General features: G+C 41.9%; 2 protein-coding genes across 24 annotated transcripts; one reads left to right on the top strand and one right to left on the bottom strand.

Annotated features, from left to right (window-relative positions):
* Nucleotides 1-15,934: 15,934 nt before the first annotated feature.
* SGCE (sarcoglycan epsilon) lies at nt 15,935-86,147 on the bottom strand. 20 transcript variants are annotated; one of them, XM_051852985.3, is made up of 13 exons: nt 86,009-86,140; nt 71,060-71,167; nt 60,462-60,584; nt 57,053-57,210; nt 52,353-52,425; nt 47,688-47,886; nt 33,255-33,417; nt 30,671-30,882; nt 29,719-29,745; nt 28,792-28,980; nt 18,881-18,924; nt 17,995-18,029; nt 15,935-16,220 (listed from the first exon to the last, which is right to left on the bottom strand). In XM_051852985.3, the coding sequence occupies exons 1-13, from the start codon at nt 86,115-86,117 to the stop codon at nt 16,170-16,172; spliced, it is 1,491 nt and encodes a 496-aa protein (XP_051708945.3). In that variant the 5' UTR covers nt 86,118-86,140; the 3' UTR covers nt 15,935-16,169. The 20 variants fall into 20 exon arrangements, with proteins under 20 accessions (XP_051708945.3, XP_017199800.4, XP_017199801.4 ...); XM_017344311.4 differs by having other exon boundaries at nt 60,531-60,584; XM_017344312.4 differs by lacking the exon at nt 71,060-71,167 and having other exon boundaries at nt 86,009-86,143.
* Nucleotides 86,148-86,291: 144 nt separating this feature from the next.
* On the top strand, nt 86,292-98,746 carry PEG10 (paternally expressed 10). Of its 4 annotated transcripts, none has more exon segments than NM_001292089.3 (2): nt 86,292-86,567; nt 92,550-98,746. In NM_001292089.3, coding segments are annotated over 1 exon segment (2,274 nt in total). In that variant the 5' UTR covers nt 86,292-86,567; nt 92,550-92,682; the 3' UTR covers nt 94,956-98,746.
* Nucleotides 98,747-105,002: the final 6,256 nt, after the last annotated feature.

Genomic DNA, 105,002 nt, shown 5'->3' with positions numbered 1-105,002 from the left:
TGGCTCCTGGCTTTGGATCTGCATGGCTCCGGCCATAGCGGCCATTTTGGGGGTGAACCAATGGAAGGAAGACCTTTCTCTCCTTCCCTCTCTCTCACTGTCTATAACTCTACCTGTCAAATAATAATAAAAAAATATTTAGAATAGCAAGGTACATTTTTCTTAGGTAATTCAGAAGAAAGTACTGACATTTTTGATTTAAGAGCAAACTAGAACTAAGAATACAGCATTTCTTTCCTGGCTGCCTTCCATCTTACACCCAAGGACACGATCATTTGGAGAGAGAAGGTGATGGAAAAACATACAGCGGAAGTCTAGGGGCCCAGCATTTACAAAGCATGCACAGATGCAGAGGTCACAGAGCTGGAATCCTGTCTCAGAGACGAGGAACTTTTCAATGGGAATTATGAAGAAGTAACACAGGGGCTGGTGTTTGGTGCAGAAATTAAAATGCTGTTTGGGACATCCACATCCCAGATGGAGTTCATCGTCAGAGTCCTACCTCTGTCTTCCTACCATCAGCTTCCTGCCAGCGTGCACCCTAAGAGGCAGAAGATGAGGACTTAAGTATATGGGACCCTGGCACTCACATGGAGGCCCTGGGTTCAATTCCTGGCTCCTGGTGTGATGCTTGGGGAGCAAACCAGTGGTGGAAGATTCTCTCTCTCTCTCTCTGCTTTTCAAATAAAAAGAAAATAAATATAAAATAAACATTTAGAATATATATTTAAAAGAAAAAAAGTCATCCATATAGCATGTAACAGTACTTCACCCATCTGTATGGCTGAACAATAGTTGTTTTTTGAGAAAACAGTAATACTTGGGCAATGACATCCAGGAAAAGTTTTCAATAGAGTAAGGGACAGGGCAGGACTTGTGCTAAGTGGAATTGAGACACATTATTAAGTTACAGTTACATCAATGGAGGATGAACACAAGAATACACAGTGCAATGGATACAGCAGGAAGCATAGAAACAGATTTTATTAAGAAAAATTTAGAATAAAAACAGTAGAAATATTTTTTAGCCCCATGACAATTGCTTAATTATGAGGTGGGATGAGTAAACTCCCCTTCGTCTATACACCCAACGTCATGAACAAGGAATAATGGGTTTGAAGACTTGTGAACTAAGTAGCAAATGGAAGTGAATATCTCTGGATGAGAAATGACCCACTAAGGGTAAATCAAAAGGTAAGACCCAAATTCTTACAATCATTCCATGAAAATGTAAAATTTAAGCATGCCAAAAGACACAGCAAATACAAGCTGAGTAATTTTAGAACATGACCATTTGACAGAAATGTAATATCCTGCGGACATAGAGAGCTCTTATAGTGAGATATACTCAGGTGTTTTCCAACTCTGGGTTGCTCCTTAATCCCATACAGAAGGTCCCTAATGTACATTACACAAATGATTTAACTTGGAAGAACTTTAGGAAACCACGGGACTCCAAGCCAGACTTTCCATGGACCCTTTTTGGGAATTGGAGGGAGGGGCAGCTTTTTTTTTTCTTACAGCCCTATGTTTAGTTATGCCTTCCTTAAACATTTTCCAGACAGAAATTAATTAAGACTCGGTTACACTGTGCAGAAGTTTGGAATCTAAAGGGTTCGTATGTCTGTGTGAGAGCGCAGTCTCTTTTCAATTATTTTCTTCACGAGAATCTTGGCCAAACTCTAGAGTAAATCCTCAGAGGCTACGGTTCCCCCAAGAAGTCACTCCTGCACCACTCAGTGCCCCACTGCAACCGTTTTTCCCCAGAACCTTTGTACAGCTGAACTTCAGGATAGGAAATCCAGTATCGAATCTCAGCTCACCACTGGCCATCATCTGTGGCAAACAGTGTTTAGAAAGGACTCTGAAGAATGTGATTTCTATCGCTTCCTAGGGTCTTTTTTTTTTTTTTTTTTTTTTTTTTTTTTTTTTTTTTTGACAGGCAGAGTGGACAGTGAGAGAGAGAGACAGAGAGAAAGGTCTTCCTTTGCTGTTGGTTCACCCTCCAATGGCCGCTGCAGCTGGCGTGCTATGGCCAGTGCATTGCGCTGATCCAAAGCCAGGAGCCAGGTGCTTCTCCTGGTCTCCCGTGGGGTGCAGGGCCCAAGCACCTGGGCCATCCTCCACTGCACTCCCTGGCCACAGCAGAGAGCTGGCCTGGAAGAGGGGCAATCGGGACAGAATCGGACAGAATCCGGCGCCCCAACCGGGACTAGAACCCGGTGTGCCGGCGCCGTAGGCAGAGGATTAGCCTAGTGAGCCATGGTGCCAGCCGCTTCCTAGGGTCTTTAAAATGTACTCGTGACCTAGCAGGGGTCACCTGGACAATCACTCCCTAATATTCCCCTAGAATGCCTTTTGAGTTTGAAGCCATCGCTCAGCTTGCAGGACACACGTGTCGCCGTGAGACTGTTGTTGAGTACATTACACAATGGCTCTTTTTGAGGACTCTTGGAAGCTATTTCATCCTGGCCTTACAGAAATATCTGTGCTCCTTCAGAACAGTGCATTTGCTGAGACTCTCTTATGGACACTGTGAGTTGGTTTCTCAAATTTGCTGATGACAACCTGGAACTGCATATGTGTTCCCTCCGGGGAACGTGGCACTCTGGGGGTCTGTACTTGGGTTTGCCTCATCCTTGGCCCCTTTTTCATCGACTTCCATTGACGTCACCTGGTTATATTTTTGCCTGGCCCTCCTACCGTCTTATATCTTTTTGGAAATGAGTCAAGTGGCCATGAGTGGTTCTTCAGTTTGTGCTGGTGCACATGAATAAGAGAGTCCCAGTACACAGATGGTATTGTTTTCACTAGGGTTCCTGAATGGTTCATAGATGCTCCTGTACAAATATCTACATTTCTCTGAAATACTCCTCACAAAAATAAGGGTGAGGGTTCTCCTTATCCTATTCACTTAATGTGTTCTTTTCAGCCACTACTGTTTGCTCTCCACACCCCTGTTTTTTAATATTACCAAAAATTCTAGCAGGATCCGTGCCCATTCCTTTTCTAACTGCCTGTTCTCCTTTCCCTTTCGAGGGTGCTGCCCTGGGCACCGGAGGCCAGGCCGCAGCCCCAAGTTGTGGGTTCACACTTGCCCGCAGGCCACTGCAGCGAGGTCTTCAGTGAGTGTGCTTGCCTTTATGGCTACGTCCTCATGCGACTGCGGGGGGAAGAGGCGCCATGCTGGACCATGAGTCAGACGCACTTTGTGTCAGCTGCTGCCTTTTTCCCTGTATGCCAGAAGATGCTAGGGGATTCAGGAAAATTTCTGTGTGTTGTGGTTGAGTTTTTTTTTTGGCCCTTTAATATGGATGATACATTGTAATGATCTAATATGAATGAGGTCCTCAGTGAATAAGGTCTTCCCCATGTTGAACCCCAACCCTACACACAGAGACTTTGGAGAAACATCAGTGTCGCCTTTGAGAGGCTGTAATCCATGAATGTCCAGTCATGATCCATCCTAAAGTAGGCAGTGACCAATGGCAGAGAGTTGCAAGGAGCATGGGACTTGGAGGAAGTGTTGAGCATTGGTTTTAAAGAGTATTCCATCTCCTTCCTCACCCTCTTTCCCAAATAACCCAAAGGGAGGAGGTATTAAAGAGGCCACTTCCCTTCAAAGGTCAGAAACGGCCTCACTGTGGAGATAATATTTCAGCTATGGGAAACTCAAACACAGCTAAGGAATACTTGAATGGAAAATAGTATTTTAGTGGTTGGGCATGTAGAGCAACTTCAAGAAAGCTTTGCTAGGATAATAAGGAACCCTGGAACTAAGATTACCCACTGGAGACGTCTAGCACTGAGCAGGAAGGGCTGTCTGTCTCCAGTGACCCCTGCTGTGCCCAGTCATTTCTAGGGATCAGCAGTCTAGGCACAAGGAGCACTCCATGTGAAACTCAAGACAGAATCTGGTGTTCAGTAGCTGGAGATTGTCTACCTACTACCTGCTCCACAGTGAAATCTGGAAGAGATCTGAGCCATGATTTTCCTTAGGCAACCACAGAGAATAATGAGAGGAATATTTATAGTTAATAATAATAACCCAAAAATTTACAATTAAAGTATGTGCCCATCAAAGAACTAGTATGAAAACTGGGAATAGAGTTCTTATATATATGAAAATTCATACCACAGTGAACATAGAATTTTTAATAAGGATATAAAATGTAATTTAATTTTTATCTAATTTCTGATATCAAAGGAATAGCTTAAGCATATAAACAATAGGTAGCAAAATTCATACATTTATACTACTTACAAAAATATATATATTTCTCTTAGTTGAAAGAAATATAATAAACAAAATTGAGGGAAATTGAAAAACATTTCAAAAAGTAATAGTCCTACTTTTAATGTCCTTACCTAAAGAACACCAAGGGGTTAGCACTGTGGTGTAGCAGGTGAAACCATATAGGCACCTCTGGGCTGCTCCACTTCTGATCCAGCTCGCTGCTATGGCCTGGGGAAGCAGCATGGGAGACTCAGAAGAAGCTCCTGGCTCCTCCTGGCTTTGGATCAGCTCAGCTCCTGCCAATGTGGCCATGTGGGGAATGGACCTGCGGACGGAAGACTTTCTCTCTCTCTGCCTCTTCCTCTCTGTAACTCTGCCTTTCAAATAAATAAATCAATTTTTCTCTTAAAAAAGGACTCCTACAAATTTATTATTTTAAGGAAAAACATGTTTTTCTCCAACTCTGGCTGTTTCATAGCTTGAGTCCATATAGTTCATCACTTCACCCCATTTCTTTGGTCTCCATTACATAAATAGTTGAACTTGGAGGGTACTTCAGGAAGTAGCACGGCTCAAAGCTGCTCATTCTATGGAAGCCTTATTGAATATTTTTCTTTCCTTCTTTTTTTTTCAATGTGTCACAGTGGGCTTCTGGTTTCTCCTTAAACATTTTATCAAATGAAATTATTGAGTGGGCTATATGGAGTAGAAATGTAGGCCCTCACTGCCACGTCTGTGATTAAAAGCAAGCTCAAAGTTTTTTCCTGAGAATCTCCACCAGGGTTTACCTGCCCCTTCAGCTCATCACGGTGTGTCTGTGGTACTTCTGGTGAGGCTTGTCAGTCACTATGCAAAGAGGATCTGTGCTAACGTAGGGCCTACAGCAGTTAATGCCTGCATTTGTACGCTCAGCCAACCAAACAGAAGACCTGCCCCACACTTGTCAGGTAGGCTTCACACCTAGACACTATTCTGCTAATTTTCCACCTCCCTACTTCTGTCTATTTTATATATTTTTATTACTCTTTATCGTGATTTACTTTTCCCTTTCCTAACATATTGTCATGGTCTAGCTTTTCTTTCTTTCCTATTGACATGAGCCTTCCAAACCCTGCTCCTAGCACCAGTGGTTATCTTTAATTCTTTCTTCAGAGCTCTAATATTATCTGAGCAGAGCCACATGCAAGGAATAGGCAGATTACAAGAACAAAACTTCAATCTGCAACAAGCCCTTCCGTTCCCGAATGAGGCATTTGAATGCTCCTGTTGGCCAGGAGCTGGAGTTATAGGGGAGATCAGAAAGAAGACACCGGCAGATTGGAAAGCCTCTCTCATGCAGCATTCTGGCCACCTCTAAAATACCAAGGCAGCCATGCGGAGGTAACAGAAATGATGGGAGTTGTACTGGCACCAGCCCCTGCCCTCCAGCTGCTTCTCTCTCTCTCTCTCTCTTTTTTTTTTTTTTTTTTTTTGACAGGCAGAGTGGACAGTGAGAGAGAGAGAGAGAGAGAGAAAGGTCTTCCTTTACCGTTGGTTCATCCTCCAATGGCCGCTGCTGCCAGGGCACTGCGCTAATCTGAAGCCAGGAGCCAGGTGCTTCTCCTGGTCTCCCATGCGGGTGCAGGGCCCAAGCACTTGGGTCATCCTCCACTGCACTCCCTGGCCACAGCAGAGGGCTGGTCTGGAAGAGGGGCAACTGGGACAGAATCCGGCGCCCCAACCAGAACTTGAACCCGGGGTGCCGGCACTGCAGGCGGAGGATTAGCCCAGTGAGCCACGGCGCCGGCCCAGCTGCTTCTTTCAAGGGCAAGCCCATTCATTCTTTCTTTCTCACATATTTATTTTTAAATAAGAAATATAGAGGTGGTTCATAAAACCAAAAATATTAAAGGTGGACATGGAAGATTTTATTTTTCCTCCACAATTCCTTGCCTACCCAGTTCTCACGGCCATTATTCCTCAACTGCAGGTAGCCATTCTTACTTGCTGCTTATTTATTCCTACAAGGAAACAAGAAATACAATCCTGTTTGGTATATCATATGGGCACTACATCAATCGGCCATTCTCTTATTAATGGTGCTTAGTTCCAACCAATTACTGTCACAAGTAATACTGCAATGAATAGCTGTAATCGTTGGCTATCAACATGAGTATGCATGTAAATTACCACACATAGAATTCCTGGCTCATAGGGTGGATGCATTTTTTATTTTAACATATACAACTAGACCTCTGTCCTCGGGGGTGCTAGGAGTTTGCATTCCCAACAGCAGTGCATCAACGCTGTCTCCCCAACAACACTTCTCCTCCACAGTGTTATCAATTTGCAACTTGCCATACACTTTAAAACCACTAATATTTGTATTCCTCTTTCTCTGAATAGTTTGATTCAACTGCTTGCCTTCTGTCTTAATCTATCTGGGTTGATTCAACAAGACTATAGAGTAAGTGGCTTGCAAACAACAGAAGTTTGTTTTGTATTTCTGGGTGACTGGGAAGTCCAAGCATAAGTCGGTGATGGTGAGGGCCCATTTCCTGGTTCCTGGACAGCTGTTTTCCTGCTGTGTCCTCAGGTGTGAAAGGCGCAAGGCAGTTTTCTGGGACTCTTTTATAAGGCACTAATCCCATTGATAAGGGCTCTACCCTTATGACTAGGTCACCTCCCAAAGGCTCCACCTCCTGTGACTGTCACCTTGGGAATTCCGTTTCAGCATGGATTTTGGGAGATACAAACATTCAGAACATAGTGTCCATTCACCTATTGTTGATCATTTTCTTATCAATTCAAAAGAATTCTTTTTGGACGATAAGGTCTTTGTTTATGGTACATCATACATATTTTTTCTGTTTATTGTTTGTTTCTCTTGGTTTTGCTTTACAAAGCTTTTTTTTTTAATACAGCAGATTTTGTCAATCTTTTATTTATGACTTGTAGATTTTGAATAAGGAGGGTTTCTCTATTCCAAGGTAATAAAGGAAATCACTTGTATTTTTTTTCTGTATCTTTATGATATGTGGTAGGGATCCAACTTAATTTTGTTTCAAATGGCCATCTATTCTCCAGAACTGCTTAGTAAATAATCCATCTTTCCCTTAATTTACATGAATTATTTCCTAAAACACACTAGGTTCATATATGTGTATGGGAAAACTGGTGTACTTAATACTCTATAACAGAAACAATTCATGTAAGTGCCCTACAGTTTGAATTATATAAGCTTTAATTATACAGGTTGAATTATATAGGTTTATGGTATAAGAGGTCATAATATGCTATAAAATAAGGTTTTCATTTCTGGTGGAAGCAGCCTACTCTTGTGCTTTTTTATAAAATCAGAGGTTTTCCACTATTTTTATTTTTTAAATCAAAATCAAAACTAGCTTTCATATTTCCAAAAAATGCATATTTGTGCAAGTATACATCTATATGAATCACATTAACTTTATAAATTTAGGATAAATGGTATCCTTTAGTTATTTATTTCTAAGATATGCTCCATCTTCACATTTACACAAGTATCTTCTGTTATATGCAGTGCTATGTTGAAGTTTCTACTCATATAAGAATTTTTATTTTTATTTATTTATTTTTGACAGGCAGAGTGGACAGTGAGAGAGAGAGAGACAGAAAGAAAGATCTTCCTTTTCCGTTGGTTCACCCTCCATGGCTGCTGCAGCCGGCGCACTGCGGCCGGCACGCTGTGGCCGGTGGGCTGTGGCCAGTGCACCGCGCTGATCCGAAGCCAGGAGCCAGGTGCTTCTCCCAGTCTCCCATGGGGTGCAGGGCCCAAGTACTTGGGCCATCCTCCACTGCACTCCCGGGCCACAGCAGAGAGCTGGACTGGAAGAGGAGCAACCGGGACAGAATCTGGTGCCCCAACCGGGACTAGAACCCAGTGTGCTGGCACTGCAGGCGGAGGATTAGCCTAGTGAGCCGCGGCGCCGGCCAAGAATTTTTAGCTAGTTAGAATTTCTCAGAAGATACACCTTCCAGGCCAGTGAGTAATTCTAATGCAGCTTGTGCAAATGACAGATTTGATTTCTCTTAGGAAAGAGTTCGAGTGTCTAATCCAAGGTCGTCATCTACCAGTACGTGACGCCAATGTTCACTGTTAGGTTTCACTAGGAATTGCATGCACAGTCAATGAGGAAGTCTTCCACTTCAGTAACTCTGGCTTGGTATGGGAACTCATGGTTTGGATGAGTGCAAATTTGTGAACACAAAAAGGAAGTAATTTTACCTACTCGTTTCAGTCTTCTAATATGTTTCAGAGATGAGACAGACTCAGAAATAAATTACCTCGTAACTCTACTGATTTTAGAATGTGCTTGCTCCTTTTCAGGCTCATCTAAAATAACCCCATGTTACACATTCCCCCGCAACAAGATCCCTGCACTTCATTATCTTCTTCCATGACAGATCACTTGGACACTTCACACTGATACAGACATCACTGAGTCTTAGTGTGTACGACTGGCTAACTTTTTATTATCTGTCATATCGCATAGAGTTATTTCAAAGAATCACATACTGAAAATTTGCCAGATGGCATGAAACCCCAGAGACGCCACATCCACCTCGTTGTTTGCCTTGGAAGCACTAGCCTTTGTGGCTAGAAAAACAATGCTCAAAATTCAACTCTTGATCTCATCCCTGATATCTATTCTTTCCACAGTTTCCACACATTTAGTAAATGAATAAAAAATAAACTTAGGAATTAAAGCCACAATTCTGGAAGTCATCTTGATCCCTGCTTTCCCAATTCCTTTCTCCAGTCCATCAGCAAATTCTATCAATTCTACATATAAAATACTTTTAAAATACAAATGCTTCTGCTCATTTCTTCTTCCCCATGCTGTCCTTGAACAGTTGTCCTATGTACATTACCTTTCTTGCTCTTTCATTGATTCTTCATATTCTGGTTACAGCGCTATCTTCTATGAGGAATTTAACATTGATGTCATTGTATTATCTAACCTGTACACTTCATTCAAATTTTACCAACTGTTTTGTAAGGTAGCTTTTGTGATCCAGAATTTGGTCTAAGATTACACACTGCATTTGGCTATACTGTCTGTTTGGTTCCTTGTCTCTGGATTTCTTCAGTCTCCATGATATTAACATGGATTAACAGTTCTACAGAGTGAGACTGGTTGTTTCATACCATATTTTCCAACTTGATATTGTCAGCTTTCTTCTTTAGACTCAGGATATGCCTTTTTGTTAGGACTATCACTGAAACAGTGTTGCATTCATTAGGTGCACGTGTCAATCTGTCCCATAACTGGTCATGTTAACCTTCATCACTGGGTAGAACAGCGTTCTCAAGGTTTCATCTCAGGAAACTTCTTTTCCTCTTTGCAGCTGCTGTGGGTTGAACTGTGCCCCCTACAAGATATATTGGTCAAAGCAAGGTCTCAAACAGATATTTGCATGTTTGTGTTCATTGCAGCATTAACTACAATAGTTAAGAGATGTCAATAAATATTCACCAACAAATGAATAGACGAAAATGTGGCAAATGCCAACATTTGACTATTATTGTAGTCTTTAAAAAGAAATCCTGTCACATGCTACAATATGGATCAACCTCAAAGATGTTTTGCTGAGTGAAATAAGCTGATCACAAAAGGATAAATAGCTGTATGATTACAAGCATAGAAAGTATCTAAAGTATTGAAATCATAGAAACAGAGAGTGGAAAAGTAGTTATCAGGGGCTGGTCGGGGGAGGGGAAACACTTGAAGTTTAATGGCTCTAGAGTTTCATTTTTCCAAGATGGTAAAGTCCTAGAGAGCTGCTGTACAATGTGAATACGTCTGTATTCCCAAACTACCAACCTACAGACTTTAAAATGTACATATATACATATATACATACACAGAACTCAACTTACACAAAGATGGCTAGAATGCCACAGGAAAGACAAAGCTCATCCTCAATGGTCATCACAGAAGTATTGGTTGGATGAGGTTAAAGCATCACCCAACCCAGCTGTTTCTACATAACATGTGGAGTACTGGCTGCTGACCACTCTGTTGGCCCTCTCTTTCCTGTTAGTCTTATTTTCACTCCAGATTCAAGTATATCAGCAGAGAGCCCATTCACCTCTATCTCAGCAGGCCCATAAAAATTGAATTACAGCTCACAGGCTCTGCACTTGAGTCCCTACTACTTACATGGGAGATGTGCATACAGTTCCTGGTTCCCGGCTTTTCCTAGCCCAACCCCTGCTGGTATAGGTATCTGGAGAGTGATCAAATTGAATAGAACATTTCTGTCTCTTCACCTTTCAAAGAATAATAAAGAAATTAAAAACTTTAAAAATTGAACAAAAAAAGCCCTACATGATAAACTAAGATGAACTGTGCCCCATACATTGGATGTAAGAAGATCTGACCACAGAAATCTTTATAGCATGTGGACAATATTTAAAAATGTAAAATTCATTAATCAAGTAATAAGATTTTCACAAAATTAAATACTATTATAATTTTATAAAATGTCAACAAAATATCATCCTTTGTATAATCACCAGATCCTGGAAAATATCTAACTTCACACATATTATCCTTTTTGCTAACTATTGTAGGAACTGATACACTTTGGCTGCCCCATTAATGTTCAGGTTATATTCTATCAGTTTTCTCATCAACTCCCAGAGTTTCAGTGACTACACCAAGATGATTAATTAAACATAGCACCAGCCCAGATTTCTACTCTGAGCTTCAAATTCATATATCCATTGGCTTACTCGTCACGGTTTTCTCAAAGGGGCTTCAAGTTCACCTTGCATAGAATTGAACTTACAGTTTTCCCTGATTGAGCTTCTCATCTAGTACTGTATGTCACAATGGATAGTATCACCTTTTGCTAAGAAAAACCCATATGTGAAAATCGGTCCCTTTCTGTTATTTAACACCATTTCCAAAGTACCAATGTCTTAACAACTATTATCTTCTTTACCTCCTAAATAGCTCCTGAATCTCCCATCCCTAGCCTAGTCAAAGCTACCATTTCTCAAATTGTACCTCATCTATCCACATCCCCTCTGCCTACCTGCTCTTTCTGTTCTCTATATTATTGTTGAATTGTTTGTATAAAATACAAATTATGGCCACATTACCATCTTTCTTAGAGTCCTTCAGACTTTATTATTGTTCAAGTTCATGCATGGTGTGGTCCTTCCCACCTTTTCCATCTCACCTTCCCCCACACTTCACCAAAATCCTCTCCTATTCTTGATACCCTGGCCACATTGCACTTTCTGATAAAACTCTATACCCACTAACGTCTCTTCTTTTTTGACAGAGTTAGACAGTGAGAGAGAGAGAGAGACATAAAGGTCTTCCTTCCGTTGGTTCACCCCCAAAATGGCCTCTAGGCCGGAGCCAAGACGATCCAAAGCCAGGAGCCAGGTGCTTCCTCCTGGTCTCCCATGCGGGTGCAGGCACCCAAGAACCTGGGCCATCCTCTACTGCCCTCCAGGGCCACAGCAGAGAGCTGGACTGAAAGAGGAGCAACCAAGACTAGAACCCTGCGCCCATATGGGATGCCAGTGCCGCAGGCAGAAGATTAACCAAGTGAGCCATGGCGCCAGCCCCAACAGCTCTTCTGTTGAAAGGACTTAAATATGATCTACCTGCCTCAGCTATTTGTTCTTCCTTTCTTTATGAGTTTCTACTCATCTCTTTTATATCAGCACAGATTTCCTTAAGGGAGGTTCTCTGACCTTGCTAACTAGGTCAAGTCTCCCTGTAATAAGCTTTTATTGTGCCAACTACTTTCCCTCACAGCATTTATCACAATTGCAGTTCAACATTTATTTGTATGCCTGCCTATTAATATCTTTTTTTGCAACTGAATTTTGATTTTTCCTCAGTTTTTAACAGGTTTAATGTATTTGCAGATGCAATTCTAAGAATATAATAATATCTCTTTCCTCCCTTCCCTTCTCCCCCTCTCTCCCTCCCACCATCTTTCCTGCTTTCAATTTTTGAGACTTTTTAAAATTTATGTTACAGTAAAACGGTTAATACTTCACCAAATAAGTTTTACAAGCAAAACTTTAGTGGTAATAGGCAATGGCTATAATCAAAAATTTAATGGAAAAACAGAGTCACTGTTTCACCAATATACTGTATATTTTACCAATATACAGTAAATTTTACAGTAATCAAAGATCTTAAAACTACAGTAGTACAATATTCTTAACCATTGGTTTGACAGAGGTATAAAACTAAGTTTTATAAACTGTATTTGCCACTAGAATGTAAGCTTCATGAAAGTAAAGTGATAATTTGGCTTACTACTGTATCGTTAGAAAACTGCCTGCCTCGTATTAACTTATTAATTACTGAATAAATAAGCAAATGGTAGGGGCATTACATGGGAAAGTTCAAATGCAAGTCTGTAAAGCTGCTTCATCACAGGATGGTTTTCTTAAAGGTTTTTATCCTTCCACTCCTTGAGTGTCCTGAAGACATGAGGCTACAAGAGAGAGCTCAAACCTTGGACCACTGATCCCATGGGTCATGCAGCTAACCCACTTGCTATATCTGCATTGATGTTATTTTCTGTTTACACGTTTTATAAGTATTCTCTTAGCCTCAAATTTAGCCTTAACAGGTTTTTTTTTTTAAGATCATTAAGGGAGACATGCAGACATAAAATCTCTAATGTATATTCTGATCTATAATGTTTATAATTTACCTATAAATGTTTATGAGGCTTAATTTGCATTAATGCAGTTGGTCATTCTGTCTACAGATCAACAATTTTTTGTTGAATACTGCCCAAGGTGCAAATAAAAGCTGATGGGGGATGGAAATAAAGCACACAATTTTGGTGGGCAAAGGCCATTGTTTTCAAAAATCATGGTCTCTTAGTTAATTCAAGGAGGATGTTTACAGGAAGCTATAGGACGATGGGAAATCTTGCAACCTCAGGCATATATCACATAACTGAACTTAGATCTTCGCCAGAGAGAGGTCATCAGTCATAGGAGTGACTATACCTTCGAAGATGGAAAAGTCACAAATGTTTAGGGACATCTGGAATCTGAGTTTACTTGAACTCTTTAAAATAAAGTCAGTTTTGGGGAGGCAAGGACATACTAAGGCCAATTAAGAAGGTGTTTTAAGTTCACTATGGAGCTGGGGGGAGGGTGGCATTGTGGTGCAGTAGGTTAAGCCTCTACTGCATCACTGGTATGGCATCCCATACAGGCACAAGTTTGAGACCCAGCTGCTCCACTTCCATTCCAGCGTCCTGCTAATGTGCATGGGAAAGCAGTGGAAGATGGCCCAAGTATTGGCTCTGGGCTCCTGGCTTCATCTTGGTACAGCTCTGGCTTTTGCAGCCACTTGAGGAATAAACAAGTAGATGGAAGATCTACATCTTTCCTCTTTCTGTAACTCAGCATTTCAAATAAGTAAAAAATAAATCTTAAAATAGAAGTTCACCACTGGGACCCCAAACTCATCACATTTCATTTGCCCACTATGAAGGTGTAGGGTCAGGATAGAAATACTCAGCATGTAGCAGTCTCCACTTTTTTTTTTTACTCAGCAGTAAGTGTTATTAGGGTCACAGCAACCAACAGGCAATTATTTATACTCTTACTCACCACCCAAAATAGTAAATTGGAGGCAAGATTACTTTGTCAAGGGGGGACTGCAGTGACTCAAAGATTGGTGAGAGATGCTAGCCAATGTTTTCTATTCCTACCAATTCTTCAATATGGTCAGTGCAAAAATAGATGAAAACTCTTAATTGCATTTTCCTATCACAACAGCCTCTTTTCTAGAAGCGACTGATAAAGTCTCTGACTCTGGTTTGTTCATTTTCTGTTATTTTCTTGCTGCTCATTTGAACTCCAGGAACAATTCGACTTCACCTGACAGGTCTAACAGTTTGTTTCCTCTCTGGCTCTGAGCCACAGTCTGGTCCTCTGGAGTCCTGATGACTCTTCCTTCCTTCTGGGATGTGGGATCCAGACAAAACACATTTACAACCTCAACGGATCACTCCAGGAGCACAGCATATGGCTATACCCCATCTGTTTTGGAAATGATTAAAAGATATTTATTTTGAAAGTCAGAGTTGTGGGGAGGTGGGATTGGGATGGGGGTGGGGGGAGAGACTATCTTTCACCCACTGGTTCACTTCCCTTATAGCCACAATGGCTAGTGCTGGGCCAAGCGGAAGCCAGGAGCCAGGAGCTTCTCCCTGATCTCCTTTATGAATGCAGGGGCCCAAGCACTTATGTCATCTTCTGCTGCTTTCCCAGGCCATTAGCAGGGATCTGGATCAGGAGTGGGACAGCTGGAACATGAACCGTACCCCTATGGATGCCAGCATTGCAGGCAGCAGCTTTACCTGTTCTGCCACAATGCCTGGTGAAAAGATACATCTTTATGAAACAAGAGTGGAGGAAGTCTGGCCCAGCTTGGGAAACCAGTATCCCATCCTGGAGTTGCTGGGTTGAAGTTCTGCTTCCTTTTCAGCTTCTTGTTGACATGCACGCTGGGAGGCGGCAGGGTACCTGCATCCCTGTCACTCCCCTGGAAGGCCCGGATGGAGTTCTGGGCTCTTGGTTTCGGCCTGGTCTAGCCTTGGCTGTTGTTTCTGGAGTGAACCAGCAGATGGAAGATCTCTCTTTGTCTCTGCTTTTCAAATAAAAAGAATGTATCTACATCCTCTCTTAAGTCCCAGGAAAAGTAAGGGCTAGTGCTGTGGTGCAGTAGGTTAAGTCATGGCCTTTAGTGCTGGCATCTCATATGAGTCCCTGCTAATGCACCTGGGACAGCAATGGAAGATGACCCAAGTCCCTGGGACCCTGCACGCAAGTGGGAGACCTGGAAGAAGCTCCTGACTCCTGGTTTTGGTCTGGCCCAAATGTGGCTGTTGTGGCCATTTGGGGAGTAAATCAGCAGATGGAATATCTCCATCTCTCCTCTCTCTGTAAGTCTGCCTTTCAAATGAATAAATCTTAAAAAAAATAATAAGTAAAGGATACCAATGTTGATGACATGACAGTCAGTGGGAGACAAACTGCTGCACACACAGTAGCAGACTTAGATAGCATTCGTTTAACCTCTGACCAACTAACAACTAACAGAGATCTGCCTCGAGCAGAGTAAGGCAAAGTCTTCAGCTTGTCCTGTTAAGGAAGCTGCCCTGCCAGATGACCAGATGGTTACATTGATCCAACAGAATCCATGGAGCAGACCTGTTGGAATTTCTCTCTATGAGGAACTCTGCTAAGTCTTGAACACAGGAGTTATCGGAGAGGACACAGGTTCTGGAGCTAATTCAAGTCACTTGTGTAGCAGCTTTTGGCTTGCTAAGACCAAACATGTAAAGTCAAGTGGGTTTGGAACCTGGGCTGCCCAGCATGAACTGGGTGTCTTCAGTTTTACATCCATAAAATGAGGTCCACCCTACAATCCACTCCAAGAAGTGCTATATAAAACCAATGGCTTCTCAGGCCTCAAGAGTTAAAGTATTATTTAAATGGGTTGTACCCTTGGAACACAGATGTGTAGACATTCAGAACATTAAAAGGCAGCACTTAAAAAAATCTTGCTGAATAAGGATGAATGCAAGAACTTCTTCCTAGCGACTGAAAGATTTCCACAAACAGGAGGCAATCAAATACTTTCCTGAAGTAACTGTCACCAGACATTAGGGTTCATTAATAATATTTATTTTAAAGATCACTTTTATTGTAACAAATATAAAGTCATCAATGTTTTACAAATTGTCAAAAATGCTTTAAGTACAAAAAAATAATATTAGTAAAATGAAAGCCATGTTGTATTATTTGGTACACATTTAATACTGTCAACATGCACACCATATGCCAGGAAAGCTCATGCATTATTGGAAGAGAAAAGAGGTAAGATATAACTGCTGTTTTGTCTGATTATAAATTCATTGCTTCAGTCAGTTTTCTCTCTTCAGGAATACCATTTACCTGCAATGTGTAAGAACAAATACAGGCATGAGTTAGTTAGGGCATGAATGCGGTTAGATTTTGAGCAAACAAATTATTGCAAGGAGAAACTTTCTACCTTCCTAAACGTAATTTATAATAGTTACAATGCCTTGTTGCTCTGCATTTAGTTTTTAAAAGGACAAAAGAAACAAAGGGAAAGTTCTAAATGAGTCCTCTCCTTCTTGGACTAAGCTATAATGTTTTGTATTTCTCAAAAGGTACGGTCTGCAAGTTCCTCCTACAATAAACAAAAAGAAAGAGCTTGACTGCGGGATATTTGACTGTACATTTTAATCGTGGCTTTTAAAAAATATCATGTGGGCTGGAAGGGTAGAGAAAATGTGAAAACCTGAAGGGGCATCAAATCTAATGGCTTGGGCCTCGTCCAAAAGGTAGGGCTATTGTCAGCTTTTAACGGCTCTATTATCCTGGCTAGTGCTCAAGTCTGGGCATACAACACTAGCAGCTGGCTCATTTTTAAACTTCTGTTGAGAATTTAAAAAGAAAACAACCAACTTAATAAAGCAAACTTCAAAAAAGCACTCTCCTCTGCTGAATTCCATACAGGTAGTTACAAATAAAATCATCTGCCATGTAAGAGGCCCGCTCTGTGCCTCAGCTATCTTCATAAAGCGGTGACACCAGCACAGCGCTTTGAGGACTCGGGAAACGCCGTTGTTCTTTCATGCTAATCGTGCACAAATGTGGCTGCCTCTTGGCAGGACTGGAAGAACACAAGAGCTGTTGTACCCAAGAAGATACATACACAGCACCAAATCCACACATTTGCAGACAGAACAGAGTAATTTAAAAATTGAGAAACAAACGTTTTTTTTCATTTGGATATGTGGCATGGGAATGGGCATAAAGAATGTAACTGCCCACTTAGCTCCTCTCTGCAGGGGGTGAGACCTACTCAGTGTTAAATGGGTCAGAGGCAGGAGCAGGGTTCAAAATTACCAAAAAAACAAAAAAAAGCTGGAGGGCTCTTTGCGTTCAGCACTTAGATACCTGGAGACTCACTGATAATACAATGATGAAACAACCAAGGGGAGATAGTGCACTGTAGTCAACAGTATGATCCAAATTGCAGAAAAACAGAGAAAACAAGAGGTAACAGGCTATCATGTTAACTAAAAAAGCTCAAAGCTTTCTAGACTAAGTAAAATACTTGCTCCCCAAAACCTGTTTTAGAAAAAGATAGTTCGGGAAATTAGATTGAACAAGTAAATAATATCATCCCTACTAATATCTACTAAAGTTTCCTATCTCCCCTAATGGGTAAATAAGTGAAATCCCGATTTTTTTTAATACACAAAATAAATATTTACTATTTTTCTACAAATTACCTCCCTTTTATTCATTCTGTGCCTGAAACAATGAAGAATCCAAAGACAGAAATCACAGAAGAGATGGAGGTGGACGAGGGTGATGAGGAAGACATTCTACCTTTCCATTATAGAAATATTCTTTTAAATTCTTTCCCCTTTTAGAAAAGTAGCCATGAAATCAGTGGTAGTAAGGATTCATTTACTTTTTTTCTTTTTGGGTGACAAATATTTATAAGAAAATCTGTTCCTTCCTTAATCTTCTGAATGCTTACAAAGTACCACTACCACAACGATATGCTGAATAGTCTTGCTGAAACACGTTATCGTTTAATGCCAACAAGTAACCAAAACTGTGGGGAAAGAAAATCTCTGACAAACGCTGTCTTATAATTAAGATGTGATGGAAAACGCTGTATACTTGCCTCAAATCTTTGAAAAGTTGTCAAACGAAAATCTCCTTAAATTCCCGAAAGCAGTAATAGAGAAGATCATTTTCAATGAAAACATCCAATACATTTCTACCTGTGCCTGAGGTTTTTCAGAGACTTACTTAATGGCTTCCCTGCCACAATGCCACTATTCAGACTTCGAATTCCACTCCCAACTTACATTTTTAAGACTTCTCTTGCTTATCCAAAAGAGTTACAAAAGCATTACTGGTTGCCTGGCAATTAGAACTAGGAATCAACCACTAATTAGAAGACAATCATGAATAAGTTATCTACTCAGCACTGAGATGAATGAAATAATTGGCTGTGGAAAATGTTTAGGGACACTTGAAAGAAATAAACTTGAAGAAAGCAAGTCTTGGGGAAACAGTAGTGCTGGGAGAACTGGCCGCCATCTTGTTGTCCCACAGGTCAGGTGATAACAGCTTTTTACCAGGCCAACCACTTCTCATTTATTGCCCTGAAGACTGAGTGATCAGTCACAATGGTTTCCTTTTGTCAGAGCCAGCCTCAAGGCGCCCACTGACTGAGACAATTGCTGGGTGCATCCAAGCCAAGAATCTTGCAGACCAAGGGAAGAGTAAGGAGCAGTGAGGGAAGGGAACTGCATTCAGCCCCCTTAATTACACACAACCTGCACGGATGCTTTGCTCCACGATTATGCACCCTGTGTTCATCACTCTGATGCTAACCTATGCAATAATCTATTATGATGAGATTCCAAGTCTGACAAAGGGATGACACAATTGTTTTGTCTTACTTGGTGAAGCTATAGCTTAATAAATTATATAGTGTCTTAATCACCTTCTAATCTATTAACTTTATGTATAAACAGCAACTGGTTATTTTTCATACTCACCTGTAGTCTGCTGTTGGGGAATCTGAGTCTGATGTGGCAAGTTCCTAGAAATGATGGACATTTTTGAGTAAAACTATGTTTGCGTACACAAATGTGAACACAAAAACAGACATATCAGAACGAAAAACTGTACCAGGAGATGGACCCCGATCACATAATCCAGCGCCCTCCTCCCATCATGAGTTTTCAGAGGAGGAAACTGAGCTTATAATGTAGGATATAGAATAACAGCATATAATATAATATGATGCATAACATTCTATGACATTCATGGAATTCTTACCACATGCTCTGTTTTAAAGTACCTCACATCCTCACATTTAAACTATATGCCCTCTACATGCTATACCCCTTAAACTACCTCTAACAACCCTAACAGGCAGGAATTACAGGATAGAGGCCTGGAGGTCTACGGTCATGTAGCTGGGGGTAGGTGGATAAAGAATGAATACAAGGATCCCAGCCAGAGCTTGTGTCCACACCTTGAAATCCTTTGGATTCAGGTCATTCACTATCCCACACCTTGGCTCTTTTAACCTCCTGCCAGGGAATGGCACTGGCCACCTACTCAAGCTTACTCTAAGTCAAAACGTAGTTAGCATCTTCAACATTCCCTCTCCCTGAATCCCCACAGTCCATCACTCAGGAACTTTCAACATTTCTCCTCAACTACATTTCAATCTGTCCCCTTCTTCCCCTTTTCCATTGCTAACTTGGTTGAAGTTTCCATTACTAACTTGGTTTCTCACTTGGTTCCCTGCAACTGGTCTAATTTATTTCCTCATTCACATTCTTGCTCCCTTACATTCTGATCTGCACATTTTTGCAGAATTATCTTCAGGACACAAGTCTGATTACATCAGCCAGATAACACTAGTTTCAGTGTTTCCTTATACCTATCCACAAGTTAAATTTCAGGTTTCTTAGTGGGGTCTAAAAATTCTTTTATGTATCTGGTCCCTACACGGAGTGGCCTTGTTTGCACGAAACACTACCACCGACCACCACAGCTGCTGCCCTGTCCTTCACCCAACCAGCTTCCATCTGGCTTTGCAAACTCAACTCAAAACTTGCTACAGTGGATATATGTTACTCTTATAAACATTCTCACAAGGAATGTTATTTAAACTTTTAACATTATTTTCAACTTAAAAAGCAATACAGCTCAAGAACCCCACCTTCTACGCTGCCTCACTCTCAAAGCGTGTCCCAATTGGGTTAACATTTAGCACGCGCTCTCATTCACATGCTGTCACTGCACTTCTCTATACATCATATTTAATTGCTCTAAAATGCCTTAGGAGGGAGACTCATCCCATTTTGTGTAGTAGCTCCAATGGTAAGCATGCAATGTTCTTAAATGAATACATGCAATAGTGAAGATCCTTAAAGACTCACATAGTACATAGGTCTTCATTAACAAGGAGATAAACTCAGTTTCAAATTTTGATATTAAAATTAGTTTATGGAAATACACATTTCAGGTTTTTTTTTGCAGAAGAAACTCTAGGAGTCAGCCTGCAGCTGTCAGTAAGATTTGATACAAGCCAGGGATTTTCAAAGTTTTTTTGTTTCTCTTCAGCACTGAAATTCCTCTTAATCGCAATCCTAAGCAGAATTCTGATGCACAAGAGACAAACCGGAGGTTGCCTGGATCGACACAAGGAAGCTAGGAATCCTGCCAGCTTAACTTCCTCTGCCCCATATGCTGGCTGCTAGACATTTCTAAGAAATCCCCAAGAAACAGAAACTGAAAACCACTGATTTGAATCATTTCAGACAGGAAAATATTATGTTTCAAATTCAACAATCTGCAGCAGGAAACACTGAGTGCTAGTTAAACACTGTTTAAACTCAATCTATAGCTAATATCTTTGAGCGATTTTAAAATTTTTTTCAGGTCCATTTTAAAGATACTACTAAGGAAATGTCAAAATCAATCCTAATTCAATTTGAGACAGTTATATAATAATTTATCCCAAAGACTACACTCTTTTTCACTATTAATGATTAGTCTTATTTATTCCTTTTGTAGTCTAAGGGAGTATTTATTTTGGTTTGCTTCTTGTTTTACTATTTCACACAATGTACTTATTCATATTGGTTTTGTTTATGCAAACAGATGAATTTATAAACCAAAAAGATGAAATAAGTTCTAGATTTAAAGGAAATATGGAAAAGGAAACATTTTTATTACCAAAGTGGAAATGCAATTACATGGACATTTCAGATATGGTGAAAGGATGTGTTTTATTTGAACTACTGAGGTGCAACTGATTTGGGTCTAGTGTACATACACTGACCCGGCGCCTACTCTGTAGACATGCACACAGCACACACAAGCAGCACCCCTTTCCCTGTCATCTCTATCTCTATCTAGTGTATTAGCAGGTGGAATTAACATGCTTTGACAAACCACAAACAGCCAAGAGAACAAGGAAAACACAGAACTGTCAAGAGTTCAGACATGGGCAGGGGCTGGTAAACAAAGGCACAGATTTTTTGAAAATCTCTCTTAGATCAAGAAACCCCTTTGGATGAGGCAATGGGGACCTCTACTTGTCCTCCCAATTTACCCTCTAAGAGATACAGCTTGAAAACCTCTGACCAAGGTCAAGCCAAGCCCTCTAGGCTCCAGCTTCCTTTCCTGCTACACTGCTAAACTTTCTCAATCATGTGGCCTTGTCGAGGTGAAGAACAATGGTTGGCTGAGAAAGCACCACACACAAACTAGCAACAAATGTGGGGAAGTTGCACCGGAATGAGACTGTGTGCCTTGTATTGCCTTGGGAATTCAAAAGTATCCGTAGTGCTTGTCCCAGATGGGTAAGTTTGAACAATGCACATACACTTCCTGCAATTCCAATGGAAACTTTAGAAGAGTTATGTCAAAAGTGCTTAAGTGTACAAAAACGTGCCCAACCAAAAATATGTTGAGATTGAACGCCCCCTTCAGTCTCCAAGGTGTGCATACACAGCTCTGCTTTTGAGTGTTAGCATTCTAGAGTATCTATGATGGGCATATCTGGAGTTGTGTATTCCATTCAAGAGTTGAAGGGAGGCACCTTCGTAAGAGCTCTGCTTCAGGCAAACTGGAAAAATGCCTACAACTAACTGCACTACAGTCAAGACTCAGAAATGCAGGAGAAAGTGGGAGTATTTCCATCACCCTGTAAAAGCAGGCTGCTACAGGCAATTATGCGGGAGAGTGGGGGTCGACTTCAAAAAAGGCCCCGTAATCCTTCAGAGAAAGGGCCTTTATGGTCATACACTACTCAGGATAATTACGTTATTAATGGACCAACTGAAAGGTTATTATGTGTAAACCGCATTATTTAGAAATTTAAGAAAACTATAATTCTCTGAATTATTAGCATTAATTATTTTCTAATTTTATTACCATTAATTACAGGCACTTAAATAGGAAACTGTGTAAATTAGTCACTGTACAAACTTCTTTCTTTAAGAAAGCAAAGGTAATAACCTGCAAAGTAATAAATAAGTGATTTGGGGGGAGTATACAATTACTTGCTATTTGTATGACCATATCAAGGTAATTTGCCATTCTTAGATACCCTGTAGAGTAATTCTAGGAGTAAGGTTGATGATTATCATCTGATTATTTTGCTACTGAAAGACTCAATAGCAAAGTGGTTTGCAGAAAAGCTACACAATCTGTGCCAGACTTGAAAAAAAAAAAGACTTTAGTTACGTGGAATATAAAACGTTTCTTTTTTAAATTAGTATGCAGTCATTTAACAATAAGAAATAATAATATGTTTTGCAATTTCCCAATTATTTCAGCAAAATTTATATTTCTCAAACCTTGAATGCTCCACACCTTTTTTTCTTTTTTTTTTCTGTAAAATGCTGAGTTGGACCTCCAATTATTTTTACTAAGGGATCAGGCCATAATTTGGAACAAGGATGGAGACAGAAGTTCCCAAAGAAATTGGAAACATCACCCTCATTTACAATTTCTAAACTGTAATTTTAAATAAAAGCAATGTGGTATTCTACAGGAAATCAAAAGGAGAAAAGAGAATTCCATTGCTTATAACTTTTTCCCCTGCTTGTGTAAGCCAAAAGCAAGCTTCTCACAGCTTTAAACAGAATATGAACCTATAGAACCAAAACATATCAAGTAATACTGCACCTATCATTTGCAGTGTCTACTCACTACATTAAAGGTTAATTGTTTGTTTGTTTTTTATTTTTGTTTTAAGTCAATGGCTCTGAAAAATCCCTGACTGCTTGGAAATTCTTGTCAACAAGAAATCATTATCCAGGTCCGCTGACACATTCCCTTCAACTGATAGTAGTTTCTATTCAAACTTAATTGTTTATTTATGGAGCTTGACTAGAAAGTCGGTTCTCATGTATTCCCAAAGGGAGGGCAAACACAAAAATACGTCAATAAAAGCAAAAATAACTAGTTACTGTCTTTAATTAGAAGTCTTAATTCTACTTTTATATTTGTTCATTTGCAACAGATTAAGTACAACGTACCTCCTGTTTTTTGAAGAACACCCAATTATCCTGGATTAGGTATTATGTTTAGTATAATGAATAAGGAAAATTTTTATAGCCAATTAAAATCTTCCTGGAAAATGTGTGGGGCGCTTCTCCTTGTTATGCATAACACAAGGGTCCTTCCTGAAGATGCCTCCTACTCGGGAAAGATCAACTGGTACTGAAGTTGTTGTAAGAAAAGAATAAAACAGGCAGATTATCTCCCTCAAAGCACTGCAGTTCATTACGAATTTAATAAATTATTTCTAGAGAATGGAATGTTTGGGAGCCTCCGGTCAATGCCCCTTTCCCAAAGCATCAAATGGCAAAGTGACTACCAATTCTCGCTTGCTGTCAGCTTTTCCAGTGTGGGTGTTTTTCTGCCCCTTTCAGGCACTGTTCTCTAATCACAGCTCTAAGCTCTCACTTCTCCACACCATTTCGCCCAGGGAGTTTAAGGAAGTGCAAAAGAAAAAAACAAGGAACAAAGTCCCGTGGCTGAGAAGCACAGACCCACCAACGGCCCAAACGTCTGATGTGCAGAGACTGCTGCTGCTTCCCACGTTCACACAGACCCCCGGGCGACTCGGGCAGAAGTGGGAAAAACAACCCATCCCCACTGCCCCCAGAAATACCAGAGGCTCTGGATCTCCCTTTAATCCTCAAATCAGGAACAAAATCAGCAATTGCCAAACTTCTTCTTGCTCTGCCATGATCAGGTGCTTCAAACCCAGGACTCCAGCAGGTCTGGGCTGTGCCAGCCGCAGGGGGACTCCCACGGGCAATGTGCTTGTGACCATTTAGGCTACATTCTCCCACAGTGCTCCTCTGAGGATCTAAACGACCTGGAATTTATTTTTCCCGCTTTAGGTTATTTCAAAGGTTTATCTTTGAAGGATGTTACTCAAATCTGTAACAGATTTCTGATGTTAATTCCTGAGAAGACTTTGTTCACCGCCATAAGCCCCAGTCCCAATGACTATTCTTTGGGGAAAGCCAGTTTAAGGATTAGTTTATACTGTGATTTCCAGAAGTGGACTGCAATAAGTAAAGGGACTGCCTAGTGAGGAGAAAATCTTTCCAACTATTAATGGCAGCACCTACTCCCTGGCAACACAGATGAGGAAGGTGCAGCAAACAGAAAGCCGACTGGCCAAAGGGAGTGGGCACTGCCAGCAGGACACCTGGCTAGGGCTGCCCAGCTCACGGGAGGGACGTGCACCGGGGGGACCCAGGAAACCTGATGCTTGCCGTGTCCTAGACAGAATTCTGGAGCAGAAAAGGAGCGTTAGTTGGAAAAAGAGTGAAATCTAAGAAAGGCTGAAGTGGAGCAAACAGTATAGAACCCACACTGGGGCCTTCCTTGTGGCAAAAGGACCATGCAAGATGTTCATGAGAAGTCGTGGAGCGGTGTCTGATTCCCTGTATTATCTATGTAACTCTCCTGCCTCGAAAAGTGTTCCAAAACAGAAAGTTTATTAAAGAATAAGGCCGGCACCGCGGCTCAATAGGCTAATCCTCTGCCTGTGGCGCCAGCACACCGGGTTCTAGTCCCAGTTGGGGTGCCGGATTCTGTCCCGGTTGCCCCTCTTCCAGGCCAGCTCTCTGCTGTGGCCCGGGAGTGCAGTGGAGGATGGCCCAGGTGCTTGGGCCCTGCACCCCATGGGAGACCAGGATGAGCACCTGGCTCCTGCCTTCGGATCAGCGCGGTGCGCTGGCCACAGCGCGCCGGCTGCAGCGGCCATTGGAGGGTGAACCAACGGCAAAGGAAGACCTTTCTCTCTGTCTCTCTCTCTCACTTTCCACTCTGCCTGTCAAAAAAAAAAAAAAATTATTAAAGAATAAATAGATAAGCAAAGATCAAACTGAACTGACCTTACATTCTACACTGGGAGGATAATTTTAATCAGCTGTTTGTGCAGTGTCTGAATTTGAAAAGCAAAAGGAGCACTGTACAAGATGAGTCCCCTCTTTTCTGGGACCATGGGAAGACCCCAAGTTTGACCCCAGCTGTCCATTCTGTTGTCTCCAACTTCCCACTGCTGGTAACCAGGATCAGGGTCCCTGGGGTGAGTGGGCAAGCTATTTCCCCCTGACTGCAAATCAGGACAGGCGAATCATCTCATCTCACTTCTGACCTAATTTAGCTTTGTTTCTTATCAATATCTCATATGTATTATCTTCAAAACATTTTTTAACTAGATAATTTGTGGTGCCAATCCGGAGCCCTGTGAAGCATTCCAGCAAAGAAGAAATTATCACTGTGGAATGCGTAACTGGCAGCCCCTCCTTACACAACTGCTCTGAAGTTTCAAAGACCAAAGTAGTTTCTATCCAGCTTTGAAAGAAAGCTTCCTGTGTCCATGAGTCTTGCTTGCGTAAGACAACATAAATCTTTAGCCACACTAATTCTTGGATTTCTGGTGTCAAGTCTGAAGAATAAACATGACATCTAGTAGTTAGCCCAACTGTTTATGATGATAAGATTAGTATACTTGGTACACATATGTAAAGATGAAAAGTATGCCTTTCTAGAAAAAGGTTAATTAATAAGTACAAGGCAGCATTATCCAAGCTTATACCTGGTTATCAAGTACAATAATGCCTCATCAAATATATCTCATTTTAATCTTGAGAATTCAATTGCATTCAAATGACCAAAATATTTATGTGTGTCTTGTTGGTGCTGAAATGAAACTTTAAAAACATGGCCATTTTTCAGGTAAAGAGTAAAAGTTGAATTTGCATAAGGACAGCTGTGATGAACCTGACACAATAAATTCCCTATTATCTGGCATGGTTGGAAAATGAGGTTAATGACATATTCTGGCTTATAGGGAGTTACCATAGAGACCATGCGCATATTATCCATTTCCAAGAATAAAAGAAAGATAATATACACTCAACGCTGAAACTACACCGAATGTAATTTAATTTTCCTCTGATGAGTCAGACGTACTTGATGATCCCACAGAGGCTCCTAATAATCACGGAACATCATCAATTATCTCTGTCCCTATTTATATAGAAGTGCCCGTTAATGGAGCTTTCCCATTAGTAGAAATCTGAATCACATGAAGGTTTTCTGGACTTAAAAATACATATATGTTGAAATTGTTGCAAGCTCGATGTAATAAGCTATTACATTTGCAAATAGAGAGATCTGATCAACATAATGACAGTCGTGATGGGCTCACAGAAGGACCAGGAAGATATACTTGGATGTAGACTAAACAGGAAATTTTATTTTGCTTGCATTTATGTAGCAATGTTGCAAAATTCTAACTGCAGGGAATCAGAATAATTTTAAGCAGTTATTCTCAATATATAGTTAGAAAAAGTTTCTCCCTTAAATTTTACCAGTGATAAACTGATTTAAAAACATATTCAAGTTCTCCTACTCATCATGCTAGTTTTGTGTGCTAAACTTTTGTAACATTGTATTTTGTCACTGGAAGAATTTCCCAAACTCTGTTCTTTGAAGATTACTCTGCTCTTTTCTCAAATTCCCCAAGTACATCAATACACTAAACTGTCTGAGAACTCTCCTGGTTTGAAAAGCAAACAAAACCTGTTTTCCAAGTGTACTTGGCCATTTTATTTTGAAGCAATTTTTCAATATTTTACTGACATTTTAGGATATATAAGAAATATTCATCTTAATAGGTATAAAAGCTTTTCATTTTAAAAATGAATTATAAGTCTATTCATAATTTTCATCTAGCAAAGGCAGGAGAGATTAAGAAACTGTGAATTATTACAGTATTTGCTAACATGTACCACTTCTTCTCATCAGTGTAGCCCTCTAAGGACCCGGGTTTTATGATGACCCATATTGGATAAGCTACCGACCTACAAAAGCACAGAAACCCACTCTTTTCCTTCAGGAAAAATAAATTTTGTGAAACTTCAATATATCTCAGTTACATTAGTATTTCTAAAACTCAAAAAAAAAAAAAACTGGTAGGCTTTTATTCATTTATTTGAAAGGCAGTGAGAGACACAGAAAGAGAGAGAGGGCAAGACAGAGAGGACTCTCAGCCACTGGTTCATTCCCTAAATGCCCACAATGGCCAGGGCTAGACCAGGTTGAAGCCAGGGCTGGGAACTCTAAGTTTCCCACATGGGTGGCAGGAACCCAATTACACTGTCTCCCATAGTCCACACTGGTGGGAAGCCACAGTCAGAAAGTGGCCAGAGCTGGGAACTAGACTCAGGCATTCTGATCTAAGATACAAGTATCCCAACTAGCAGCTTAACCACTAGGCCAAGGGACCACTTCAAACAATTAAAATACAGGCAATCCTTGCTACTCTTAGAAGAACCTCAAATAATTACTTAAACACGCACATATATGTACAGGTACACAGACAAAACATACCTTAGCCTATACATTTCTACATAACTGGTATTAGAGAACTTTAGGAAAATATTCATAATACCTCTATACTGCCAAAGTATTCTGGACAAATTTATCTAGTGTTACTGTTACACATTCATTACTTTTTAATCTTCAAATGGCCACATGCATTTTACTTGGTTACAAAACAAACATTCTCAAGAGGAGTAAGTACCCAGAATGGTTCCCAGATAAACTTTTAATCAATACATGTTTACTTTTTAAATCATATCTTAAAGGGTGTGCGAGAAAGAAAAGAAGGGAGAGAGAAAGATTTTTTGTTTTGTTTTCTTTCTTTCTTTGGCATATCCACTCCACCCACAAAATTGAAGTGAAAGTAGAGAACCTCCAAAGCAAACTTGTGAATTCTAGGACTTGGGGGTAACTGAATTCAATTCATTTTAACACACAGTTAAGAAAAAAAAAGGAGCCACACACTTAAGAATAAAGTTTTACCCACCATTCCTGAAGGTCAAGACCCAACGTTGAGGCCCCTACAGTGCGCTTCAAGAAAGACTGAAAGTTTCCTCCACACCCTTCCCTCGGGCACTGGTGATGGAGTGCCCTCCTGGCTCTCTGACCCCAGCCCCGCTAGCACTGAAGATGTGCACTGATAAAATACAAATGGGAAGTATCTGTTCTGGCATACATGCAAATTCCTCACACACACACATTCACACCCTAAAAGTCCTTTATCCAGAGGCAAAAGATTCAGATTATACAGATCTGTGTAACTAAAAAGTTACAAAAATTAATCAATCTGTCATGCTTTAGGATCTGCTACTCTTCTCCTCACTCATCTGGGAGCAAACATAGCTTATTACCAACGCCAAGAAAGTAGAGTTGGAAATCTACACTATCAACATCCTTTTGGTATTTTCTGTCCCAGTTTTAAACAAACAAACAAAAGCAACAACCACCAAGAGCTGTGGTCTTTACAGACGTCAGGAAAGATGCGCGTGCGTGAATATTAACGCTGATGGCTCCACAGGATACTCACTGCTGCGTCTGCATCAACGGCATGTTCGTGCTGTCATAGTTGTCTGTGTGCAGAGGAGGTATGACTTCCCCAGTTACGGGGTGGAACACAGGAAGCGTTGACAGGGGCCATGCTATTTCTCTATTCTTGGACATATCCCGGAGCTCCTTGGTAGATTTCTGAATAGCACTGTGATGGACCAGTTGAATGCTAGGTCAAAAACAAATAAAACAACATACATTCAAAATCACATATTAGCCCTTTATAAAGGTCATCAATTAGAAAAAGTCATGCAATTTTTTTTCTTTTAAAATAACAAGACACTTTGGTACTATGGGCATTCTACTACAAATGATCTCAGAAAGACAGAAATCTTACATTCTTTTAACCTACCAAATCAAAATTATAAACTGATTTTTAAAATACACAAGTCTCACATTAAACTGAGCCGTGAACACTGTTTCACTATGATGGCCCTAAGTAACTAGTTTTCTATTTATTTTCTGTGGTTAGGATAAAACTATCCATGGCTTTTTTATTATTGCTTCTGGTGGGGGCATTTACCAATACTCACAGAATTTTCATTTTATGATAGGTTATTATTGTAGATTCAGGAAAACGTGTGTGAAAGATCTTTTCATCTGTTCTCTGGTTTACAGAAATGAAGATTGGGAAATCACATAATATAAATGGCAAGTTAATGTTCTGAATCTAAAATATTTTAGGCTGAATTTTTTAACCTAAGTAGTCTTTGTTTTAAAGCCCTTTTTAGTTCTGGTTCCTTCCCTCCTCAACATCTCTATTTAGAAGCAGCTTTCACGTCTATAAAATAAACTATGAAAGATGACGAATGGAAGAAAAGCAGGACACACACATGTACATAGCATGATGGGCAACTGAGAAGCGAAAAAAAATGACAAAGAAAATAACAGGAAAGAAGACACTTACTCTGGTGTTTGCATGTTTCTCTTTTCCCTAGAAACAAAACAAAATTTATGAATTAAATAATAGCATTGATATTTGGAACATTAAGACTCTATGCTCATGGGATCTTGCATGATGTGGAAATGCTGACATTGTTACTATTAGATGCAACCAGGCAGCATTTGCCACCAGGGTGATGACATTGCTTGGATGAGTATACAAACAGCGATGAAATACTGATGAGACACACACAGAAAAATGAAAAAAAGATGGAGACTGAGAATCAGGCTCTTGGCTGCAATAAATTCCATGGCCAAACAAAATCAAGCTACATATAAAAATGGAAGAGTTTGTTACTTGCTGCTTTATTATTATTTTTTATCCTTTGCTTTGTTACTCTGACTTCAGATAATCTCAGGAGAGTACCTTAATGGACACAGATGTCCTGAAAGTACTGTCTGGGAAGTCTCATTTCTCAAATTATACCATCTTTTCATTAATTTACTCCTATGTTATTTTTAATATATTTTAAACACTTATGTTGTGCTACCCTGTTTGACAGCAGAACAATTTCAAGAAGAATTCTGACCATCGCTTCTGCTCAAACTAAGACTATTTATTTATTTAAAATGCAATTACTATGTCAGTAGATTCCAGTTTCTGCTCACAGAAGATGGCTTGGCTGACCAAAATATCTAGTGCCAATTATTCTTGGGACTGTCTTGCCAGCATGAAGTTGTATCTAGTCTTAATAATTTTTGAATAAAGTAATTATATACCCTAATTTGATTTACTAGACTCAAAACTATTTTAATTCACTTTACAGAAATAAAACACTGCAGTTTGACTTGAACACAATTTCAATTCATTTATAAAGTGCTTTATGAACTAAATGAAACTTTGCTTTTAATGAAATCCTCTACGTTGTTATCTTAGCAGGCCCTCTAATTTCTTATTAGTGGTTTAAAGTACTCACACTCCTTCCCGTCGGCAGCACATGATATAAGCAAGTATTAGGAAAAGGACCAGTGCTACTGCCGAGGGCACAGCCAGGGTAATGAGGAAATCCGTGTAATAGTCTCTGCTTTTCAAAGAGTCAGAAGGGGGTTTGTATTCTCCACCATCAGGTAAAATCCCCTCTCCACGAATCACTTCCTGATAGGTGGACACTTGCTTAGTTTTATCAACCTGATACAAAGGAAGACAGTTACACATCAAATTAGCCATTTGTAAACATTGAGAATTTAGTATCTAGACACAGCAAACTATTCCTTGACAAACGCTTTAAAAAAGTCATCCTCTCCAAGGACTTCATCCCCCTAAATTTGCAATGATTTTCTAGAGTTAGAAGAGGAACGAAAGTTGGAAAGGCTCTCTCTTCACCTACTTCTAAGTCCTTCCAACACCACATCCACACCGTGCGTGTGCACATGTGTGTGTAGCTGCTCCTTCCAGTTTCCTTCCTCCAAAGCGGATTCCTTCACACTTCTGTATACACATTCCGTTCTCCAGCGACAGACCGCTGGTGCAGAAATTAAACAAATCTTGGACTGGCTGGTAGCCAGGTAAGGAGGCAGGGATTTTAGGATCAGGGAAAGAGAAAAAGTAAAACATGAGGGACAATTTCCAAATGCATTGTCCTTGATACTTCTGGCATCCAGCTAACAGAAGTAATTTTTAGGAAAAACAGTGTAAGGAATATAGAACCCATTCAATGCCATAGTTTTTTCTAAATTCTATCCTTGCATCAAAGAACACACACAGCACATACTCTATATTAATTTGCTTCCATATTAGTATGCTTTCACTGAGCTACATGAAATTATGCTAAGGTTTTTTCAAAGGACACTAAAAAAGTAGTCATGCAAAATTTGTTATTGGTTACTCTATTTGCTATTAAAAATAATACTTGGGAGAAACCTTTATGACATTACTGAATATCTTCTTCCAAAGACACCACTTGAATAATTCTGTTAATGATACAAGCCAGTAAGAATTTTATTTTCTGCCAAAGAAGTGATACTCTGACTCTTTTAAGGGCGAGAACTAAACATCTGGTGAATTTCCTTTTTAATCCTAAACATTAAGAGGTATATTGTCAATCATGACCTTATGCTTATTATGATTAGTTCTATGAAGTTTAAGTCCTCATTTTCCACTTCTTTCATATTTTATTTATGTTTATTGTGCAACTCTTTTATTTAAGCCCCCTCAAATCTTGTGGTAAGAGGTGGCATATAAACACATACATGTAAAATGAAAACTGAAGACCCTCAACCTTTCCATTTATAAGGCCTTACCATATAAACCACAGCCTTCAAAGATAAGTCATTTTTAATCTTTCAGAGGTTAGATCATGCTACTAAACATACACTCATTTTAAGGGACAACCCTAAGTAAGCGGGAGTGTCAGGGTCTGCCACCTGCTGACGGTGGAGAGAGGACTGCAGCTGTGACTGAGTTATGACTGCAGTTGCGTGGTCTTCTGCCCCCTTGTACCATCACTACCATGACTGAAACAGTGAGCTTTGAAATTCGACAATTACCTACAAGGTACATAAACCACAACAAGTTAATGATTTTACTTGATTTAAGAAGGCAAAAAAAGAGCATTATTCTTCTCAGATGCTATGGATGTGAAGAGTCCAGGGCAAAAGGCCACAAGGGGTGCCGAGTGTTGCACCGTGAGTACTTAAGTTCCTCACTACTGGATCCCGGAAAGCCATCTGCAAGTGGCTGCTCCAAGACAAAGATGGTGACAGTTTTGTCTCTGAGTCAATAACTTTGTTCAAATGTCAACTTTAAACTAGGATCTAATTCACTGAACACCAATCCTAGTCGACAGAAGTTAAAGCTGAAGATCATTTAAACAATTAAAACAACTTTCCTTTCAGATAGCAGAATCAAAATATTGTATTTAGACATTTAATATAAAATAAGTCTACACATAAACTTTTAACATATAATTTGTAGGAAATCTTACATTTTTAGCATGCAAATTAAAAAGTGATTTAGAAAGAAATATTTAATGTTTATGAATTTATTCTTAAGGCTGTGGGTAAGACTTTAACTTTCCTCACTTGGAATCGTTTCTTATCCCTTTAACCTTCCCTACAGTTTGAGTTTCCAGGACACGGGACCACAGCATGATGCTGCCTTGCTTTCAGATTTATTATTGCTCTCCATTCTCTCCTTCCCAAGTACGGTAGCTGTAGCCTAGGTAAGAAGAGACGTTCTGCGCTATCACATGGACTCTATTATCCGTGCTGATTTAACAGCCACCTGGGTGTCCAAGGGGCTCATTTGGACCACCTGCCAAGCTAATCCAGTCCCAGCAACTAATCAAGGGTAGAGAAAGTACAAAAGTGGAGATACTCTTTCCTAAATGGATGCACTGTCAACGAATTTAGCAAATCCTTAAACGCAAAGGAAGTCAATTGCAGTTAACAAAGTAAACCCAGGATTTGTTCCTAAAAGCAATTCAGGTTTTAGTCGAATATTATCTTCAGCCACATCAATCCTAATTACATTTACAAAAGCAAAATAAAACAAAAACTCACCAATGAAATTTTGCACCAGTCAATGTAAAATTGAGTACGAAATTTTTTATCACATGTTATAACAGGCTCCATTTCTTGACTGCATCTCAATTGATTCTGTGGATTTTCAACTTCTCGTAAACAAGAAGAAAATGGGACATCGGCACCAACCATGACATAAACACTGTAAAAATGTGAGACTCTCCAGTTATCCTTTAAGAAAATTGAAAACACTGAAAAACAATCCACCCTGAATGCCAGATTTATCCTTTAGAATTGAGGGATTAACTAGAATCATCCTTAAGGTAGGGGCCTAGGCTTTAAAAGCAGTGATTCATGTAGGGGCTTCTTTTCATTCATTCCTTTAGTCAACCAATATTTACTGAGCTCGTTAGTGAACAGGATACTTCCTTCATCCTACATTAATTTCAGAAATTTCAGTACATTCCATTTCACTCAAACTAGTCATGTTTAACATTCTGATTACTAGACCATTAATATTTTAGAAATTATTCTTAAGGCAAATTTTCTAGAAAACAGCTCTGTCACCAACATAGTAAGTAAGTAGTAGATTTTTACTTGAGCGCATTACAGCACTGTGAAATTACATCCTTGGAAGTACGGGAGTTCTAGGCAGACTCTGCTGTTTTACTCAAACTGTTGCCAGTTTTTCTAGTATAAACCTCTACATACCTGGTCTCTCATTAGGGAGCATCTCAGTCTTTTACAACATAGAAAAGAAAAACTACTGCTTGGTAAACACAAACAGGAAAAACAAAATGATCTTGGTGTGCTCCTTAGCATTTGTGGGGGAAAAAACTATCTAATAGTTAAAACTGAAGATAGTGACAGTATCTTTAAATTATCTTGGCGCACCCTGAAGAGAAAGGAATCTTGCTGGCTTTTCAAAAAGAATACAAAATCAAAAATTACTCCAAGTAAATATTTAGAATGCTATTACTACTTACAAAAGGAAGTAAGTTCAATAAAATTCTAGCCTCTTCCTTGTAAAAACAAACTGACCCTAAAATTCATAATAAAATTCAAGAGACTGAGAAGAGCTAACAAACCAACCAACAAACCAAAAAAATCTTGACTAAGAAAAACAAAACTGAAAAACAATTCCCAATTTGAAAACTACTCAAATCTCTAAGATGTTGCAGTTCTGGCGTAGGGATGGACACACTGATCAGTGGAATAGAACAGACAATAGACAAATAAAGTCTCAAATTCAGAAATTGATTATTTTCACAGGCACCAGGACAACACAAAGGAGAACAGAACAGTTCCTAGAACTGACAGTGCTGGGACGATTGGATATCCACATGAAAAGCAATGAAGATGTGTGGCTCCTCCGCCCGCGGATGAACGACACCGGACGCTGTTGATCCCCCTTCAGTAGGGTTTTTATTACAGTAAAGCAAGAGCAAGTAAAGAGAAGAAAAAAGGAGCGAACGAACGAACTGTGCCGGCTCTATTCCCCCTTTATAGTCCTCTCCCACCAATCCGTGCCCTGCTGGCGTTCCTGCAGTCATCACACCAATCAGGTCTCTGTCCACGCGCTAAGCGTGCCGTTCTCTTCCAATCAGAGGTTGGATCAGCTCCTGCAACTTCTAGCAGCCATGTTCTGTAACGTTCAATTCCGCATTCTTGTACTTCCTCTCGACGCCATGTTGTGGGAGACAGGCCCTGCCTCCCACAAAGATGGACTCCTTGCCTCACACCATACACAAAACTTGCCCAAAATAAACCAAGGAGGACGATTTCCAGTTTCTGATCTAGCACATAAGCCATCATGACAACAAGTAAAAAGCTGAACAAACTGAAAACATAAACAATTATGTTTAGGTCCACAAGAGAAGTGAGACCACAGGCAAACCACTGTCCCCAGGACTGCAGGGCCACACTCAGAGCACCACAACTCACTGGAGAAGAAACTCAAAGACTGAAACAGCCGAGGGAACCAGTGCCGAGGTAGAAAACTATAACTGATTAATCGTGAGCAGCATGGAAAATTCTGAGATTTAGCAGCTCTAGAGGGGCATTGAGTTTTATCTGGGGGCTCTACCAGGTTGTTACAATGAGTATCAGAGAAGAATTCCCTCCTGCTTCCAGCAGAGAGAGGGAAAATGGAACCATATGGAAATACAGTGGCACATTCTGTTCCTCTTAGCAAAGTCTGTCCTCAGGAAAAACTTACTTAACGAGAACCCAGTGAGCAGGGGCCATTATCAGAGCCCTACTGTCCTAAGGGAAAGGAAATACCCAACCAACCACAGCTGTCTCTATCCTTCCATGTGGAGGAAGGAAAATGGCCAACTCCGGGCCACGTTAGCCATCCCATCCCACCTAAAAGGACAGGATGAGAAGCACATGTAAAGTTGCCCGTAACCAGGTACGGCTCAGGACAAGACTGAGAACCAGTCACAGGATTTCAGACTGCTTCCCCTGCCTCCACACTCACCACTGCATTACTGATGGCCCTTTAGACCATTTTTTTGCACAGTAAATCAGTCTGGCTATCAAGAAAAAAAAAAACCTACAAAACACACTGAAAGGCAAGAAACACAGTTTGAAAAGGCTGGATAAGCATCAGAATCAGGCTCACTATTACAGGGATGTTGGAATTATCAGACCAGAAATTTTTCAAAAACTAATATGCAGAGGACTCTATTAAATAGAGCTGTTTTCCAAGAAATGTTAAAAGAAGTTCTTCTGAGAGTTAAAACACAGGGGGGAAGAACACAGTAAGACTCAGAAACTCGGATTTACATAAGAAAAGAAGAACATTGGCGAAAGAGTAAGTAGAGGTCCAATACAAACTTTTATTTCTCTTATTTTTGTTAAAGATTTATTTGAAAGGCAGAGTTACAGAGAGGGAGGGAGGGGGAGAGAGAGAGAGAGAGAGAGAGAGAGTCTTCCATCCACTGGTTCACTCCCGCAAAGGCCAGAGCTGGGCCGACCCAAAGCCAGGAGCCAGGAGCTGCTTCTGGGTCTCCCACGCAGGTGCAGGGGCCCAAGAACTTGGGCCATCTTCCATTGCTTTCCCAGGCCATAGCAGAGAGCTGGTTCAGAAGTGGAGCAGCTGGGAGTCGAACCAGTGCCCATATGGGATGGCAGCACTGCAGGTGGCAGCTTTACCAACTATGCCACAGTGACAGCCCCATCTTATTCTTAATTGATTTAATACACAACAGCTGTTTAAAGTAACAACAGCTGTTTAAAGTAACAACAGCAACAAGACATTCATTTGTGTATGCCTATCTATGCTTACATATAAGCAAAGTGAAAGACGATAGTAAAAGATACACCATGGTGGAAGAGGGATCATTTTGTTATTATAAGGTGTTCTTATGACCCATGAAGTGGTACTGTGGTATTTGAAAGAGTACTTGGTATACACATATTGCAAACTCCCAGGCACTAAAAAATGAAAAAAGAAGTACAAGCTTAGTGGCTGGCGGCGCGGCTCACTAGGCTAATCCTCCGCCTTGCGGCACCGGCACACCAGGTTCTAGTCCCGGTCGGGACGCCGGATTCTGTCCCGGTTGCCCCTCTTCCAGGCCAGCTCTCTGCTGTGGCCAGGGAGTGCAGTGGAGGATGGCCCAAGTGCTTGGGCCCTGCACCCCATGGGAGACCAGGAGAAGCACCTGGCTCCTGCCATCTGATCAGCGTGGTGCGCCGGCCTCGGCGGCCATTGGAGGGTAAACCAACGGCAAAAGGAAGACCTTTCTCTCTGTCTCTCTCTCTCACTGTCCACTCTGCCTGTCCAAAAACAAACGAAAGTACAAGCTTAGCGACAAAAGGAAATTAAGTAATAAGCAGTGCTCAATTAAAAAAAAATACAAACATGGGGCTGGCGCCGTGGCTCACTTGGTTAATCCTCTGCCTGCGGCGCCGGCATCCCATATGGGCGCCAGGTTCTAGTCCCGGTTGTTCCTCTTCCAGTCCAGCTCTCTGCTGTGGCCCAGGAGGGCAGTGGAGGATGGCCCAAGTGCTTGAACCCCTGCACCTGCATGAGAAACCAGGAAGAAGCACCTGGCTCCTGGTTTCAGATCGGCGCAGCGCCAGCCGTAGCAGCCATTTGGGGGGTGAACCAACGGAAGGAAGATCTTTGTCTCTGTCTCTCTCTCTCACTGTCTAACTCTATCTGTCAAAACACACACACACACACACACATACACAAAGTGGAAAAGTGGGGGCTGGCATCGTGGCAAGTGGCTTAAGCTGCCACCTCTCAGGCCAGCCACACACATGAATGCCGGCTGCTCCACTTTTGGTCCAGCTCCCTGCTGATGCTACAGGGAAAGTAGCAGATGACAGCACATAGTGCTTTGGCCCCTGCCACCCACGTGGAAGACGTGGATGGGCCTGACCCAGTCCCGGCCATAGTGGCCATTTGGGGAATGAACCAGCAGATATAAGATCTCTCCCCCCATACCCTCAACCCTCTGTAAATTTGCCTTTCCAATAACTAACTAACTAAATAAATAAATCTTTTTTAAAAAGTGGGAAATAAATCAATCTTTTTTAAAAGAGTGGGGGCAGTGATGTGGCAAAGCAGATTAAACCTCTGCCTGGGGTGTCAGCATCCCATATGAGTGCCAGTTGGACTCCCTATTCTTTCACTTCCGATCCAGCTCCCTGCTGATGAGCCTGAGAAAGTAGCCAAAAACGGCCCAAGTGCTTGAGTGCCTGCATCCACATGGGAGACCTAGAAGAAACTCCTGGCTCCTGGCTTCGGCCTGGCCCAGCCCCAGCTGTTGCAGCCATTTGGAGAGTGAACCAGCGGACGGAAGATCTTTCTTTCCCCCTCCTAGCCATCTCTCTGTAACTCTGCCTTTCAAATAACTAAATTTGTAAAAATAAAAAGTGGGAAGGTGTAAAAAAACAAAAATAGGGATAAAAAACAAAGGCAACTAAAAAATGCAGTAACAAATATGTTAGTAATTCAACTATATCATTAATCACTTTAACCATCAATGATATAAATGCAACTAAAAGAGATTGTCATAGTGAAATAAAACACAAAATCCAATTATATACTATATAGAAGAAATCTACTTTAAATATCAAAACAGATAGGAAAAAGCAAGCTGATGAAGAAAGATATGCTAACACTAATCAAAAGAGAACTCGAGTAGCTATAGTAATTTCACAGGACAGATCGCACAGCAAGGAAACTTACGAGGCACAAAGGAAGTTATAACATAACAATAAAGGATCAATTCCCCAAGAATACAAAACCAACCCTCATGTGCATGCACCAAGTAATGGAGCATGAAAACCAGGACACAACAACTGATGAGAAAGGATGAATCCACTGTCCTAGTGGAAATTCCCATATCCTTCCTACCAGAACAGATAACATTCAGCAGGCAGAAAACTGGCCAAGACACAGTTCAACTGAACAACATCTTCAGCGAATATCAGAATACACATTCTTCTCGAGAAGAACATTCACCAACATTTAAGCCATGAAACACAACCAATTTAAAAAGAACAGACTATGTGCAATGTTTGCTCTCAGACTACAATGGAATTAAAACTATAAATCAGTATCAAAAGAAAACTAGAAAGTCCCAAAATGCTAAGGCAATTACACAACACATTTCTGAGTAACACAAGTGTCAAAAAAGTCTTGAGAGAAGTTTTAACATATTTTTGAACTAAATGAAAATGAAATGATAACTTATCAAAATTTGTGGGGTGCAGCAGAAGTAGTATCTAGAAAGACATTCATAGCAGTGAATGTCTATATCAGCTTCCTTCATAATTGTTAGAACTTGGGGACAATGAATACGTCCTTCAATACATGCGTGATTAATCAATGGGGCACACCCTGGAAGATGCAGTACTATTCAGTACCAAAAATAAATTGGCTCTCATGCCACAAAAAGACGTGAAGACCTGGGAGAAACTTATCTGCATATTAAGTGAAGGAAGCCAAGCTGAAAGGCTCTATACTGCATGACTCCAACTAAATGATGCTACGCAAAGAGCAAACTACACAGTCAGCAAAAAGACCACCAGTTCTCAGGGGCTCGGGGAAAGGAGGATTGGACACACAGACCACAGGCGACTTTCAGAGTAGGGAAACTACTCTGAATGCTAATGCAATGTAATGATACAACTGTCATCACACGTATGTACAGACCCAGACAATGGACAGCACAAAAGTGGAACCTAATGTGAACTAAGGACTCTGGGAAATAATGACGTGTCAGTGTAGATTCATCAATCATCAAAATGCAAAGTTAAGCCAATGTAAGCATTAAGTTGAGACCAAAGCTGTGAAGGCACCTGCGCAATGGGGCACAGTCACATAGACACACTTGTATTTTACATCACATGTCAATCAGGATTTAGTATTGATCTGAAAGTGCTTAAAAAAAAAAGAAGGAAAACTATGGTACCTCAAGGAAACAATGATTAAACAATGAACTGAAACTAAAGATTAAAAACTGAATCAAAAACTCAGAAGTAGACAGGAGACACCACTGGTAAAGCAGTTAAGTGATCAGGACTATAAACATATTCTTTTTTTTTTTAGAAGATTTACTTATTTATTTGAAAGGCAGCATTACAGAGAGGCAGAGGCATTCAAAGAGAGAGAGAGAGAGAGAGAGAGAGAGAGAGAGAGGTCTTTCATCTGCTGGTTCACTTCCCAGATGGCTGCATCGGCCAGAGCCAGGAGCTTCTTTCTGGCCTCCCACTCAGGTGCAGGGGCCCAAGGACTTGAGTCATCTTCCACTGCTCTCAGGGGCCCAAGGACTTGGGTCATCTTCCACTGCTCTCCCAGGCCATAGCAGAGAGCTGGATGGGAAGCAGAGCAGCCAGGACTCGAACCAGCACCCACATGGGATGCCTGTAATGCAGATGGCGGCTTTTACCCACTATGCCACCCTGCCGGCCCCAACATATTCTTTTTAAAACAAATTATTACTTTCAAGCTTCACATAAAGCCAATTTCTATCCCCTTATTAACTGCCTCGCCAACACCATATTTTGTCTTGATAACTGAAATATATTTGTAAATACGGAGACAAAATGAATATTTCTTACAACTGCTAATGGCCTTCTTGTTTAAACATGACAGTGATTTGCATTTGTAATTAGCGAGATTTTAAACTAATTCACTTCCAGATAATATAAATGGGCATAAAAATTTTGGGTGCTTTAAAATTTTTTTCATAAATTATAAAAACAATATAAAGACATTACAGAAAACTTAGGTTATAAAAGCGGAACACATTTACATTACCAGGAAAACTATTTTCATTTTCCAATGTACCTTGCAGAATATTTTTCAAATGCATATATTTTAACCTAATTGCAATCGTCTCTAAAATATAATTTTGCATCCTGCTTTTTCACTTAATACATCATAAGCATTTTCCATATTGTAGTCTTTGTAATTATAGTTTTATGGCAATATAATTTTTAAAGTGCACATGATTTATTCAGCAATTACTGCAGAGTTGGACATGCAGTTGCTTCCAATTTTTGATGTTATAAATAATATTGTGAAGACAATCTCTGTGCATATTCCTTAATGTTACTATCTTAAGAGAGATGCCTAGAAGTGGAAACACTTTTATGACAGTTGACACTCACTGCCAAATGACTTTCCTCTCCACTTGGACGATCATAAACTTCACAAACTTAGTATGTTCCCAGCTGAGCTCATCGTCACCCCACCCCACCTCTGCCTGTCCCCCCTTCTATCTTCTTCTCTCAGTGACTGGCATCCCCAGATGCTCAAGTCATGAGCTCAAGCACCATCATCTTTGACTCCTTCCCCCGTCTCCACATATTCAATCCATCATCACTCTCTGACACGGCCCTGAAATAACTCTGCATGCACACATCCACTGTCCCATCCCCTGGTGCAACGCTTAGTTCCATCGCCGTCATTTTCCACAGGGAACGAACCAACAGTCCCTTAGTGGTTCCCCCTGCACCCAGCCTTTCCTGCTATTCCCCAGGAGGCTGTGGGCTGAATGAATGAATGAATGAATGGCATCACACCAGTCTAAAAACACAAGCACAGCACAAATGTCACCCTAAGGAGCAGCAGATACTGGATTTGTCTTATAGGTTAAAAAAAAGTATTGCTTCTTTCATAGAATCAATAAGTTTGAACATGCTGTCTATCTTAATAATTTAGCATGAAGCCATATGTAACACCAATTGCACAGTATACAAATAAAATTGTTTTTCATAATTTGATTTTTTCCTTTTAGATAGCTTTTTGAGATACAGAAATCTAAAACTTTCATGAGGTAAAATGAGGATGATCTTTACCTCTCTGACCTCAGCTGATGTTTTCAAACTTCAAATATGTAAATCAATGAGATGGGAGTGTATTTTCAAGTACAATGTTCTCAATGAATGGTAACAAAATAGAATGCCTCAAATTATTAAAAATTGGAGTACATTACATAAATTGTTTCTTATGGATAATTGTTTCTTCCAGTTGGAGAAATTCAATCTCTGTTCTATGAAGTACAGTACTTACATTGAGGTCTTTAAGCACACAACGTGAAGGGCCAGTGCTGTGGCACAGTGGGTAAGCTGCCACCTGTAACACCGGCATCCCATACAAGTGCCAGTTCAAGTACTGGTTGCTCCACTTTTAATCCAGCTCCCTGCTAACGTACCTGGGAAAGCAGTGGAGGATGGCCAAGTACTGCCACCCACATGGGAGACCAGGATGGATTTGTAGGCTCATAGCATTGTCCTGGCCCAGCCCTAGCCTTTGTGGCCATTTGGGGCCTCCCTCTCTGTAATTCTGCCTTTCAAACAAATAAAATAAATCGTTTAAAAAAGCACATAATGTGAAGAGACAAGCAATGGGTAAATAATTTAAATCAAAACTCTTTTCAGCAATAGCTAAATAGGTCCAATGATTGTATGTTTTCCCGAGGTTTCACTAATTGATGTATTTTATTCTTTGGTTGCATATAGGAAACAGAAACCAGTTCAGAGAAGAATGTGTTCATGTGGATTACATGTTGCCTGGGATCCTTGAGCTCTCAAAAGCAGCAGGACTAGGCTTCGTGTCTTTCCTCTACCCCACTTCTTTTTTCTGTACATATCTGCAGTAACACAATACAAAAATAAGGGGCCGGCACCGTGGTGCAGTAGGTTAATCCGCCTGCGGTGCCAGCATGCCATGTGGGTGCCAGTTCTAGTCCCGGCTGCTCCTCCTCCAATCCAGCTCTCTGCTCTGGCCCGGGAGGGAGTGGAGGATGGCCCAAGTGCTTGGGCCCCTGCATGGGAGACCAGGAGGAAGCATCTGGCTCCTGGCTTTGGAACAGCGCAGCTCCAGCCATAGTGGCCATTTGGGGAGTGAACCAGGGGAAGGAAGACCTTTCTCTCCGTCTTTTCTCAATAAATAAATAAATAAAATCTTTTAAAAAATGCAAAAATACGATGAAAAAAAAGAACAAAGGCTTAATTTGATTATAACAAAACATAAAACAAAAATGAAAAAGTAAACAAAAACTGGGGGAAAACTGAAAAATTGACAGGATTAGTAATTCTGTTGTAATCCAAAGCAGGGGTTTGTTTCACCCAACTTCCTCATACTCCATTCAAACTAGGAAAAACAGTAAGTGCTGCAATTCGCATTACTGGAACGGGAGAAGTGTGGCAATTCCTTGGAAAGGGAGAAGTGTGGCAATTCCTTGGAGACCTGAAGGTTTTGTCAGCACTGAATTTGAGAAGAATTCTTCCTTGTGTTCATGTTCCTCTCATTCATGCTCATCTGACAGGCCTCACGGATGCCACTGGGTCCCCCAAATCAAAATCTCTATGCCGTACTTCCTGCATTCAGTCTTTCCCTGATTTCTCTAAGTGTGATCTCTCCACGATGAAAACTTAAACGATCATCCATTTCCTGCAAAGGAACTGACTACTTCAGGATGAGAACAACTTTTCCTGGTATGCAAAGCCCAACACGACCTGGTCTCTGCTGCCCTGGTAACAATCAGTTCTGGACTCTTCTCATCTATTTCCACGCTTAGATTACCAAATCCCCTCTCCCCATCACGCTTGTTTTAATTTGAACGATACAGCAAGCAAGAAAGATCTTACTGTCTGCTGGTTCACTCCCCAAATGCCTGCAACAGTCCGAGCTGGGCTAGGTGGTGGCCAGGAGCATGGACTCCATGCAGGCTTCTGCTGAAGGCATCCCCTCTTCCTAGAGTTCTTCCTCACATCCCAGCAGGTGCACACGCACTCTTCTTTTCAACTCAGTTCAGGTTTCACCTGCTCTCTGCATCCTCCCCAAGCACAGGTGACGTGCAGGAGTTCTCTCTGTGAACACCTCAACTGAGTTACGCACGACATTGATTTGAACGATCTGATCTTCTATCCAGTTTCTAGAAGACTGTCACATAAATTGTATTTTTTAAAACATTGTGCCAAAGACATCAGCAGTGTTCTCCCATTAAAAACTACTAATACATGTTATAAATGTAAACTATGAAAGAAAAAAATTGCATAATTTAGAACAGACTACTGAACATGCAGCTGAACTGATTTTGTTGATTAGTTCTGTAATAAAAATGGACTGATACGGGTTTCCAGTTTTTATTTTATTAAAGACATTATCAAGAATTCCTGTCTCAGATCAGCACCATTTCACGAAGGAAATGATATCTGCATGGAACATATAGAAGGGACACAAAGGGCAACTAAGTCACCAAAGATGGAGACAAGTTCAGAACCTGACTTCCCATCAGCCTGACACTTGCCAGTCACTGAGTTGCATTATCTTCCTCAAGTACAACTTCTTACTGAGGACTCTGACACAGACAAAAATCAGACAATTAATTTGAGGGAGAAGTTTCTGAGATGGTCTAGAGAATAAATTACGACTCTGCTGCTGACTGAGGCTAAATCTGCATGATTTGGTAACCAGAGGAAATAGTGGTAGGTTTGACAATCTCTTATGAAAAGTGAGTATATTCTTTAATCCTCACACCCCATCATTCCCTTCATAGCCACCATTTACACCACGTCATTCAACTGCGGTTGGCAGTTATGACATGCCTAGAATGAAACATGAACCTGCTCCTCTTTCCACCAGCTTTATCCCAGGCTAAATACATCCACGAATCCTTAGCCCCTGGCTCAGCGTCAAGAGCAAAAGCAGCACTGAGACCAGCCCCAGAGACAGCACAGTTGCTTGGGGGTTATGGCAAGTGAAAATGAATTTTTTCAGAGGGCTCAACCCTCCTTTGCAGAAGCTTACTCACTTTGAAGTAAATCTTTATAATTGTTTTCTGTTTGCTTTAGGAGCAGTCTGAAGGCTGTCAGTGAGTTCTGCAGAAATGAAACAACGCTCATCAGGAAAGAGGAGGAGCAGGGATGCTGCAGAGTGGGTTCTTGAAGACTGGTGCTTACTAGCACTTTAGGTTTCCTCCAAGGGTCTACACTGAGAGCTACTCCGTCATCTGCTGTTTATTTGACTACATAGATCAAGTATGGAAAACAATCTGCCATTAGTAGATTGTCACTGTCATGGTAATAGGAAAACATTTCATAGAGTTTTTAAAAATTTTTATAAATCCAGGACCACTACTTAAGCTATGCATTAAGCAGAACATTTATTAGGTGATTAATAAAAAACATCTGACACATAGAAAATGTATATATTTAAGTAAGAATTTTAGAAAATCAAGGGATGTGATTCCTTTGCTATCTCTGTTCCTACCTCTTGATAACAGAAAACTGAAGCAAAAAGTGTATTAATTAAAGACAATATTCCTCCATTCAATAGGAAGTCACCAGAGATGAATTAAGCATAGACTCATTTCTAAATTCAAAGCAAAAATCTGTCTTTGTTACTATGACATTATATGACAACTAAAGAAACTGTGCATAATCATCCCCAAGAACAAACATTTCTTCTGAATTACTATTCAAGTAGGATCTTATTTTACTGGTGCTTGTATAGGGCACTGGAGTAACAGAGGTGGCACTGGGCACAATTTATAGAAATGCTATTTTAAAAGACTCCTCATATGAATACTTTGTAAAGGTTAAGGCTTAACATTAAATTAAAACTCATGGAAAGCATTTCAAGTTGGGAAGGGATCTGAGACAAGAGTCTAAATAAATGCCGCAGGACTGACTCTCTCAAATATCTCACAGCATGTGCCGCCCTCTAGCAGGTGCTGGGGGTCAGTCAGCTAATGACTGAATTCTCCAACAAGTACTTGTAGGACAAAAATTCTGTTCTTAATTTAGAGTCACATGCTCAGGCCCAGCCCTGGGCTCAAAGAAGTAGAAGGGCAGGAACATATCTGTATTTTTAATAATGCTCCCCTGGCAGTCCTCAGGCTAGATATGGTTGAGAAGCACTGTTTTAGGTCAGTGTACTTTGTTTTCTTAAAGATACATATATTTATTTATTCAAAAGTCAGAGTTACAGAAAGAGAAAGAGAGAGGGAGAAAGAGAGAGATCTTCTATCTGCTGGTTCATTCCCCAAATGGCTGCAACAGCCAGAGCCAGGCCAGGCTGACCCAGGAGCCAGGAGCGTCTCCTAGGTCTCCATGAGGGTAACAGGGGCCAAGCACTTGGGCCATCTTCTGCTATTTTTCCCAGGCCCTTAGCAGGGAGCTGGGTTGAAAGTGAAACAGCTGGGACTTGAACTGGTATCCATGTAGGATGCTGGTACTGCAGGCAGCTTTGCCTGCTGTGCCACAGCACCAGCCCCCCGAGTCTAGTTTAGAGGGTTGCTTACCACGACTGAAAGGAGAAGGGGTGAGCCCCAAAGAATGGCACCTATAGAAAGCTCCACCAATGCCTGGCTTTTGTGCCTGCTTCCTCCAACACCTTTTACTTGTTTTAACAGTCATTGTGGAACGCATCAGTTCACAAAAATGGTTGAGAAAGGTCCCTATTTGGAGCATGCTTTCAGGAGAGATTCCTCTTCCACAGCCCTGCTTCGCCTTCTCGGTGGGAAACAGGACCATACCACACCTCTGAAGTGAAATGTAAGCTCCAAAATGGAAAAGACCAACTATTTCCCTCAAAGCACTTCGATATGTGCTTGACTGACTTCAAAAGCCACTGCTGTAACAGAAGACAAAATTTAATTCTAAAATGTTTCAACTGAACTTAAAAACAAGAAGTTCACTGATTTTCCCCACCTGCGCTTGCCTGCTCCCTCAGACTTCTGTGTTTGTGACCTTCCCCTTTAAGCTACCCTTAAATTTAATTCTTAATGACCCAAGTGTCCTAGTTCATTCCAAATTACCACCTGTTTAAAAGTGTGTTGGGGGCCGGCGCCACGGCTCAATAGGCTAATCCTCCACCTAGCGGCGCCGGCACACCGGGTTCTAGTCCCAGTCGGGGCGCTGGATTCTGTCCCGGTTGCCCCCTTCCAGGCCAGCTCTCTGCTGTGGCCAGGGAGTGCAGTGGAGGATGGCCCAAGTGCTTGGGCCCTGCACCCCATGGGAGACCAGGAGAAGCACCTGGCTCCTGGCTTCGGATCAGCGCGGTGTGCCGGCTGCAGCCCACCAGCCGTGGCGGCCATTGGAGGGTGAACCAACAGCAAAAGGAAGACCTTTCTCTCTGTCTCTCTCTCACTGTTCACTCTGCCTGTCAAAAAAAAAAAAAAAAAAAAAGTGTGTTGGGATTATGGGTGAAGATGGAGTCAGAAAGTTGGGTTATTTGTGCAAAACCTCCTGTATTTTTTTAGGATTGGGAGTGGGAGCGGGAAAAGCAAATCTCCAAGATATTGATGTTGATACTTTCAATTTACACAGGCTGTGTTTCTTGATCTCTATAGGGATACAGGTCGTACTTTGGTCTTAGCATTGCATGAATATTGACAAATCCCTTCCGAATGTGTTGTCGTCATTATAACAACTTTGGGGGAATATGCTGCCCACTGGACCAGATGAGCAAATCAGGGCACAGAGGAGCTTAGCATTTGCCTATTGTCACCCAGTCTGTGAGTGACAAGGCCAGGCTTTAGGCTCTCGTGTCACAGGAGCGGTTTTCAAATCCAATCCAGCCATCAGTCACCAACACATGGTGGAAAGAATGTTAAAGGCGAAGAAACAGTTTCCTAGAATAAAGTTACAGCCGTCGCGCATCCTTCTGCAGCTGATAACTGGGCCATCAATTTCCTTTGAAATTCATGGCCTTAAATAATCAGCTTTCTCTATGGAAGACACAAAAGACTTAGTGCTATAATTTATGATGCTGATCCTGATCTACAATTACATTCACAGGTCCTGGAACCTGAGATATGAAGAACCATTAACACAAGCGCTTTGTCAATACAGAAAATTGCTAGTATGTGCATATCTTTATAATATCTGTTTCTTATTAAAACGAAAAATGCAACAGGCCATCGTCCATCTGTAAGTCTGATAAAATCACCATATTTAAAATCCATATTTAAGGCAACGAGATAAAGGTCTGCTTACCCCTCCTTCATGTCATTAATGGGAAGCGGCACCCGGCCACCCCTGTCTAGGGCCGACGTGATGTTGATGGCATTCAGGCGCTCCGGCTGCCACACATTTTTCACCGCCCCCAGAAAGTCTCCGAGAACCTCACTGGCCAACATTTCTTCCACGTTCATATTTTTAATGAAGAATTCTGCCTGATATGGCAATGGGAAGTCTAATTTTGGTGAAAAAGGGTATGCATATTTTTAATGAAGTAGTATTTTAAAAGAGAAACAAAAGAACAATTTGAGTTTGGTTCAGTTCTGTCACGATCCTGGCAGTAGAGAGTGGCTGTGGTACTAGGCAGCTGTCTGGACACGTGGCTTCTGCAGCCCTGGACTGACCCAGCAGCAGACTGACAATATGTGGGGGAAAAAAGTCTGTCCTGAACACGTACAGACTTCATTTTTTGTTACTCTTCCCTAAACGATATAATACTGGTTTACATTGTAGTAGGTATTAGAGTTAATCTAGAGATGATTTAAAGTATGGTGGGGGCTCATCTTTTACATAGGGAACTTGAGCATCTGCAGAATTCAATATCTGAGGTGGGGTCCTGGAACCAAACCCTTACAGGCACTGAGATGCCGTCAAAGGCTTTCTGCATAGCAAAGAGTGTATCTACAAACAAGACATCCAGTAGGAACAGAACTTATCTACGATATGATGAACTCTGAAGTTCAGCAGGGCAAGTATAAGATTCAGCCATAAGTGGAAGAAAGATTTAATCTGAATTTTTAATTTATAGTATTGCTATTTTTAAGAGCATATGAATCCTCTTCCTACAAAAAGTACTGATTATATGTTCATTAAAAATTCCAAAAATCAGAGTAATTCTATTTTGATCACTCCATAATTAAAAATTTCATAAAAATGATAAAGATTTCATACAATTCTTTTTCTCACATTGGTAAGACATTAATTAGCTGTTTTCCCCAAAATTTTTCTTTAACATTTCATAATATTGTGATCCAACCCAATATCAAATTCAAGTCCTCAGGATAAGAAAGACTAAATGGACATAAAAATATTTCAGCTTTTCCAGTATTACTCTTGAATTATCAACACCATTTCCCATACTATGTTTTATTCAGATAAAGAATGGATTTTATTTAATAACATTTCTGTAATACAGGTTAATTTTTAAAAAACTGTTGACTAGGAGGCAAGCAAAGCTAAGGGAGTTAGGTGGATATAACATTTAGTGTCCACAAGAGGCGAAGAGGTGTTTGCGCTTTCTCTGTCCCATCAGATGGAGGAGGTTTATCTTCGGCAGGCTCCAGGAACACACTGTAATTTCAACTTCCCTCCTTGGACTTTTATCTCAGCTAAAGGACATCATGTATAAAAGTGCTCTGCAGAGTCCCTAACACATGATAAGAGCACAAAATATGAAACTTTATGTAACAATTAAAATAACAAAGGAAGCAGGAAGAAGGGTGGGAGTGAGGGAGGGAGGGAGGATGTGGTGGGAAGTGTTATTATGTACTTAAAACTGTATGTAAGAGATACCTGAAATTTGTTCCATTTATATAAATAAAAATATGAAATTTTAGCTCTTAAAGTAAAAAAGGCTGACTATCTGAAATCTTACTAAAAGAAAATGTTTCTGCTGTACTTTGGAAATTTATATTCATTAAATAAAAGTTAAAAAAAAAGTTTCTGACTACGCAGATGTAAAGTGCTCAACAGGGCTCACACTCTGTATCTTCTCATTTATTTCAATAAAGTCAAGGTATCTGTGAAGTCTTCTATTCCTATTTAAAAAATAAAAAATAAAAATTACAGAATGAGTACCTGAACATTTGATGACCTCATTTCTTATGAAACCTCTTTCATATCAAAATCATAGGATGCCAGAGATGAAGCCAGGAAAGAAACTGTGGCTTCAAAGTTTTCAACAGGATGTGGTCAGTTCTTCTGAAAGACCCTAATCACAGAGGGTCCTTTCTTTGTCTCCTATGTGGACAATTCTTGGGCTATCATCTTACTAGGTCTGTTTAGTGGATGGCCCATCTGCGATCTTCTAATATTCAATATATTTGTTCTCTTTTATGCAGACAACTGTCCTGTTACAAATACATTCCCTCTCTTATACAGAAAAAAACAGTAGTTTAATCATGTTACATTTTCCTCCATACCTGGAAATAATCATGCAGAAATGTGTGATGATGAAGAGTTTCTTGGCAATAAATAACACCATATTTATAAAGAATACCAAACATAGTTTTTGAATATGCTGGAAGTCTATAACCTATTCATTTAATTCCATGTCTACATCTGGCTTTCTAAGGAAACAGGCATAACTTTGTTCTTAAAATCACTGCTACTTTTTTTGTGAGAAATGTTATTTGGCTTTTCTTGATCCATGCGGCCCTGCTGCTTGGCTCCCTTTCCTAGACCCGCTGCGAGGCCTGTTGCTACCACCACGCCCCTTGGCGGCTCTGGGCTGTGCGGCTGCCTGCTGTCTGTCCCGCCAAGAGCTGTTGCCAGGCATCCCAGAGATGACTCACAGCAGCTTTCTAACTCTGGGGAAATCCCAGGTCTGCTATATTTGTAAGTCACAGAGGCCAAGAGAACAGTAGGCCAACAGATCGGTGGCAGGCCTCGAAGGCGCTAAACCCAATTTAGAGAATCACTTTATGTACTCTCCTGGAACTCCACGCCATGTGAGTCTACACGACTAATTTCCCATTAGGTCGCTCCAAACCAGAGCAGCTGGGCAGGGAGTTGGACACAGCGTGATTACCCTGGTATACAATTCTTACTGTTTGTTTCCTTCGACCTTATCTGAGACAAACAGTGTGAGTGTAGGCCAGGCTCAAAGATGCACATTCCGGTGCACATATTCATTCTGTCTGGGCCAGCAAGGACAAACGCATGACCTTTAAGTTCAGTGCTTTTCCAGGAGTTTGGAGCCGCTGAACTCCACATAAGAGGCAATGGAGCAGCTCTGCCTGAAGTCAAAGTGGAGCCTCCCCAAACTCATCCACTCCTATTTCCTCATCGGCACACCTTCAAAACCCCTGACTCAGATAAACAGAGCCTCATGGCAGATTTCAATCTGACAGCTGCCCCGCAGGCTTCCATCATATGTAATGGACCACAGATCCCCAGACAACACCACCTATTAAGATGCCTTGTGTACTCTATGTCTCCAGCACTAGGACTAGACTTGAGAAGGCAGATGTTCAAGCTGAAGACTAGGCAGTATTTCAGTTGGTAGGGATGCCCACATCTGACCCAGAGTTTCCGGTCCCCTATGAGAGCTCAGTGGTGAAGGTACACGGTCCAAGCTCACTGTAATATAAAACTACAATGAGAAGCTCTCGTGGAGGAAGGAAACACATATTCTGCTCATCAAGGGTGTTCCAATTCTACTATGGCATCTCAGACTGGATACATGCATTCAATCAAAATCGCAGCCAAAAACAAAAGTATCCCTGATCCGAACATGATTATCTATGAAGAGGGGAGTGGGAGAGCGGTCTTCTGTCTAGGTCCACATAACAGGCATCTATTAAGACTCACTTTTTCCTATATGAAGATCCTTTAGAATTTTAAACTTACATTATTTGTGGTCTGCAGTTGATACTGCTAAAATACCCATGAAAACATTCAGTTAGGGGGATTCAAGTCTTCCAAGAGTCTCACCATGTACATAGTATCAAGATTACAGAAACTGCTTTATTTCATATAGAGATAATTTTTAACTCAGCCTTGACTGAATTATCATGAATTCAAAATTAATAGATTCTGATAACATGTTTTACTTGCTTGTTTTTTAACTGTGCAAGTAAATAGTAGCAAGACTTTTCCTATCAAACCATACAATTGTTTCATTGTATTCAGAAGGAAAAACATTCTGTATTAGTTTCTTTCTTGTCACCTTCAAAAATGGTGTTTAGAATAGGCAGCATTATCCCATGACTTACAAATTTTAACTACAAGGTTTTAAGTGGTGTTTTTTTTTTTTTTCCCCCAGTCAACTGCCAAATTAGGGTGAAAATACTTGTGAGGGTAATTCCTGGAATATCTTTTGTCTCTAACTTTGGAATGCTTCAGGAAATTACTTACAGTTTGAGTACACACAACTTGAAAGTCTTGTGGACTCTAGCAATTACTGATGCATGATTAGCTATTTGGGAAGGAAACTGTGTCCCAAATTATAGCTTATTTCTGCCTTTGAATAACTCTGTCTTCACATACAACAGGACTATAAGCCAGGATAAACTTTTAAGTGAAATAACAAAACTGTCTGAAACAACTATTGGTGTACTCTATGATCACTCTGTCTTATGTCCATTTCAAGTCTTAACTCTTGGAATCCTTACCCCAGACTTTTCAAAGAAATTTTATTCTTAGTCCCATTTTACAGATGACAGAAAGCAAAGCTCAGAGAAATGAATGGGTGCTCTGTTCAGCTCCTTCCCCTGAGTGTTTCATCACTATAATATACTGTATGATATATATTTTACAACAAAATAGATATTGCTTAGTGTTAGTTTATGCATTTTAATATTTCATTGGTTACATCAGGTACGTGATGTTTAAGATTCTTAACTATATTTTATATAGTTACAAAACACAATGAAGTACTTCTTGTAAACAAAGAAACCATGTATTTTTTTCCATACCTACCTTCTGCTGACATTATATTAATTATCAAATTATGCCTTGCAGTCTCAAAGGTACGCCTGTTGTAGGCTGTTATCTATTAGAAAAGCAAAACCACACAAAAGAAAAAAAACGTTATTTGTAAGACCAAATTCATTAAGGACAAAACTGAAAATAAATTTTCGTTCTTTCCTTTTTCATTATTTATTGGTATATTCACAAAATTCTTCTTCTACAGGCAATAAAATCTCAGAGCTTTTAGCAATATTATAAGAAAGTAAATAATTAGGGCTACTAATGTACTAGCACTAAAAGTTAAACACAGAAAGACCCTTCTGTACAAGGTCATTAAGTGCTGGCGGCAAGGCAGATGCATCATTAGTAAACGGGCTCACTGCTATGAATTACTTACCAGTGCTGTTATAAGATTTCGAAAAAAACCTAAACAATACAGTTTTGTACTTTTAAATGGAGTTTAAGAATTATAACAGCAGGTGCACTTTAAAACAAGAACATCCTTGTATTGGTTGCATTTAGTACTAAACTGCACACCAGTGAGTCAAAAAAATCTTAAATGACCCTTCGGCAAATCATCCCTCCCTCATGAACAGAATAAAGCAGTAAAGATCAGAGTCTACACAGCTTGCAGCACATGCTCCAAATACAACTCGATCCCTTCATGGAGTCAGATGTTAGTAAACATTTGCAGAATCAATGAATTTACATCAAGGTCAACTAAGAAACAACCACTGCAAACAGCAAGTAAAGCAAAGACCAACAACAGGCTTTCAAATATCAAGGAATAATTAAGCTCATAACATATTAAATCACTCAGACACATCTATAGTACCTCTAAAAAAAAAAACAAAACCCAAATGATTGGGTCAAAGTCTTAGACTCGCAGCACTGGCCTCTTGGCAGTGATCATGGCTGTGGCAGGCCCTGAGACATACAAAAGAGTAGGGTAAAACTTACTCAAACTAGAATTTTATAATCATTTTTTTTTAATTTTATAAACATCCGAGATTTTTATTTGTAACTGATGAGTTTCGAAACATGCATACTGCAATCTGTGGAAATATGTGAGAGAATGAGATTTTTGGAAGAAATCATTCCAAATGTTGACACTATTTAGCAGATATCCATGGTACTTCACAAGGTCTGTGGAGGGGCAGGCGACTGGCACAGAGGCTGGGATGCTGCCTGGGACACCTGAAACTCGTGATGGAGTCGGTGAGGCTGGGTCCCGGCTCTGCTTCCCATCCAGCTTCCTGCTAATGCACACCCTGGGGGATAGCAGGTGATAGCTCAAGAACTTGGTCTTTGCCACCCACATGGGAGACCCAGATGGAGTTCTGGGGCGCTGGCTTCCAACCTGGGCCAGTCCTGGCTATTGCAGGAATCTGAAGAGTGAACCAGCAAATGGAATTTCCTTCTATCTCACTCTGCTCTCAAATAAATCAGGAAAAAAACAACTTTTTTAAGTTTGTAGAAAATAGAAATAAAAAGTAAAGTGTATTTTGGTGTAAAAACATGTTGAAATTCATGCCTCATTCTTCCATAATACACATTTTTTGTGATCTTTTTGGAGACCCCTCCCCACATATTCTGAAGCTCCAAGAATAAACTTCCTAAGTTTATTGATTTTTGTGTCTCCTCTTCAGGGAAATGTCTTTTTCTTATTAAATTGTAGGATTCCTTTTTATATTCTAGATAGTCATCCTAAGTCAAGCCAGCCACATACATTAAAAATACCTTCTTCCAGTTTGTGGCTTATCTTTTTTTTAATGGTTTCTTTTTATGAATATAAGTTCATAATTCAACATAAATTTAGCAATCTTTCTCCTAAATAATATTTAGGTCGCACTTTAGAGTTCCAAGCTTAAGGGGCCAGTGCTGTGGCGCAGCAGTTAAGCCTCCACCTGAGACACCAGCATTCCATATCCGAGTGTGAGTCTGAGTCCCAGCTGCTCTTCTTCTGACCTAGCTTTCTGCTGATGCACCTGGGAAGGCAGTGGAAGATGGCCCAAGTGTTTGGGCCCCTGTCACCATGTGAGAAAACAGGATGGATTTCTTGGATCCTGGCTTCAGCCTGACCCGGACCTGTATCTTGTGGCCATTTGGGGAGTAAACCAAAGTATGGAATACTTTTGTCTCTCCCTCTGTCTCTAACACTCTATCAAATAAATAAATCTTTTTTAAAAATTTAAAATGCAGAATTACAGTGAGAGAGAGAGAGAGAGAGAGAGAGAGAGAGAGAGAGATCTTCTATCTGCTGGTTCATGCCCCAAATGGCCACAATGACTGGGGCCAGCCAAAGCCAGGAGCTAGGAGCTTCTTCCCTGTCTCTTACAAGGGTGCAGGGGCCCAAGAACTTGGGCCATATTTCACTGCTTTCCCAGGCACATCAGCAGGGAGCTGGACCAGAAAGGGAACCATATGGGATGCCAGCATCACAGGCAGCAGCTGTACCTGCTCTGCCACAATGCAAGCCCCAATAAATAAATCTTTTTTAAAAGGAATTCTAAGGTTAGGAAGTGATTCTTCCATATTTCAATATAATAGTTTATAATTTTGGTTTTCAATTTTAGTATATGTGCTGCCGAAGCGAGCACATAATTTTGGTTTTCAATTGAATCCTTAATCCTTCTGGACTTGAGTTTTGTGTCTGGATGTTAGGTAAACATCTAAGTTTATGTTTTCCCAAATGGTTCACCAGTTGAGCACCATTCAATAAGGAGACATTCTCTTTCCAAACGACCTGGGGCACCAACCCCTGCAGATGCATGTTGGTGTAGATGCAAGTGTTTCTGAGCTCTCTGTTCCATTCTTCAGTTAATTTGCCTATCCTTGTATCAAGGAAACCTTACTACAATCATTTATAGATTAAAACAAAAAAAAAAAGTCTTGATTTTTCAGAAGGTCATGGAGCCCTTCCCCTCTTTGTTTTCTTCAGGTTATTCCTGGTCTATTTTTCCTATACATTTTAGAACCAGCAAGCCAAATTCCATGAAAAAAACTGTATTTGCAGTATTTATGGGGATTGTGCTGCATCTGTAGATTGAGGGAAAGTGATGTCTTCATGACGCTGAGTCTTTCCATCCCTGAATGCAGTACCTTTCATTTATGCAAGTATTCTTTCATCTCAATAAACATTTAGAATTTTCCTCATACAGATAGAGCATACCTCCTGTTAGAAATGCTCCTAGTACTTTTAATTTTTGTTACTATTAAGAATGGTATTGGGGCAGCAGTTGATATGTGGGGTACCCACGTTCACATCAGAGTGCCTGGGTTTGAGCCCCAGCTCCACTTCTGATTCCAGCTTCCTGCTGACGTGCACTCTGGGAGGCACACGTGATATCTCGAGTAGTGGGGTCCCTGCCACCCACGTGGGATACCTGGCTTGAGCTCATGGATCCTGGCTTCAGCTTGGCCCAAGCTTGGCAACTATAGGCATTTGGGGAGTGAACCAGAAGATGGAAAAGCTCTCTTTGTCTCTACCTTTCAAATAAATGAATATTTTAAATAAAATAAAAATGGCATCTTCATTAAAAGCATATTTTCTTGTTATTACTTGTTATTCATGTGCAGAAATGTAACAATTTTTGTATGGACCCTGTAGCTCAATGCTAGCTTTTAAGATTTTTTAATATTGTATAAACCATGTCATTGACTGCTCAATTAATTCCTTCCCAATTTTTGTAGATTCAATGTCTTTTTCTTTCTTTACTGCACTGGCTAGTACTTCCAACACATTCTATAATAGATGTAGTAGAGAGGTTAGGCAGTCATTCATTTTTTGTTGCTGAATTTAAGTGGAATTTCTCATTTCCCATTAATAATGAGGTTTGCTATCATTTTTGGTAAAAAGCTACTAGGTTAAGGAAGTTTACTATTATTCCTAGTTTGCTAGGAGATATTTTTTCTTATTTAGAATATATAGTGAGCTTTATTAAAAAGAACTTACCCACAACTATCAAGACAAGTGTGTTGCTTTTCACCTTTAATCTGGTAACATGAATTATGTTCACATGTTTATTTTATAAATTTCACTTAATACTTAAAAAAAATTCCACAATAACTTAATAACTTTCATATATCTGTCTTGGCTTAAGGAAGCAGACTTATAGACAGAAATTATGAAACATCAAATTGAAACAAAATTCAGTTTTAAATGCAGAAAAATCCACTTACACCTCTTCACAAACAGTACCTTCTTATCAGAGTAGCTGTGACAGCACTGCCTAAGTATGCGTTTCTGTTCCAGGATCTCAGCCCCTGAACTGGACCATGTGGTAAGCAAGGCTCACCTGTTACTCATCATTCTACCTCTAAGTACTTATCACAATGCATGACACATAGAGACACACAAGATACCTGCTGAGCGGTTATGTTTCTTTAAACATGAAATCTGAATTCAAAAAACAGAGCAAATATGGGTTCTGATGTTTGCATTGATTTCCTTAAATACAATTAGTATTATGGTAAATTATTTCTTTTAAATGCCTTTTAGTTTTTTTCCACCAAAAACTGCGATTTTTAAATATAAAAGTTGAAATGCAAAAACCTGGCAGATGAACAGAAAGGAATGGTGTATTTCCAAATGTTTAAACTAGAGTGTTTCCAGCCACAAAATAATAAAAGCCACTGCCATTTTTTAATCTGAACACTTTAAACTCAAATTCCAAATAAATAAATAAAGTTTGTTCTAAGTAAATTACCTCAATGATGGTTGGTTTCCCCACATTTTCAGCTGTTGGAGACCCATACAGGACTCCATCACTATATGGTGTCCTTTGGATATAGCGGAGCCATCCAGGTCGGTCTGGGTAACCCATTAAATTTGTGTTAAATGTTATAGGATCATTACTAATCTCGCCTAGATAAGGAACACAGAATTAAGATGTAAGACAGTTATTTTCCGCACATGTTGCTTTGGCATTTTCAATCAAAACATTTTGTGCAAAAAATTTTTCTCCTACATTTGTAGCAAACTAAACACACATGCACGAATCCATCTGGGAATTTAGATTAGGGCCCCATATAAAGAAAAAGAAAATATTTTGGTTGCTTAATTTGTCCAGAAATCTGATTCAACAACAAAAGCAGATTCACATAATTTTCTTAGAAATTTTTGTTTGTTCACTTAAGAGTAAAAAGTTTGGAGCTGGCGCTGTGGCCTTGCAGGTAAAACCACGGCCTGCAGGGCCAGCATCCAATATGGGCGTTGGTTCGAGTCTCAGGTGCTCTACTTCCAATCCAGCTCTCTCATATGGCCTGGGAAAGCAGTAGAAGATGGCCCAAGTGCTGGAGACCTGGAAGAAGCTCCTGACTCCAAATCCACTCAGCTCTAGCCATTGTGGTTCATTCATTTGGAGAATGAACCAGCGGATGGAAAACCTCTCTCTCTTTCTTTCTCTCTCTCTCTCTCCCTCTGCCTCTCTGTAACTCTTTCAAATAAAATAAATCATTTTTTAAAAAAAGTGAAAAGTTCCACTAGTAAAATAATCTTTCAGAAAAACCACCTATTTTCCATTAATCATACTGATAAATTGATTCTTTTTTTTTTAATTCATGGGTTGACATTTATTTATTTATTTAAAGATTTATTTAATTATTTGAAAGGCAGAGTTACAGAGAAGCAGAGGCAGAGACAGAGAGGGAAAGGGCTTCCATCTGCTGGTTCACTCCCCAGATGGCTCCAACGGCCGGAGCTGGGCCAGTCTGAAGCCAGAGCCAAGAGCTTCTGCAGATCTCCCATGTGGGTGCAGGGGTCCAAGGGCTTGGGCCATCTTCTACTGCTTTCCCAGGCCATAGTAGAGAGCTGGATCAGAAGTGGAGCAGCTGGGACTCAAACTGTCGCCCATACAGGATGCCGGCACTGCAGGCAGCAGTTTTACCTGCTATGCCACAGCATTGGCCCCCTAAATTCATTCTTTTGAGAAGCAATGCTTTCACAAAACTCTGAACATTATTGAACTAATATTAAGGGATATCCCCAAATTATAAAAGTATTATAAAATAACACAGTGCAATTTAAAACATAGGTGGACAGGGTGAGAAAGATGCCACAAATCCCAAACAAATGAAATAACTCATAATGACTGCAAGTAAGAAACAATAATGATGGTATCGTTTATGAACATGTGCCTACCCATGTGTTAAGTGCTTTACAATCAGTAGTTTTATCTGATTTCCAAATGTACTCATGAAAATAGTACTTCCATCAGCCCTAATTTTATTGATGGGATATGTAAAATTCCATTTTAAGTAACTTCTCTATGTTCACATTAAACAGTGAAAAACAGAATTTGAAGGCTTAGCAAGCTAGTTTTGCAAATGTGGAATGCCTCCCTAAGAAAACACTGATTAAAAGACTACCTTTTTGGGCCAGTGCTGCGGCTCACTAGGCTAATCCTCCGCCTTGTGGCGCCGGCACACCGGGTTCTAGTCCCGGTCAGGGCGCTGGATTCTGTCCCGGTTGCCCCTCTTCCAGGCCAGCTCTCTGCTGTGGCCCGGGAAGGCAGTGGAGGATGGCTCAAGTGCTTGGACCCTGCACCCAATGGGAGACCAGGAGAAGCACCTGGCTCCTGCCTTCGGATCAGCGTGGTGCGCTGGCCGCAGCGTGCCAGCCGTGGCGGCCATTGGAGGGTGAACCAACGGCAAAAGGAAGACCTTTCTCTCTGTCTCTCTCTCACTGTCCACTCTGCCTGTCAAAACAACAAAAAACAAAACCCAAAAAGACTACCTTTTTGCCTTGAATATTATTAAGAACATGTCTAACTATGTTTTATGAATGTTGTCAGGTGTGCTATTCATCACACAATCCACAAAAAAAATATTTCTATGAATTCCAACACTTAAAATGTGTTCTTACAAAACAATTTTCAGAAAATTCATTTTGTGATTCAAGAGTTGCCACTTAATATATTTTCTCTTATATTCTTTCTACATCTTCATTAATTAGCTGACACTGTGATAATTCAAAATAACATATTAAAACCAATAGTGGGGGCTGGCGCTGTGGAGCAGTGGGTTAAAGACCTGGCCAGAAGCGCTGGCATCCCATATGGGTGCCGGTTCTGGTCCCGGCTGCTCCTCTTCCAATCCAGCTCTCTGCTATGGCCTGGGAAAGCAGCAGAAGATGGCCCAAGTCCTTGCACCCCTGCACCCATGTGGGAGACCTGGAGGAGGCTTGAGACTCATGGCTCCTGGCTTCGGATCGGCGCAGCTCTGGCCATTGTGGCCATCTGGGGAGTGAACCAGCAGATGGAAGACCTCTCTGTGTCTCTACCTCTCTCTGTAACTCTGTCTTTCAAATTAATAAAATAAATCTTTAAAAAAGAACCAATAGTGAACTAAATAAGACTCCATTATTGGTAATGCTTTGAAGGAAAAATTAATCTCTATTATATTGTTAGGAAGTTACATAAAATCATCCTGTATTGTAAAAACTTTTTGAAGAACTTTTACTTAGTGCCATATTTCATTTTCTTCCATAATGTGTAGTTTTCCAAAATCTAAGTCTTACTATGGAAAGACATAATTGTATAGCAATAATGAATTCTATGTAAATATAGGCAGGTCATTTGTCAGAGGCATGAAAGTCAGGTCTGAAATCCAGAAATATGCTTTCCTTAAAATTCAAAAGTAAATGGGGCTGGTGTTGTGGTGTAGCAGGTTAAGCCACTGCCTGCGATATTGGCATTCAGCTCCCTAATGTGCCTGGGAAGGCAGTGGAAGATAGCCCAAGTGCTTGGACCTCTGCCACTCATGTCAGAGACCTGGATGAAGCTCCTGGCTCCTGGCTTCAGCCTGGCTCGGCCCTGGATACCGCAGTCATTTGGGAAGTGAACCAACGGATGGAAAAACGTTCCTCTTTCTCTCTGTGACTCTGCCTTTCAAATAAATTAATAAATCTTAAAAAAAATTCAAAAGTGAATTATTTCCCCCCTGTAATTAAACTTAAAATCTTATAATGAGAAACATCCTACAACAACTGATTTAGCACAGACCCAGACCATTTCAAATAATGCTTGAAATATTTGATCATAGGCTGAATAAATGAAGCACACCAAGGAAACCAAAAAATTCAGAACATTAACCATTTTTTCCCCATAAAGAACATACCAGGTTTTGGGTAAGGTGGAAATTCCCCCTTAAAATACTCTCTTTCCAAAACATGAACAAAGAGCACACCTGCGGATGGGTACACGTTGCGATCCGAGTGCACCTTCGAGAAAATAGTATACACTGAAAACAAAGGGGAAGACACGAAACAGAGACAAATGAGATATTCCCTCACGCTGGAAAGAAGGCCTCCCCATGTAGGAACCGCTGGGAAAACTGAAGCAACAGACATGAAAACTGTTAGGAACTATTTTAAGGGAAGTGATTTTTGGACTAACCATAGAAAACTCATTCGAAGAGTGTTCACAGCCTTTTTCAAACACTATATAAAAACTGGGTACATTTAATATTTTCAATTGTTATTAAATAATAAATGCATCCATGCTATCATCTTAGCACTTTTTACTTTAAATTTTTACCAAGAAAACATGTATGTCATGGAAACTGACAAACTACACCACATAATTGGTACACTTCTTTTTCTCTCTCTTGTTTTAAAGAAAAGTGCATAGAGTGATTTTTGAATCATAAGAATCCACACTGTATCACTTATTTTCTAGACCAAAGATATTAAACAACTTAATACCAATAATACATAATGAGGCATCTTCTATACATACTTACAAAGTGCATTGGATACTTTTTATGAATATTCATTCCTCATCTCTTAGAAATGATTTATTCCATTTTCCCTGATCTTGACATTTAATAATCCAAATAATATAATGTATAATAGTATGCTATGTCCCCAAAAAAAGCAGTAACGATTACATAATAAAATTCAGTGCATTTGATTTCTTAAGCGAAATGGGGTAGATGTCACGACTGGCTGCGGCATAAGACACACATAGGAGGTGAGTATGTTAAAATGGTCAGGTTGTTTGATTAGTTTCCACTGATTCTTTCTCCTCTCGTATTGCCATCTCCACCAACACATCACTGCCATTACTCTTGTCACATCTACAATTTCTTTTGGGTTACTATCTTCCTAATTGGGTAGTGGCTCTAATTTTTATACAGATAAACCCTATCAGGCCAGTCATCTCTCATAGTCACAGATGGATTTATAAATGTTGTCCTTAACCTCAGGAACCCCAAGGCTGCTCACACTAATCTCACAACTTACTAAAGGCCTGGATAGCAAGATCACTGACAGTAAATTTTTCAGCATATAAACAGAAACTCCCACAAAATGTTTCTTTATCTGTGAAAACGTGTCCCTGTAGTTCCATGCATGGCTGCCAAGAAAAGGGGAACTGAAATAAAATATCTGGCTTGTAGATCCACACATCCTTAACTTCACTACTAAAAACACATCAAAGGCTATGTAACAGAGGGAAGGAAGCTGCGAGCTAAGTTAAACGAGGAATACAGGGAGACTCTCGATTCTGGATTACTCTGTACTGGTATCCCTAACTGGTCTTCTTAAAACACATTTACAGTACCCAATTTATACCCAAGACAGATGGACTCACATGGAGGAGGGATCCCATTCCAAATAACAAGAATAAATGAATCACGGAAAAATATTAAGGATGAGAATTTGACATTTTTTTCTTCTTTTGTTTTAAACCAGATCAATACCACCATGAGCCCTGAATGCCAGGTCCTGTGAGGAATGTGAAGACAAAAGAGATCCTGTCCCTGCTTTTCTGTGAGTTCACCATCCAGTTTGGCAGACCAACCTCCACCTAACTCGGTATTATTCCAGATATATAATCTGCTCTGTCAACACCTGGAAGGATGGGAGGACAAATTGAGCCTGGAAAGATCTGGGAAAGATTTATGGAAGAAGTGGAATTCAATATGGCTCTCAAAGCACTATCAGGGTTGAAACTCAGAGGCGGGTAATTCCAATAGTAGGAAACTGTGGAGCCCTTTCAAGGAAGAGAATTCAACTAGTGATGGAAGGTTCTGGGGCATGCTTAAGGCAGAAGGAGGCAAAACTGAAAAGAACAGTAAAATTATGAACTTTTGAACTCATGCTGAGATGTTATTTCACTCTATACACAAAGGTGCTTAAATTCTAGATACAAACTTACACCCGAAGGATAAAAGTATTTCAAATTATCTAAATGAATCTCCCTGGGGCTCACCTAATTTATTCTTTCCAGAGATTAAAAACATCTTGGAGTCGAACACTGAGATTTATTTATCCCATTCATTCCTCAGTACCTAGAAGAATGTCTGACATCTTTGAATAATTCTGTCTGACATCTTTGAATAATTTTGCCTATGGAGTGGATGAGCCCATTCTAATATAAAGCACTATATATTATAATATATATTATGTAATATATAATATATATTATATTATATATATATTTCTCAAAGTGTAAGCACTTTATAGATTACCCTCTTCCATTTACATTATAAACTTAACAGTCTCACCTAGCTTTAGGCTGCTCTGAGGTGTGGAAGGCTAGCTTATAAAGCGAACCAGAAAGGTTGTTCGTATCAAATCATATTGAAATGAATCTACTTTCTTGACAGCCAACTTTTCCCAGGGTAGAAAGTAGAACCACTAAAGAGAACCTGCCACTCCACATCATCTCACTACAAAGACCAGTACAGAAGACCTGTTTCTGCTTTCATAAAAAACACTTTTGCCATCTACAGAGCAAAGTCGCAATCTACCCCGGCCCTCCTGGGTTTTAAGATGACATGCACATTTCTTTATTCATGTGGACTCAATTGCCTTCCTTCAATCTGCTGAACTGCATACTTGCTGGTCAGTTACCTAGGCAACTCCACAGTAAAGGCTGCCTCACGTTAAGTATAGTATGCCATTCATTTTGGAGAAAAACATGATACAGATGTATGACACATTCATCATCTAGAAATGGAAAATGACTAAGCCACTATGTTTTGTTTGTGAAAATAATACTTCCTTTCTGTAGCATCAGTTTAAATTATGGGTACCCACACACCATTTCAGATAAGTACCCTTTCCTTTCCCTTTCCCATGTGTTACTTGCAAAACAAATAGCTCTTCAACAGGGGCTATTTGGGCAGTATTTACACCGATGCTTCCTTTCAAAAACAGCAAATGACATGGAGAATTTGCAGCTCTAGGCTCTTGTTCTAAACATAAACTACATCAGTAATGCGGAGAGGGTCTGCACCAACACCCACAGATGCAGCTACTAACAGCTAACACATGTTGCACTCACACACGCCTAGCTGGCACTCACACACCATGAGCTGGAAACACATTGTTTTCCTTCAGAGTAAATCTTGAAAATTAAATCAAAGCACTCTAAGAATCCACCACAGGCAGATCTAATAATCTCTGAAATCTACATACGTGCGGTGCCATGCTAATAGAGCCTAGGTCGCAGGGCCTGGCCTCTCTGTGTTATCGCTGCTTGTGCAATCCTCTAGGGCTGCAAATCCATTCCCTCTGCAAACACATGCCACTGGATACAAATGACACTGGAAGCCAATGTGTGACTAAGTCTGTGCAAATCTATCACTATCAATGGACAAAACAATTAAACCAAAAGTTCACCCACAGGGAATCAACAATAGCATTTTCAAGCAGCAAGCATAACTAGATGTGCAAAGATTTATTAAAAAAATTCTGAAGATAAGTAATCATAACACAACATTTTTTATTGGAAAAACACGTATATGAGTAGAGAAACACCAAAAGGGTATGTCAGCAAGGAGCTGCAATCATTATTTCACCCTGCTAAACGCAGCTCCACTGTCCCTCATCACCGTGCTACCAAAATCTGTTCACAAAACGGTTCTCTGTACCTTTTAGTCATAGGATATAGAACGTACAGAGCATTTTAACTGCTGTGTATTATGTGACAGCACAGAGCCAAGAATCAAATAACAGCCTGGGATTGCAGCAGCAATAATGTGGGACCTCATGCCAGCTAAATAGTGTCCTGTCTTCCTTTACTAAGAGTCCACTGGACGTTTTCTGCCTTCATGACAAAGATACAAGGGCGTGCATTTGTACACTTACTTGCAATTAGCTCAAAACAAAAGTAAGTTTGGATGCATTCAGTAAACGGTAAATTCTGAAGGCACTGTGGTAGCCCATCGCTAAGGAATCCATGTTTCATGATGTCACAACTGCCACACTGCCTATTCTAAGCGGCACAGGCACCTGTACTGGGTCCTTTCACTACAAGAGTCCACAGAACACTTATCCCTTTTTTTTGCATCACCAAGATCAATTATGTGGCTAAAAAGATAAAATAGCCCCTGGGTGTGAGACGCCGCAAGTTCCAGCTTGATTTAAATCTTAAAGCCATCCGTCTTGGAAATCTTTGAGAAGAACGTCATAAAGTATGGTCAACATTCACATCTAGGTGACTTTTATTAGGTACCCATTATGTGTTTATCTACCTTATGACTGCAGCGACAAATAAATCACCTTAAAGTGTCCGTAAATTTTATTATTTTCTAATTTTTTTAGGTTTATAAGGATATAGTAAAATTTGAGTGTTCCGGGAACCCCATGGAACGAATCATTTTAAGGCACTGATTTCTCACTGGTCAACTCCTTCTCATGATGGCGTAAGATCCTCACTTTGCACATCAATTATTGCACTCTGCTCTATTATACAGTGATGCCCTTATGGGCTGTTTGGTTGCCTTGTCATTTACCAATCACACCGGCGGGCCTCACTCTGCTAATGCTTTTTAAGGTTGTGTGTTTTATAGATTTTCTGTTTTCTCCTTTGTCGACAAGCTGTCAGCTGTCATTTCTCACTGCTGTCAGTATGCTTCCTATAGCAGCTTCTCTATCCCTTCCAATTTGCTGTTATTAATCCGATGCAGGTTTAGAAACGAGGCTTCCAAATGAGGTGGATCGCGCCTCCAAGTCAGAGTAAATACGTGCTGTTTCTGTGCACATGGAGATCTGCTAGATATAAGAAGCAGAAGCCTGCATTTGCGGCATCTATCCTGGCTGTCTTAGGACCCTTTGTGGCATAGTTCCTCATCGACACAGCACATTTCTGCATAGATGCTCTTACTACAACTGAGATTGAGCCATTTCTCGGTGATAGCAGCATAAGCTCAGTGTATGAAATACGTTCAGAAATAAATAAGTGTGCAACTCATATATTAGACAAACATGAACTGTCAAATCAAAATGGATTTAATGTCCTGTTTAAAATAATTTCTTACATATCTGGTATGTGGGAAATAAACTGCATAATTGAAACAAAGAAATCTATGGATTAAATGATACATTACCCTAAGCAATATTTAAATCAGACTAAAAATGCCATAAGGTACTATAACTAATAAGTAACTTATTAATAAGGGATTAAAGTCTGTTTTTGAAAGCATTTACATTTTGTTAATTTCCCTCTCACGTTCAGTTTCAAGATGAAAGCTGTGCATTAAGGAATGTCACAAAGGTGCTTTAACTGAGTCCACATTCCTGAAATAAGATATTGCATCTTTACCCACGGTTCACAGTATCACCTTCATAGTAAGTATTCTCCAGAAAAACTTTGAATAAGAATGATGTCAAAGACTTTTAAATACGTTTTGGACACAGAGTACTGAACACTGATACTTATTTAAAATAAAATAAAATTTTGCCTAAGCAATTAGGTATGAATCATGCCTGATAATTAAAAGTTTTAAGGATTGGCAGAAAAAATAAGACTACTTAACTTACACTTTATGGGTTTAACAGCTAAAAGGCTCATTATAGACTTGCCCCTCTATATACAGCATTGCAAGAAGTGGCTACCAATTCACTCTAATTGATTTACAAGAAATGAATCTTATTTGCTATCTCTGCATCAAAAAGTCTCACTTCAGGGTTTTCAGAGTCTGATATATTTATGGATTCCTTGCTAATTTATTTTCTAACATGTTATTACTGTAGTCAAATTGAAATTTAATTATTAAACCAGCTAATTGCTGCAGAAAAATATCTTAAGCGATATCCCTATCTAGCCAGGTGTTTTCTTTCTTCACAAGAAAGATTTACCTTGTGCTTTCTCAATCCAACTTTATAAACCTTGGCTCTGAATCAAAAGCTTTTCTCAGCTGACTGCCCTTCACCTTTGGGCTTACTCAACATCAAAGTACTGCAGGCCACTCACTTGGTGGTGGGCAGCCATTGTTGTTGTTTCAGTCACAGATAGTCCATGTCTAGGCTGTGGAATTCATCACAAGGACAGCATTAGATAGTCTTCGAAAACTTCATTTCTCTAAGAGATATGGCCGCTTTTCTTTGAGATGGAAGAGAAACCACTACTTGGATCTTTTTCTATAAAAAAAAATTAGCAGGGTTTCCTTCCAGAGATTTCCTTCCAAAGCCACTTTAGTTTTCCTAAACTGGAATTAAATATCTTGATCATTATATGATCACATGTTTTTTTCTTTTTTTCCTTAAATGTCAATTGGAAAGAGGTTGCAAGCCTGTTAATTGGTGATCGATAAGCCTAGTCTCACACAACTGTACAGTTGAAAAGGGCTTTAGATGTCATCCTGTCTGGACATGTCAGATAGCTTTCTCTATTAACAGATAGATCACAACATTATATCCCACCTGGATACAGCCTCAGGGTCCTGCCCAACCCAGGATTCCTGACAGTTATTACCAGCCAGATTTGGCATGCATTTGTTCCCCTAGAGGGTTCAATCTTTCATTTTGTCGCATAAATGACAAAAGTGAAGCCATCAGGAATAAACAACTGGTCAAGCCTATAGGACAAATAAGAGGAAGAGCCAGGAAGGACTTGAACTAGAATAGTCATGTATTTCACCAATGTGAAAACATAATGCGTTTGGTGGTTGTATATTCTACCATTACAGTAAGCTTATCATGTTTTGTAACACCTTCCTTTTCTTAAATATTTTTCACTATTTTATAAGAAATCTGAATTTGATCAAATAATCCAGGTTTACTCTGTTATTTCACAGGTTTCCTTATTTACACTGCACAACAGGAAAGAAATGCAATCAGATTTTTCAACACTCATGTTTAAAGAAAAAAAAATACCTGAAGATTAGAAAAGGAGACATTTCAGCCCTCACAGTGCAAGCTCAGAAGGAGAACCCTGTATTTCTTGTAGATGGTGCTTAAAAGTCCTGGACTTTGTGATTCTGTTCTTTACTTCACCACTCTCCACAGGTAAAGAACACATGTTTTCAGCAGGGGGCACTTCCTGCTCCTCTCCAGTCACAGGGGAAAGCAGTCATCTAGAGAGCTGCTTCCATGGGCAAGTCATACCATCCCATGACTGTCAGTAAGCCAAGGAGGAGCTTCTTGTAAGACGGTAGAAGAAAATGCTATCATGCTATCCAGAGTATAATATTACTTCATGCCAACACATATTCAGTTAAAATTTAATCTTTAGCTTGAAAATACTTAGGAATTCAGGACACGTATTTTGACTTTGCTTTTAGTTTCATAGGAAGAGCACAATGAAGGCCACCATTCAAGCTAAGGTGTTCCAAATTCTACCCAATTTTAAAATGTGAACTATCTTAAAGTGAGAAAGGTGAAGTGAAGATGTGTTCCTAAGTGGAGGACATGAACATGAAACCTTACTTCCTTTTATTTAGATTACTCCAGGGGTAACTTTAGAATGTTTACCCTTATCCCAAGAAAAAGGAAAAGGAATCATATCTGGAGTGTTCTTTCTGATTCTGGCAACCACTCAGTCTGTGTCGATGTAGAACGATGTCATATGTGTTGGTCTGAAGTTTCTTGGACTCTGCCACAGAGAGATCTATCTCACTGCTTTAGTTAAGACTTGGAATGCTATTTTAAAAGAAAGTTACACAAAATACAGTTGCTAAATTTATTTCACTATACTCTTTTTTGCTCTTTTGAAATTGTTAAAAAGAGATGATGGGGACTCATGGTCAAGAATATCTCAAGAACATTTGATATTCAAGAGCATTGAAAATGGCCTTGATCAACATGCTAATCCTATTTGTTACTTTAACTTTGAAAGTGGTGAAACAATTTCTTTCATACAGTTGATAAAACTAACTGTTCTCTGTAAAATGCATGTTAATAACATAAAACTGTAATGACAGGGCTTAAACAGGATGAGACCAGGAAGCAAGGTGACTCTAACAGTGAGACGAAGAGAAAGTGAGGAAATAGGAGAACGTGATAACCTGACGTGGTTATGTCAGGAGGTTCTCTATGGACTGACCACTTCCATTTTGAGAACCACAGTCATCTTTCACGTCTCCAGGAGAAAATCAGTTTGAGGTCCAACGGGAGTATGAAGTCCGAGACAGGAAGATACCAGAATCTCTTGGAGGTTCTACAGGCTGCTATGTGAAGATCCTGGAATGCATTTCATTAAGAACAGCTCCAGAACGGATGACCCAGGTGGACTCTTTAGGCAAGTCAAACAGGAACAGAAGGAACATGCCAAGAGAATCCAGAAGTAACAGAAACCAAAATCAAGGAGAAGAAACTGAAGAAGAGGGGACAGATGAATGCAGCTGAGTGAAAGACGGACTCGAATCCAGAGGAAGAGTTCATGGAGATCCCAGGCGGGGAGGCAGGAGCCTGGGCAGGTCCTTAGTTCTTTGGAGCTGACAGAGCAGAAACACAGCCTAGCTTACAACAGTGAGGGACACTTGGGGTTGAAAACAAGTGAGAGATTAAAAATAGAAAGAGTGGACATGCCAAGGAAGCTGAAGGCCTTCACTCTGATTAAGGGAACCTCTGGATAATGGTTCTCAGGGGTGACACCATGAAAGGAGCTAAGAATCTGCTGGAGATATCTCCAGAGGCTATGGGGAAAAGGACTATGAAACCATGGGCTCAGACCCTGGGATAACTGCCTCTAGTGCTTTTCAAGCAAATTTCTGAGATCTAAGGGAAACTATTACAAAATTCTGTTCTCTTATAGAGATCAGCTATGAAAATTTCTTAAAAATGCCATTTGTGGGTTTACTTCAAAGACAACAGAGAAGAAATAACGGTGGGAAGCTTTGCCCCATTGTGAAACGGTTCTGAAGATAAAGGATTCTAGCTGAATAATTTGATGCTATCTATAAAAAAGTTAGTAATTACCACCTCACAACTGCATAAAGAACATGAGATAATCCAGGAATTCCACCTGCTACAAGCATCCATAAGATTTTATCTAGCATTACGGCCATTTTGTCACATAAAATTACTGTCCTTTTCAGAATATCTTTTATTTATTTTATTTTTTATTTTTAATTTTTTTAAATTTTGACAGGCACAGTTAGTGAGAGAGAGAGAGAGAGAAAGGTCTTCCTTCCATTGGTTCACCCCCCAAATGGCTGCTACGGCCAGCGCACTGCGCCGATCTGAAGCCAGGAGCCAGATGCTTCTTCCTGTTCTCCCATGCAGGTGCAGGGCCCAAGCACTAGAGCTATCCTCCATTGCCCTCCCGGGCCACAGCAGAGAGCTGGAATGGAAGAGGAGCAACCAGGATTAGAACCCAGCACCCATATGGGATGCTGGCACCCCAAGGCAGATGATTAACCAAGTGAGCCACGGCACCGGCCCCCAGAATATCTTAATAACACTATTTTTATAGACACTTCAGCTGCCTCAAAGTTACAGAAACGAGGCTAATATTTTGCTAATGTTCATGACCAGATACTTTGTATATGGAAAAGGAAGAAGGATCATTAAACTAAACACTCAAGGAATACCAAGTGAAAATTTGTAATGTTAATCTTAAAAATAACCAGTATTTTAATTGGTAGGTAAGATTTTTTTCTTTAATTAAATACATCATTCCAAAGGTCCTAGAGTATTACTAATGGACACGCTCAGAAACAGGGAAGAAAAATTCTAAAGGATCAATCCCTGAAGAGTCAAGTCATCTTTCCAGTAAATATTTAATAACAAAATGTAATTTGTTTTTGCAATAAAAGTAATTCAAAATTAGCCAGAAATCTTATGACAATTTTTCTAAGGTTCATAAATGCTGTTTTAAAATGACATGTTATGGGGTGGGCCTTGGGATACCTATAGCCCACATCAGAGTGCCTGGATTCAAGTCCTGCCTCTGCTACTGATTCTAGTTTTCTGCTAATGCAGACCCTGAGAGATAGCAATGATTGTTCAAATAGGTGGTTCCCTGCCACCATTGTGGGAAACTTGCATTATGTTCCTGTCTGCAGGATTTACAGTGTTCAGGCAGTAAACTAGTGAATGGGAGCTCTGTGTGTCTGATTGTCTCTGGCTCTGAAATAAGCAAAATTCTTTTTAAAATAAAATGATAGATTTTAAATGTACTTCTTGATGTTTTTCAGTGTTATCAATAAATTGTCAGAATAACCACACTGGGACATTTTTTTATAAGTGACAAGCTACTGACTGGATAAGGGGCAACATGGGTTAAAAATGCAGGGATAATTTTTAGTTTGAAAAAAGGGCAAAGCTACAAAGGAAAAAAAACTAAAAAAAAAAAATTAAGAACAAAGAGGATCAGAAGTTTTAGAAGATTAAAAAAACATTACTTTTTCTAGACTCATTTATCAAAAAAAGAAAAAAGAAGAAGAAGAAGAACTGCACATGATTGAAAAAAGCAAAAGAAATATTGGAAGCAGACATTTAGTTGACTTCCCAAAAGGGATTTAGATTTATAACCTAAACTCACCATCTTTCTTCCCATCAGCCATTTTTCTGCTGATAGTAAAATTGCTGGCCTGTTTGGTCTTCCAGTTAACTGTTCCATTTATGCCATCAGCATAGCTTAATAAAAATGCTTTTCAGAATAAAACAAATACACAAAAAATGAAATTAATGTCAAATTAAAATCACTATCACAGATCACCTACTATTAAACTGGGGTCAGATTCTTTCCAGTCCAATTAGCTGTTTAATTTCAGGCAGCAAATATTTGTTGACAGTCAATACAAGAAATACATAAGGATAGAAGGTAAATAAGACACAGTTCTTGCTCCTTAAGGAGCTTACAATCTATGGTGACTGATCAGTTACATACAGAAATACGCATATACATGAACAACTATACACATAATGGTAGAAAGCACAAATGCTATGAGATCGCTTAGGGGCAAGCAATTTTCTCTAAGGATGTTGCGCTAAGTTTAAATATGTTTTAAATTCACAGTGCAGTTCTGGAAACATGATACTGGCAGTGATGAATAGGACTGGGGCTAAAGGAACCTAAACAGGGGCTGTCACAGGAGTGCAGATAGCCGTCAGGTTGAAAGCAACAGGAAAGAGATGATGGTACCAGTCGCAAGGATCCACGGAGACATTACTGACAACACTCTTCCCACCCAGAGAAGTAGGGCTGAAAGAAGCATCGGGTGATGGAGAACAGTGATAAATAGAAGGTTCATGAGAAAGATGATACATTTAATTGGTGACATGTTACATTTAGGGTACCAGGCAGACATCCAGGTGAACCCACCTTAGGAGATGGACATAGAGCTCTTCCTTTTAAGACTGTAATGGGGCTTCAGACACAGGTTTGAAGACCTTCTCCAGAGAAATCATTGTGGAAACCACAGCCCCAGAACTTTGCCTTAAAATACCATGCACTCAGGAGACACCTATTAGGTCTCCGCTGAGAAAGCAGCCGGGGGAACACACACACCGCGTTCTTGATTCATTCTTCTATTCTGTTTCTTATCACCCAAACCACCAATCTCAGTGTTGACTCTCAAATTTTTCATCGCTGCCTTTCTGACTTCATACACTTGGGAACCATTTTTCTGACTATGACATTGGCTCTCCATTCTCTTCTTCCTTCTACTGGCCATCGCAGGTAACTTCCCCTTGGTTCAGCTCAGCCAAGAATCCCACACAGTCTACGCCATAAATGTGTCCTAACTCCTGGCCCTGAAATGGAGTATCAAAGAATGTACAAAAAATTGGAGGGACAACAAAGACAAGAGTATTTTATTAAACACATTTATGTATCAACAGTAGAGGATGATTCAACAGGGAAAGAGCCATCAGAGAGGTTGAAAACTGAGTCCAAAGTGTCACAGATATGGAAGAAAGATGTCAATAAGAGTGATCAACATCCTCACTTACTGTGGAAAGGTCAAAGAGGGTAACGGCCTAGAAAAGACCACTGGATTTGAAAACTGAGAAGTTACTGGTGACTCCTTGAAAGTGGAGTAGAGGCCAAACTGCAAAAGGTCAAGATGTGGACGCAGCAAACACAGTCAATCTTCCAGGAATGCTGTCCAGAGTAGGGAAGCAAAGAGGTCACGCAACGAACTGAGGCATAGCAAGGCGGAGAGCAGGGCTGGTTATTTTACTATGGGGAAACTTAGACTCATACACAAATTGAGGGAAAACTTAAGGGGAGAAATAGATAATAAGGACAAACAAAAGGAGCATAACTGAGAAACACAGTCCAAGAAACAAGGAGAATGGGTAGGACCATGGGTTTACTTTACATACAAGAAAAGAAAATACTTCATGAGTAAGGACAGTTGAGGACAGAGTACACTGAGGAGGGTACAGCAAACAATGTGAAAAGAACTTCCCTCTTTAATAAATTAGAGGTGAAATGTGTATATTTTCAAGTTGAATCTTCAGTAAAACACTGAATTTAAACTAAATTATTAGAAATACCAAGCTCGCTTCTAAAATTAAAAACAAGAAGAATATACTTCAAAACTCATGTTATGAAAAACAAGTAAACAGAACCTTAGCTGATCATTTGAGTGATACATATCAGTGGAAATCAAAGGCTCTAGCACCAAATAAGCTACTCAATTTTTTTACCCAAGTACACTAGTTTTATCAACAAAATGATTAATTTTATGAATGGTTTGCCTAATAAATGGTTGGTTCATTTAAAAACTGAAGTTAATGTACTTTCAAATCTAGCTAAAACGATCAGAAATGTTAATAGCCCCCTTCCTCAGGGGTCCTCCTGATTGCTAGGCTCCAAAAGCAACATGCTGGTCACATGAGCATCCCCTGGGCAGCTCCCCAGGAATACATATTCACACACACCCAAAACCACATAACAAAGTATTTAAAACCTATGTTCGTGACTCCAGCATGGAAACTGTAGGTAGCTGGGTTCCAGTTTCATCAGGTGATTTTCACACACGGTTGTGAACCCAAAAAGACTGAGAGAGGACACCTGTAGAACCCAAAAGATCACAGGACATTCATCTGAGTCTCATGATATGTACGAATGCAGGGCTGACCTCAGAACCAAGAACCCTACCCATTCCTACCTCCAACTGGTGTACAGATACAGCCAGTTTGCAAGAACCTACAAGTCACTGTTGCACAGTGGAAAATTCTGACCTAGTCAGGCAGGAAGCAGGTGGACAAATTCTTCTCTACAACTTTCCAAGAGTATGTGGATGTGACAAGCACCATGTAGATTTAACTGCTTCATATCACCAGATCCCAAGCAAGGTACTTTCACATGTATTGTAGAATTCTATCCCTACCAAACCAAATGAATGTTAGCATGTTAGAAGACTATGGAGGTTTAATCTGGAAGCAGAGTGGGGTAAGTTCTGCAGGTAAGCAAGCTCTCTCTAGAAATCTTCACTTCTGCACAGACTGTGTAGTGACCATGAAGAAGGGGCTGAGTGCCCTGACAGCTCCTGTGTTGCTGCTTCATTTATTCTAGTGCAGGGGTTCTTACACTACATTGTGCATTAAGAAAAGCAAGCAGACTGTTCAGAGTTATACAGACAATACCACCCATATGTATTTTAAATGATTTAAAGGCTTTACTAGAATAAGTTCAAGTCTATGGAATTTTTGTCTTAGATTTGTGATTTGAGAATCTGATTAATGGAGCATCAGCTTTAACACCATTGCATATCCTTGGCTGATGAACCAATATCATTGCTTGTTCTTCCTAAGTCCTATAGAAGGGCAGTCTAGTTGGCTATTATAGGATTCAAAAATATATTTGATTGGTGCCTCAATTGTTCCAAAATAGAGGCAGGGTAAAATGGTATAGATATGTCCTATAGTTGGCACTCTATTTTTAAGGTCAGTGTTGCCTTGAACACATTCATTTTTTAAAAGTTCAAATTGATCCATACAAAGTTTCACTTGGACCACAGAGGACTGAAGTTTAATGAAACTCAACAGAAGAATGGCTTTTTAGGTTCAACTCACTGGACAATGTCACTATATGCAAGATACAATGCCACAGACATTGTTGCTACTTAAACACTCAGGTCCCACACCTTGAGGGAGAAATCTCAATAATATGGAAATAACTATTTGTTTTTAATTGTGTGTCTAAAATCATAGTACTTGATTAACTTCTGGTATGGAAAATTATTGTGATGTATATATTGGCAAGTGCAAATTACTCACTGGAAAAAGCTACCATTTTGGAGGTTTTCATCAGAAAAAGCCCAAGGCCCTTTTTTTTTTTTTCCTTTTTCTGAGAATAAACTTCCTTAGAATGTGCAAATATGACTCAATATGTAAAATATTTATCTTATTCACAACTTCTCAAGATGAAATCTAGTGTGTCAACCCATATAGACTGGTTCTTGGATTTCCTCCAAAGATATGGACTATTCTCAACAATCTAAAAGGAAGAGCACCCCAGTGCTCACCAGCTTCATGATCATCTATGCTGCAATTGCACCTGCCTGTAAGTTTTGCTCTGGTTCATAAGCACAAAAGCAATGAATAATATGCCTCCTGTGTTTACACAGCCAAACTAAGACAGTGTTCACACAATGTGCCAAGGTATCACTGAGCACAACATAACTGATTCCTCATCCAGAGGTGGCTGGCATGCCCCCAACTTCCCTAGAAACCATACAATTTTCAAAGTTTGTCCTCTGATTCTGTGACTCACTTTGAGTCTTGTAGCAGCATGACCACATTTCATCTGGCCTGGGGAACGCTCTATTGAAAGACATATTACTCTTTTCCAACCTGAATAATTTGCAGAGTGGGGGAGCAAGGGGCTCGCTATTAAATAAAAGCAATTGAAGAGCTATGAATAGTGACTGATTGCTGATGAGCTAATCAGAATGTCAAGGGATAGAAATAATAAATAGTAACTTACTCAGACATCACTGTCCAAGTAAATAGCAAGATATGCCCAATGAAATTTAATCTGATTAACACACTCACCCTAGATCCAAACTGTCAAGTCTTTGTCTGTCCACTGCGTCATTTGTCTCTTTTCATATTCTATACTACAGGCCACTGAAGACTGTTTTCAGAAGTTGGATACACAGCTCACACCTCCCACATTGCCTTTTTTCTCGTTGTACCCCAGTCACTATGTTGTACCCTGACCCTCTACTTTATTCCTCTTCCCTTCCTTTATGCAACTCTCCTTAATGCTCTTAAAATTGCTTTTTTATATCAGAAATTTATTTTCCTACCTTCCTCACCAAAAAGTGTTACTGACCATTAATTCATATTGTTAGCCAATATATTTTGAGTGCTAAGTTATCAGATACTACATTAAAGATTTTAATACATATTAATTACCTTCATCCTTATGTCAACTATGTGAAGTAGGCAGTATTAGTTTCATTTTACAATGATAGTATAAAGTCTTAGTGAATAGTGTTAAGTTGGCCCAGGTCATTTGTCTAGCAGAGAGAAGGCAACTTTTAGAATTTATTTTTCTTTCTAGGAAGAAATAAGTTGCGCCTGACTCCTGGATGAGAAAGAGCTAGCAATGAAGCAACACTACTGCTATGCAGTAGAAATTAATCCCACACACAATGTGTTACCAAAACAAAATCAACCCTCGGAACAATTCACTGAAAGAGGAAAGCTGAAAGTGAGTCAGAGACTATGAGGGAAAAAAGGTCTGCTGAGAACTGTCCACCCCAATCTCTGGACAGAGTCACGGTGAGATACTCCTGAGAGAAGACTTCAAACCAAGCACGCGGAAGCAGCAGCCTCCAAACTGATTAAACAGAAATGCCGGCAGGCTGGGCAGGAGGGAGCAATTATTTAACGCAATTAGAAATGATTTGGATTTTTATAATTTTTTTAGTACAAGCAAGGTGGAAAGTTAAGAGATAAGAAGCTTTGAAGTAAAAGGAAACTGAAGTACAGAAAGTCTTCAGTGGCCTGTAAGAGTCTCTCAGGACAATGTCTGGGTTCAACTCCCAGGTCTTGTGCACTGGACAGGTTATCTAATATCTGCGCGCCTCAGTCCCCTCCTCTGCAGGACAAGAACACTGCCTGCATGCGGGAGGCACACTCCGAACCCTGAGACGAGTTCAGGGCACGTAATGATGTCTTCAAGACCTGGGCAGTCACATTTCATCTTCAACTCGCCTGAAGGAAACTCTGAATTTCTTTAACTATGTTTAATTTCAAGAATAAATCATCAAGTGAAAAAGGAAAGGTTGTCATTACAACTGGCACTAGATAGCAAGGCTCTCTTTTCACTTTGTAACTGTGGCACCAGGAAAAGTGCTCTCTCTGGCAGAGCACAGCAAACGATGCCGCATGGTCCCTGTGGGCAGGGGCTTCAGCCCAGGGCTCCGACCAGGCTGTGAAGGGGCAGCTGGCTAAGTCCTCCCTCCCAGCATGAGCCACTGCATGGTGTTTAACTCTTTGGAAGGAAGCCACAGGGAGTGAGAAATGAATTATATGGATATTCCTATTTTCTGACTCTCCTAACTCTTGGGTATGTGTTTCGAGGAAATAATGTTAACAAAAGCAAAAAAAAAAAAAAAAGCCACATGCACAAGATTCAACTTTGCAATAAACACAGTATCAGAACTGGATGGACAGTTAAATGTCCAATACAGGACATGCTGGTTTTGACTTCCTGCTACAGTCTGTGTTCCCGGCTCTGATTGCCGGCAAAGGTCCATATGTGTTTCCACTCTATCTGGACAGAGAAAGGAATCCCAGTATGATCTTTAGCAAAAAGGATCCATAATACATTCAGTAGATATGTGCACCATTATAATTTAATGTCCTCTGCAAAAACTTTGCGCAGTTTTGCAATTAATAAAATTAGCAAAAAGCAGAAAACAAAATAGGATATAGGCTATGTGAAATCTAGTGTAACAGTGCAGTCTAGTGGAAAGGGATTAAAAGGCAAAGTGTACTGATGAACTACTGGGTTAGTGAACTAAAGCTGTAGGGAAAATTTCTATCCTAAATGAAAAACATAAAAATGTTTACATGATCTTTCCATAGAAGAAAATCCTGAAGAAGAAATTCTCACATTAAGTGCCTGCTTTACACTGCCTTCCCTTTCCTTCATAAGTAAGTCGTACATTCTCATTATAATGCACTGTGGTAGCAGAATCAGCAAGGCATAAAATATAAAAGTCCCTTCTCACATCCCCATTGCCGTTTGGCCAATGCTACCACATAGTATCTGTTCTTAATATTGTCTTTGCATCTTTTCACATCCTATGTGGATGCAAACACGTGTGTACAGATACACACAGACATAAACACATCAGCTCTTTTCTTACATAATATGACCCCACCTTTTCCACTTTGAATAGTGTATCTTGAACATCTTTACCCGATTCCACATTTGAAGGTGGCACAAGTTTCTGTTGTGTGCCTCAATCACCATCGGATTATCATCTCCTCAAACTCAGCCTGTCCAATCCAGGATGCATGATCTATCCCCTAAACTCCGTCCCTCTTCCAGCACTCTGTATCCTGTGAACGGCTTCCCCACGAGCCCTAATGCAGATGTCAGAAATCTAGAAATCACCCTTCGTGTCACCTCCTGGCACACTCCATCCCAGACTCAATCCAAACACACTCCTGCTGCTTTTCACCCCTCAAAATGTCCCTCTAGTCTTCCTCTCACCACCTTCAACCTCGCCCAGGAGGTCACAGCCTCTATTTCGGATAACTAATGCAGCCTTCACACTGGTCAGCCACATCCATTTGGACTCCTCCAACTCTTTATTCACAAAGCCGCTAAAGGGCTCTTTTTGAAATGCAAATCTGATCTTGTCCTGCTTAAACCCCTCCAAAGATTTCCCTTGGTCTTCCCTTAAAGAATAAACTCTTTGAGGTGATCTACCGTGTCCTGCAAAATTTGCTCAAGGACCCAAGACCCAGTGCACAGAACTGTCAGCACTTTCTACTTGCCATTCTCCACCTGCCCCAGGGCTTCCAGTAAGTGCTCCCTTTTCACTCCGAATACACCTTCTCTCCTAACCTCACCACCATTTACCCCTCCTTGGCAAAGCTTTTAATCCTTTCCTGCAACTCCTATACCATAGCGCTTCTCCCCGCCACCCCCACTGGCCAAAGCCTTACTCAGAAGTTCTAGTAGAGTCTGTCCCATTTACTGTAATTTTAAACGCACAGTTCTGTATGTAGCAGTTGATTCATCTTTATGAAGATTAATCTTCAAAAAAGATTACCTAATTAATCTTTGTCAGTTCTACTATTGTAAAACGCTTATGCTGGCTGGGATGGTGAATTCCCCAACATCTAACACAGGGTCTCAAATCTAGTCAACAGTCCCCCAAAAATGAATGAACAAAAGAATTATTAATTCATCCACATGACCAAGTTTTTTTCACCATTCGTCATGCGACCACCAAAACTGCAGTAAAACTTCTCTGTATCTTGGAGCACTTTCATCAGTGTATCTGTGAGATAAACTTCTATAAGTGAACCGGCTAGAACAAAATCATCTTGCATTTCAGATTCAGAAAAACACATGTAGCAACCTGCTTGGCTTCTACTTCCGCAGTACCAGTCTTTGATTAGAATAAACTCTGTAACTATAGAAAATGAAGGATGTTAAAGCTGTACATTGACTATTTCACAGGAGAGAAAACTCGATGCCATTTTGCCAAACGGCGAGAAACATTAATTTGTTAAGGAGAGAACTTAAAACAAAAATGTCCAGGCTAATTTTTTGCTCTTCTTCTGCATTCCAAGTAAAATTGCAATTGTATGCCTAAGCCTACTGACTGAAGAACCATGGAACTACAATAGTGCATTTTAGCTGCTAGAGGAAAATTAACTGTGGTCCCCTCTTTCAAATTCACAGTAAACCCCCAATCTCCATGATAATCAAGGTGGTGACCAGATGAGTGAGGGAAAAGCTAACGAACGGAAACAATTTACACTGAGGCTGACTAATTGCCAAATATTTTTGAAATAAGCGGCTTCATTTATCAGAAAAGAGTCTGCCTTCTATGCCACAGCAGATGCCGTGGCGATTCCCGTGGCACACGATGCCAAAGCTCTATTATAAAAATCTGATTAGTCTAAGGCAATTAGACAGAAAGTGAGATGTGCTAAAGATGAGTGATTTTTAAATAATAAAATACATTTCAACGGTTATTGAGTAAATATAGCATAAATATCCTCAGATGAAGATATAAAAAACATTCTACCGGAGTGACTTAAGAACAGTACTTTAGCTTTTATTAACACACTAATATTCCTGAGAATATAACAATAATCACACCAGCAACTAATGTCTTGGTGCTACTTATTTATTTCCCAAGGTAACTTCTTTTTTAAATTTTAAAATGTCAGCACAGGGATTATTTCTTCCCCAACACCAGAGCGAAGCGAACACTGCATTCAAGGAACTGCAAGTAGCCGCCTGCAGATCAGGTGAGTGCTGACAAGCCAAGACCTCACTTTTGAACATTTCTCTCTCAGAAACACGAGCTCAGCCCAGGAACGTCTGCAGCACCTGCCACCACCAGGAAGCAAGCCATCCTGAGCAGCCAAGTGTACTCTTGCAACCCCACAAAAGTGCATGGCACTTTTGTAAACCATACAGAGAATAAGGAAAGAAGAACATTGTTCAACATTGAAAATACACTTAGCATGGTCAGAATAAGAGTGATTGAATATCTGATCTAACAATCAGGGTGCGGGAGAAAGTTCTGGTTGTGAGGCAGGAGTGAAAGGCGCAGAGAAAAGTTGATCAGAAAGGTCTCTCTTCACACCTCCTGCGGCAGAGCCCCACAGTTTGCAAGGCTCCAGGGTGAGCCTGGCTTCGGTGATGTTGGAGGTGGGGTTCAGGATGGAAGCCATGGGTACCCCACAAACTCCCTTTGAGCAATCCCATTTTCAAAGTTAGATACTGTAGTCAAGAGAAACAATCAACGGGCAGATGGACAAACAGAAAAGAAAAGTCTGCCCCAAGGCATGCTTGAGACACTGAAAATGTGGCCCCTAGGTAGTGAGAAACCAGGCCAGCCTGAAATGGAATGAAGTTAGAAGAGCAATGGGGAAACTGTTCCTTTCCAGGGCAAGGTTTTATTTTGCTATTAAAAAGCTAAAAAGTGTAACTCTGAAGTATTGCAAGAAGGGGGGGAGGGTGTTCACAAAAGCCAGAACTGCCCGTGTTTCCCCCTTGTGGGAAGGAGTAGCCAAGGACTGAGCTGTTCTGGCCAGGCAGCAAGCAGCCAGCAGCGTGTAGCCAGCAGCCGGCCAGCAGCCAGCCTGCCTTCCCTTCCGCCTTGGGCACCCCCAGCACCCGCGATTCTACTGGCAAAGACTGCAGGAGAAAGCAGGAAACCCCTGGAAAGTAGCATGTTAAGGTCAGAGTACTGCGCAGGGAGCAGAAAAAAATACACATCTTGTTTTCTTCTCAGATGTTCATGTTTGAAATGGAAGAGGGGGGAGAGAAGCAACTAAGTTCAATTACCCTGTTGCAGCTACTTCCAAGTTGTAAGAGATGAGCCTGCAATACAATAGGACCTTTCTTTCTAGACAGTGTTTCAGAAACAATAAAATGTTTCCATCAGAGGTATCTCTGCCTACCATGCCCTTCAAATGAAAGATTCATTGCAAGAAATGTGACTATTTCTGATTATCTTTTGAAAGTTCACTCCTTGTGCTGCCTGTTAGAAACGTCTCAAGCTGAAGTATGTGCCTTTCACCGGCTGAGGCCAGCGCAGCTCTCAGGAGCGAACGAAGAGCGCTTGCAACTCCTTCTCCAGCTAAACACTGCCAGACCCTTTGAGGATACCCCCATGACAGGACTGCCAGACCCCTTTCCCACTCCCACAGACTGTTCTGGAAGTTGTCTAATTTGTCAACGTCTCTCTTTAAATCTGACAGCCAGAAATGGACACAAGACTACAGATGTGGCTGATTAGAGCTGGGTACTATTAATTTCTGAGACATGGATCCTTTACTATTACCAGAGTCGAACTCTGAATTTATTTATTTTTTGCAGTCATCTCATGCTGCTGGTTCATATTAACCATCTTTTTCCTAAAGAACTGCCACCATACAAAGTCACCTCCTTTCTTCCACACCGATGGATAAGGATGCATTTGCTGCTGCAAAGTCTCTTTGCTTTTGGCACAGCATTGCAGCCTATTTGAATAGTGCTAGCTCTAAATTCTGTAATCTGTTAGCAACAGCTATCCTTTTCCCAGCCATCCATGGATTTTAAGACCAGGCTTCTAGATCTTCATCTGAGTAATTCATACAAATAGTGAGGAAGAGAAGACCCAGGGCAAAGCTGTGTGACCCTACAGGGATCATTCTTTGACTCAAAGCCAGTGACCCCGACACCTGGCAGGGGGCTCGTCCAGCCTGCCTTGGGTTCACGCAGCAATCCTGCTGGTCTACACACCACCTCACACCCAAGAGCAAGCTGCAGCCTTCACAAATGCTTTGCTGAAAGTCAGACTCACTTATCTTTCAAAACTAAGTGTAAAATATTGACATAGATTAAAATTACAGTAATTTCAAAATGTGCATGCATGCGGAACAAAGTGTGGAAGGGCCGGAGCCTCTGTGAAAATGCTTGTTCTAGCAGCAGTCAGTGGACACTGTTTTAGGAATTTTGTTTGCTTCTTTTTATTCAAGACTGTCTTCAATAAAGTTTTAAACTTCAAGACACTGGAAATTATGTAGAGAGACTCTGGCTTGGAAGCAATCCATGAGAAAGCTTTCGGAGCACTGAGACTGAATCTGATCCTACTAACCTGCAAACCCTAAACAGAAAAGCAGTCTATTGAAGAGACTTGTTGATCCCTAGAAACACCAGCCTTTTTTTATTTTGCATTGTTGCTTCAGGCCTAATGTTTCTGGAAATTGGGGAGATGGGAAACCAAGAATTGAAACCTGAAGCTTAGAAAAAGCCTGGAGGGTGTGTGCATGTGTGTGTGTGCATGTGTGTGTGTGCATGCGTCTCTGCTGGAGAGGATGGGAAGAAAAAAATCATCATGTTGACATTTCTATGAAGCTCTGGACTAAAAGAGAGCAAAGTGTGAAGGGATTTTCTTTCTCCAGCCCAAGAATCTGCAACAGTCATATATACCTAATTCACCTATTTACATAGACACACAGTTGACACTAAGAGTAGGAAATGAGGTGACAGGACACCCATTTAGGCGTTTACAATAGAGAACATGGAAGGGTACACTTTAAGGGATTAGGTAGAGCAAGTGTGGACAATAAGTAAAAAAGAGAAAGAAACCTAGTGGCTGGCTGTTATGGGAAAGAATGTAATCCAGAAATACAGCACTGAGAATATCAAGTCATCTGAATAGTTGAGAATTTTTTCACAAGTGAGGATTTCTCAACTGCCTCAGAACTCCTATTGAAGTATGATTTTCATCAGTGGGAAACTATTGCTAGAAACTAGATAAATGGTATCTCTCTCTCTTTGAGGTTGTTTCTAACCAGTTCTTTCCTGATTGCAGTTCCTTGCTATTTTCCGTATTTGTGAGATTAATGAAAGTTCCACTCTGCTTAGAAATAAAATTTGTCTATCGTACTCAGCTATGTTTAACACATGAGGTAGACCAACAGCTTTCAGATTTATGGCAAACTCTCAAAAATTGATAAAATGATCAATCCAAAGTCAAGTTACGATTTGACAATTTAAAATTCTTCCTAGCCTAGAAAAAAATTTTACCTACCATGCTGGAAATTAGGTCTAATGTAAAAGGTAAATCAGCAGGCTCATAAATCCACAGCAAATTGTCAGTAAAAATGGATAAAATGTCCACAAAGTCCAATCATTTGACATGTGAAAATTCTATTTCCACTTTGAAATACAAGTTTCCTACCATTCTAGAACTTAAGCTAGATACATGAGGGGGATCAACAGCTTCACAGATATATAGAAAACTGTCATAAAACAGGCAAAATGTCCAACTATAAAGCCTAGTTATTATTTGATAAATGAAAATCCCACTTTTCTTTGAAACACCATTTTCCTATCATGCTGGAAGTTTAATGTAGGCGATAAATCAACAGCTTCATACATCCACAGTAAAGTCTTATAAAAATGGATAAAACGTCAAAACACAAAGCCCAGTTATTATTTGATCCAATAAATAATGCACATTAACCTCTTTTTGCATTGCATGTGCAAAACGGATAAGAAACAGTGAATACTAGGAACAAGTATCTTAGAAAATCCAAAATTCACTCATATATTAAAATTTAAAAGTTAAAAATTCTTGGCTATTTTTTAAAGTTGCTATTTTTGTCTGAGACAACACAAAATTTTTTATCTAAAATACCTGCCTATTAGTCTTTTTGTTTTTATTTTTAATATTGTTTTATTGATCTAGAAAACAAAGTTGTTTTACCTAAACTATTTACCTACGGATGATATTTATTCCACGCAAAAATTCTAAACAAAGTGAATTTATGTAGTGGAATTGAAAACACAAGGAAATGTACCAAAATGGTAACTGTTTGTTAGAATAGTGGAATCGGAAGAAATGCTATTGTCTTGCGGTTTTAAATGTTTATGTACTGAGATTATTTATTCGAAATTTTAATTATAAACGTCCACAGATACTCTCTCCTTGAAAGAAAACTGCACATTTAATGGTACCTGACATCTAAAGGGATTTGGAAAGCAAATGATTGAGTTACCTGGATCCCAGTTTTAATTTCTAGAAAGTATAAGCACACAAAACCCTACGAAAATATGTGTCATTGAGCTGTCTGTGGATGCACAGAGAAGTCCGAAAGACTGTGATCTTCACTGGCATTACCACAGGGTAAAGAGGTTACAGGTGATCTCATTTTCTTTTTTACCGTTTTCTAGGTGTCTTCCCTGGAATTCAGTAAAATAGGTAGGGATTACCATTATGGTAACAAAATACTAGTAAAACTTTTTTTTTCTTTTACAAAAAAATCCTAATTAATATTTTGAAATGAGTAACACAAACTGGTTCAAACTTTGAAGGTCTTGGGATAGATTTCTTAGGTTTGAATTTTCCCTATTTTCCATCTACACTGGTTTTTAATCTCACTTTTTAGGGAAAAAAAAAAAAAAAAGGATGAGACTCCGCTAACACCTAAGTGAAGTAATTTGGGATTAACAAACAAATCGGCAGGAGTCTGCCAGTGAGGCGGCGGCGCGGAGCAGTCGCCTTAGGAACCTGAGAAATCCTGGAGCGAGTCCAGCTTAGAGAACCAGGTCAGGTGCCTCGGAGGCTGCATCCGAGGGCACCTCGTAAAAGCACGGTTTTCCGCCGTGGGCGCCCCTCGCTCCCACGCCGGCGGGCCGCGCCTCGCGCGGAATCTCCACCAAGGGGCTGGGGTCCGCGGCGCCGGGCCCGCCTCGCGGAGCAGCCCGCGGGGAGCCGCACGCTCGGCTCGGCCCTCGTCTCCGAAGCCAAGCGGGCTCCGCTGCAGACCCTGCGGGTTGCCCCGCACCCCTACTCCTTTCCCCGGGACGACCGTCACCGTGCGGTTCTCCCCGCGCGCGGCGCCGGGCGGTGCGTGGATGCGACCGCGCGCGGAGGCTTGAACCCTCCTGCTCCTCGCTAACGTGCAACACCCAGGCGTTTCCGCGCATCCACGCACGCAGACACTCGGGGCTGCCAGGCTTCGGGGCTCCCGCACCTAAACGCACGCATCCGCCCCACGCGATTCGCGAAAAGGCGACGACGTAGCGGGGAGAGCGAGATTAGCGCGGCTGCCTCGCAGGCGCCTCCGACAGGCCGGGGCCGGGCGCCCCGCGGCCAGCCGAGCGCCCCGCAAGCATCCACAGCTGTGCTGAATCGTCTCCGCTTTCTCAAAAAATCGTGCGCGCGGCGCCCCTGGCCCCGGCCTGGCTGAGCCCTGACCTCGGCGCCCTCGGCGGCTGCCGGCGCTGCGTGACCCGCGTCCCTGCCCGAGAACCGCGCTGGGCACCAAGGGGTGAATTCGGTGGTTGTAATGTCCCTAATTTTAGGGCGCTCTCGCTCTTTCTCTCTCTGTCGGTCAGATTTAAAAAAAAAAAAAAAAGGAGATGGGGGTTGGGGAAGATGTGCGTGTGCAAGGCCGATGCAGGTCCACGCCCGTTTCCTTCGGCCCGCAAAGCCCCGGCTGCGGGGGAGCGGCCCCCGCCCCAGGAACGGGGGGCAGCGACCCCCGGCTCCGGGCTGTGGGCGTCGGGGAGGCCCAGCGCGTGCGGGGGAGGGGCGCCAGGCCCGGGCCAGGGAGCCGGCGCCCGCCGGCCCAGGGAGGGGCGCGCGGGGACGAGGCCAGGGGTCGGGCCTTTGGGGGGACGCCCTGGGCCCCCCGCGAGAGGGGCGCCTCGGCCCGCACGAGGGGGGCTGGCGCTCCCAGGCCGCGCCCAGCACCCGCAGCCCGGGCGGGGGCGGGGGAGGCGGCGGCCTGCGGGGCCCCGGGACCTCCCTACCGCGCGCAGGCCACTAACCTGTAAGCAAGAACGTGCCAGCGGTCGTGGGGCTCATCCTGCGCGCCCCGCGACCCCGCGCCGTCCACGCCCTGGGGTCTCCCAGCGCCCACCACCGGGGAAATGGCATTCTTGGCCTGGCTGAGGCCGGCCGTCCTCGAGTCTCCCTCCCCTCCCTTTCTTCTTTCCTCCCAGCGTGGCCAGTTCAGCATCAGCATCCCGCACCCCCCTCCTCGATCCCGCACTCCCCCTAGCGGCGGGCCCCCGAAGCGGGACGGCGCCCCCGCCCCTCCCCCCACCGCCCCCGCAGCCCGCCGCCCTCCCCCCGCCCGCGGAGCACGCCGGGATTGGGCGCCCCCTCCTCGCCTCAGCCAATATAAGGCGCGCACTCGGCGCTCCGGGTACACGCGCTTCAACTTCGGTTGGTGTGTGTCCAACAGACCTTGCCGAGACCCCCGACCCAGGAGCACCGCGGAGCCGGACCCTGCGCCTCGAGACCCCTCCGACGAGTGCGCTCGCGGCCCGAGCCCCCTTGGGCTGCTGAGCGCCCGTGGAGCCCGCGCTGAGGAGACCACGCGTGGTGAGTATGCGGTGAGGACGTCTTCTTTTAAGCTCACCTTCGTCCCCACCCCGCGTCCCTTCCGACGCCCCCCGTCCTCGTCTCTCTCCAGGGCAGCCTGCGGGAGACGGAGTAGCGCCCCGCGGACGTCTCCCCGCGCTCCGTGTCCCGCCTTCACGGCATTCGGTGTCGGCACGCGAGTCCACAGACGGACGGACGCGAGCTGCGTGGACGGACGCGAGCTGCGTGGACGGACGCGAGCGAGGTCCTCGAAGGCGCCACCACCGAGTTATGTGCAAACTCCGTGGTAGCCGCGCGCTGGGTGTTGATGCCGCGTGCGTGGCCGCGCCGCGGGTGTGAACCGCAGCGCTGCGCGGGCTGCGTGCAGCCTGCACACAGGTTTTTGCGCCTGGACATCGCGCCCGCGGAGCGCAGGCTTGCGGGAGCGATGCTGTTAGCGCCGCAGCGCGCCGCCCGCCCGCCCGCAGAGGTACATGAGCTGCGGAACATTGGCGCCGAGCCGGCCGCCCCTGCAGGGGCCGCTGCCGCAAGGGCGCGGGAGCTGCCGCGGTGCCCACCCCGGGGGCAGCGCGAGCCGCGGCCCCTCGGCCGGAGAGCCCAGCGCTGCCCCTCGCGGAGCGGCTCCCGCCGTGTCTTTCCGCGAGGTGGTTCTCCCCTCGATACTGATCTCCAGACAAAATGGAGCCCCAGCCGGAGGTCGGCGTGCAGCGGGGTGCCCGTGCCGCGCGTGGAGTGGCGGGGCGCGGACTCTGGGGGAGGCAGAGTGGGCTGCCTGCTTGCGCGTGTCTAACGTGAGTGGTGGCGGACTTGGCGCGGCGGCGCGAATTGGCGGCCAGCAACAGTTTGTGGAAACTGTCGCTCGTGGGGGATCGGGGGTGACCACGGTTCTTGCTTCGTGAAATGAACTTGCAGGGAGGGGTTTGGGGAGGGGGCTCCTGGGGAGGGCGCGGCGCCCGGGCTCGGGCTGCCCCGCCCATCCGAGTGTGCAGGCTCTGCAGCAGTCAGGTCGCGCTTCGCGCCTCCCTCACCGGCGCCTCCCCGGACGCGCCTCCCCGGAGCGCGCCTCCCCGGAGCGCGCCTTGCTGGCCCCGCCTCCTCAGCGCCAAGTCCTCAGAGCCCGCCTTCCCGGCCGCCCTGGCCCGCCCCCTGGGGGGGCTGGCCCAGACCCTGCCTCCTTGTGCCCCGCCCCTGGCCCCGGCCACGCCTCCCTGTGCCCCTCCCCTGAGGAGGCTGGCCCAGACCCCGCTGCCCTGGCCCGCTCTCTTGGGGGGAGCCAGCCCAGACCCCGCCTCCTTGTTCCCCACCCCTGAGGAGGCCGGCCCAAACCCCGCCTGTCCCTGTGCCCCTCCTCTGAGGAGGCTGGCCCAAACCCCGCCTATCCAGTGCCTCTCTTCTGAGTGGCTGGCCCAGACCCCACCTCTCTCCCAAACCCCTCCTCTGAGGGGGGGGGGTGACACAGATTCCCCGCCCTTCAAAGCTTAGGTCCTCATTGGACCTGCCTCTGCGAGGTAGTCCGTAGTCCAGCCTCCCCTACCCCGCCCAGATCTCGCTTGCGCCTGCACAGTGAGAGCCACTGGCCTCCCCCCGCCCCCAGCCAACCCCTTTGCGCCTGCGCGACCTCACTGCCTGAGCCTGGCTGCACAGCCCTGCCCCCCTGCGGTTTCTCTGTGGTTTTGCCTCTTGTCCACTAGTGTCTAATAAACGGAATGAATGAGAACAATTAACAACAGTGGTAATTATACTTGGCATCCATGAGCACTTTTAATAAGTGCCTGGCATATATCGAATAATATAATTTCACAACTTAAACTCCTAATGGTGAGTTTCAGGGGCAGCGTCTTCGCTGACATGGCTGCTGCCTCTACAGGACATTAGCCAAATGTTTTTACTACCAATTAAAAATAGAATTTTAAAGACGTTCATGTTTAAGACACCAGTGGACCTCGCGGAATCGGATGCCGTGATGGGTGGAATGAGGACGCGTTTGCGCGTGTCTGCGGGCGCCGCGGCCCCGGCCTCTGAGGGCTCTGAGGCGGTCTTGTGTGCAGTTTTTACCTTGGAACGCCAGGGGGTTGGCCCTGGCTAACTTGCCTACATTTAATAAATGGTGCCTTGCACATGGTAGGCATTCATTAAATATATGTGAATGACCAGAGTCAGTCGGTTGCGTTGGTGTCTGAAGGTCTTTCCTGGTTTCTTGTTCCTAAGGTATTCTCGCTCTCTTGGGTTCCCTTGCTTGTCTTATCTCGCTCACAATTAACAGTGTGCTTTTTAAAAAGAGATGTTTTTGAATTTTAATAAGTGGTAATTATATAATAACTTCCAAATAATTAGCTTTTTTCATAAAAAGCTAATTATTTAAATATTCCAAATATTTAAATATTCCAAATAATTAGCTTTTTTCATAAAAAGCTAATTAAGCTTTGTCCCAAGTGATTAGCTTTTTTCATAAAAAGCTAATTTAAATTTGGGCAACTGGATTATTAATGATACATACTGGCATTTAAAATTGGTGTGATGTAAAGTGGTTACATTACAAAATATAGATTATTTTGGCTGGCATAATTAAACATCTGTATAAATCAAATGTATTGCCAGTAAGATGTACCATGTGAAAATTATGTTTCTAACTGAATGAAACTTGAAAACCTGGTTCTATAGATTACAAAATTTGAACCAGGACTTTGTTAAGGGGGAATTGGGCGCACTGGCTCCCAGAAGTCTCACTTTTCTCCCTCTGTGTCTCCAACAAGCATACAATCTATAGAAAACATATGTGCTTATAATAGCAGCTTCAAATTTCCTTCCTCTTTGCAGATTCTTTATCTGCATATTAAAGAAGTTCAAAATAATGGTAAAATATGCATATCATAGAATTTGCATGACACAAATAATATACATGGTACTCAAAAAATTCAGATTTCAAAATGGAAAACAACTAATAATTGGTTAATGAAATTCATTTCCTAATGGAATATTTATGAATGGTGATTTTGGGCTTCTATTGCTTCTTAGTGTGTTTGGAAAATAGAAAGTTTTTAAATTGATTATGAAGAGTCAGTAATTAATCAAATGTGTATAATCCCTAAATAAATAAAGTAAGACAAATTTTTATTGTATGTAAAGATGGCATTTATCCCAGGCAGCTTGCTTGATGTAGTGTGTCCTTTCTTTCTTCAGGAATGGGACCTCTTGACCTTGTTTTTCCAGTCCTGCCTCCCCTTAAGGGGAGTTTAAGGAGCCATAGTTTTACCATGCAAATAAAGGCAAAATGCTCCTTTTCCTTGTCACACCTTTAACTTCTGGTGCCCAGTTGCTGTTTAAATATTTTTTTCTACTTAACTATTAACCTGCCTACCCACTATCCTAGATTAACCTGTAAAGGTTCAACCATTCTGCTTTGGACAATTAACTGTTTTTAGGATTTAAGAGTCCTATCCTAAAGTTGCCAACTGTCAGGTCATGCCAGAGACCCCATATTGGTGAAGGTCAGGGATCTTTAACTGGTGACCTCGCAGGTCAAATTATAAGGACTTGAATTTGTTTGGCCAGTACTTAATTGAAACCATTTTTAAACTGAATATCTATGGGGGGGGGGGGCATGTATCCCCAAGTTACACAGTTGCTGTCCCTCCTTATTAACTCCAGCCTCTTCTCACTTTTAAATGACTTTTTTGTACATTAAAGGCATTTGAGTTTTTAATCCTCACTGATTGTTTTTGTTTCCCTAAACAGAATAGTGATTTCTTAATGTATTGTCACTTCTGTCCCACATTGTTTTTTGCAGATGTTAAAACCATTGTACCTAGGCTCCAATAAAGTCCACTATGATTGACATGTAGGTGGTTAACCTTCCTGACTTGGATCAAGCTGCATCAGGCTATGCTGTGATTGCTCCTTAGGAAGCCTTGTTTCTGGTTTGAAAACATGAATGTCTAGATGATAGAAGTGACACCTTAGTACCTTAGTCATATGATCTGTGCCTAATAATTGATTTTAATAGGACATTAAAATTTTAATTTAATAAGTAAAAATTGCATTATGTTTTACTTTACATTGTGTCACCAATACAGTTGTATTTATGTAGTTGGATATGTGACTGAATGTATTTATTTGCCTTCTAATGTTTTCTAAACTTGAATATTTGATCCTGAATATTAATTATTCAACTAAAGTCATTAAGTAGCCAGGGTAACACTGTTAGAATAGCACAGGAATCCGTGCCCCTTGAGGACCTTGCTCTCTGGAAAGGCCATTCACCAACAGTGTCAGACAAGGGAAAGTGTCAGACAAGGGAAAGTGGCTTCCAGGAGGGTCCAACAGGTTAGGAGGGGTGGGAGGAAAAGGGAGGAGGGGCCATTTCTCTACAGCCAGGGACAGAGCTGATGAGCAAAAGGCATCATGTTTAATTACCACCCCACCCCTTTAATTCTTGACCCAACTAGTGGAAAAACTAGTGTATTCCACCTAACTTCCCTAAATAAAAACTGTTTGTCTTTTTTGGCTTTATGTAATTTATAAGGTGTCCATTTTTGCCTTAATGGGTCATAGAGGGGCAAGTTGTATTTTAAAACTTTTTGCTAGAAATTTTAGACTTTTAAAATTAAAACACAAACATTTATATACTTGTGTTAGGTTTCTAAACTTTTGCTTAAAAGTTATACATTTTTAAGTAAAGAAATTCTAAACTTTTAAAATTAAGTTAGAAAGTTTGTTAAACTTTTAGAAAGTTTGTGAAACTTCTAGAAAGTTTGTGAAACTTCATGGCTAAACTTCTAGAAAGATGGCAAACATCTAAAAAGTTGGCTAAACTTTTAGAAAGTTTTTTAAACTTTCAGAAACTTAAACTTTTTTAATTAAAGTTTTTAAAACTTTTACATGTTATGTTTCAAACTTCTAAGCTGTTTATTATTTAAGATTTCCAAACATGAGATTTGAGATCATTGAACTTTTAAAATAATTAAATCGCTCAAAACATTTTACCCTCTTTTCAGGAAGTATACTGGCAGACATTGTGTCAGGATCTGTTGCTGTGTGACTTACTGTCATCACAGGCAGGCCCCTAAACCCCCACCCCTCACCCTCACCCACCCACTCAGCCCTTAGGGGAGCAGCCCCTCCCTCTTTATATAGGAAGTTGCCTTTCCATTTTCCAATTAGTAATTTTATTAAGATCAACTAAACACCATTGGATGTTCACTATGTGATTTACCTGCATTATTTAATTAAAACCTCATAATCACAAGTTTGAGGTATACTATTATTGGGCTTTGTCCCATTTTATAGCCCAGCCCTTCCAATGAGGCATCAATTAATAGTTATTGAATGGCTACTTAATGACGAGGCAGACTGGCATATACATATTTCTACTGGGTGTCATTTCTGTCCCATAGAGAATTCTCTTGGGCAAGTTAAATTGTGGTCAGAAAAGTCATTAGTCTTGTGGTTTTGGTGGCAGTGTGGTGGTTTGATTTGACAGTCACTTAACCTTTATACAGGTGGACCAGGGTCGTGACCGCAGGCCTGATGAATACAGGAATCCTGATTGTAGTACCCCCTTCTTTCTTGTGGTTCCCTATCAGTTGGGATTTTAACTGGTTTTTGCGGAAGTTCTCTAGTTGCAAAAAGTTATTTTGGCTTTATTTTGCATAATGTATGAGGTGTCCGTCTTTGCCTTGGAAGTTTCTTGGTCTGTTCCCTCGAACACAAGTGCTTGTGTGGGGTGTGCCAGGGTTCTTGTGTAGTGTGTAAAAGCGTGCTGGGTTGATGCGGTTTTGAGAGGAAAAGGTCACTTGGCATCCAAGGGTGGATGCCTGTTTTAAAACTCTCGTCCTGATTGGTTCCTTCTTTCTCTTTTCTTCAGGAAGTGTGTTTTCTTTGATATTATTGACAGGACTAAGGAGAAGTTTCAAACTTAAATCTTTGCATATGCGCTGCTTTGGATGTGTATGTTGAATTTTGTACCTTTATCTTCACTTGCAGAAATAAGCGGGTTTTGAAAACAAAAAGGAGAAGGGGTGCACGTGGAGGCCAGGATCCGGGCCTCCATCCTCACAGGAGCGAAGAGGCAGCTGGGAGTTCTCCTCCCACCACCACCACCACCACCACCGTCGCCATGGGTCCCGACTGCCCACCGCCTCCCCCTCCCCCTCCCCCCAACAACAACAACAACAACAACTCCAAGCCCAGCGGCCACAAGAGCCCCTGCGTGCCCAACATGACCGAGCGGCGGCGCGACGAGCTGTCGGAAGAGATCAACAACCTGCGCGAGAAGGTCATCCGGCAGTCAGAGGAGAACAGCCAGCTGCAGAGCCAGGTGCAGAAGCTCACGGAGGAGAACAGCACCCTGCGTGAGCAGGTGGAGCCCCCTGCTGCCGCCGAGGAGGAGGCCGAGGACGACGAGCTGGAGCTGCGCGGGGCCGCGGCAGCTGCTGCCCCGCCACCCCCCGTGGAGGAGGAGTGCCCCGAGGACCTCCCGGAGAAGTTTGATGGCAACCCGGACATGTTGGCGCCCTTCATATCCCAGTGCCAGATCTTCATGGAAAAGAGCACCCGCGATTTCTCCGTGGACCGTGTGCGTGTCTGCTTCGTCACCAGCATGATGACGGGCCGTGCGGCGCGGTGGGCCTCAGCCAAGCTGGAACGTTCACACTACCTGATGCACAACTACCCCGCCTTCATGATGGAGATGAAGCACGTCTTCGAAGACCCCCAGCGCCGGGAGGCCGCCAAGCGCAAGATCCGCCGTCTGCGCCAAGGCATGGGCTCGGTGGTCGACTACTCCAACGCCTTCCAGATGATCGCCCAGGACCTGGACTGGAACGAGCCCGCGCTCATCGACCAGTACCACGAGGGCCTGAGCGACCACATCCAGGAGGAGCTGTCCCACCTGGAGGTGGCCAAGTCCCTGTCAGCGCTCATCAGCCAGTGCATCCAAATCGAGAGACGGCTGGCCCGGGCGGCTGCGGCGCGCAAGCCCCGCTCCCCGCCGCGTGCGCTTGTGCTTCCCAACGTGTCAGGCAACCACCAGGTGGACCCCACCGAGCCCGTGGGGGGCGCCCGCATGCGCCTCACCCAAGAAGAGAAGGAGCGCCGCAGGAAGCTGAACCTATGCCTCTACTGCGGCACCGGTGGCCACTACGCCGACAACTGTCCTGCCAAGGCCTCCAAGTCCTCGCCGGCGGGAAACTCCCCGGCCCCGCTGTAGAGGGACCTTCAGCGACCGGGCCAGAAATAATAAGGTCCCCACAAGATGATGCCTCATCTCCACACCTGCAAGTGATGCTCCAGATCCATCTTCCGGGCAGACACACCCTGTTTGTTCGAGCCATGATCGATTCTGGTGCTTCCGGGAACTTCATCGACCACGAATACGTCACCCAAAATGGAATCCCACTGAGAATCAAGGACTGGCCAATCCTCGTGGAAGCGATCGACGGGCGCCCCATCGCGTCCGGCCCGGTCGTCTACGAAACTCACGACCTGATTGTAGACATGGGAGACCACCGAGAGGTGTTGTCCTTCGACGTGACTCAGTCTCCCTTCTTCCCCGTGGTCCTGGGCGTACGCTGGCTGAGCACACATGACCCCAACATCACCTGGAGTACCCGCTCCATCGTCTTCGACTCCGACTACTGCCGCTACCACTGCCGCCTGTACACGCACCTGCCGACTGCGCCACAGCCGCACCTCTACTACCCGGTGGACGGCTACCGCGTGTACCACCCGGTGCGCTACTACTATGTGCAGAATGTCTACACCCCAGTCGACGAGCATGTCTACCCAGACCACCGGCTGGTGGACCCCGGCATAGAGATGATCCCAGGAGCGCACAGCATCCCCAGCGGGCACGTGTATTCCCTGTCGGAACATGAGATGGCGGCGCTGCGAAACTTCGTGGCCAGGAACGTGAAGGACGGGCTCATCACCCCCACCATCGCCCCGAACGGGGCCCAGGTCCTGCAGGTCAAGAGGGGCTGGAAGCTGCAGGTGTCCTACGACTGCCGCACTCCGAACAACTTCACCATCCAGAACCAGTATCCTCGTCTGTCCCTCCCCAACCTGGAAGACCAAGCCCATCTGGCCACCTACACCGAGTGTGTACATCATGTGCACTGCTGCCATTCTTGCCATTCATGCCATTTTTATCATTTGTGCCAAAGGTGCCATTCGTACCATGCCTACCCTTCGTACCCAGCCTACCCTGTGGGCTACGCCTGGTACCCAGTGGGCCGAGACATACAAGGAAGAGCGCTCTACATCCCTGTCATGATCACCTGGAACCCGCACTGGTACCGCCAGCCCCCCGTGCCGCAGTACCCCCCGCCGCAGCCGCCGCCGCCGCCGCCGCCGCCCCCGCCGCCGCCGTCGTCCTACAGCTCCCTGTGAGCCCGCTCGAGGCCGCGGGACCCCCGCCCTCCGGGCCTCCTCCTGTCCAGCTTCCCCGTCAGTGACTGTGTGCTGAAGGCGGCCGCCGGTGCCGCAGGTCAGGCATCGGCCAGCGCCTGCCCGCTGCGCTCTGCCCCGACTGCCATCTCGCGGGAGTCCACCTTCCAGCCTCCGTCACCACCCGGATTTCTAGCTGCCAAATTCTGAACCCAGAAGCTGACCCCACACAGGAAATGCTGACTTCTCCGAGGAGGGGGAGCGGAGGAGGAGGACAGGACTTCTCGCAGTTTCGGTCCTCTGAGTTACACCCCTGGAGGACCCGCGCCTTATGAAGGAAGCCGCATTTACTGGTGCAGTGGGCAGAGGCTTCCGTGATGCTAGTGCTGCACCTTCAGAAACTTCACCTTCTTCGAGCTCCACGTTCATGGTTCCGTTAATTCTCAAGGAGCAGCAACTCGACCGGTTCTCCCAGGAGCGGGCAAAACCCCTGCAACAGGAAACACCTCAGGCCTGGAAAGGAAGTGCTCTATCAGAGACTCTGGCGCGTTAAGAGTGTGCCTTCACACCCTGGTGCAAATCACACGTACCCAAGAACTCTGGCTCGACACAGCATCGACACAGCATCGTACCATCACCACGCCAGGAACAGCTTCCACCAAGCGTTCCGTGTCTGTGACGTGTCATGACCACCTCTCAATGACGCGCGTGGGCCGAAGAACAGCGAGTGGATAGGACTCCTAAACCCTGTACCCAACTCTTAAGAGACTCAGAGTTCCTTGTTTCCAACTTTTAGTGGTCTTTCAGAGGGAGTTTTCACGAGTGTTGGTGACGGGTTGCAACAGCAGCAGCTTACAGTTTTGGAAACATCTATCTGTGTGTCTGCCTCCATACGCATCTGGGCATTCCATCCTCAGTTCCCTCATTGGACTGTACCATTTTAGGATGCTGAGAGAGGGGCAATGATTTTGCACTCAGACCCACACTCCTGTACAAGGGAGGGATGGATGTCTTTGAGGAAGAGAAATTGTCTTGAGAATACTGACCTTCCTGGTGAGCTTTTTCATTCAACAGGGTGACCTGATGTAACCACTTTGAAAGGATCCCTCCAGGTGATGGAGCCAACATGAAGCTCTCAAAAATTGGGTGAAAGGCCTCACACACAGCTGTTGCCAATCCAGTGACCCCTCTGGTGTCAGCTGGACGCTCTGTGCTAACCTGGGACTGCCTGACTTCTTTAGCCTGGTCCCTTGCTATTACCTTGAAGTGTTTGTCTAACCTCTTTGTGTTTGATTCTTTACTACTGCCATTAACCCTGATGCAGGATTTGTGTCATCTTCCTGCTTGGTTGCTGAGACTTCCTTTTGCTGCCTGGCAAAAGAAGAGGCCGGCTTCAAGGAGCGTGTGTTTGAACACACAGGCCTCCCATTGCCAACAAGCAGTTTGAGCAGTAGAAATAGTATCGCTTACCTTTAAATTGCTGCCATGAAGAGGAGTCTGATGGTGAAGTTTACTTTTTCATCAACATCCTTCACATGTGTATTGCCCCCCTTTCCTCCTGCATGTTTAAATACTTTGAGCTGTAGTAGTGTACCCTCAGCAGTGTTTTCAAGTGGTGACTGTGCTTTCGGAAATTTCCATTGAATTACAAAGGACTAATTCTTATTGAGAAATTAAGTAAAAAGGACGGTGTAGCTTTGCATAAAGTGTTAATTTACTGTGAATTTCTTACAACACTGTGAATGTGTGGCTCCTCAAAACTGAAGTATTTGTACAATTGTTTATCTTTAATCTTTTAATATTAAGTATTTCAATGTATCAATTGACCTTTAAAAATCACAGAAAAAGGACCTACAAGTTCAGTGAGGAAGCCTAATTGGCTACTTGTTTAATCTAAAACCAGTTTCCCTTTTTTCTTCAATGGAATTAGAAAGCTTGTCCCTCATGTGTTTAGAGTAATTACCTTTAAAATGGTGCATTTGTGCTTCTGGACTATTTTGAAGCATTACTTCAGTTTACCTCAAATCAGTCCATCCTCCATACATTTGAACTCAACACTGTTCAGTGTCAGACTTAACAGTTGTTGATTGACTTCAAGCTGCAGAGTGCCCAGACACCGGCCTTTGCCTGCAGCACCCAGCCCCAGCCCTGGCATGTGCACACAGACATTTGCCATCACTACAAGCAGAAACCTAGAAAAGTTGGCCAACGACAACAACCGTCAGGGAGAGCATGCTGGTATGGGTTAACTGCCCCCAGACAGTCCCTGGCACATGTTTGGCTATTTACTGAAGCTTGTGATGGACTTTCTGGCAGTGTGTACAATGCTTTATTGCTGTGATCTATAAGTATTAGAAATTAAGGATAAGTAATCTTAGATTTATTGTTCTATGATATTGACATTTTGACTAAGTTTCCTTTCAGTCAATTCACTTATTTTGTTGCTATTGATCAAATTAATATTAATTGGATCCTTTAAATTTTTGGGGCATTTTCCAACAAAGATGCCTTTTTTCATAAGAAAGGAGAAAAGCAAAGGATAAATAAAGAAGTTAGAAAGGGAGCAAAATAAAATATGAAGGCAATGTACAAATCAAAACATCAGAGTTATTAAGTAAACCAGTGATCAAGTCTTTGGAAAACAAAACTGAAATTAGTTGACTTTTGGCTAACGTGTACATTGATCATTAATTAAATCAAGGTGAAAGAAGAACTCAGTGCTCCCATTGTTAAGCAAGCCTAGAGAGAACTAACTAGCTTAGGTCATCATGCTAGGATATTGAAACAGGAAGTTTACATACATTCATGAAGGGTCAATTTAGTTTGAGTAATGAGGTATTTGTCTTAGGTTGATTAAATCATGTGAGGTACTACAGCAAAGTTACAGATGCACAAAATAAGAGGGGTACATCTATATGGTGCAGTCTGGCATTTTGTTGAAGTTTGCAGGTACCTCTTGGACTCCTGAATTGATCTGGTTGTCATCGCCACAGACGTCCAACATCGGATACAGTTCCAAGACTGGCAACAGAGGACCTCCTGCTACAGAGTGAAGCAGTAATGAAGGACCACCTGCAGAAAGAAGGCGCCCAGCAGGAACCAAGGAGAACACCTACCTGATTGAAAGTTCTTTGTTGTTTCAGATTGTAGAATGCTTTTGAATTGGTCTGTGGAAAACTGCATTGTTTTTATTTCTTTATGTAATCGCTTTAAGTAGTAGGGGGATATATAATCATAATTATGTTACGGTGGGAGGGATTTGATCTTAGGTGGGTGGGTTTACTTAGAAAGTTAGGATTTTAGGATTATGTCATGTATTAGATATCTCAATCAGTAGACATGTGTACTTGCAACCTTTTACCCTTTCTGTCCTTAAAGATTTCCAATAAATTTGGAGGAAACTACAGGGCGATCAACCTATGTAAAGTGAATTGGACGTGGATAAAACCCTAATGAAAGTTCAATGGTGATTTGATTAATAATTCAATAGAGGCCCTAGGTGTTAAGCTCTAGGGATCACACAGTGAGACTTAGAGGATGTCCAAATACCCTTGAGAAATTGTTGCCAGAATGATAAGTGGATGGTCAAGATTCATGGAAATTACAGGAAAGTGATGAAAAAAGCCCTTGTTTTTACCCCTGTCAGTAGCCCTCCTCCTTATTAGCACCCCTTCCCCCTCCAATCCCACTTCCTTCAAACCATTGCTGTATTCTCTTTACTCTGTATTTCTATTTGCTAACATTGTATTGCTGCCATAATAAAAATTTCAATAAAGATTTAGTGGTTAAGTGCACACTGTGTCCTGATCATTTCAGCGTCCACCAGTAATTTGGGAGGGGACTGGCAGAATGGGGTGGGTGGGAGGATGGGAAAGGGGTGGGGAGGAAGAAAAGAGTTTATAAACAACACATCAGTCACACAACCCAGGATCAGTTGTGTGCCCAAGTACTGTAGCAGATCAACTAATTTATTTTAGATGCAAAACATTAACATCTAAAATAAAGCCACCAACTAATGGTAACTCCAGTGATATAAAAACACTTTGTTTTTAATATCATTTTCAGTTGGAATACTTGACATTAATTGATGGAGGATCGAGTGGGGGACATTAGGGAATAAGAAGAGGGGGTGGGGTAGAAGAGCAGTAGGGGAGAGGGATGGGAATGAGGGTGAGAAGGGTGGGGGTGATTGGTTGGGATGGAAGTGGTAATACAAGGAACACATCAGTCACACAACCTTGGATCAATTATATACCCAGAGCACACCAGGAAATCAACTAATTCATCTCAGCTGGAAAGCATTAGCTTGTAAAATGAAGCTACCAACTAATGGCAGCTCCAGTGACACACTAAAACATGCTTCATTTTTAATATTGCTGTCACTTGGAATACCTGACATTAACTGATAGGGAGAGTGGGACAGTGCAGTGGGGTTTGGGGATGGGGTAGGTGGGGCAATGGGGGAGGTTAGTGGGAAGGGAAAGAGGGTGGGAAGGTGGGAGTAGCAGAATGGGTTGGGGGTGACACATCAGTCACACAACCCAGATCAATTTTGTACCCATATACTCCAGCAAATCAACTAATTCATTTCACCTGCAAAACACTAATATATAAAGCACAGCCACCAATTAGTAGAGACTGGTGATGTCATGGTAGAAACTTTATATTGTGGAGATGGTGGGACCATGGGAAGGGTGGAGAGATGGGAGTGAGGGTGGGAATGGTGATTGGAAGTGATGATACACAGAACACATCAATCACACAACCCAGATCAATTGTCTACCCTAATTCTCCAGCAAATAACCTAGTTTACTTTAGCAGTAAAACACTAATATAAAATACAACCACAAAATAGTAAAAATGAGTGACATCATGTAAGGAACTCCATAATAGTTTCATTTGTAATCCTTCATATTTATTAACAGTATAGAGGGTGGGTCAGTGGGGGCGTTTTATAGGGATGGGATGAGAAAACGGGAAGGGTGGGGCAGTAGGGGCATGGGAAGAGCAAAAATAGGGAGTGGGGTTGAGTTTGGGAAGGGGGATGGTGATACAAGGAATACATCAATCATACCACCCAGGATCAACTGTAAACCTGGAATACTCCAGCAAATTAATTAACTAATTTATTAAGTAGCAGAACATATAAAGTCAACCTGGTGGCATAATGTTAAAACTTTTTAATAGCAATTTTATTTGGAATAATTGAGATTTATTAATAGGAGTAGGGAGGATACGACACTGGGGACAGTGGGGAGGGTGGTGATGGGGGATGGGAAGAGACAGTGGTATAGTGAGGAGTGAGGGAGAAGGAAGGGGACAATGGAGACGGGGAGCAGGGAGACATGGGGGAAGAGCTAATTGGGAGGGTGGGAATAGGAGTCAGTTTGGAAAGGGGTGGTGGTATAAGGAACATTTCAATCACACAGTCCAGAATATGCCAACAAACTGTTTATTCCACTGCAAAACATTAATATCTAAAATAAAGCCACCAACTAATGGAGACCCTAGTGACAAAATATAAACAACTTCATGTTTAGTATCAGCTTCTCTTGAAATACTTGAGATTAATTAGTAGGAGTAAAGACTGTGGGGAGTGAGGGGAGTGGGAGGTCATGGGGGAATGGGAAGAGAGGGTGGGGCTATGGGGAGACTGGAGAGGTGGGAATAAGGATGGGAAGTTTGGGAGTGGCGGTGACTTTTGCTTGGGGCTGTTGATAGAATACAACCCAGATCAATTATGTATCTGAATACTCTAGCAAATCAACTGATTTATCTCAGCTGCAAAACATTAGCATATAAAATAAAGCCACCAACCAATAGTAACTCCAGTGACACAATAAGACACACTTCATTTTTAATATCAATTTTGCTTTAAGTTACTGATATTTATTAATTGGTAGGGAGGTTGGAAGAGTGGACAGAAGAAGAGGGGTGAGGGAGGCAGGGTAGTGAGGAAGGTGAGGGGACAGGAAGAGAACAGGCAAGGGGAAGAGTGACTCTGAGTTTGGGATGGGGTAGAGATTCAAAGAACACATTCATCACACTGTCCAGGATCCATCGTGTGCCCAGAATATGCGAGGAAACCAACTACTTTATGCAAGTTGCAAAACACTGAAATAAAGCCACTTATTAATAGAGATGAGGGACATAAGAAACTTTAACTTTCGTATCAGTTTCACTTGTAATCCTTGAGATTTAATAATAAGGGTAGAGAGGGTAAGATTGTGGTGGGGGAGGAGGAGGGGAATACAGTAGGTGGGGGTGAGTTTGGATTGAGGGTGGTATAAAGAATGCATCAATCACACAACCCAGAACCAATTGAACACTTAGAATTCTCTGGCAGATCAACTCATTTATTTCAGCAGTGAAATATTAATATGTAAATGAAGTCATCAATTAATAGTGATTCCAGTGACAAAAATAGCAAATTTCATTTTTAGTATCAATTTTCTTTGGAATACTTAGAATTTATTTACAATGAAATGGGGGAAGATGAGAAGATAGGAAGAGAGGAAAGGCAGGGTGGGGCAGTGGGGAGGGTAGAGGGATTTTCAGAGGGTGGGCAAAGTGGAATGGGCTGAGTTTGCAATGGGGCTGGTATAAGAAGTGCATCAATCATATAACCCAGGACCAGTTGTATACTCAGAACTCTCCAGGAAGTCAACAGTTCCAGCTACAAAAATTAACATGAAATAAAGCCACCGTTTGATAGAGACTAGAGACATAATGTGCTTCATTTTTCTTACTAATTTTACTTGGAACCTTTGACATTTCTTATTAGGAGTAGGATGGTCAGATGGTGTGGCCAATAGGAAGGAGGAGGGTAAGGTATACAAAAGGCATTGCAGATGGTATGAGATGGGAATGAAGGTGGGAAAGGCATGAGTAGGGGTGAGTTTGGGTAGGGGATGGTGGTATAAAGAACACACTGCTTGAGATCAATTATATACTCTTAATACTCCAGAAAATAAACTTATTCCAGCCACAAAATATTAACATAAAAACCACCAATTAATAGAAATATAATGTTGTAATGTCAATTTTACTGGAAATACTTGAGCTTTGCTAATAGAAGACTATAAAACATTAGCAAGGACTTAAAGGAAGACATGTGAAGTAGAGTGCAGATATGTAACATTAACATAGATTTATTTTTTATGCCAGTTAACACTAAAATAATATCAGGGTGGCAGTGAAGTTCATCTAAAGAAAAAGTGGCAACAAGGGTCCATGAGGAACTCATCCAATTAGATTTTGAAGGTTAGTGACATTCATCAGAATTATAAAGTAAAAGGTTGTGTGTGAAAAAATCCCAAAGTGTGTCAGCCTCCAAGAGTTTCTGGGTCTGTGGTAGTCATATAACAGTGGTACACTGGGAAGATGGTGACTGCAAGCAAAGATCTGGAGCTGATGGTGGAAACACAAAACTGAAAGCTGTTTCCTCTCTGGAACAGACTGTTCATCCAGCCCTTAGTTTACAGACTACCATCGTGCGCACAGTTGTGGGTAGAGTTGAAGAATTTAGGAATGGGGGCCCCTGGCCAAGAACCACTGAGCTATTAAGGCCTGCCAGGAGTTTACATATAATTTAAACAATATGGTATAGAAATGACTAGCCAGATCACTTGGAAAGAGAAGTACAATTTCCTATTCATCCCTGCTTTGTTCTACCTTCACTTCTGGCCCCGACTTCTCACGGTTTGGTCCAGAATATTAAACTTATTTTATGCAGCAGTGGCAAAAGGTATGATGATAGCAAGTGACATAAAGAATCCCTTTTGTCCAGTGTCCTAGATGCCGGTAATTAAAACAATTGTTTAAAATGAGAACCACATCGTGTTAACTTAAAACAGCTTTAAAAATATTTTATTTGGAATTCAGAATTACAGCGAGAGAGAGAGAGAGAGAGATTTTCCATCCATTGGTTCACTCCCCAAAGGGCCACAATATCCAGGGATGAGCCAGGCCAGCCAGGAGCTTGATTTGGGTTTCCCATGTGGGTGCAGGGACAAGCGTTTGGACCATCTTTCATTACTTTCCCAGGTGCATTAGCAGGGAGCTGGATCAGAAGTGGAGCAGTGGGGGTTCAAAATTGGCACCCATATCAGATGCTAGCATAGCAAGCGGCAGCTTACTGCACTACAGCACCAGCCATGATAAACAGCTTTTAAAAACATATAAAAGCAATTGAATACCTTTTCGAGCTGAATCACTTTTGATCTATACCTTAAAAATACACAGTGGGGTGGGCATTGTGGTGCAGCATGTTAAGCTGCTGCTTGGGATGCTTGTATCTCATAATGTGCCTGGTATCAAGTGCCTCCTTCACTTCTGATTCAGCTTCCTGCTAATGTACCTGGAAGCCAGCAAATGATGGATCAAGAACTTGGGTCCTTGGGGCCGGCGCCGTGGTAGAGTAGGTCAATCCTCCACCTGCGGCGCCAGCATCCCATATGGGCACTGGTTCTAGTCCCGGCTGCTCCTCTTCCAATCCAGCTCTCTGCTGTGGCCTGAGAAAGTAGTAGAAGATGGCCCAAGTGCTTGGGCCCCTGCACCCATGTGGGAGACTGGGAAGAAGCTCCTGGCTTCGGATCAGCATAGCTCTGGCCATTGCGGCCATTTGGGGAGTGAACCAATGGAAGGAAGACTTCTATCACTGTCTGTAACTCTACCTCTTAAATAAATAAAATGAATCTTAAAAACAAACAAAAAACAAAGAACTTGGGTCCTTGTCATCACTTGGGAGACTGGGATTGAGTTCCTAATTCCTGATTTCAGCCTGGCCACCCAGGATATTTCAGTAATTTGGAATGGAACAGCAGATTGAAGTATTTCTCTCTCTCTCTCTGTCACTCTCGCTCGCTCGCTCTCTCTCGTCTCCCTTCCTCTCATTCCTCCTCTCCCTCTCCCCACCACTCTGCCTTTCAAATATATAAAAATGACTAAGTAAACTTTAAAAAAAAACCTTTATTTAAAAATAACAAATTTCAGACAAACCAAGCAGTATGAGAAGGAAGAAGAATGTATTGGTATGGTAGCATAAACAAAATAACCATCAAAACTAACAAATGATTTTTAACTCACAAAGAACTTGCACAACAGAATGGAACATATTTGGTACATAACCATAGAATCTTATTAATAATTGCCTTAGCTCGTTTGGTGTTGCTGTAACACAATACCTGGGGCTGAATGCTTTTCAAGGAAATGTGCTTGACTCGAAATTTCGTTGGTAGGAAAGTACAAATGCCTTGGTGATGATGTCTGGTGAGGGCTCCCTGGATGCATCATACACAGCAAAGAAGCAAAAGGGTAAGCAGGCACGGGCAAAAGAGCCGAAATACATACAGTAGCCTCCTTTGTATCAATCTGCTTTCATGGTGACTAACCCAGTCCCATGAGACCTCAACCAAGTCACTCCAGACAGCATCAGTCCCTCCCATAGGTACTGCCCTAAGCTCTCACTATCTCCCTCACTACCTCAATTCTGTGATATTGGGGCGTTAAACATCAACATGAATTTCAGTAGGGGAGAACCACAGTCAAACCACAGCACAAACTTATTACCCAAAGCACCTGAGACTTTCCCTGAGCGAAATTAACATTCAATCCCCATCTTTTCCTCCTTTTCTGGTTTCTTTGAGTAAATGCAGAGTAGAATCTAGATGGATGAGTAGACAGATAAATAAATGTATGTGCTCAATAATAATCTGTTGATTTTTTTCAGTGTGCAAGGCAGTAGGCTATGTTTTGAGGGATACTAGACTGGACACAGAACTTGGCACAGTCATCAAATGTACCTGACAAGTGGGCACCCAGGGGTTCTGCAGCCATGGTACCCCAACTGCTCTTAGGCTCTGTAGGTGCCCAAATCATTTGAGAACAGGTACCATTTAATTATTATTTGGTGCAAAAGATATTGCATAATATTTGACATTTGAGTGTCTTCCCTACATAGGTGTCTCTCCAGGGTGCAGGGAGCTGGATCAGAAGGGGAGCTGGGACTCAATCCGAGGCACTCTGATATGGGATGGTATCCTCAGCAGC

The sequence above is a fragment of the Oryctolagus cuniculus genome, chromosome 16 (assembly GCF_051225735.1).
Source record: "Oryctolagus cuniculus isolate XC-2025 breed Fujian yellow rabbit chromosome 16, ASM5122573v1, whole genome shotgun sequence".
Classification (NCBI taxonomy): Eukaryota; Metazoa; Chordata; class Mammalia; order Lagomorpha; family Leporidae; genus Oryctolagus; species Oryctolagus cuniculus.
This window is presented reverse-complemented; position numbering and strand designations above follow the sequence as displayed.

What these genes read in the sequence shown, in the direction of transcription:
- SGCE (XM_051852985.3), bottom strand. Translation starts at nt 86,117, where the DNA reads ATGCCATTTCCCCGGTGGTGGGCGCTGGGAGACCCCAGGGCGTGGACG. An exon ending in ACTGGTGCAAAATTTCATTG is followed by an intron (nt 30,883 to 33,254) that starts GTGAGTTTTTGT and finishes CCTTTGTATCAG; the next exon opens with GTTGATAAAACTAAGCAAGT. An exon ending in CCGTTGATGCAGACGCAGCA is followed by an intron (nt 18,925 to 28,791) that starts GTGAGTATCCTG and finishes CATCATTTCTAG; the next exon opens with GAACTTGCCACATCAGACTC.